We start from the raw sequence: 144,179 nt of genomic DNA on the forward strand, positions 1-144,179 counted from the left end.
TTTTTGTCTTCATACATTGCAATGGTTGTGTAGATAGCACCCCCACCAATCAATTTAAATAAGGTGGACCAATTCTCAAAATATCAGGGATACAACAGCAGAGTGCAGACTTACCCCCCCCCCCCCCTCTTCTTGATTTTCTCAGGTTACCGATCATCTCTGAATCAGGCCCAGGGACATAAGATGGCCAAGCTGTTATGTGTCACAGCAACTGATCTAGTCTGAGGGTTCCATCTGGAGGACAGCAGACAAGAAAGGACCACAGCAAGCAGGGAATATAATGCATCTCTCCTTGTACTGAGCAATCCCCGATTGGCAGGTAGACGCTGTGGTGATGTTTCAGCACCAGGAATAAAGACATCAATAATCCATTTGCTGAAGGATCATTAGTTTATTTAGGGTGTTATTATAGGTTACCAGATGGTCATCATTACAGGACCACCTAACTATCTGTAACATGTAGAAGAATGTACAAAGTATTATAGAGAAACAAAGTCTATAGTTATACAATCGGTAACAGAATCCCATTTATCCAGATCAGCTTTTATTCCCCTGTTCTGGGGACAGCTACTAGTAATATACATGGTTATTACAGATATTGTTAGATCATCGTCCTTCAGTCTACATGCAGGTTATATCACTATATACTGTGTCATAGTAACGTGTATACTGTTACTGGGCTGCTATTTATTATGGAGGATGTTAGTATTGTCCTATTACACAATGTGCTCTCCATCAGACCTGGTTAATAACATGTGAGAAGAAAGGATGTACTGTAACCCATAGCAACTAGAAATCCACTATTAGCGATCTAGTGTCAGCGACCTAACACATGTAATAATTATTGGTTATTATGTGATACAGGTAGTACATAGTATTCAGAGAGAGTGAGGTAAGGAAGCAACATAGAGGCATGAGGGAAAGGAGAGACAGCAGTGCACATGAACAGGGAGGGAGGCTGAGCCCAGCAATGTACATATACAAAGGAGGGAGGTAGAGCCCAGCAGTGTACGTACACAGGGAGGGAGGCAGAGCCCAGCAGTGTACATACACAGGGAGGGAGGCAGAGCCCAGCAGTGTATGTACACAGGGAGGGAGGCAGAGCCCAGCAGTGTACATACACAGAGAGTGAGGCAGAGCCCAACAATGCACATACATAGGGAGGGAGGCAGAGCCCAGCAGTGTATGTACACAGAGAATGAGGCAGAGCCCAACAGTGCACATACACAGGGATGGAGGTAGAGCCCAGCAGTGTACATACACAGGGAGGGAGGCAGAGCACAGCAGTGTACATACACTGGGAGGGAGGAATGGGCCCGGCAGTGCACATACACAGGGAGGCAGGCAGAGCCCGGCAGTGTACATACAGGAGGGGAAGCAGAGCCAAGCAGTCTGCGTACAGGGAGGGAGGTAGAGCCCAGCAGTGTATGTGCAGGAAGGGAGGCAGAGCCCAGCAGTGTATATACAGGGAGGGAGGCAGAGCCCAGCAGTGTACATACACATGGAGGGAGTCAGAGCACAGCAGTGTACATACACAGGGAGGGAGGCAGAGCCCAGCAGTGTATGTACACAGGGAGGGAGGCAGAGCCCGGTAGTGCACGTACAAAGGGATGGAAGCAGAGCCCAGCAGTGTACATACACAGAGAGTGAGGCAGAGCCCAACAATGCACATACATAGGGAGGGAGGCAGCGCCCAGCAGTGTATGTACACAGGGAGGGAGGCAGAGCCCAGCAGTGTACATACACAGAGAATGAGGCAGAGCCCAACAGTGCACATACACAGGGAGGGAGGCAGGGCCCAGCAGTGTATGTACACAGGGAGGGAGGCAGAGCCCAGCAGTGTACATACACAGAGAATGAGGCATAGCCCAACAGTGCACATACACAGGGATGGAGGAAGAGCCCAGCAGTGTACATACACAGGGAGGGAGGCAGGGCCCAGCAGTGTATGTACACAGGGAGGCTAAGCCCAGCAGTGCACATATACAAGGAGGGAGGTAGAGCCCAGCAGTGTATGTTCAGGGAGGGTGGTAGAGCCCAGCAGTGCACGTACACAGGGAGGGAGGCAGAGCCCAGCAGTGTATGTACACAGGGAGGGAGGCAGAGCACAGCAGTGTACATACACAGAGAGTGAGGCAGAGCCCAACAGTGCACACACACAGAGAGGGAGGCAGAGCCCAGCAGTGTACATACACAGGGAGGGAGGCAGAGCACAGCAGTGTATGTACACAGGGAGGGAGGCAGAGCCCAGCAGTGTACATACACAGAGAGGGAGACAGAGCACAGCAGTGTACATACACAGAGAGTGAGGCAGAGCCCAACAGTGCACACACACAGAGAGGGAGGCAGAGCCCAGCAGTGTACATACACAGGGAGGGAGGCAGAGCACAGCAGTGTACATACACTGGGAGGGAGGAATGGGCCCGGCAGTGCACATACACAGGGAGGCAGGCAGAGCCCGGCAGTGTACATACAGGTGGGGAAGCAGAGCCAAGCAGTCTGCGTACAGGGAGGGAGGTAGAGCCCAGCAGTGTATGTGCAGGAAGGGAGGCAGAGCCCAGCAGTGTATATACAGGGAGGGAGGCAGAGCCCAGCAGTGTATGTACACAGGGAGTGAGGCAGAGCCCGGTAGTGCACGTACAAAGGGATGGAAGCAGAGCCCAGCAGTGTACATACACAGGGAGGGAGGCAGAGTCCAGCAGGGCATATACACAGGGAGGGAGGCAGAGCCCAGCAGTGTACATACAGGGTGGGAGGAAGAGCCCAGCAGTGCACATACAAAGGGAGGGAAGCAGAGCCCAGCATTGCATGTACACAGGGAGAGAAGCAGAGCCCAGCAGTGCATGTACTCAGGGAGGGAGGCAGAGCCCAGCAGTGTACATACAGGAAGGGAGGCAGATCCCAGCAGTGTTTGTACAGAGAGGGAGGCAGTGCACAGCACTGTACATACACAGTGAGGGAAGGAGGTAGAGCCCAGCAGTGTATGTACAGGGAGGGAGGCAGAGCCCAGCAGTGTACATACAGGGAGGGAGGCAGAGCCCAACAGTGTATGTACAGGGAGGGAGGCAGAGCCCAGCAGTGTATGTACAGGGAGGGTGCTAGAGCCCAGCAGTGTATGGACAGGGAGGGAGGCAGAGCACAGCAGTGCATGTGCTCAGAGAGGGAGGTAGAGCTCAGCAGTGTACGTTCACAGGGAGGGAGGCAGAGCCCAGCAGTATACGTACACAGGGAAGGATGCAGAGCTCAGCAGTGTACATACACAGGGAGGGAGGCAGAGCCCAGCATTATACGTACACAGGGAAGGATGCAGAGCTCAGCAGTGTACGTTCACATGGAGAGAGGCAGAGCCCAGCAGTGTATGTACAGGGAGGGAGGCAGTGCACAGCAGTGTAAATACACAGGGAGGGAGGGAAGGAGGTAGAGCCCAGCAGTGTATATACAGGGAGGGAGGCAGAGCCCAGCAGTGCATGTACAGGGAGGGAAGCAGAGCCCAGCAGTATATATACAGGGAGGAAGGCAGAGCCCAGCAGTGCACATACACAGGGAGGGAGGTAGAGCCCAGCAGTGTATTTACATGGAGGGAGGTAGAGCCCAGCAGTGTATGTACAGGGAGGGAGGCAGAGCCCAGCAGTGTATGTACAGGGAGGGAGGCAGAGCCCAGCAGTGTATTTACAGGGAGGGAGGCAGAGCCCAGCAGTGTATATACAGGGAGAGAGGTAGAGCCCAGCAGTGCATGTACAGGGAGGGAGGCAGAGCTGCTTGTTGTGCAGAATCCGGAAGTATGGCTGTGCCTGCAGTAGTGGTGATGGTACTGTGCAGCTGACGGATGTGGCACTGTACAAGCACAATTATGTACAGAGGGGGAGATTCTCTAAGAATCTCCGCCCCCCTTCGCCGCCCATCGCATACTTAATTATCGCATATGTTGTAACATATGCGATAATTAAGGCAAAGGACAGCTCTTGCGTTAAGAGCTGTCCTTTGCGGTGATAGTCGCCGGGTCCCAGCAGGTCCCGGCGGCTCTCCCCTCCCTCCCACACCCGGCACTGCTGCTGCTGCGCCGGGCTCTCCTCCTCCCTGCACCCGGAAGAGGATCAGTGCAGGGAGGAGGTCACAGGTACGGGCAGCACTGCACTGTGCTGCCCGGACACAGGGGAGGGGGCGATGCAGGGCGGCGGGGGGTCGGCGGGGGGTTGGCGCGGGGCGGCGGAGGGATGCGGTAGAAGCCCATTGGCTTCTATGGGGCATCGCCAGATTTTTCTGGCGATGCCCCCCGCCGCGTTAACCCGATAACGGGGTTTTTACCGCATTTCTTCTTTAGAGAATCTCCCCCAGACACTCTAAAGTCACCTGCCACCTCACTCCCAATAAGTACAATACCAGGCCCCAGACTTGCAGCAGTGATTACACATTAAAAAAACTAGCGGGTGCAGTGGGATTTCCTTCAGGGCCCCACAAGCCACCATGTCCCATAACAGCTGCATCCCATGTACCTGTATAGTTAGAGGATCCAGCCATGTCTGTGTGCCCCTTCTTGGCAAGCTACTCCCCATATGGTGCTCTGTCTGTCTTCCTAGTCACCTGTCTGTCTGTCAATATCCCGTTATGGTGTTCTATCCATACATTTGTCTGTGTATTCCACCCCCAATCTGTCTATACCTCTATATGATGCTCTGTTTGTCTTTACCGCATATAAGGCCTTATTCTGGTTGTTTCGGATGGATGCGTATTTGCGGACAGGAACCAAGTGTTCTTAGCCCCGCCTTCCGTACGGATCGCTCACACCATACGAATGCGGTAAGATGCCGATCGAACAGACCGTGAGTGGATTTTCCATGTGAACACCTACTTCATCTGAGAGAACCTCCCCCATCATTCAATGGTCGCCGTCCATCGAATGCTGGACCGAGTGGTCAGGCAGCACCGAGTGCTCTAGACCACTCGGGCATTTCTCCGTGCAAAAGCAGGCATATGGGCGGGCAGCTGACATCCGACAATGTCATATGTCAACCCCCCACACGTGCGTCACGGCCGCATTACCATACGTACGCCCAGCGTTTTCATGGGAACGCCCATGAAACACGGGGGGTACGCATATGGTAATGAGCCCAAACATCCCTTCACGCCCCTCTCCACCCCCTGTTCCGATTGAACAGAATTCACACCGTATTCAGACGTGCACGGCATTTACACATGCGCAGATACGCCTCTGCACATGCGAACACACCAACCATCGGCCGTCTATACGCATTCGGAGCCATCCCAACCAACCAGAAAAAGGCCCATAGTGTTGTCTGTCCATCTGTCTATCAATACCGCAACACACATTTTTAGTTTTATCTTGTATGACTCCTCTGATGTTGGACAAGGTGTGTCTCCTGGGAAAAACATTTGCTGCATTCAGAACATTTATATGGTTTCTCTCCTGTGTGATTCCTCTGATGTCGGACAAGATTTGACTTCTCGGAAAAACATTTGCTGCATTCAGAGCATTTATATGGCTTCTCTCCTGTGTGAATCCTCTGATGTTTGAACAGAGTTGACTTATCTGAAAAACATTTGCTGCATTCAGAACATTTATATGGCTTCTCTCCTGTGTGACTCCTCTGATGTAGGACAAGATGTGACTGACGGGAAAAACATTTGCTGCATTCAGAACATTTATACGGCTTCTCTCCTGTGTGACTCCTCTGATGTCGGACAAGAGGTGACTTTAGGGAAAAACATTTGCTGCATTCAGAACATTTATATGGCTTCTCTCCGGTGTGACTCCTCTGATGTTGGACAAGATCTATCTTATGGGAAAAACATTTGCTGCATTCAGAACATTTATATGGCTTCTCTCCTGTGTGACTCCTCTGATGTCTGACAAGATCTGTCTTCCGGGAAAAACATTTGCTGCATTCAGAACATGTATATGGCTTCTCCCCTGTGTGATTCCTCTGATGTAGGACAAGCTGTGACTTCTGGTTAAAACATTTGCTGCATTCAGAACATTTATATGGCTTCTCTCCTGTGTGACTCCTCTGATGGTTGACAAGATCTGACTTCTGGGAAAAACATTTGCTGCATTCAGAACATTTATATGGCTTCTCTCCTGTGTGACTCCTCTGATGAAGGACAAGAAGTGACTTCCGGGAAAAACATTTGCTGCATTCAGAACATGTATATGGCTTCTCTCCTGTGTGACTCCTCTGATGTAGGACAAGATGTGGCTTCTGGGAAAAACATTTGCTGCATTCAGAACATTTATATGGCTTCTCCCCTGTGTGACTTCTCTGATGTTGGACAAGAAGTGACTTCTGGGAAAAACATTTGCTGCATTCAGAACATTTATATGGCTTCTCTCCTGTGTGATTCCTCTGATGTAGGACAAGATTTGACTTATGGGAAAAACATTTGCTGCATTCAGAACATTTATATGGCTTCTCTCCTGTGTGATTACTCTGATGTAGGACAAGCTGTGACTTCTGGGAAAAACATTTGCTGCATTCAGAACATTTATATGGTTTCTCTCCTGTGTGACTCATCTGATGTTGGACAAGATTTGACTTCTGGAAAAAACTTTTGATGCATTCAGAACATTTATATGGTTTCTCTCCTGTGTGACTCCTCTGATGTACCAGAAGCTGTGATTTATATGTAAAGCCTTTGTCACACTCAGAGCACACATGTGGCTTCTCTCCTGTGAGACTCATCATGTATGAGGTGAGAATCAAATTAGTTGCTGAAGGTTTCTTCTATCCAGAAAATAAAATAGTGTTTGTTCCTCCTCCTGAGGTGTAAGGAGATATGATGTATTTAGTTGGCTTGATCGGAGAACAATTTCCCTTTCCACGTCGTCTTAATTTGAATCCTGCTCCTTATATGTCCTGTAAGAAAGTTAATATGTAAAAGCATAATGGTTACCAGGATAACACTACTTATATTGTATAAGATATATATTTATACACAATAGCAAATATCACAGACACTGACCATGATGCTACATTTGTGTACAGATGTGTCCACATACATCCAGCCTCCTTGTGTGTTAAACAGTCCTTCTAGTTGCTCCATTCCATAGTGGGACTGTAGCACTGAGCGTCTCTTCCATTAAAATGCATCTTATTCACAGAGCGATGTGACAAGGACGCACAAGCAGCTTCTGCTAATTAAAATATATGGAATCCCTGCATTGCGTCTACATAATAAATGCTACTTTAGTGTTTTCCAGTTTTTCATATGCAGATACAGCAGTGGTCACACACAGAATATAGGAATGCCACATATATTAATAAGCAGAAGCTGCTTGTGTGTCCTATTAGCATCACTTTGTGAATAATACGCATTACAGAAAAGTCACACCAAAAGACGCTTGGCGCTACCGTGTTGTAGTGCGCTCACATGTTATGTGTAACCCGACTTGTGGTGAATGGGGGATAGATGCATGTGGACACATCTCTGTATTCCCATATTGCCGGGACTCTATTTGCAGTCACACGTACAGCACAAAGACCTCTACCCTCCTACAGTATACATGGTTTATTAATGTGTCTATAATTGTTGTATAATCTTTATCCTCTGACCTCAGATGTGCAGAATGTACAATACTGACCACACATGGGTAACACATAATAGAAATCCTATCCCCCCTACTGTCAGCTAATGCAGCAGGATGTCACCACACTCTCCAAGCACACCATGGGGATGTGGATACAGTAATCCTCTCTGTCGTTTTCTCGTAGCCCATATGGGATACTGGGGTCTCAATAGGGATTGAGGGCTCTTCGCAGAAGACGGGCACATAAAACTTTCTTCAGAATGGGTGTACTGGCTGCTCCCCTCCACATCCCCACACACAAGCCAGTTAAGGAAAACTGTGCCTGAAGGAGGATGAACGTATGTGAGAAAAGGATACGTGTATACAAGATATGTAGTGAGATTCATACCAGCACACCACAACAAACACAATAACAGTTAACAGAACTGTTAACAAATTATTGGGTACTTGTGTAGTTTCACGGCGCCACCGCTGTTCTCAGCACAGCGCTACGTTATCAGCGTCTAAATCCAGACTCCCTGCGACACCCTGGCACGAAATGTAGACGCTACAATTTAGACGCTTTAGCGTCTAAATCCAGACTCCCTGCAAACCGCTAAGAAGGGGGCATCTAAATTTAGACGCTAAAGCGTCTGAATTTAGTTGGATCTAGGGGTACATAGGGGTGCACTGTGCAAAACACTGTTAAACCTGTTCACAATGACACTAGTCGACGTAACAGCTGTCGACCTTGTAAATTCCACTATCCACGCCAACCCGAAGCATGGCGAGCGGCGGCGGTACGCGTCCTACGACCTTTTCATACCCCCACTATCCACGTCGGCGTGGAGTTGATTTTATAAAGTGTGGCGAGCCACCGAGCCTGAAGCGTGGCGAGCGCAGCGTGCCCCACGACGCGTATACCTGTGAAGTTATGCTCGCCACGCTTCTGGCTTAGTGGCTCGCTGCGCTCGCCACACTTTATAAAATCAACTCCATGCCGACGTGGATAGTGGGGGTGTGAAAAGGTCGTAGGACGCGTACCGCCGCCCCTCGCCACGCTTCGGCTTGGTGTCGATAGTGGAATTTACAAGGTCGACAGCTGTTACGTCGACTAGTGTCATTGTGAACAGGTTTAAGATTGTTTTGCACAGTGCACCCCTATGTACCCATACACCCTACTAAATCTAGATGCTTTAGCTTCTAAATTTAGATGTCCCCTTCTTAGCGGTTTCCAGGGAGTCTGGATTTAGACGCTTTAGCGTCTAAATTTTAGTGTGTGCCGGGGTGCAGGGAGTCTGGATTTAGACGCTAAAGCGTCTAAATTGTAGCGTGTGCCGGGGTGTCTAGTTTAGAAGCCTCGTACGTTAGCGGTGTGCCGGGGTGTCCAGTTTACATGCCCCCGTTGTCAGCGGTGCGCAGGACTGCCTATTTCACTGTGGACCTACAAGTACCACAGTGACCTGTCAGCGCTGGGCAGCGCGCGCTGCTGCTGCCCGTTGCTACGCTGATAACGTAGCTTAGATATGGAAAGCAGCCACGCGCTGCGCTGAGAACAGCTAGAGCGGCATGCGCACAGTTAAACAGAGCGTCTGGCAGGCTGCCAAGTTTCTGAGACAGACTGTGTGCGCGGTGGCGCCGTGAAACTACACAAGTACCAATTATTGAAACATAATAAACATAAAGTCACTTAAGTGACTACATAGGCAACAGGCAAGAATGTCACATTTATAGTAGTTGCAACCAGATGCAGAAGAACTCCGCACTGAGGCGGGCGCCCAGTATCCCATATGGACTACGAGAACAGGATTTAATGGTTGGTGATAAAATCCTATTTTCTCTATCCTCCATATGGGATACTGGGGTCTGTATACGATAAGGATGTCCCAAAGTTTCTAGAACAGACGGGAACGTGCAGAGACTAATGTAACACTGTGACCGGATGCCTTCCCTTATGCTCTGGCTATGCCCTTCTGGTCCACAGATAACGGTTCCTGGTCTCGTGGGACCGGGCCAATAGGGGATTCCCTGTTACCATCAGTAACCGCCTGTTACTTACTCCACCCACTACGTAGTGGGCGTGGTTATCGCTGCCACCACCAGACTCCTATTATGTATGCCTGGAACCATGGATACCTCCTCAGGCCCAAAAACTGGCACCTGAGTACTACCTGCTGGAGTCTGTGCGTCAACACGCTGCTGACACACCCCCGACTGGCGTCGGTTGGTTCCCCACTGGTCACGGACCAGACCTCTGCGTTGGTAGCTGGCAGAGCAGAATTTAGAGACGCTGGATGCTATACCCAGAACAGCCGGAGAACGGAATTATTGCAGTAATTCTGTTGGTCGCAAGATGAAAGTGGACATCCTTGAGGCAGAAACTTGTTTATCCGCCAATAGATCTGAAAAGATCTCTTCTCCTAATCCTAGGAGGCACAGCATACAGATGTTTACAGCATTGAAGTCAGGCAGTTGTACACATACCAGGGCTCACAGGCCCTGTTTATATAGACAGAAAACACACTGGCATGGTCAGATCCTTCCCTATACATTTGCATATCAATCAGATCATCTTACTTTCAGTGCATAATGAATCAAGATTACATACCAATAAGGATGAGTCCAATTTCCTTAGAATATATATAACTTCCAGGAAAGGTGGAGATCATTTGATTATCTCCTGGACATCATTACATAAACAAACACAAATGTTGGTGCATTACCAACACCTCACACACAGGATGGCATGGATTCAGTGACACATCACATACACAAGTTTCCTTATTAACACCTTTACACAGTAACTTCAGACACAAAGTCTGCTACCTGCTGGGCAGTGGCCACTCACAGACCTTCTCCCAGGAGAAGGCTTTTTAGCATCTCAGTTCCTCGTCACAAATATTTGCTAAATTCCTTCCTCGAGAAATGTACAAAGTGCATTTTAAGTTTAGAATACATTCCTCAATACAATATACAAAATATATGGAACAGTCCCAGCTCAGTGCTAAAAATATATTTTATAAATGCATATACTTTGTGCCTTGTGCCAAGCCAAGCAGCAGGCTTTAACTCACAGAAGCACTGCAGAAGGGGTCCTGTCCCAGCTCAGTGCTGCTCATACAGTTTAAAACATGTCAAGGGCCTTTTTCCAGAATGGCTTAACCCCTTCAGTGCTGTGGCAGCCATTACACACATGTGCCGGGGTCTCCAGCCACAAACACCGCCTGCCCAAACTAAGTATCCTCTCTGGCCAGAGCGTCCAATTTGAAAATTTTTCAAAGGTATGTTGACCACGTAGCAGCTCTGCTGAGCTCCAGGGCCGAGACCCCCTGGGCAGTCACCCAGGATAATCCCACCACCTTCATAGAATGAGCCTTCAACAAGGTTGGTATAGGCAATTGTGCTTCCCCATAAGCCTGTTGCATAGTAGAACAAATCCAATGGACAATTGTCTGCTTTGAAGCAGGACAACCTTTCTTGTGTGCACCATAAAACACAAAAAAACATTCTGTCTTACGAACTCGAGCAGATCATTTAACATACGCCTTATGCATTACTACCACATCCAAGGATTCAGGAATTCAGGGATGAGAGCAACTAGAAGAAACCACAATGGGTTGGTTCAGATGGAATGCCAAAAACCACCTTAGGCAGGAACTGTGGACACATCCCAAGCTCCACCCTATCTTCATGAAAGACAAGATACAGGTTCTTGCATGACAAGGCTCCCAATTCTTACACATGTCAAGGCAAAGCCAGTGCCAAAAGCACCACCATCTTCCACGTGACGTACTTCATTTCTGATGTTTCCAAAGGCTTGAACCGGGATGACTGCAATAACGATAACACCACATCCAAGTCCCAAGGTGCCATAGGTGACACAAAGGGGGGTTGGATATGCAGAACCCCTTGAAGAAAGGTCTGAACCTCAGGCAAGAACATCCACTTTTGGAAGAAAATGGATAGAGCCAAGATTTGAGCCTTTAAAGATCACAAATGAAGGCCCAATTCCAAACCTGCCTGCAGAAACTGCAAGAAGCTGTCCAATTTAAAGTCTGCCGATGGAAAGCTCTCTTTTTCGCACCAGGCCACATATTTCCTCCAAAATATGAGGGTAGTGGCAGGCAGTTACCGGTTTTCTAACCTGGGTCATGGTAGAGATTACCGAGGCAGGGAGGCCTTTGTGGGCTAAAATCTGCCGCTCAACATCCCAGCCGCCAAACGAAGCCACCCTTAGACATGGTAGACGAACGGGCCTTGCAGGAGTATGTCCTCTCTGAGCGGTAAATGCCAAGGATCTTCTACTAACATGGCCTGAAGATCCACGTACGAGGCCCTTACTGGCCAGTCTGGTGCCACCAGTATCAAGTCTACTCCTGGACTTCGCACTCTCTTTAGGACCCTTGCAAGCAAGGTGATCGGAGGAAAGAGATACACTAGATTGTACAACCCACTGGTCATCAGAGCATCGTCCGCTTCCCAGTTGTCCACTCCTGGAATAAAGATGGCTGAGATTGCCCTTTCATGATGTTCTGCCCACGAGAGAATCTTGGTGCTTCTCTTATGCATGCTATGCTTTGCATACCTCGCTGGTGGTGGATATAGGCAACCATCATCGTGTTGTCCAACTGGACCTGTATCGCTTGGCCTCTCAGCAGAGAGCCAGCCTGCAGAAGAGCATAGTATACTGCTCTCAATTCCAAGTTGGTTATCTGCAACTTGGATACCCGCAGAGTCTACTTGCCCTGGAAGTGTACCCCTTATGTCACTGCCCCCCAACCTAGCAGACTGGTGTCCAGCCTGAGTAGAATTCAGTCCTGGAGCTTAAAATTCTGACCCGCCAACAGGTTGGAAGACTGAAACCACCACTGCAGAGACAGCTTGGCTTGAGATGACAGACATATCCTCTTGTGCATGAGGAGGTGTGAGCCGGACCTCTTGTTCAGCACATCCAATTGGAACATCCTGGAGTGGAATCTTCCATATTGTATTGCCTTGAAGGAGGCCACCATCTTGCACAGTCCTGAGCAAGAACTTAAGATCAAGGAGGACTTTGGTAGATTCAAGATCCATCCATGCATTGACAGCACCTAAATGGCATGATTGATTGCGAGAATCATTTCACTCTAAGACAATGCTTTTAGCAATAGGTCATCCAGGTAAGGAATGATATTTACCCCTTGTGACCTGAGCAGGAGCATCATTTCCGCCATCACCTTCATGAAGACAGTCCGAAAGGTGAGACTTGTAACTGATAATGATCATCCCATAGGGCAAACCTTATGTATGCCTTGTGTGTTGGCCAAACCGGAATATGAATATAAGCATCTTTGATGTCTAGGGAATTCTTCTTCCTAACTGGTGCTTACCACCTGCAATGACTCCATCCTGAATTTGAACACCTTTAGATAGGGGTTCAAGGATTTCAGATTCAGGATTGGCCAGACCGAACCATCCAGCTTCGGTACCACAAAGAGATCCCATTCCTGCAATGGGTCGGGTACTATGACCTGGGTTTGCACTAGATTTGCGATTGCTTGCTGCAGGATCACCTTGTCCTGCACAGCTGCCAGTAGATCTGACCTGAAATATCTTTAGGGAGGCAGTCTGTCGAAAACCAGTCTGTAGCCCTGTGAATCTAGGCACAAGGCATCCCACACGGGACCGAAGTGCAACAGCCGAGCACCCACCCCGAGCATTTCTCAACACTGTCAAGCAGAGGGCTTAGACGCAGCTGTGCTGGAGCTACGGTGTTGAGTCCCCAACGTCAGGGCTTTTCTGTATTTTCCTTATGCAACTCCATTGGCATTGGAGGTACCTTTGGCCTTTAGACGGAACTTGGAAGCCCAAAAGAACTGCTGGCTGGGCCCTGAGAAGGGACGGCAGACCTGTTTGGATGCCGTAGGGAGAAATGTAGATATTCCAGCAGTAGCCTTAGAAATCCAGTCATCTAATTCACTCCAAAACAGCCTTTCCCCCATATAGAGTAGACACTGCATCTGTGGTTGCATCTGTGACCCATTGATGCAACCACAAGGCCATCCATGCCGATACCGCCATGGCCAAATTGTGTGCATTCATAGCACCCAGTTCTTTCTGCGCTTCACAAAGCACCGAACCAGTGTCTTGTATGTGGTGTAATTTTTTACCAACCTGCGCCACGGGCATGTCACCCAACAAAGAAGCAGGGCTTTATATGGTTGGCTCCTTAGTGGGAGCAGCTGCTTGTGGGGTTAGTCAGATCCCCATATGAAAAAAAACAAGGAAAATAAAGTGTAAGCAGTGCTCTAATAATAAAAAAAAATATTAATACATTTAATATAATAAATGTAATAACTAATATAATTAATAAAACAAAGTAAGACACTACAATTGTTTGGTAGTGCTCCATTAGCTGCAAGGCTATTGTTGGGTCAACATCCTTCATTGGCCTGATAGCAGTTTGAAGGTAACTCTGCAGTGTAGATTCGCTGGGCTCAGCAGAAGTATCTGACCCTGGCAGGGCATCTGTTGTAATGTCCAGTGCTGACTGAGCCCCTAGAGTAGGATTGTCCATTTCTGTGCATCTGATAGTAGTCAGACATCCTGAGTCTCACACTTGTCAAATAAAAAGATAGGAAAGAAAAAAGAAGAGAGATTGCACCCACTGTGACTTTTAAATGATAGTAAAGCTCTGAGTTCTGATTCTGGTGAAGTGGGTGTTCCTCACAGAATTCTACCCACACTAACTTATTATAAAGAATATGAATGCTCTGTACTTGTGTATTATCACGGCCCCAGTTACTTAGTCAGCATTGTGTCCCTGTCAGAATCAGTGTAGTGTTCCCACGGCCAGCGTAGTCAGCGTCCCTGTCAGTATCAGCATTGTGTTCCTGCAGCCAGCGTAGTCAGCGTCCCTGTCAGTATCAGCATTGTGTTCCCGCAGTTAGCGTAGTCAGCATCCCTGTCAGTATAAGCGTAGTGTTCCCGCAGCCAGCGTAGTCAGCGTCCCTGTCAGTGTCAGCATTGTGTTCCCGCAGCCAGCGTAGTCAGCATCCCTGTCAGCATCAGCGTTGTGTTCCCGCAGCCAGCGTAGTCAGCGTCCCTGTCAGTATCAGCGTTGTGTTCCCGCAGCCAGCGTAGTCAGCATCCCTGTCAGTATCAGTGTAGTGTTCCCACGGCCAGCGTAGTCAGCATCCCTGTCAGTATCAGTGTTGTGTTCCAGCAGCAAGCGTAGTTAGCGAAGTCAGCATAGTCAGCGCCCCTGTCAGGATCAGTGTAGTGTTCCCATGGCCAGCGTAGTCAGCATCCTTGTCAGGATTAGTGTCGTGTTCCCACAGCCAGCGTAGTCAGTACGTTTGTGGCTAGCCGGAGCTTACGTAGTTAGAGTAGTCATTCAGCGTTATGCAGTTAGTGTAGTCAGTCAGCGGTGTGTCAGCGTTATGCAGTTAGTGTAGTCAGTCAGCGGTGTGTCAGCACTTATTACATTGTGTGGAAACCATTGACAATTTTTAACCTGCCTGACATGACAGGTGTGAACGTGTTCCTGAAACACCCCCACTAGCCACGTCAGCCCGAAGCGTGGCGAGCATAGCGAGTCTCATGAGGGGACACGGTACGCATCCTCCCGACCTGTTCATACCCCCACTGTCCACGCCAAGCCCGATGGCAAGCGGATGCATATTACTTGACGTGTATTCCACATGCGCTCGCCACTCTTTATAATATCAACTCCATGCCGACGAGGATAGTGGGGGTATGAACAGGTTGGGAGGACGCATACAGAGTCCCCTCATGGGGCTCACTGCGCTCGCAATGCTTCGGGCTGGCGTGGATAGTGGGAGTATGAAATGGAAGCATTTGCCAGTATGTAACATGGAGCACTGGTAAATGCGTCTTTTATTGTGCATAAGACGCACTTGTGTACCGCTGCCCCCCCTTTGGGCATGAGACGTACATGCTATCGAACCCCTAACCCTGTCCATCTCCCTGAAGTGAACACGGTCAGGGTTGCCATACCCTACCGCAACAATTTCTGAGACGCACAAGCGTATGAGACGCTCGTGCATCTCAGGCAGATGGAGCGCTTCTCTGCCAGCGCCCGCATGATCGCCTCTCTGCCGGCGTCCACCAGCGCAGGGGATCTGGCAGTTACCGGCACTGTGTGAGAGGCACACACTAGGCATGCCAGGGACAGAGCTGCAGCTCGCAGGAACAGTACGGTGACTACGCTGCCTGATGGGGACACTATGCAGGGCTGTCACGGGGACACTATGCTGACTGCACTAGGCTGCCGTTGGGCTACACCGTTGGGCTACATTGCCAAGGCTTCGCATTTATCTTGATGTGTTCTTGCAGCCCTGTGTGCAGGGCACATTCACATATTTATGCGATTCAGGGATGTTATTACAGAAATTGTTGGAGGTTGACACGGTTCCGGATGATCTGGTATTGGCAACGTTGGACGTGACAAGCCTCTATACATACATACCGCATGAGGCGGGGCTCATGGCGGTGAGGAGGCTAGTCACGGGCAACCCCAGATACACCGGCCCGGATATTGATGTGTTTATTGAGTTACTGAGATTCCCCCTCTCCCACAATTATTTCTTGTATGACGGACAATTCTATTGCCAAATTACTGGGTGTGCGATGGGGTCCCCAGTGGCCCCATCGTTCGCCAACACTTATATGTGGGAGACAGAGTGTAACATTTTTTTCTCATCCCCCAGGGTCACCCAGTCCATTTTTATATATATTCATTATATAGACGATTTGATAGTCTTGTGGACAGGGGAGTAAGGGACACTGGAGGATTTGGTTGAGAAACAGAATTTATCCAACAGTCCCATAAAACTGACACTCAACAAGAGCAAAAGAGAAATCTGCTTTTTAGATATTCTTTTGAAGGTAGAAAAAGGGAAAATTGAGACATCCCTGTACACAAAACCCACCGACCGCAACACATTGTTGTGGTACGAGAGCCACCACCCCCGCGCAGCAGTACGTGGTCTTCCCTATTCCCAGTTTATCCGTGTGTGCCGTACCACCAGTGATAAGGACATTCTTGAACAACAGCTGTTAGAGATGTTTTCCAAGTTTAGGGAACGTGGCTATCCCGCCAAGGAACTCCAACAAGCCTTGCAGAAGGCTCGCCAAAAAAGTAGATCAGAGCTAGTAGCCCAATTAAAAAACAAGAAAACTACACAAGTGTTCCCTTGGGTTAACCAATACACGGTCAACAGCAATGTCACAGCCAGAAGGGCCAAGGAACTTTGGCCCATAGTGGCCACTGACCCCGAACTGCAATGTTTTAAGCAAACCCGGTTCATGCCCTGTTACACCAGAGGGCGCAACATCAGAGATCTGGTTGTTAAAACCGATATAACTCAGTTCAAAAAGAAAAAAACTCACGGTGGCAGAAAACTTCCTTGGCAGACGTAACGGATGTTTTAAATGCCTAGGTTGCCGCACCTGCAGTTACATGGCCACTGGTGACACCATTTTACATCCTCATTCGGGTAAAAGGTATAAGATCAATTGGCCATTGACGTGTACTTCTAGTTACGTGGTCTATGTGGTGCTGTGTCCATGCGGACTTTATTACATCGGAAAAACTGAGTGCCAGTTTAAGGTCCGCATGGCACAGCATCGACAAGCCATCCGACAGGCCCTGAGTACTGGGACTAGTGACCAACCTGTAGCCAGGCACTTTGCCAACTTGAAACATGGCATGGCTACCTTAAAATATAAAATCATTGACCACGTGCCAGAAAGTTTGAGGGGTGGCAACCGTGGCAAAGCTTTATTGCAACTAGAGGCCCGGTGGATTTTTAGATTGCAGACATTAAAACCTAGAGGGCTTAACGAATCCTTAGGTCTCATACATTTTGTATGATGACATAACCACAGAACCCAGGGGTTATGCAAACATGTCATGACCATTGGTTTTGCCTTTTATGCCCAGTTGCCCAACAGCCCCCCCACTGCATCAGCTTGAGGTTAACGACACTGGTGGGAATAATTCCACAACATGTCACAGATGTATAGTCTAAACTGCAACAGTCAGTGCCCCCCTGGCACTACTGCTTTTTTAATGTGCACTTTAGAGATATTCACAGATAATATCTATGTCCACATTGCACTTGCACTTTAATTAATGAAATGTGTTTCCAGTAGTGCACTAACTATTTAAGGGCTCCCCTTAATCACCGAGAGTGCATCACTATAAAAATAACTTATGGGAGCGCCTCTTTGATGTGTGTATGTCACTTAGCACACCCTGTAAAACACCTGAATGTTTAACAGCTTTCAAATATTAACACGGTTATATACCCGCACTGAATGGTTTTTAAATGGTATTTTTTTCTATATAGATGTATATTTGTTTTTGAGATGCATTGTTTATAATGTTTTCATGATGTATTTTACAGGGTCTCCGGCGTCTCCATGACAACCTGCCCAGGCATCCCCGGAAGTACCCGTTGATGGAAGGAAGGTGACGCGAGGTCACAGGATGGGGCTGGGCGTTCCGGGGGAGTGAGAGTCCTCTGGGCGCCTTGGCAACCACTGGGAGCAGCGCGGCAACTTCCGGGTTCCATACATCCAGCGAACGGACGGCGACGGTGGGAGGCGGCTCTGTAAACGCGGGAAGACAGCGGGAGGGGTAAGTTCTGTGTGGGGTATTTATGTCACTGAGTGTTCACTGTGCTTTTGTCCTGAAGACGGGGAAGTACCCCGAAACATGTACACAATAAACTTCACATTTTTTTCACCGTTTACAAGACTCAGAGTGCCGCTGCTATTGGAGTTCTATACATTGGGCAGATTGCCTGTACAGAAGGCACCTGAGCAAGGTCAACCCCAGGAGGGTCCAAGTGCCGGGTTCACGAGGTTACTATATATGTATATATGTATATATTAGGGATGTGCACCGGCCACTTTTCGCATTTTGGGTTTTGAGTTCTAATTACCTTCAGGTTTTAGGTTCTAATGGGTTTTGCCAAAACACCGCCTAAACGTTTTGGTTTTTGGGTTCTGATTTTTTTTTATAAAGTATAAAAACTGCTAAAATCGCAGAATTGTTTTTTTTTTTTCTTTTTTTGCTCCTACACTATTATTAACCTCAATAACATTCATTTCCACTCATTTCCAGTCTATTCTGAACACCTCACACCTCACATTATTTTCTTTTAGGGCAAAAGGTTGCACCGAGGTCGCTGTATAACTATGCTAAGCCACACAAGTGTGCGGCACAAACACGTGGCTCATCTAGGAGTGACACTGCAGCGGCAGACAGGGTGGCAGTTTAAAAATCTAGGCCCCAAAAAGACCCCTATCTGGCTTGATCATGTTTACCACCAGCCGAGGAGCAGTGGGCAATTGGTGCATCAATGTAATAGCTGCAAAGGAGTGGAACCTTCTGACCACAGGCGGTGACCAGCTTAGGAGCAGTGGGTGATTGGTGCAGCAATGCAATAGCTGCAAAGGAGTGGAACCTTCTGACTACAGGCGGCAACCAGCCGAGGAGCAGTAAGCAATTGGTGCAGCAATGCAATAGCTGCAAAGGAGTGGAACCTTCTGACCACAGGCGGTGACCAGCTTAGGAGCAGTGGGCGATTGATGCAGCAATGCAATAGCTGCAAAGGAATGGCACCTTCTGACTACAGGCGGAAACCAGCCGAGGAGCAGTGGGTGAATGGTGCAACAATGCAATAGCTGCAAAGGAGTGAAACCTTCTGAACACAGGCAACGACCAGCCGAGGAGCAGTGGGCGATTGGTGCAGCAATTATACTGTGTATAATGCACTATGTTGCTGTGTGTACTAGGTGTAATATGGGGGGTGGTGGCTGTGTACAATGTAATATGGGGGGTGGTGGCTGTGTACAATGTAATATGGTGGTTTGTATACAGGGTGTAATATGGGGGGTGGTGGCTGTGTATAATGTAATATGGTGCTTTATATACGGGGTGTAATATGGGGTAGGTGTGTGTTATGTAGCTTGGTGCTGTGTGCGCTAGGTATAATATTAGGGGTGGTGACTGTGTATAATGTAATATTGTGCTTTGTATACGGGGTGTAATATGGGATGGGTGTGTGTAATGTAGCTTGGTGCTGTGTGTGCTTGGTGTAATAAGGGGTTGTGACTGTGTATAATGTACTATGATGCTGTGTGTCCTGGGTGTAATATGGGGGTGGTGACTGTGTATAATGCACTATGGTGCTGTGTGTGCTAGGTGTAATATGGGGGGGTGGGGGCTGTGTATAATGCATTATGGTGCTGTGTATGATAGGTGTAATATGGGGGTGGTGGCTGTGTATAATGCACTATGATGTAATATGGGTGTAATATGGGGGTGGTGGCTTTGTATAATGCACTATGATACTGTGTGTGCTTGGTGTAATATGGGGGTGGTGGCTGTGTGTAATGCACAATGATGCTGTGTGTACTGGGTGTAATATGGGGGTGGTGGCTGTGTAGAATGTAATATGGTGCTGTGTGTACTGGGTGTAATATGGGGGTGGTGGCTGTTTATAATGCACTATGGTGCTGTGTGTGATAGGTGTAATATGGGGGGGTGGCTGTGTATAATGCACTATGATGTAATATGGGTGTAATATGGGGGTGGTGGCTGTGTATAATGCACTATGATACTGTGTGTGCTTGGTGTAATATGGGGGGTGATGGCTGTGTGTAATGCACTAAGGTGCTTTGTGTACTGGGTGTAATATGGGGGTGGTGGCTGTGTAGAATGTAATATGGTGCTGTGTGTACTGGGTGTAATATGGGGGTGGTGACTGTTTATAATGCACTATGATGCTGTGTGTACTGGGTGTAATATGGGGGTTGTGGCTGTGTAGAATGTAATATGGTGCTGTGTGTACTGGGTGTAATATGGGGATGGTAACTGTGTATAATGCACTATGATGCTGTGTGTGCTGGGTGTAATATGGGGGGCAGTGGCTGTGTATAATGCACTATGATGCTGTGTGTGCTGGGTGTAATATGGGGGTGGCGGCTGTGTATAATGCATTATGATGCTGTGTGTGCTAGGTGTAATATGGGGGTTGGTGGCTGTGTATAATGCACTATGATGCTGTGTGTGCTGGGTGTAATATGGGGGTGGTGGCTGTGTATAATGCACTATGATGCTGTGTGTGCTGGGTGTAATATGGGGGTGTGACTGTGTCTAATGCACTATGATGCTGTGTGTACTGGGTGTAATATGGGGGTGTGACTGTGTATGATCCACTATGATGCTGGGTGTACTGGGTGTAATATGGGGGTGGTGGCTGTGTATAATGCACTATGATGCTGTGTGTACTGGGTGTAATATGGGGGTGGGGGCTGTGTATAATGTACTATGATGCTGTGTGTACTGGGTGTAATATGGGGGTGTGACTGTGTATAATGCACTATGATGCTGTGTGTACTGGGTGTAATATGGGGGTGTGACTGTGTATGATCCACTATGATGCTGGGTGTACTGGGTGTAATATGGGGGTGGTGGCTGTGTATAATGCACTATGATGCTGTGTGTACTGGGTGTAATATGGGGGTGTGACTGTGTATGATCCACTATGATGCTGGGTGTACTGGGTGTAATATGGGGGTGGTGGCTGTGTATAATGCACTATGATGCTGTGTGTGCTAGGTGTAATATGGGGGTTGGTGACTGTGTATAATGCCCTATGATGCTGTGTGTACTGGGTGTAATATGGGGGTGGTGGCTGTGTATAATGCACTATGATGCTGTGTGTACTGGGTGTAATATGGGGGTGGTGACTGTGTATAATGCACTATGATGCTGTGTGTGCTGGGTGTAATATGGGGGGTGGTGGCTGTGTATAATGCACTATGATGCTGTGTGTGCTGGGTGTAATATGGGGGTGGTGGCTGTGTATAATGCACTATGATGTTGTGTGTACTGGGTGTAATATGGGGGTGGTGGCTGTGTATAATGCACTATGATGCTGTGTGTGCTGGGTGTAATATGGGGGTGGTGGCTGTGTATAATGCACTATGATGCTGTGTGTGCTGGGTGTAATATGGGGGTGGGGGCTGTGTATAATGCACTATGATGCTGTGTGTGCTGGGTGTAATATGGGGGTTGGTGACTGTTACCATATACAATTTTGCACAAACAGATATAAGTCAGAAAATGCTAGTAACAGCACAAATATTTTGAATTGAATTATGTTTTATGATGTGTGTTTTCAATCATGATTAATTGTACTTTGCGGCAAGAGTTTGGATCATTGGGTATAGGACGGTGTATTGGGTAATCAATATAGATAGAAGGCCAAATGCTTAATACAGTATAAATGAAACGGATTAATCCCATGTTTTATTAATGGAGTAAGCAATGTATACACTATGGGCCAGACTCCAGCCATCTGGTTTTCTTTCTGGAGAATGTAAGTTACATTGCAGGACAGACAAGACACTATTGTATTTTGACAACAGGAGTGTAAAATAGATTGATGCACAGGAAGAGCCCAGAAACAGGCAATGAAGATTACCACTAGCGTCCAGACAAGTAGGAGACCCTGTCACCATTAGCATCCATAAATTCAATAACGTCATGAGAACAGGGAACTCCATTCTGCGTATTTGGGTTAAAAGGGAGATATAGAGGTTTTGGTAGTTCAGATCAGAGGGACAGCTGAGAAGGAAGGACCCTGAGACGTCAGGTAGTTATTCAAATTTACCCTCAAATATTCTTGCAAGTGTATAGTAAGTGTATAGTAAGTGTATAGTATGTGTATTGTGTAGGTTAGTATAAGTGTTTTGTTTGTTATGTAGGTACCATAAATAAGGAAGCGTATAATATTATAGGACTTATTATCATTGTGTTTCTTATCTTGTATTATTTGTGTATCTAGAATAAAGTATCTTTTTAATAGAGCTGACATTCCGTGTCTCGAACTTTCTTGTTGGGATCTCTAAATATCTCATAAGAGATCTATATATGTATATCTTGCACTATATTGTATAGGGACTGCAAGGTTGGTTGACAATTGTATTTTGTAAACATAATTTTCACATAGTCGATGAGCTGGGATAAAATATATGCGTAAAGTATATTTTAATAGTTTAGCTCCCAGACAGTAGATATATAGTATTATATATCTAGGTATAGTATTTACCCTGTGGGTCAATCACACTTATATGTATCCAAATGTTTATGTGAAGTGCATCGCTGTGTGATTGGACTAGTGATTATATTGCCCCTCTAGTTACAAGTCAACCTATCTTGTAGGCCTATTATAATATAAAGGCAGATATTAAATACATAAAGTGTTATATCAATATATAATATAATCTATATCATATGATATGATATAATATATATATACACACAGCAGAGAGACCCCAAACTCTACAGTGACTGTGTATAATGCACTATGATGCTGTGTGTGCTGGGTGTAATATGGGGGTGGTGGCTGTGTATAATGCACTATGATGCTGTGTGTACTGGGTGTAATATGGGGATGGTGGCTGTGTATAATGCACTATGATGCTGTGTGTACTAGGTGTAATATAAGGGGGTGGCTGTGTATAATGCACTATGATGCTGTGTGTACTGGGTGTAATATGGGGGTGTGACTGTGTATAATGCACTATGATCCTGTGTGTGCTAGGTGTAATATGGGGGTGGTGGCTGTGTATAATGCACTATGATGCTGTGTGTGCTAGGTGTAATATGGGGGTGGTGACTGTGTATAATGCACTATGATGCTGTGTGTACTGGGTGTAATATGGGGGTGGGGGCTATGTATAATGCACTATGATGCTGTGTGTACTGGGTGTAATATGGGGATGGTGGCTGTTTATAATGCACTATGATGCTGTGTGTACTGGGTGTAATATGGGGGCGGTGGCTGTGTATAATGCACTATGATGCTGTGTGTACTAGGTGTAATATGGAGGGTGGTGACTGTGTATAATGCACTATGATGCTGTGTGTGCTGGGTGTAATATGGGTGTGGTGGCTGTGTATAATGCACTATGATGCTGTGTGTACTGGGTGTAATATGGGGGGTGGTGGCTGTGTATAATGCACTATGATGCTGTGTGTACTGGGTGTAATATGGAGGGTGGTGACTGTGTATAATGCACTATGATGCTGTGTGTACTGGGTGTAATATGGGGGTGGTGGCTGTGTATAATGCACTATGATGCTGTGTGTACTGGGTGTAATATGGAGGGTGGTGACTGTGTATAATGCACTATGATGCTGTGTGTACTGGGTGTAATATGGGGGTGGTGGCTGTGTATAATGCACTATGATGCTGTGTGTACTGGGTGTAATATGGGGGTTGGTGGCTGTGCATAATGCACTATGATGCTGTGTGTACTGGGTGTAATATGGGTGTGGTGGCTGTGTATAATGCACTATGATGCTGTGTGTGCTGGGTGTAATATGGGGGGTGGTGGCTGTGTATAATGCACTATGATGTTGTGTGTACTGGGTATAATATGGGGATGGTGGCTGTGTATAATGCACTATGATGCTGTGTGTGCTGGGTGTAATATGGGGGTGGTGGCTGTGTATAGTGCACTATGATGCTGTGTGTGCTGGGTGTAATATGGGGATGGTGGCTGTGTATAATGTACTAAGGTGCTGTGTGTGCTGGGTGTAATATGGGGGTGGTGGCTGTGTATAATGCACTATGATGTTGTGTGTACTGGGTATAATATGGGGATGGTGGCTGTGTATAATGCACTATGATGCTGTGTGTGCTGGGTGTAATATGGGGGTGGTGGCTGTGTATAGTGCACTATGATGCTGTGTGTGCTGGGTGTAATATGGGGGTGGTGACTGTGTATAATACACTATGATGCTGTGTGTGCTTGGTGTAATATGGGGGTTGGTGACTGTGTATAATGCACTATGATGCTGTGTGTACTGGGTGTAATATGGGGGTGTGACTGTGTATAATGCACTATGATGCTGTGTGTACTGGGTGTAATATGGGGGTGTGACTGTGTATAATGCACTATGATGCTGTGTGTACTGGGTTTAATATGGGGGTGGTGGCTGTGTATAATGCACTATGATGCTGTGTGTGCTAGGTGTAATATGGGGGTGGGGGCTGTGTATAATGCACTATGATGCTGTGTGTACTGGGTGTAATATGGGGGTTGGTGACTGTGTATAATGCACTATGATGCTGTGTGTGCTGGGTGTAATATGGGGGTGGTGGCTGTGTATAATGCACTATGATGTTGTGTGTACTGGGTATAATATGGGGATGGTGGCTGTGTATAATGCACTATGATGCTGTGTGTACTGGGTGTAATATGGGGGTGGTGGCTGTGTATAATGCACTATGATGCTGTGTGTACTGGGTGTAATATGGGGGGTGGTGGCTGTGTATAATGCACTATGATGTTGTGTGTACTGGGTATAATATGGGGATGGTGGCTGTGTATAATGCACTATGATGCTGTGTGTGCTGGGTGTAATATGGGGGTGGTGGCTGTGTATAGTGCACTATGATGCTGTGTGTGCTGGGTGTAATATGGGGGTGGTGACTGTGTATAATACACTATGATGCTGTGTGTGCTTGGTGTAATATGGGGGTTGGTGACTGTGTATAATGCACTATGATGCTGTGTGTGCTAGGTGTAATATGGGGGTGTGACTGTGTATAATGCACTATGATGCTGTGTGTACTGGGTTTAATATGGGGGTGGTGGCTGTGTATAATGCACTATGATGCTGTGTGTACTGGGTTTAATATGGGGGGTGGTGGCTGTGTATAATGCACTATGATGCTGTGTGTACTGGGTGTAATATGGGGGTGTGACTGTGTATAATGCACTATGATGCTGTGTGTGCTAGGTGTAATATGGGGTGGTGGCTGTGTATAATGTACTATGATGCTGTGTGTGCTGGGTGTAATATGGGTGTGGTGGCTGTGTATAATGTACTATGATGCTGTGTGTGCTGGGTGTAATATGGGGGTGGTGGCTGTGTATAATGCACTATGATGCTGTGTGTACTAGGTGTAATATGTGGGGTGGTGGCTGTGTATAATGCACTATGATGCTGTGTGTACTAGGTGTAATATGGGGGTGGTGGCTGTGTATAATGCACTATGATGCTGTGTGTGCTGGGTGTAATATGGGGGTGGTGGCTGTGTATAATGCACTATGATGCTGTGTGTACTGGGTTTAATATGGGGGGTGGTGGCTGTGTATAATGCACTATGATGCTGTGTGTACTGGGTGTAATATGGGGGTGTGACTGTGTATAATGCACTATGATGCTGTGTGTGCTAGGTGTAATATGGGGTGGTGGCTGTGTATAATGTACTATGATGCTGTGTGTGCTGGGTGTAATATGGGTGTGGTGGCTGTGTATAATGTACTATGATGCTGTGTGTGCTGGGTGTAATATGGGGGTGGTGGCTGTGTATAATGCACTATGATGCTGTGTGTACTAGGTGTAATATGTGGGGTGGTGGCTGTGTATAATGCACTATGATGCTGTGTGTACTAGGTGTAATATGGGGGTGGTGGCTGTGTATAATGCACTATGATGCTGTGTGTGCTGGGTGTAATATGGGGGTGGTGGCTGTGTATAATGCACTATGATGCTGTGTGTACTGGGTGTAATATGGGGGTGGTGGCTGTGTATAATGCACTATGATGCTGTGTGTACTGGGTTTAATATGGGGGTGGTGACTGTGTATAATGCACTATGATGCTGTGTGTGCTGGGTGTAATATGGGAGGTGGTGACTGTGTATAATGCACTATGATGCTGTGTGTGCTTGGTGTAATATGGGGGCGGTGGCTGTGTATAATGCACTATGATGCTGTGTGTACTGGGTGTAATATGGGGGTGGTGGCTGTGTATAATGCACTATGATGCTGTGTGTACTAGGTGTAATATGGGGGTGGTGGCTGTGTATAATGCACTATGATGCTGTGTGTACTGGGTGTAATATGGGGGTGGTGGCTGTGTATAATGCACTATGATGTTGTGTGTACTGGGTATAATATGGGGATGGTGGCTGTGTATAATGCACTATGATGCTGTGTGTACTGGGTGTAATATGGGGGTGGTGGCTGTGTATAATGCACTATGATGCTGTGTGTACTGGGTGTAATATGGGGGTGGTGGCTGTGTATAATGCACTATGATGCTGTGTGTGCTAGGTGTAATATGGGGGTGGGGGCTGTGTATAATGCACTATGATGCTGTGTGTACTGGGTGTAATATGGGGGTTGGTGACTGTGTATAATGCACTATGATGCTGTGTGTACTGGGTGTAATATGGGGATGGTGGCTGTATATAATGCACTATGATGCTGTGTGTACTGGGTGTAATATGGGGATGGTGGCTGTGTATAATGCACTATGATGCTGTGTGTACTGGGTGTAATATGGGGGTGGGGGCTGTGTATAATGCACTATGATGCTGTCTGTGTGTGCTAGGTGTAATATGGGGGTTGGTGACTGTGTATAATGCACTATAATGCTGTGTGTACTGGGTGTAATATGGGGGGTGGTGGCTGTGTATAATGCACTATGATGCTGTGTGTGCTGGGTGTAATATGGGGGATGGTGGCTGTGTATAATGCACTATGATGCTGTGTGTACTGGGTGTAATATGGGGGTGGTGACTGTGTATAATGTACTAAGGTGCTGTGTGTGCTTGGTGTAATATGGGGGAGTGGTGGCTGTGTGTAATGCACTAAGGTGCTTTGTGTACTGTGTGTAATATGGGGGGTGGTGGCTGTGTAGAATGTAATATGGTGCTTTGTGTACTGGGTGTAATACGGGGGTGGTGGCTGTGTAGAATGTAATATGATGCTGTGTGTACTGGGTGTAATATGGGGGTTGTGGCTGTGTAGAATGCACTATGATGCTGTGTGTACTGGGTGTAATATGGGGGGTAATCACTGTGTATAATGTACTATGATGCTGTGTGTGCTAGGTGTAATATGGGGGTGGTGGCTGTGTATAATGCACTATGATGCTGTGTGTACTGGGTGTAATATGGGGGTGGTGACTGTGTATAATGCACTATGATGCTGTGTGTGCTGGGTGTAATATGGGGGGTGGTGACTGTGTATAATGCATTATGATGCTGTGTGTGCTAGGTGTAATATGGGGGTTGGTGGCTGTGTATAATGCACTATGATGTTGTGTGTACTGGGTATAATATGGGGATGGTGGCTGTGTATAATGCACTATGATGCTGTGTGTACTGGGTGTAATATGGGGGATGGTGACTGTGTATAATGCACTATGATGCTGTGTGTACTAGGTGTAATATGGGGGTGGGGGCTGTGTATAATGCACTATGATGCTGTGTGTGCTGGGTGTAATATGGGGGTGGTGGCTGTGTATAATGCACTATGATGCTGTGTGTGCTGGGTGTAATATGGGGGTGGTGACTGTGTATAATGCACTATGATGCTGTGTGTACTGGGTGTAATATGGGGGGTGGTGGCTGTGTATAATGCACTATGATGCTGTGTGTACTGTGTGTAATATGGGGGTGGGGGCTGTGTATAATGCACTATGATGCTGTGTGTATTAGGTGTAATATGGGGTTTGGTGGCTGTGTATAATGCACTATGATGCTGTGTGTACTGGGTGTAATATGGGGGTGGTGACTGTGTATAATGCACTATGATGCTGTGTGTATTAGGTGTAATATGGGGTTTGGTGGCTGTGTATAATGCACTATGATGCTGTGTGTACTGGGTGTAATATGGGGGTGGTGACTGTGTATAATGCACTATGATGCTGTGTGTACTGGGTGTAATATGGGGGTGGTGACTGTGTATAATGCACTATGATGCTGTGTGTACTGGGTGTAATATGGGGATGGTGGCTGTGTATAATGCACTATGATGCTGTGTGTACTGGGTGTAATATGGGGGGTGGTGGCTGTGTATAATGCACTATGATGCTGTGTGTACTGGGTGTAATATGGGGGTGGTGACTGTGTATAATGCACTATGATGCTGTGTGTGCTGGGTGTAATATGGGGGTGGTGACTGTGTATAATGCACTATGATGCTGTGTGTACTAGGTGTAATATGGGGGTGGTGGCTGTGTATAATGTTCTATGATGCTGTGTGTGCTGGGTGTATTATGGGGGTGGTGGCTGTGTATAATGCACTATGATGCTGTGTGTACTAGGTGTAATATGGAGGGTGGTGACTGTGTATAATGCACTATGATGCTGTGTGTACTAGGTGTAATATGGGGGTGGTGGCTGTGTATAATGCACTATGATGCTGTGTGTACCGGGTGTAATATGGGGTTGTGGCTGTGTATAATGCACTATGATGCTGTGTGTGCTAGGTGTAATATGGGGGTGGTGGCTGTGTATAATGCACTATGATGCTGTGTGCGCTGGGTGTAATATGGGGGTGGTGGCTGTGTATAATGCACTATGATGCTGTGTGTACTGGGTGTAATATGGGGGTGGTGGCTGTGTATAATGCACTATGATGCTGTGTGTGCTGGGTGCAATATGGGGGTGGTGGCTGTGTATAATGCACTATGATGCTGTGTGTGTTAGGTGTAATATGGGGTTTGGTGTCTGTGTATAATGCACTATGATGCTGTGTGTACTGGGTGTAATATGGGGTGGTGGCTGTGCATAATGCACTATGATGCTGTGTGTACTGAGTGTAATATGGGGGGTGGTGGCTGTGTATAATGCACTATGATGCTGTGTGTACTAGGTGTAATATGGGGGTGGTGGCTGTGTATAATGCACTATGATGCTGTGTGTGCTAGGTGTAATATGGGGGTTGGTGACTGTGTATAATGCACTATTATGCTGTGTGGGCTGGGTGTAATATGGGGGTGGGGGCTGTGTATAATGCACTATGATGCTGTGTATGCTAGGTGTAATATGGGGGTTGGTGACTGTGTATAATGCACTATGATGCTGTGTGTACTGGGTGTAATATGGGGGTGGTGGCTGTGTTTAATGTACTATGATGCTGTGTGTACTGGTTGTAATATGGTGTGGTGGCTGTGTATAATGCACTATGATGCTGTGTGTGCTAGGTGTAATATGGGGGTGGTGGCTGTGTATAATGCACTATGATGCTGTGTGTACTGGGTGTAATATGGGGGTGGTGGCTGTGTATAATGCACTATGATGCTGTGTGTGCTGGGTGTAATATGGGGGTGGGGGCTGTGTATAATGCACTATGATGCTGTGTGTACTAGGTGTAATATGGAGGGTGGTGACTGTGTATAATGCACTATGATGCTGTGTGTACTGGGTGTAATATGGGGGTGTGACTGTGTATAATGCACTATGATGCTGTGTGTACTGGGTGTAATATGGGGGTGGTGGCTGTGTATAATGCACTATGATGCTGTGTGTGCTGGGTGTAATATGGGGTTGTGGCTGTGTATAATGCACTATGATGCTGTGTGTGCTAGGTGTAATATGGGGGTTGGTGACTGTGTATAATGCACTATGATGCTGTGTGTACTGTGTGTAATATGGGGGGTGGTGGCTGTGTATAATGCACTATGATGCTGTGTGTACTGTGTGTAATATGGGGGTGGTGGCTGTGTATAATGCACTATGATGCTGTGTGTGCTGGGTGTATTATGGGGGTGGTGGCTGTGTATAATGCACTATGATGCTGTGTGTACTAGGTGTAATATGGAGGGTGGTGACTGTGTATAATGCACTATGATGCTGTGTGTACTGGGTGTAATATGGGGGTGGTGGCTGTGTATAATGCACTATGATGCTGTGTGTACCGGGTGTAATATGGGGTTGTGGCTGTGTATAATGCACTATGATGCTGTGTGTGCTAGGTGTAATATGGGGGTGGTGGCTGTGTATAATGCACTATGATGCTGTGTGCGCTGGGTGTAATATGGGGGTGGTGGCTGTGTATAATGCACTATGATGCTGTGTGTACTGGGTGTAATATGGGGGTGGTGGCTGTGTATAATGCACTATGATGCTGTGTGTGCTGGGTGCAATATGGGGGTGGTGGCTGTGTATAATGCACTATGATGCTGTGTGTGTTAGGTGTAATATGGGGTTTGGTGTCTGTGTATAATGCACTATGATGCTGTGTGTACTGGGTGTAATATGGGGTGGTGGCTGTGCATAATGCACTATGATGCTGTGTGTACTGAGTGTAATATGGGGGGTGGTGGCTGTGTATAATGCACTATGATGCTGTGTGTACTAGGTGTAATATGGGGGTGGTGGCTGTGTATAATGCACTATGATGCTGTGTGTGCTAGGTGTAATATGGGGGTTGGTGACTGTGTATAATGCACTATTATGCTGTGTGGGCTGGGTGTAATATGGGGGTGGGGGCTGTGTATAATGCACTATGATGCTGTGTATGCTAGGTGTAATATGGGGGTTGGTGACTGTGTATAATGCACTATGATGCTGTGTGTACTGGGTGTAATATGGGGGTGGTGGCTGTGTTTAATGTACTATGATGCTGTGTGTACTGGTTGTAATATGGTGTGGTGGCTGTGTATAATGCACTATGATGCTGTGTGTGCTAGGTGTAATATGGGGGTTGGTGACTGTGTATAATGCACTATGATGCTGTGTGTACTGGGTGTAATATGGGGGTGGTGGCTGTGTTTAATGTACTATGATGCTGTGTGTACTGGGTGTAATATGGGGGTGTGACTGTGTATAATGCACTATGATGCTGTGTGTACTGGGTGTAATATGGGGGTGTGACTGTCTATAATGTACTATGATGCTGTGTGTACTGGGTGTAATATGGGGGTGTGACTGTGTATAATGCACTATGATGCTGTGTGTACTGGGTGTAATATGGGGGTGTGACTGTGTATAATGCACTATGATGCTGTGTGTACTGGGTGTAATATGGGGGTGGTGGCTGTGTATAATGCACTATGATGCTGTGTGTACTGGGTGTAATATGGGGGTGGGGGCTGTGTATAATGCACTATGATGCTGTGTGTGCTAGGTGTAATATGGGGGTTGGTGACTGTGTATAATGCACTATGATGCTGTGTGTACTGGGTGTAATATGGGGGCGGTGGCTGTGTATAATGTACTATGATGCTGTGTGTACTGGGTGTAATATGGGGGTGTGACTGTGTATAATGCACTATGATGCTGTGTGTACTGGGTGTAATATGGGGGTGGTGGCTGTGTATAATGCACTATGATGCTGTGTGTACTGGGTGTAATATGGGGGTGGGGGCTGTGTATAATGCACTATGATGCTGTGTGTACTGGGTGTAATATGGGGGCAGTGGCTGTGTATAATGAACTATGATGCTGTGTGTGCTGGGTGTAATATGGGGGTGGGGGCTGTGTATAATGCACTATGATGCTGTGTGTGCTAGGTGTAATATGGGGGTTGGTGACTGTGTATAATGCACTATGATGCTGTGTGTACTAGGTGTAATATGGGGGTGGTGGCTGTGTATAATGCACTATGATGCTGTGTGTGCTGGGTGTAATATGGGGGTGGTGGCTGTGTATAATGCACTATGATGCTGTGTGTACTGGGTGTAATATGGGGGGTGGTGGCTGTGTATAATGCACTATGATGCTGTGTGTGCTGGGTGTAATATGGGGGTGGTGGCTGTGTATAATGCACTATGATGCTGTGTGTGCTGGGTGTAATATGGGGGTGGGGGCTGTGTATAATGCACTATGATGCTGTGTGTGCTGGGTGTAATATGGGGGTGGGGGCTGTGTATAATGCACTATGATGCTGTGTGTGCTAGGTGTAATATGGGGGTTGGTGACTGTGTATAATGCACTATGATGCTGTTTGTACTGGGTGTAATATGGGGGTGGTGGCTGTGTATAATGCACTATGATGCTGTGTGTGCTGGGTGTAATATGGGGGTGGTGGCTGTGTATAATGCACTATGATGCTGTGTGTGCTGGGTGTAATATGGGGGTGGCGGCTGTGTATAATGCATTATGATGCTGTGTGTGCTAGGTGTAATATGGGGGTTGGTGACTGTGTATAATGCACGATAATGCTGTGTGCGCTGGGTGTATTATGGGGGTGGGGGCTGTGTATAATGCACTATGATGCTGTGTGTGCTAGGTGTAATATGGGGGTTGGTGACTGTGTATAATGCACTATGATGCTGTGTGTACTGGGTGTAATATGGGGTGGTGGCTGTGTATAATGCACTATGATGCTGTGTGTGCTGGGTGTAATATGGGGGTGGTGGCTGTGTATAATGCACTATGATGCTGTGTGTGCTGGGTGTAATATGGGGGTGTGACTGTGTATAATGCACTATGATGCTGGGTGTACTGGGTGTAATATGGGGGTGTGACTGTGTATGATCCACTATGATGCTGGGTGTACTGGGTGTAATATGGGGGTGGTGGCTGTGTATAATGCACTATGATGCTGTGTGTACTGGGTGTAATATGGGGGTGGGGGCTGTGTATAATGTACTATGATGCTGTGTGTACTGGGTGTAATATGGGGGTGTGACTGTGTATAATGCACTATGATGCTGTGTGTACTGGGTGTAATATGGGGGTGTGACTGTGTATGATCCACTATGATGCTGGGTGTACTGGGTGTAATATGGGGGTGGTGGCTGTGTATAATGCACTATGATGCTGTGTGTGCTAGGTGTAATATGGGGGTGGGGGCTGTGTATAATGCACTATGATGCTGTGTGTACTGGGTGTAATATGGGGGTGTGACTGTGTATGATCCACTATGATGCTGGGTGTACTGGGTGTAATATGGGGGTGGTGGCTGTGTATAATGCACTATGATGCTGTGTGTGCTAGGTGTAATATGGGGGTTGGTGACTGTGTATAATGCCCTATGATGCTGTGTGTACTGGGTGTAATATGAGGGTGGGGGCTGTGTATAATTCACTATGATGCTGTGTGTACTGGGTGTAATATGGGGGGTGGTGGCTGTGTATAATGCACTATGATGCTGTGTGTGCTGGGTGTAATATGGGGGTGGGGGCTGTGTATAATGCACTATGATGCTGTGTGTGCTAGGTGTAATATGGGGGTTGGTGACTGTGTATAATGCACTATGATGCTGTGTGTGTGCTGGGTGTAATATGGGGGTGGTGGCTGTGTATAATGCACTATGATGTTGTGTGTACTGGGTATAATATGGGGATGGTGGCTGTGTATAATGCACTATGATGCTGTGTGTACTGGGTTTAATATGGGGGTGGTGGCTGTGTATAATGCACTATGATGCTGTGTGTGCTAGGTGTAATATGGGGGTGGGGGCTGTGTATAATGCACTATGATGCTGTGTGTACTGGGTGTAATATGGGGGTTGGTGACTGTGTATAATGCACTATGATGCTGTGTGTACTGGGTGTAATATGGGGATGGTGGCTGTATATAATGCACTATGATGCTGTGTGTACTGGGTGTAATATGGGGATGGTGGCTGTGTATAATGCACTATGATGCTGTGTGTACTGGGTGTAATATGGGGGTGGGGGCTGTGTATAATGCACTATGATGCTGTCTGTGTGTGCTAGGTGTAATATGGGGGTTGGTGACTGTGTATAATGCACTATAATGCTGTGTGTACTGGGTGTAATATGGGGGGTGGTGGCTGTGTATAATGCACTATGATGCTGTGTGTGCTGGGTGTAATATGGGGGTTGGTGGATGTGTATAATGCACTATGATGCTGTGTGTGCTAGGTGTAATATGGGGATGGTGGCTGTGTATAATGCACTATGATGCTGTGTGTACTGGGTGTAATATGGGGGTGGTGACTGTGTATAATGTACTAAGGTGCTGTGTGTGCTTGGTGTAATATGGGGGAGTGGTGGCTGTGTGTAATGCACTAAGGTGCTTTGTGTACTGTGTGTAATATGGGGGGTGGTGGCTGTGTAGAATGTAATATGGTGCTTTGTGTACTGGGTGTAATACGGGGGTGGTGGCTGTGTAGAATGTAATATGATGCTGTGTGTACTGGGTGTAATATGGGGGTTGTGGCTGTGTAGAATGCACTATGATGCTGTGTGTACTGGGTGTAATATGGGGGGTAATCACTGTGTATAATGTACTATGATGCTGTGTGTGCTAGGTGTAATATGGGGGTGGTGGCTGTGTATAATGCACTATGATGCTGTGTGTACTGGGTGTAATATGGGGGTGGTGACTGTGTATAATGCACTATGATGCTGTGTGTACTAGGTGTAATATGGGGGTGGGGGCTGTGTATAATGCACTATGATGCTGTGTGTGCTGGGTGTAATATGGGGGTGGTGGCTGTGTATAATGCACTATGATGCTGTGTGTACTGGGTGTAATATGGGGGTGGTGACTGTGTATAATGCACTATGATGCTGTGTGTACTGGGTGTAATATGGGGGGGGTGGTGGCTGTGTATAATGCACTATGATGCTGTGTGTACTGGGTGTAATATGGGGGTGGTGGCTGTGTATAATGCACTATGATGCTGTGTGTACTGGGTGTAATATGGGGGTGGTGACTGTGTATAATGCACTATGATGCTGTGTGTATTAGGTGTAATATGGGGTTTGGTGGCTGTGTATAATGCACTATGATGCTGTGTGTACTGGGTGTAATATGGGGGTGGTGACTGTGTATAATGCACTATGATGCTGTGTGTACTGGGTGTAATATGGGGGTGGTGACTGTGTATAATGCACTATGATGCTGTGTGTACTGGGTGTAATATGGGGATGGTGGCTGTGTATAATGCACTATGATGCTGTGTGTACTGGGTGTAATATGGGGGGTGGTGGCTGTGTATAATGCACTATGATGCTGTGTGTACTGGGTGTAATATGGGGGTGGTGACTGTGTATAATGCACTATGATGCTGTGTGTGCTGGGTGTAATATGGGGGTGGTGACTGTGTATAATGCACTATGATGCTGTGTGTACTAGGTGTAATATGGGGGTGGTGGCTGTGTATAATGTACTATGATGCTGTGTGTGCTGGGTGTAATATGGGGGGTGGTCACTGTGTATAATGCACTATGATGCTGTGTGTGCTAGGTGTAATATGGGGGTTGGTGACTGTGTATAATGCACTATGATGCTGTGTGTACTGGGTGTAATATGGGGGTGGTGGCTGTGTATAATGCACTATGATGCTGTGTGTACTGGGTGTAATATGGGGATGGTGACTGTGTATAATGCACTATGATGCTGTGTGTACTGGGTGTAATATGGGGGGTGGTGGCTGTGTATAATGCACTATGATGCTGTGTGTACTGGGTGTAATATGGGGGTGGGGGCTGTGTATAATGCACTATGATGCTGTGTGTACTGGGTGTAATATGGGGGGTGGTGGCTGTGTATAATGCACTATGATGCTGTGTGTACTGGGTGTAATATGGGGGTTGGTGACTGTGTATAATGCACTATGATGCTGTGTGTACTGGGTGTAATATGGGGGTTGGTGACTGTGTATAATGCACTATGAGGCTGTGTGTGCTGGGTGTAATATGGGGGTGGTGGCTGTGTATAATGCACTATGATGCTGTGTGTACTGGGTGTAATATGGGGGGTGGTGGCTGTGTATAATGCACTATGATGCTGTGTGTGCTGGGTGTAATATGGGGGTGGTGGCTGTGTATAATGCACTATGATGCTGTGTGCGCTGGGTGTAATATGAGGGTGGTGGCTGTGTACAATGTAATATGGTGCTGTGTGTACTAGGTGTAATATGGGGGTGGTGGCTGTCTAGAATGCACTATGGTGCTGTGTGTACTGGGTGTAATATGAGGGGGTGGCTGTGTATAATGCACTATGATGCTGTGTGTACTGGGTGTAATATGGGGGTGGTGGCTGTGTGTAATGCACTATGATGCTGTGTGTGCTAGGTGTAATATGGGGGGTGGGGGCTGTGTATAATGCACTATGATGCTGTGTGTACTAGGTGTAATATGGGGGTGGTGGCTGTGTATAATGCACTATGATGCTGTGTGTACTGGGTGTAATATGGGGGTGGTGGCTGTATATAATGCACTATGATGCTGTGTGTACCGGGTGTAATATGGGGGTGGTGGATGTGCATAATGCACTATGATGCTGTGTGTACCGGGTGTAATATGGGGGTGGTGGCTGTGTATAATGCATTATGATGCTGTGTGTACCGGGTGTAATATGGGGGTGGTGGCTGTGTATAATGCACTATAATTCTGTGTGTGCTGGGTGTAATATGGGGGTGGTGGCTGTGTATAATGCACTATGATGCTGTGTGTGCTAGGTGTAATATGGGGATTGGTGTCTGTGTATAATGCACTATGATGCTGTGTGTACTGAGTGTAATATGGGGGGTGGTGGCTGTGTATAATGCACTATGATGCTGTGTGTATTAGGTGTAATATGGGGTTTGGTGGCTGTGTATAATGCACTATGATGCTGTGTGTACTGGGTGTAATATGGGGGTGGTGACTGTGTATAATGCACTATGATGCTGTGTGTACTGGGTGTAATATGGGGGTGGTGACTGTGTATAATGCACTATGATGCTGTGTGTACTGGGTGTAATATGGGGATGGTGGCTGTGTATAATGCACTATGATGCTGTGTGTACTGGGTGTAATATGGGGGGTGGTGGCTGTGTATAATGCACTATGATGCTGTGTGTACTGGGTGTAATATGGGGGTGGTGACTGTATAATGCACTATGATGCTGTGTGTGCTGGGTGTAATATGGGGGTGGTGACTGTGTATAATGCACTATGATGCTGTGTGTACTAGGTGTAATATGGGGGTGGTGGCTGTGTATAATGTACTATGATGCTGTGTGTGCTGGGTGTAATATGGGGGGTGGTCACTGTGTATAATGCACTATGATGCTGTGTGTGCTAGGTGTAATATGGGGGTTGGTGACTGTGTATAATGCACTATGATGCTGTGTGTACTGGGTGTAATATGGGGGTGGTGGCTGTGTATAATGCACTATGATGCTGTGTGTACTGGGTGTAATATGGGGATGGTGACTGTGTATAATGCACTATGATGCTGTGTGTACTGGGTGTAATATGGGGGGTGGTGGCTGTGTATAATGCACTATGATGCTGTGTGTACTGGGTGTAATATGGGGGTGGGGGCTGTGTATAATGCACTATGATGCTGTGTGTACTGGGTGTAATATGGGGGGTGGTGGCTGTGTATAATGCACTATGATGCTGTGTGTACTGGGTGTAATATGGGGGTTGGTGACTGTGTATAATGCACTATGATGCTGTGTGTACTGGGTGTAATATGGGGGTTGGTGACTGTGTATAATGCACTATGAGGCTGTGTGTGCTGGGTGTAATATGGGGGTGGTGGCTGTGTATAATGCACTATGATGCTGTGTGTACTGGGTGTAATATGGGGGGTGGTGGCTGTGTATAATGCACTATGATGCTGTGTGTGCTGGGTGTAATATGGGGGTGGTGGCTGTGTATAATGCACTATGATGCTGTGTGCGCTGGGTGTAATATGAGGGTGGTGGCTGTGTACAATGTAATATGGTGCTGTGTGTACTAGGTGTAATATGGGGGTGGTGGCTGTCTAGAATGCACTATGGTGCTGTGTGTACTGGGTGTAATATGAGGGGTGGCTGTGTATAATGCACTATGATGCTGTGTGTACTGGGTGTAATATGGGGGTGGTGGCTGTGTGTAATGCACTATGATGCTGTGTGTGCTAGGTGTAATATGGGGGGTGGGGGCTGTGTATAATGCACTATGATGCTGTGTGTACTAGGTGTAATATGGGGGTGGTGGCTGTGTATAATGCACTATGATGCTGTGTGTACTGGGTGTAATATGGGGGTGGTGGCTGTATATAATGCACTATGATGCTGTGTGTACCGGGTGTAATATGGGGGTGGTGGATGTGCATAATGCACTATGATGCTGTGTGTACCGGGTGTAATATGGGGGTGGTGGCTGTGTATAATGCATTATGATGCTGTGTGTACCGGGTGTAATATGGGGGTGGTGGCTGTGTATAATGCACTATAATTCTGTGTGTGCTGGGTGTAATATGGGGGTGGTGGCTGTGTATAATGCACTATGATGCTGTGTGTGCTAGGTGTAATATGGGGATTGGTGTCTGTGTATAATGCACTATGATGCTGTGTGTACTGAGTGTAATATGGGGGGTGGTGGCTGTGTATAATGCACTATGATGCTGTGTGTACTAGGTGTAATATGGGGGTGGTGGCTGTGTATAATGCACTATGATGCTGTGTGTACTGGGTGTAATATGGGGGTGGTGGCTGTGTATAATGCACTATGATGCTGTGTGTGCTGGGTGTAATATGGGGTTGTGGCTGTGTATAATGCACTATGATGCTGTGTGTGCTAGGTGTAATATGGGGGTTGGTGACTGTGTATAATGCACTATGATGCTGTGTGTACTGTGTGTAATATGGGGGGTGGTGGCTGTGTATAATGCACTATGATGCTGTGTGTACTGTGTGTAATATGGGGGTGGTGGCTGTGTATAATGCACTATGATGCTGTGTGTGCTGGGTGTAATATGGGGGTGGTGGCTGTGTATAATGCACTATGATGCTGTGTGTACTAGGTGTAATATGGAGGGTGGTGACTGTGTATAATGCACTATGATGCTGTGTGTACTGGGTGTAATATGGGGGTGGTGGCTGTGTATAATGCACTATGATGCTGTGTGTACCGGGTGTAATATGGGGTTGTGGCTGTGTATAATGCACTATGATGCTGTGTGTGCTAGGTGTAATATGGGGGTGGTGGCTGTGTATAATGCACTATGATGCTGTGTGCGCTGGGTGTAATATGGGGGTGGTGGCTGTGTATAATGCACTATGATGCTGTGTGTACTGGGTGTAATATGGGGGTGGTGGCTGTGTATAATGCACTATGATGCTGTGTGTGCTGGGTGCAATATGGGGGTGGTGGCTGTGTATAATGCACCATGATGCTGTGTGTGCTGGGTGTAATATGGGGGTTGGGGCTGTGTATAATGTACTAAGGTGCTGTGTGTGCTGGGTGTAATATGGGGATTGGTGTCTGTGTATAATGCACTATGATGCTGTGTGTGCTAGGTGTAATATGGGGGTGGTGGCTGTGTATAATGCACTATGATACAGTGTGTACTGGGTGTAATATGGGGGGTGGTGGCTGTGTATAATGCACTATGATGCTGTGTGTGCTAGGTGAAATATGGGGATTGGTGACTGTGTATAATGCACTATGATGCTGTGTGTACTGGGTGTAATATGGGGGTGTGACTGTGTATAATGCACTATGATGCTGTGTGTGCTAGGTGTAATATGGGGGTGGTGGCTGTGTGTAATGCACTATGATGCTGTGTGTGCTAGGTGTAATATGGAGGGTGGGGGCTGTGTATAATGCACTATGATGCTGTGTGTACTAGGTGTAATATGGGGGTGGTGACTGTGTATAATGCACTATGATGCTGTGTGTACTGGGTGTAATATGGGGGTGGGGGCTTTGTATAATGCACTATGATGCTGTGTGTGCTGGGTGTAATATGGGGGTGGTGGCTTTGTATAATGCACTATGATGCTGTGTGTGCTGGGTGTAATATGGGGGTGGTGGCTGTGTATAATGCACTATGATGCTGTGTGTACTGGGTGTAATATGGGGATGGTGGCTGTGAATAATGCACTATGATGCTGTGTGTACTGGGTGTAATATGGGGGTGTGACTGTGTATAATGCACTATGATGCTGTGTGTACTGGGTGTAATATGGGGGTGGTGGCTGTGAATAATGCACTATGATGCTGTGTGTACTGGGTGTAATATGGGGGGGGGGGTGGCTGTGTATAATGTACTATGATGCTGTGTGTACTGGGTGTAATATGGGGGTGGGGGCTGTGTATAATGCACAATGATGCTGTGTGTGCTAGGCATAATATGGGGGTTGGTGACTGTTTATAATGCACTATGATGCTGTGTGTACTGGGTGTAATATGGGGGTGGTGGCTGTGTATAATGTACTATGATGCTGTGTGCACTGGGTGTAATATGGGGGTGTGACTGTGTATAATGCACTATGATGCTGTGTGTACTGGGTGTAATATGGGGGTGTGACTGTGTATAGTGCACTATGATGCTGTGTGTACTGGGTGTAATATGGGGATGGTGGCTGTGTATAATGCACTATGATGCTGTGTGTACTAGGTGTAATATGGGGGGTGGTGACTGTGTATAATGCACTATGATGCTGTATGTACTGGGTGTAATATGGGGGTTGGTGGATGTGTATAATGCACTATGATGCTGTGTGTACTGGGTGTAATATGGGGGTGGTGGCTGTGTATAATGCACTATGATGCTGTGTGTACTGGGTGTAATATGGGGGTGGGGGCTGTGTATAATGCACTATGATGCTGTGTGTACTGGATGTAATATGGGGGGTGGTGGCTGTGTATAATGCACTATGATGCTGTGTGTGCTGGGTGTAATATGGGGGTGGGGGCTGTGTATAATGCACTATAATTCTGTGTGTGCTGGGTGTAATATGGGGGTGGTGGCTGTGTATAATGCACTATGATGCTGTGTGTGCTAGGTGTAATATGGGGATTGGTGTCTGTGTATAATGCACTATGATGCTGTGTGTGCTAGGTGTAATATGGGGGTGGTGGCTGTGTATAATGCACTATGATACAGTGTGTACTGGGTGTAATATGGGGGGTGACTGTGTATAATGCACTATGATGCTGTGTGTGCTAGGTGAAATATGGGGATTGGTGACTGTGTATAATGCACTATGATGCTGTGTGTACTGGGTGTAATATGGGGGTGTGACTGTGTATAATGCACTATGATGCTGTGTGTGCTAGGTGTAATATGGGGGTGGTGGCTGTGTGTAATGCACTATGATGCTGTGTGTGCTAGGTGTAATATGGAGGGTGGTGACTGTGTATAATGCACTATGATGCTGTGTGTACTGGGTGTAATATGGGGGTGGTGGCTGTGTATAATGCACTATGATGCTGTGTGTACCGGGTGTAATATGGGGTTGTGGCTGTGTATAATGCACTATGATGCTGTGTGTGCTAGGTGTAATATGGGGGTGGTGGCTGTGTATAATGCACTATGATGCTGTGTGCGCTGGGTGTAATATGGGGGTGGTGGCTGTGTATAATGCACTATGATGCTGTGTGTACTGGGTGTAATATGGGGGTGGTGGCTGTGTATAATGCACTATGATGCTGTGTGTGCTGGGTGCAATATGGGGGTGGTGGCTGTGTATAATGCACTATGATGCTGTGTGTGTTAGGTGTAATATGGGGATTGGTGTCTGTGTATAATGCACTATGATGCTGTGTGTGCTGGGTGTAATATGGGGGTGGTGGCTGTGTGTAATGCACTATGATGCTGTGTGTGCTGGGTGTAATATGGGGGGTGGTGACTGTGTATAATGTACTATGATGCTGTGTGTACTGGGTGTAATATGGGGATGGTGGCTGTGTATAATGCACTATGATGCTGTGTGTGCTAGGTGAAATATGGGGATTGGTGACTGTGTATAATGCACTATGATGCTGTGTGTACTGGGTGTAATATGGGGGTGTGACTGTGTATAATGCACTATGATGCTGTGTGTGCTAGGTGTAATATGGGGGTGGTGGCTGTGTGTAATGCACTATGATGCTGTGTGTGCTAGGTGTAATATGGAGGGTGGGGGCTGTGTATAATGCACTATGATGCTGTGTGTACTAGGTGTAATATGGGGGTGGTGACTGTGTATAATGCACTATGATGCTGTGTGTACTGGGTGTAATATGGGGGTGGTGGCTTTGTATAATGCACTATGATGCTGTGTGTGCTGGGTGTAATATGGGGGTGGTGGCTGTGTATAATGCACTATGATGCTGTGTGTACTGGGTGTAATATGGGGATGGTGGCTGTGAATAATGCACTATGATGCTGTGTGTACTGGGTGTAATATGGGGGTGTGACTGTGTATAATGCACTATGATGCTGTGTGTACTGGGTGTAATATGGGGGTGGTGGCTGTGAATAATGCACTATGATGCTGTGTGTACTGGGTGTAATATGGGGGGGGGGTGGCTGTGTATAATGTACTATGATGCTGTGTGTACTGGGTGTAATATGGGGGTGGGGGCTGTGTATAATGCACAATGATGCTGTGTGTGCTAGGCATAATATGGGGGTTGGTGACTGTTTATAATGCACTATGATGCTGTGTGTACTGGGTGTAATATGGGGGTGGTGGCTGTGTATAATGTACTATGATGCTGTGTGCACTGGGTGTAATATGGGGGTGTGACTGTGTATAATGCACTATGATGCTGTGTGTACTGGGTGTAATATGGGGGTGTGACTGTGTATAGTGCACTATGATGCTGTGTGTACTGGGTGTAATATGGGGATGGTGGCTGTGTATAATGCACTATGATGCTGTGTGTACTAGGTGTAATATGGGGGGTGGTGACTGTGTATAATGCACTATGATGCTGTATGTACTGGGTGTAATATGGGGGTTGGTGGATGTGTATAATGCACTATGATGCTGTGTGTTCTGGGTGTAATATGGGGGTGGTGGCTGTGTATAATGCACTATGATGCTGTGTGTACTGGGTGTAATATGGGGGTGGGGGCTGTGTATAATGCACTATGATGCTGTGTGTACTGGATGTAATATGGGGGGTGGTGGCTGTGTATAATGCACTATGATGCTGTGTGTGCTGGGTGTAATATGGGGGTGGGGGCTGTGTATAATGCACTATAATTCTGTGTGTGCTGGGTGTAATATGGGGGTGGTGGCTGTGTATAATGCACTATGATGCTGTGTGTGCTAGGTGTAATATGGGGATTGGTGTCTGTGTATAATGCACTATGATGCTGTGTGTACTGAGTGTAATATGGGGGGTGGTGGCTGTGTATAATGCACTATGATGCTGTGTGTACTAGGTGTAATATGGGGGTGGTGGCTGTGTATAATGCACTATGATGCTGTGTGTACTGGGTGTAATATGGGGGTGGTGGCTGTGTATAATGCACTATGATGCTGTGTGTGCTGGGTGTAATATGGGGTTGTGGCTGTGTATAATGCACTATGATGCTGTGTGTGCTAGGTGTAATATGGGGGTTGGTGACTGTGTATAATGCACTATGATGCTGTGTGTACTGTGTGTAATATGGGGGGTGGTGGCTGTGTATAATGCACTATGATGCTGTGTGTACTGTGTGTAATATGGGGGTGGTGGCTGTGTATAATGCACTATGATGCTGTGTGTGCTGGGTGTAATATGGGGGTGGTGGCTGTGTATAATGCACTATGATGCTGTGTGTACTAGGTGTAATATGGAGGTTGGTGACTGTGTATAATGCACTATGATGCTGTGTGTACTGGGTGTAATATGGGGGTGGTGGCTGTGTATAATGCACTATGATGCTGTGTGTACCGGGTGTAATATAGGGTTGTGGCTGTGTATAATGCACTATGATGCTGTGTGTGCTAGGTGTAATATGGGGGTGGTGGCTGTGTATAATGCACTATGATGCTGTGTGCGCTGGGTGTAATATGGGGGTGGTGGCTGTGTATAATGCACTATGATGCTGTGTGTACTGGGTGTAATATGGGGGTGGTGGCTGTGTATAATGCACTATGATGCTGTGTGTGCTGGGTGCAATATGGGGGTGGTGGCTGTGTATAATGCACTATGATGCTGTGTGTGTTAGGTGTAATATGGGGATTGGTGTCTGTGTATAATGCACTATGATGCTGTGTGTGCTAGGTGTAATATGGGGGTGGTGGCTGTGTATAATGCACTATGATACAGTGTGTACTGGGTGTAATATGGGGGGTGACTGTGTATAATGCACTATGATGCTGTGTGTGCTAGGTGAAATATGGGGATTGGTGACTGTGTATAATGCACTATGATGCTGTGTGTACTGGGTGTAATATGGGGGTGTGACTGTGTATAATGCACTATGATGCTGTGTGTGCTAGGTGTAATATGGGGGTGGTGGCTGTGTGTAATGCACTATGATGCTGTGTGTGCTAGGTGTAATATGGAGGGTGGGGGCTGTGTATAATGCACTATGATGCTGTGTGTACTAGGTGTAATATGGGGGTGGTGACTGTGTATAATGCACTATGATGCTGTGTGTACTGGGTGTAATATGGGGGTGGTGGCTTTGTATAATGCACTATGATGCTGTGTGTGCTGGGTGTAATATGGGGGTGGTGGCTGTGTATAATGCACTATGATGCTGTGTGTACTGGGTGTAATATGGGGATGGTGGCTGTGAATAATGCACTATGATGCTGTGTGTACTGGGTGTAATATGGGGGTGTGACTGTGTATAATGCACTATGATGCTGTGTGTACTGGGTGTAATATGGGGGTGGTGGCTGTGAATAATGCACTATGATGCTGTGTGTACTGGGTGTAATATGGGGGGGGGGTGGCTGTGTATAATGTACTATGATGCTGTGTGTACTGGGTGTAATATGGGGGTGGGGGCTGTGTATAATGCACAATGATGCTGTGTGTGCTAGGCATAATATGGGGGTTGGTGACTGTTTATAATGCACTATGATGCTGTGTGTACTGGGTGTAATATGGGGGTGGTGGCTGTGTATAATGTACTATGATGCTGTGTGCACTGGGTGTAATATGGGGGTGTGACTGTGTATAGTGCACTATGATGCTGTGTGTACTGGGTGTAATATGGGGATGGTGGCTGTGTATAATGCACTATGATGCTGTGTGTACTAGGTGTAATATGGGGGGTGGTGACTGTGTATAATGCACTATGATGCTGTATGTACTGGGTGTAATATGGGGGTTGGTGGATGTGTATAATGCACTATGATGCTGTGTGTACTGGGTGTAATATGGGGGTGGTGGCTGTGTATAATGCACTATGATGCTGTGTGTACTGGGTGTAATATGGGGGTGGGGGCTGTGTATAATGCACTATGATGCTGTGTGTACTGGATGTAATATGGGGGGTGGTGGCTGTGTATAATGCACTATGATGCTGTGTGTGCTGGGTGTAATATGGGGGTGGGGGCTGTGTATAATGCACTATGATGCTGTGTGTGCTAGGTGTAATATGGGGGTTGGTGACCATAGGCGAATCTAGGGGGTGGTCCGGGGGTGCACCGGACCACCCATTAGACCGCCGCACACACAATTAAAAAAAAATTACAGCCGGGCAGAAAAGGGCTGTGCGCTGCCCGACTGTTTACAATTCCTTTTTAACTTCTAAACATAGCCGCACTGCCGCAGCAGCTCCGTCCCCATCGATATCTTCAATGCTCCCACTGGACCGCCGGCAGCCAATCAGGAGCGGCCACCAATGCCGCTCCTGATTGGCTGCCAGCCGCAAGCTCCAGCGGGAGTATTGAAGATATCGACAGAGCTGCTTCTTTGCCAGCGGCAGCGGTTCCCAAACTGTGCGCGCCGCGGCTACCAGGGGTGAAGGGAGGATGGGCGGGGATGTGCTCGGAGGCATCAGGCTGCGGGGGGGGGGTTAGGTTTTGGACGTGGGGTACGTTAGTTAGGTTTAGGCACTAGAGGGCTGCAAGCTGAGGGTTAGGCTGCATTAAGAGATGGTCTGGTGCATGGGGGTGAGGGACCCCTACGATGGTCTGGGGGTGAGGGACCCCTATGATGGTCTCGGGGTGAGGGACCCCTTTGATGGAATGGTGGTGAGGGACCCCTATGATGGTCTGGGGTATAGGGGTGAGGGACCCGTGTGATGGTATGGGGGTGAGGGACCCCTTATGATGGTCTGGGGTAAGGGGGTGAGGTACCCCTTTGATGGTATGGGGGGTGAGGGACCCCTATGATGGTCTGCGGTATTTGGGAGAGGGACCCCTATGATGGTCAGGGGTATGGGGGTGAGGGACCCCTATAATGGTCTGGGGTAATTATGTCAGACATTGTTCTGCTCTGTTTAGTTCTAGAAAGAATGTCTATCAGACATCAAACGGCAGAGAGAAGACGGATACATGATCCAGGAATCTCACCTTTGTGTCTCCTCCAAGTCCTAATTAGGCCGGAAAGTGCTGAACATAGGACTGCAGGGGCCGGGTGCCGCTAGCATAAATAAACATTGCAGCGGTGCATCTAGTGGCTATTAGTCATGGAACAGCCGGGCACGCTGCATACGTGTGTTTGAGTCAATGTGACGGGATCCCAACGCTCCCGACAGTACGCTATTAAAAAGCAACTGCCCTATCCTCTCTGCAGCCCTGCCAGTTACAGAAGGAGGGCTGGAGGACCCTTGAGCTGACCCAGGTGAGCGCTCAGAGTTGGCACTATCAGCAGCAGGTGGCTGCCGCTGTACCTCTTTCAGTTTACTTAGAGCAGGTCAGGACTCAGGTGCTTGTGATCAGGGATGCCCCAGTCCCACCCTGTAGAAGCAATAGTTACATGGGGTGCTAGTAGCAGAAGAAGCAATTATCTGGGGTAGTAGACTAGTACAATGTCAAGCAGCAGTTACGTGGGGTAGTAGGAGAAGGAGGGATATAGTTACCTGGGGCAGTTACCTGAAGATAGAAGTTCAACAGGATCCCTAGGAATCCAGGCCCGGATGCCATATAGTACACCCTCTGGCATTTGCAGGACACTTCTCAGCCCTGCATTACCTGCTCGGAGTATGCGGGACGTACAGTATATGCCCTCTTGGCAACAAGCATGTATTCCCCCTTGGCAATGAGCATGAAGCCCCCTTGGCATCGAGCACAAAGCCCCTGGCATCGAGCATGAAGCCCCTGGCATCAAGTAAGAACCCCCTAGCAATGAGCATGTAGGTAAGTGGCACTTATGTGTCAAATATGTAATGGGCATTATAGTTTGTTATATACAGTAGGAGCAAGTTTCATCTTTGCTCCTTTGCTCATGGCTAGCCATGGCTATTCTATTGTTCTCAGCTGCAATACAATACGTATTGCAGCTGAGAACAATAGAATAGCCATGGCCAAAGGAGCAAAGATGAAACTTGCTCCTACTGTAGTATGCAATGGGCATCATGATGTGTGGCACAATGTGTAATGGGCGTTATGGACTTATGTGTAATTGGCATTATGGCGTGTGGCTTTATGTGTAATGGGTATTATGGAGTTTGCTAAAATGTGTAATGGGCATGGCGTGTGGCATGGGCATGGCTATGTGTAAATGCACGCCCCTTTTTGTGATGCCACGCCTCCTTTCCATGAGACCACGCCCCCTTATCGCTGCGCGGCTTCGCCGCGCAATAGTCGCACTTACTAGGTGATTGAGTCTGGGACCACCCATTACCATATTTCTAGATTCGCCTATGTTGGTGACTGTGTATAATGCACTATGATGCTGTGTGTGCTGGGTGTAATATGGGGGTTGGTGACTGTGTATAATGTACTATGATGCTGTCTGTGTGTGCTGGGTGTAATATGGGGGTTGGTGACTGTGTATAATGCACTATGATGCTGTGTGTCCTGGGTGTAACATGGGGGTGGTGGCTGTGTATAATGCACTATGATGCTGTGTGTGCTAGGTGTAATATGGGGGGTGGGGGCTGTGTATAATGCACTATGATGCTGTGTGTGCTTGGTGTAATATGTGGGTGGTGGCTGTGTATAATGCACTATGATGCTGTGTGTGCTAGGTGTAATATGGGGGTTGGTGACTGTGTATAATGCACTATGATGCTGTGTGTACTGGGTGTAATATGGGGGTGGTGGCTGTGTATAATGCACTATGATGCTGTGTGTGCTAGGTGTAATATGGGGGTGGGGGCTGTGTATAATGCACTATGATGCTGTGTGTGCTGGGTGTAATATGTGGGTGGTGGCTGTGTATAATGCACTATGATGCTGTGTGTGCTAGGTGTAATATGGGGGTTGGTGACTGTGTATAATGCACTATGATGCTGTGTGTACTGGGTGTAATATGGGGGTGGTGGCTGTGTATAATGTACTAAGGTGCTGTGTGTGCTGGGTGTAATATGGGGGTGGGGGCTGTGTATAATGCACTATGATGCTGTGTGTACTGGGTGTAATATGGGGGTGGTGTCTGTGTATAATGCACTATGATGCTGTGTGTACTGGGTGTAATATGGGGGTGGTGACTGTGTATAATGTACTAAGGTGCTGTGTGTGCTGGGTGTAATATGGGGGTGGGGGCTGTGTATAATGCACTATGATGCTGTGTGTGCTGGGTGTAATATGGGGGTGGTGACTGTGTATAATGTACTAAGGTGCTGTGTGTGCTGGGTGTAATATGGGGGTGGGGGCTGTGTATAATGCACTATGATGCTGTGTGTACTGGGTGTAATATGGGGGTGGTGGCTGTGTATAATGCACTATGATACTGTGTGTACTGGGTGTAATATGGGGGTGTGACTGTGTATAATGCACTATGATGCTGTGTGTGCTGGGTGTAATATGGGGTTGGTGACTGTGTATAATGCACTATGATGCTGTGTGTACTGGGTGTAATATGGGGGTGGTGGCTGTGTATAATGCACTATGATGCTGTGTGTGCTAGGTGTAATATGGGGGTTGGTGATTGTGTATAATGCACTATGATGCTGTGTGTACTGGGTGTAATATGGGGGTGGTGGCTGTGTATAATGCACTATGATGCTGTGTGTGCTAGGTGTAATATGGGGGTGGTGGCGGTGTATAATGCACTATGATGCTGTGTGTACTGGGTGTAATATGGGGGTGTGACTGTGTATAATGCACTATGATGCTGTGTGTACTAGGTGTAATATGGGGGTGGTGGCTGTGTGTAATGCACTATGATGCTGTGTGCGCTGGGTGTAATATGGGGGTGGTGGCTGTGTATAATGCACTATGATGCTGTGTGTACTGGGTGTAATATGGGGGTGGGGGCTGTGTATAATGCACTATGATGCTGTGTGTGCTAGGTGTAATATGGGGGTGGGTGACTGTGTATAATGCACTATGATGCTGTTTGTACTGGGTGTAATATGGGGGCGGTGGCTGTGTATAATGTACTATGATGCTGTGTGTACTGGGTGTAATATGGGGGTGGTGGCTGTGTAGAATGTAATATGGTGCTGTGTGTACTGGGTGTAATATGGGGATGGTGGCTGTTTATAATGCACTATGATGCTGTGTGTACTAGGTGTAATATGGGGGTGGTGGCTGTTTATAATGCACTATGGTGCTGTGTGTGATACTGTAGGTGTAATATGGGGGGTGGCTGTGTATAATGCACTATGATGCTGTGTGTACTGGGTGTAATATGGGGTGGTGGCTGTGTATAATGCACTATGATGCTGTGTGTACTGGGTGTAATATGGGGGTGGTGGCTGTGTATAATGCACTATGATGCTGTGTGTACTAGGTGTAATATGGGGATGGTGGCTGTGTATAATGCACTATGATGCTGTGTGTGCTAGGTGTAATTTGGGGGTGGTGGCTGTGTATAATGCACTATGATACAGTGTGTAGTGGGTGTAATATGGGGGGTGACTGTGTATAATGCACTATGATGCTGTGTGTGCTAGGTGAAATATGGGGATTGGTGACTGTGTATAATGCACTATGATGCTGTGTGTACTGGGTGTAATATGGGGGTGTGACTGTGTATAATGCACTATGATGCTGTGTGTGCTAGGTGTAATATGGGGGTGGTGGCTGTGTGTAATGCACTATGATGCTGTGTGTGCTAGGTGTAATATGGAGGGTGGGGGCTGTGTATAATGCACTATGATGCTGTGTGTACTAGGTGTAATATGGGGGTGGTGACTGTGTATAATGCACTATGATGCTGTGTGTACTGGGTGTAATATGGGGGTGGTGGCTTTGTATAATGCACTATGATGCTGTGTGTGCTGGGTGTAATATGGGGGTGGTGGCTGTGTATAATGCACTATGATGCTGTGTGTACTGGGTGTAATATGGGGATGGTGGCTGTGAATAATACACTATGATGCTGTGTGTACTGGGTGTAATATGGGGGTGTGACTGTGTATAATGCACTATGATGCTGTGTGTACTGGGTGTAATATGGGGGTGGTGGCTGTGAATAATGCACTATGATGCTGTGTGTACTGGGTGTAATATGGGGGGGGGTGGCTGTGTATAATGTACTATGATGCTGTGTGTACTGGGTGTAATATGGGGGTGGGGGCTGTGTATAATGCACAATGATGCTGTGTGTGCTAGGCATAATATGGGGGTTGGTGACTGTGTATAATGCACTATGATGCTGTGTGTACTGGGTGTAATATGGGGGTGGTGGCTGTGTATAATGTACTATGATGCTGTGTGTACTGGGTGTAATATGGGGGTGTGACTGTGTATAATGCACTATGATGCTGTGTGTACTGGGTGTAATATGGGGGTGTGACTGTGTATAATGCACTATGATGCTGTGTGTACTGGGTGTAATATGGGGATGGTGGCTGTGTATAATGCACTATGATGCTGTGTGTACTAGGTGTAATATGGGGGGTGGTGGCTGTTTATAATGCACTATGATGCTGTGTGTACTGGGTGTAATATGGGGGGTGGTGGCTGTGTATAATGCACTATGATGCTGTGTGTACTGGGTGTAATATGGGGGTGTGACTGTGTATAGTGCACTATGATGCTGTGTGTGCTGGGTGTAATATGTGGGTGGTGGCTGTGTATAATGCACTATGATGCTGTGTGTACTAGGTGTAATATGGGGGGTGGTGACTGTGTATAATGCACTATGATGCTGTATGTACTGGGTGTAATATGGGGGTTGGTGGATGTGTATAATGCACTATGATGCTGTGTGTACTGGGTGTAATATGAGGGTGGTGGCTGTGTATAATGCACTATGATGCTGTGTGTACTGGGTGTAATATGGGGGTGGGGGCTGTGTATAATGCACTATGATGCTGTGTGTACTGGATGTAATATGGGGGGTGGTGGCTGTGTATAATGCACTATGATGCTGTGTGTGCTGGGTGTAATATGGGGGTGGGGGCTGTGTATAATGCACTATGATGCTGTGTGTGCTAGGTGTAATATGGGGGTTGGTGACCATAGGCGAATCTAGGGGGTGGTCCGGGGGTGCACCGGACCACCCATTAGACCGCCGCACACACAATTAAAAAAAAATTACAGCCGGGCAGAAAAGGGCTGTGCGCTGCCCGACTGTTTACAATTCCTTTTTAACTTCTAAACATAGCCGCACTGCCGCAGCAGCTCCGTCCCCATCGATATCTTCAATGCTCCCACTGGACCGCCGGCAGCCAATCAGGAGCGGCCACCAATGCCGCTCCTGATTGGCTGCCAGCCGCAAGCTCCAGCGGGAGTATTGAAGATATCGACAGAGCTGCTTCTTTGCCAGCGGCAGCGGTTCCCAAACTGTGCGCGCCGCGGCTACCAGGGGTGAAGGGAGGATGGGCGGGGATGTGCTCGGAGGCATCAGGCTGCGGGGGGGGGGGGGGTTAGGTTTTGGACGTGGGGTACGTTAGTTAGGTTTAGGCACTAGAGGGCTGCAAGCTGAGGGTTAGGCTGCATTAAGAGATGGTCTGGTGCATATGGGTGAGGGACCCCTACGATGGTCTGGGGGTGAGGGACCCCTTTGATGGAATGGTGGTGAGGGACCCCTATGATGGTCTCGGGGTGAGGGACCCCTTTGATGGAATGGTGGTGAGGGACCCCTATGATGGTCTGGGGTATAGGGGTGAGGGACCCGTGTGATGGTATGGGGTTGAGGGACCCCTTATGATGGTCTGGGGTAAGGGGGTGAGGTACCCCTTTGATGGTATGGGGGGTGAGGGACCCCTATGATGGTCTGCGGTATTTGGGAGAGGGACCCCTATGATGGTCAGGGGTATGGGGGTGAGGGACCCCTATGATGGTCTGGGGTAATTATGTCAGACATTGTTCTGCTCTGTTTAGTTCTAGAAAGAATGTCTATCAGACATCAAACGGCAGAGAGAAGACGGATACATGATCCAGGAATCTCACCTTTGTGTCTCCTCCAAGTCCTAATTAGGCCGGAAAGTGCTGAACATAGGACTGCAGGGGCCGGGTGCCGCTAGCATAAATAAACATTGCAGCGGTGCATCTAGTGGCTATTAGTCATGGAACAGCCGGGCACGCTGCATACGTGTGTTTGAGTCAATGTGACGGGATCCCAACGCTCCCGACAGTACGCTATTAAAAAGCAACTGCCCTATCCTCTCAGCAGCCCTGCCAGTTACAGAAGGAGGGCTGGAGGACCCTTGAGCTGACCCAGGTGAGCGCTCAGAGTTGGCACTATCAGCAGCAGGTGGCTGCCACTGTACCTCTTTCAGTTTACTTAGAGCAGGTCAGGACTCAGGTGCTTGTGATCAGGGATGCCCCAGTCCCACCCTGTAGAAGCAATAGTTACATGGGGTGCTAGTAGCAGAAGAAGCAATTATCTGGGGTAGTAGACTAGTACAATGTCAAGCAGCAGTTACGTGGGGTAGTAGGAGAAGGAGGGATATAGTTACCTGGGGCAGTTACCTGAAGATAGAAGTTCAACAGGATCCCTAGGAATCCAGGCCCGGATGCCATATAGTACACCCTCTGGCATTTGCAGGACACTTCTCAGCCCTGCATTACCTGCTCGGAGTATGCGGGACGTACAGTATATGCCCTCTTGGCAACAAGCATGTATTCCCCCTTGGCAATGAGCATGAAGCCCCCTTGGCATCGAGCACAAAGCCCCTGGCATCGAGCATGAAGCCCCTGGCATCAAGTAAGAACCCCCTAGCAATGAGCATGTAGGTAAGTGGCACTTATGTGTCAAATATGTAATGGGCATTATAGTTTGTTATATACAGTAGGAGCAAGTTTCATCTTTGCTCCTTTGCTCATGGCTAGCCATGGCTATTCTATTGTTCTCAGCTGCAATACAATACGTATTGCAGCTGAGAACAATAGAATAGCCATGGCCAAAGGAGCAAAGATGAAACTTGCTCCTACTGTAGTATGCAATGGGCATCATGATGTGTGGCACAATGTGTAATGGGCGTTATGGACTTATGTGTAATTGGCATTATGGCGTGTGGCTTTATGTGTAATGGGTATTATGGAGTTTGCTAAAATGTGTAATGGGCATGGCGTGTGGCATGGGCATGGCTATGTGTAAATGCACGCCCCTTTTTGTGATGCCACGCCTCCTTTCCATGAGACACGCCCCCTTTTCGCTGCGCGGCTTCGCCGCGCAATAGTCGCACTTGCTAGGTGATTGAGTCAGGGACCACCCATTACCATATTTCTAGATTCGCCTATGTTGGTGACTGTGTATAATGCACTATGATGCTGTGTGTGCTGGGTGTAATATGGGGGTTGGTGACTGTGTATAATGCACTATGATGCTGTGTGTACTGGGTGTAACATGGGGGTGGTGGCTGTGTATAATGCACTATGATGCTGTGTGTGCTAGGTGTAATATGGGGGGTGGGGGCTGTGTATAATGCACTATGATGCTGTGTGTGCTGGGTGTAATATGGGGGTTGGTGACTGTGTATAATGCACTATGATGCTGTGTGTACTGGGTGTAATATGGGGGTGGTGGCTGTGTATAATGCACTATGATGCTGTGTGTGCTAGGTGTAATATGGGGGTGGGGGCTGTGTATAATGCACTATGATGCTGTGTGTGCTGGGTGTAATATGTGGGTGGTGGCTGTGTATAATGCACTATGATGCTGTGTGTGCTAGGTGTAATATGGGGGTTGGTGACTGTGAATAATGCACTATGATGCTGTGTGTACTGGGTGTAATATGGGGGCGGTGGCTGTGTATAATGTACAATGATGCTGTGTGTACTGGGTGTAATATGGGGGTGTGACTGTGTATAATGCACTATGATGCTGTGTGTACTGGGTGTAATATGGGGGGGTGACTGTATAATGCACTATGATGCTGTGTGTACTGGGTGTAATATGGGGGTGGTGGCTGTGTATAATGCACTATGATGCTGTGTGTACTGGGTGTAATATGGGGGTTGGTGACTGTGTATAATGCACTATGGTGCTGTGTGTGCTGGGTGTAATATGGGGGTGTGACTGTGTATAATGCACTATGATGCTGTGTGTACTGGGTGTAATATGGGGATGGTGGCTGTGTATAATGCACTATGATGCTGTGTGTACTAGGTGTAATATGGGGGGTGGTGACTGTGTATAATGCACTATGATGCTGTGTGTACTGGGTGTAATATGGGGGTTGGTGGATGTGTATAATGCACTATGATGCTGTGTGTACTGGGTGTAATATGGGGGTGGTGGCTGTGTATAATGCACTATGATGCTGTGTGTACTGGGTGTAATATGGGGGTGGTGGCTGTGTATAATGCACTATGATGCTGTGTGTACTGGGTGTAATATGGGGGTGGTGGCTGTGTATAATGCACTATGATGCTGTGTGTGCTGGGTGTAATATGGGGGTTGGTGGATGTGTATAATGCACTATGATGCTGTGTGTACTGGGTGTAATATGGGAGGTGGTGGCTGTGTATAATGCACTATGATGCTGTGTGTACTGGGTGTAATATGGGGGAGGTGGCTGTGTAAAATGCACTATGATGCTGTGTGTGCTAGATGTAATATGGGGGTTGGTGGATGTGTATAATGCACTATGATGCTGTGTGTACTGGGTGTAATATGGGGGTGGTGGCTGTGTATAATGCACTATGATGCTGTGTGTACTGGGTGTAATATGGGGGTGGTGGCTGTGTATAATGCACTATGATGCTGTGTGTGCTGGGTGTAATATGGGGGTGGTGGCTGTGTATAATGCACTATGATGCTGTGTGTGCTGGGTGTAATATGGGGGTTGGTGGATGTGTATAATGCACTATGATGCTGTGTGTACTGGGTGTAATATGGGAGGTGGTGGCTGTGTATAATGCACTATGATGCTGTGTGTACTGGGTGTAATGTGGGGGGTGGTGGCTGTGTATAATGCACTATGATGCTGTGTGTACTGGGTGTAATATGGGGGAGGTGGCTGTGTATAATGCACTATGATGCTGTGTGTGCTAGATGTAATATGGGGGTTGGTGACTGTGTATAATGCACTATGATGCTGTGTGTGCTAGGTGTAATATGGGGGTGGTGGCTGTGTATAATGCACTATGATGCTGTGTGTACTGGGTGTAATATGGGGGTTGGTGACGGTGTATAATGCACTATGGTGCTGTGTGTGCTGGGTGTAATATGGGGGTGTGACTGTGTATAATGCACTATGATGCTGTGTGTACTGGGTGTAATATGGGGGTTGGTGACTGTGTATAATGCACTATGATGCTGTGTGTGCTAGGTGTAATATGGGGGTGGTGGCTGTGTATAATGCACTATGGTGCTGTGTGTGCTGGGTGTAATATGGGGGTGTGACTGTGTATAATGCACTATGATGCTGTGTGTACTGGGTGTAATATGGGGGTTGGTGACTGTGTATAATGCACTATGATGCTGTGTGTGCTAGGTGTAATATGGGGGTGGTGGCTGTGTATAATGCACTATGATGCTGTGTGTGCTAGGTGTAATATGGGGGTTGGTGACTGTGTATAATGCACTATGCTGCTGTGTGTACTGGGTGTAATATGGGGGTGGTGACTGTGTATAATGCACTATGATGCTGTGTGTACTGGGTGTAATATGAGGGTGACTGTGTATAATGCACTATGATGCTGCGTGTGCTGAGTGTAATATGGGGGTGGTGGCTGTGTATAATGCACTATGATGCTGTGTGTACTAGGTGTAATATGGGAGTGGTGGCTGTGTATAATGCACTATGATGCTGTGTGTACTGGGTGTAATATGGGGGTGGTGGCTGTGTATAATGCACTATGATGCTGTGTGTACTGGGTGTAATATGGGGATGGTGGCTGTGTATAATGCACTATGATGCTGTGTGTACTGGGTGTAATATGGGGGTGGTGACTGTGTATAATGCACTATGATGCTGTGTGTGCTGGGTGTAATATGGGGGTGGTGACTGTGTATAATGTACTATGATGCTGTGTGTACTGGGTGTAATATGGGGTGGTGGCTGTGTATAATGCACTATGGTGCTGTGTGTACTGGGTGTAATATGGGGGTGGTGGCTGTGTATAATGCACTATGATGCTGTGTGTGCTGGGTGTAATATGGGGGTGGTGGCTGTGTATAATGCACTATGATGCTGTGTGTGCTGGGTGTAATATGGGGATGGTGGCTGTGTATAATGCACTATGATGCTGTGTGTACTGGGTGTAATAGGGGGATGGTGGCTGTGTATAATGCACTATGATGCTGTGTGTACTGGGTGTAATATGGGGGTGGGGGCTATGTATAATGCACTATGATGCTGTGTGTGCTAGGTGTAATATGGGGGTTGGTGACTGTGTATAATGCACTATGATGCTGTGTGTACTGGGTGTAATAGGGGGATGGTGGCTGTGTATAATGCACTATGATGCTGTGTGTACTGGGTGTAATATGGGGGTGGTGGCTGTGTATAATGCACTATGATGCTGTGTGTGCTGGGTGTAATATGGGGGTGGTGGCTGTGTATAATGCACTATGATGCTATGTGTACTGGGTGTAATATGGGGGTGGGGGCTGTGTATAATGCACTATGATGCTGTGTGTGCTAGGTGTAATATGGGGGTGGTGACTGTGTATAGTGCACTATGATGCTGTGTGTGCTGGGTGTAATATGGGGGTGGTGGCTATGTATAATGCACTATGATGCTGTGTGTGCTGGGTGTAATATGGGGGGTGGTGGCTGTGTATAATGCACTATGATGCTGTGTGTGCTAGGTGTAATATGGGGGTTGGTGACTGTGTATAATGCACTATGATGCTGTGTGTACTGGGTGTAATATGTGGGGTGGTGGCTGTGTATAATGCACTATGATGCTGTGTGTGCTGGGTGTAATATGGGGGTTGGTGACTGTGTATAATGCACTATGATGCTGTGTGTACTGGGTGTAATATGTGGGGTGGTGGCTGTGTATAATGCACTATGATGCTGTGTGTGCTGGGTGTAATATGGGGGTGGGGGCTGTGTATAATGCACTATGATGCTGTGTGTGCTGGGTGTAATATGGGGGTTGGTGACTGTGTATAATGCACTATGATGCTGTGTGTGCTAGGTGTAATATGGGGGTGGGGGCTGTGTATAATGCACTATGATGCTGTGTGTGCTGGGTGTAATATGGGGGTGGGGGCTGTGTATAATGCACTATGATGCTGTGTGCTAGGTGTAATATGGGGGTTGGTGACTGTGTATAATGCACTATGATGCTGTGTGTGCTGGGTGTAATATGGGGGGTGGTGGCTGTGTATACTGCACAATGATGCTGTGTGCGCTGGGTGTAATATGGGGGTGGTGACTGTGTATAATGCACTATGATGCTGTGTGTACTGGGTGTAATATGGGGGTGTGACTGTGTATAATGCACTATGATGCTGTGTGTGCTGGGTGTAATATGGGGGTGTTACTGTGTATAATGCACTATGATGCTGTGTGTGCTGGGTGTAATATGGGGTGTGGTGGCTGTGTATAATGCACTATGATGCTGTGTGTGCTGGGTGTAATATGGGTGTGGTGGCTGTGTATAATGCACTATGATGCTGTGTGTGCTGGGTGTAATATGGGGGTTTTGGCTGTGTATAATGCGCTATGATGCTGTGTGTACTGGGTGTAATATGGGGGGTGACTGTGTATAATGCACTATGATGCTGTGTGTGCTGGGTGTAATATGGGGTGTGGTGGCTGTGTATAATGCACTATGATGCTGTGTGTGCTGGGTGTAATATGGGGTGTGGTGGCTGTGTATAATGCACTATGATGCTGTGTGTGCTGGGTGTAATATGGGTGTGGTGGCTGTGTATAATGCACTATGATGCTGTGTGTGCTGGGTGTAATATGGGGGTGTGACTGTGTATAATGCACTATGATGCTGTGTGTGCTGGGTGTAATATGGGTGTGGTGGCTGTGTATAATGCACTATGATGCTGTGTGTGCTGGGTGTAATATGGGGGTGGTGGCTGTGTATAATGCACTATGATGCTGTGTGTGCTGGGTGTAATATGGGGGGTGGTGGCTGTGTATAATGCACTATGATGCTGTGTGTACTGGGTGTAATATGGGGGTGGTGACTGTGTATAATGCACTATGATGCTGTGTGTGCTGGGTGTAATATGGGGGTGGTGGCTGTGTATAATGCACTATGATGCTGTGTGTGCTGGGTGTAATATGGGGGTTGGGGCTGTGTATAATGTACTAAGGTGCTGTGTGTGCTGGGTGTAATATGGGGGTTGTGGCTGTGTATAATGCACTATGATGCTGTGTGTACTAGGTGTAATATGGGTGTGGTTGCTGTGTATAATGTACTATGATGCTGTGTGTACTGGGTGTAATATGGGGGTGGTGGCCATAGGCGTGCGCAGCCCATTTTATTAGGGGGTGCACCATTGGAGGGGCGTGTTCATCACTACCTACTGGGTGTGTCCATTACCGCCTACTGGGCGTGTCCATCACCTCCTATTGGGTGTCAATGCAAACTAAATAGAAGGTGACTTATTTATTTATATGCACTTCAGAATTAATCATTTCCCCCCACACATACACCAGAAACAGGGACAGTGTGTGATGAAGGCGCGCTTCAAAAATTTACACTGTAATGCCCATTACACATAAATTTACACATATTGCCACCCAATGTAATGCCCATTACACATAATGACAGTATGACACACACCATAATGCCCATCAAACATAATGCAACACACCGTAATGCCCATTATACATAATGCCACCCATTGTAATACCCATTACACATCATGCCACCACACGTAATGCCTACTACTAATTATACAACACACCGTAATGCCTACTACACATTACACTACACACCGTAATGCCTATTACATATTATGCCACATACAGTAAGTGAAGCTTACCTACATGCTTCTTGCCAGGGGTTTCATCCTATTAGGGATTACATGCTTGTTGCTAGAGGGAGCTACATGCTCATTGCTAGGAGAAATTACATGCTCATTTCTAGGGAGTTACATGCTCATTGCCAAGGGGGGTGGTCACATGCTAGTTGCCTGGGGCAAGTTATATGCTTGTTGTCAGGGGGAGGGGGGGTTGCATGCTCATTGCCAAGGGGATTATATGTTCATTGCTTCTTGTGCCTCCTCCCTGGCACCAATGCGTGGTGTCCATTACCCTACACACAGCCCTGATGCGGGATCAGGGTATATTTAGGGGGCTGCAGCCAGGGCCCCAGTGCAACTTCCCAGGACCCCCCTAGAAGCGTGCAACTTCACAGGACCCCCCTAGAAGCATTGAAACCATATATATATATATATATATATATATATATATATATATATATATATATATATACACAAACACACATCTCAACAATGGTGCAAACAAAGGCAGTGGTACTCCTCTAGGTTTTCATTACATTTTAGTTGCAAAGTTGTGAATTGCAATGTTTCGTGGTCATAGAACCCCTTTATCAAGGTGTAAAAGGATTCTATGACCCCGAACGTCAGAATTCACATCTTTGCTACTAAAATGTATTGAAAAGGCTGTGGAGTGCCTGGCTTCATACATAAGATACTATGATTGATGTGTGTGTGTGTGTGTGTGTGTGTGTGTGTGTGTGTGTGTGTGTGTGTGTGTGTGTGTGTGTGTGTGTGTGTGTGTGTATGTATGTATACTGTATATACTATATATATATATATATATATATATATATATATATATATATATATATATATATATATAGTATATATACATACATACATTCATAGTATCTTATGTATGAAGCCAGGCACTCCACAGCCTTTTCAAGACATTTTAGTAGCCAGGCAGAGAATTGTACTTACAGAACAGCCACATTTTTTGTGCAGTGTCGGCTCGAGCACAGCCTCCCTGCCTGAGCTCCTCCATAGCCGTGCATGAGCTCCTGCATGTCCCGCACGGTGCACCATCATTACAGTCCCAGCGGCTGCTGCAGACACAGACAGATTCGCAAGATGATGAAATCATCATCTCGCGAGAGTGTCTGCAGAGCTCCGCAGCAGCGGGGGACTACTGCTGCCGCTGTCATTACACTGACAGCGGCCTCTGACCTCTACTCCTCTCTTCATACTCGCCGCCCGGCCGCCCACGCTCCCGCTGCCGATATATATATAGAGGTGACCGCTGTCAAACTGTGTTTGTCTTGACCCAGACGGCCAGACCCCACTTACAGACTGCGGCTGCTGGGCATTAGGAGGTGCCTGTGCACCCCCGGCACCCCCCGTGCGCACGCCTATGGTGGTGACTGTGTATAATGCACTATGATGCTGTGTGTACTAGGTGTAATATGGGTGTGGTGGCTGTGTATAATGCACTATGATGCTGTGTGTACTGGGTGTAATATGGGGGTTGGTGGCTGTGTATAATGCACTATGATGCTGTGTGTACTGGGTGTAATATGGGGATGGTGGCTGTGTATAATGCACTATGATGCTGTGTGTACTGGGTGTAATATGGGGGTTGGTGACTGTGTATAATGCACTATGATGCTGTGTGTACTGGGTGTAATATGGGGGTGGTGACTGTGTATAATGCACTATGATGCTGTGTGTGCTGGGTGTAATATGGGGGTGGTGGCTGTGTATAATGCACTATGATGCTGTGTGTACTGGGTGTAATATGGGGATGGTGGCTGTGTATAATGCACTATGATGCTGTTTGTACTGGGTGTAATATGGGGGTGGTGGCTGTGTATAATGTACTATGATGCTGTGTGTGCTGGGTGTAATATGGGTGTGGTGGCTGTGTATAATGCACTATGATGCTGTGTGTACTGGGTGTAATATGGGGATGGTGGCTGTGTATAATGTACTATGATGCTGTGTGTACTGGGTGTAATATGGGGGTGGGGGCTGTGTATAATGCACTATGATGCTGTGTGTACTGGGTGTAATATGGGGGTGGGGGCTGTGTATATGGTACTAAGGTGCTGTGTGTGGATGTGGTACAATTCTTCTATTATTTTGTTTTTCTGCTTTTAGTACTATAGCATACCTCCTGACTGTTTCCTTTACAGCGGGACAGTCTCACAGTCCTTCCCGGGGGGCCATTGGGCGGAGCCGGAGTACACTGCTGCACTACAGAGCAGCCGGTGATTACTTCAAGAGATGTCGTGAGCCTACGCACAGATTCTCTTCAGTGCAGGGACAGAGGGAGTGCAGTCAGGGAGCCGGGGACTGCCCAGCTGCTAGGAATGATGGAAACGGGGGTCATTATACTAATCCACGCCCTCTCCCAGGTCACACCCACTTGGCACTCTAAGAGTGAACTAGAATAAGTCCCATAGTCACATATAATCCTCCCTTTAGGAGGGATCAAAAAGTAAATATTGGATCAATGTGCTTTGTGTGAATCTGAATGACGTTATATTCCTCTGTAACTACCACTGATTCTTACATTACACTCTGTTCCCCTATATGGGGTTGGTCTTCAGTGCATGTTCTCTGTTCAGCTGTATACAATATAAGTTACATGGAATGTGGTCAGCGGTTTCCTGTAGCTCGGGGGCCTCTTACCATCTGTTCTGTGTTATTTCTGGGGAAATCTATAAGTTGGTATTTCCTTTAGTTTGTTAACTGCTTCAGGCTCAGACAGAAAAAGACGTCATACACTGTCACGTATTCTGTAACTATACTTTCTATGATATCTTGTAATAGCAGGAATTTCTTATTACATAACTAATATAGGGGGGGGACATTTACTAAGAATACAAATAGGAAAATTCCTGATTATAATCTTAATATGCCTGAATACAAATGCATACGGCTGTTATAGCCGTATGCATATTCGTATTCCGGAGGAATGTTTAGTAATCAGTCGTAACCCCCCCATGGCTGTAACCAGCACCAGGCTCAAAGAGCCATTCTTGGTTTTAAAAAATCAGGGAACAAAACAAGTTGGGGTTCCCCGTATTTTTTAAAACCAGCACAAGGCCCTAGGGCCAGTCCTGGTTCCTAAAATACGGGGGACAAAATGAGCAGGGGTCCTCCGTATTATTAGAACCTCGGTACAGGATACATATATATGATACATATATATATATATATAATTTGTAGAGACAATCGCACAACGATTCTAATATAGCGCAGGTGACTGTGCCAGGTCCAGGTAGTATGCACAATGCATCCCCATGCGCACACAGGGAAAAAAAACAGCACCAGTCCTTATTGAGGTTTTAAAATGCAATTTATTGTCCATACACAGGACATCTCAATGCTTCACAGCTCAACAAAGTAAATATTGCCTAATGGGTGTCATTTACTTACTTTGTTGAGCTGTGAAGCATTGAGATGTCCTGTGTATGGACAATAAATTGCATTTTAAAACCTCAATAAGGACTGGTGCTGGTTTTCCCTGTGTGTGCATGGGGATGTATTGTGTGTGTATATACTGTATGTATATATTACACAGTCGTGTAGACTCGGCACTCAATGGTATAAATTATTTAATTTATGCGCTGGGTGCCATCCCATGGCTTTGTAGGTAGGTAGTTGTGTGTGGCGGCACTCTCGGTCTTTGTAGAATTAACACCCTTAGGCTGTGTACACACGGGGGCGATTATGTGCAATATCGCGGGCAATATGGTCGCTGAGCAACCATACTGCCCGCGATGGGAGTGTGCACCGGCGATATATTCGCGCTCCTGTTTTCTCCCCCGTAGTGATTGCTGGTCGCAGGAACATGCTCCTGCGACCAGCTGATTTCCACTGCCGGGCTCCCCCGGCAGTTTCTTTTTCATCAGTGACCATCTCTGGTCACTGTTGCAAACGGGACACTGAGCGATATATCGCTCAGCGATATATCCTCCCGTGTGTACGGGGCTTTACAATGGTATATGCAGCTTCAAATGCTTCATCAGGAATCACCAGCAAACAGTGTAACAGAGTGTGCTTAAGTACCAGTATACAGACATGTGCAAGAGAAATCACAGACAACCCCGCCCAGGTGAGCGTATGACATCATCAGTATCTGACTGATACAACAACAACTGTGGTCCAATAGCAATGATAAAACATCAATAATAACAACAAGAGTACAGAAAAAAGGACGTTTGTGAATGGAACAGGGAAATACTGTATATCCATAAATTTGGGAGACATACTGTAACAAGGATCAGATTCAGTATTTTATATTGCCTACATGCTACTACTATTTTGCTGGAAATGGACTAGAGACAATTGGTACCGAGTCAATCAACATTAAACAGGGGAGTGCCTGAGTGACACTCATATTAATTGACTAGTGCCCATAGTAATCAGGGTTAATAGGAAAACAGCAGCATACCTTACAGTATTCACAGATAAAGCATACGCTGCAGTATAGTAAGAAGTTGTAAATAAAGATCCCTCAACATGATTCAGACAGTAGCTCAAAAGAAGTAAAGCAACATGTATATAAATGTAACAATATTAACATGTTACAAACTTGCATCCCAAGAGATTGTACTGGTTGCTGTTCATGTAAAATGAGTAAACACGATCTAGACGCAGCAGGTGAAAGACAGATATTCATGGACACCATACAGTGATACGGTTGTCGGGAAATAAACCCACTGGGCATCTTTGCGGAGAAGCGCTTTACCCACTTTACCCGCTTTTCTGTCGCCACCCCTCCTGTTCATTGGTACATGGTCAATTATTTTATATCTCAAGGATGATACATTATGTTTGAACTGGCAACAATGTTTTGCAAATGTCTGTTCATTGGTTTTCCCTAACGTTGCCTGTTTAATTGTGCTACGGTGTAGGGCCATGCGTTCCTTATACTGAAGAATGGTTTTACCCACATACATCAATCCACATGGACAGCGTATGTAATAAGTTACATGATTTCCTTATAGAGGGCAGTTAGTGCTGTTATCCCCATTACTGCCCATTGTTAGTAGAACAGACATATATAACACAATACTCGGCATGGTCAGACTAATCACATACCTTGCTGGGTATTACAGACCCCTCAGGACCACAGTAATCCGGGTCTCCCAGCTGCTGGTACCAGTGTGTAAGTACAGGAGGAGTCAGTGCTGCTTCTGTCTCTGACTTGCATCTCCTACTTCCTCATCAGCTCCGTCTCTCCTCAGTCCCCCGTCCTCCCCCTCCCTGCTGCTGAGGAATGTACAGCAGCACACAGAGCATGGCTAGAGCAGCCCCGGCGTCCGTGTGAGCTAAGTAATACCCCTTTTACACCGCCGAAAAATCTGGGTCAGCGGCGGGTCAGACCCGGATCATCGGCGGTGTAAATGGGGTATATCCGTGTCCATTTACACGGGTCCTCTACCAAGGTCCTGACCTGGGTAGAACCCACATAGGACTCGTGTAAATGCCGGTGTAAATGGTCCCGCTGCGGGTCCAGGCACCCGCAGCGGGTCCACAGCATGCAGTGCTGGGGAGGCTGTCCCCAGGTGCTGGGAGGAGGGGGGTCCCTGCGGCTGCTGAGGGGGGGGAGTACCTGTCAGCCTGAGGGGGGAGCCGGAGGGGATGATGTCCGCCGCCGCCGCCGCTGCTGTACCTCCCCCCGGCAGCCGGTCCCTGCCTGCCAGCCTGAGGTCGGAGCCGGTGTTGATGATGGGCACCGCTGCTGCTGTTGTACCTCCCCCCGCAGCCGCGAAGTTCCTGCGGCGAATGGACAGTCAGCATCGGGGGTCCCTCCGGCGCATGGGAACTAGTACTAGTTCCCATGCGCCGGAGGGACCCCCGATGCTGACTGTCCATTCGCCGCAGGAACTTCGCGGCTGCGGGGGAAGGTACAGCAGTAGCGTCGCAAATCATCCCCTCCGGCTCTGACCTCAGGCTGACAGGTACCCCTCCTCCCCTCAGCAGCTGCAGGGAACCCCCTCCTCCCAGCACCCGGGGACAGCTTTCCCCCTCTACCCCCCTCAGAATTTTTATTTAAGTAATATATCTATATATACATAAATAACATATATATATATATATATATATATATATATATAAAAATATAAAATATATATTATAAATATTTATATATTTTATAAATATATATATATATTAATACTGTATATATATATATATATATATATATATATATATATATAAAAATTTTATATATATATTATATTTATATATAGAGAGAGAGAGAGAGAGAGAGAGAGAGAGAGAGAGAGAGATCCAGGTGGACTCTGCACTCCCGTTGCACTGGAATACTTTCACCGGTGCACCACAGCTTCAAATAAGCATTTTCATGAGGTGGGTAGGTGCGGCACTCAGCTTTCTCATGCAAGAAGAAAATGACGACAGGATTAAGTCTTCTTGGTCCTGTCGTCATTTTCTTCTTGCATGAGAAAGCTGAGTGCCGCACCTACCCACCTCATATATACTTTATGTATATATATATATATATATATATATATATATAAGAGATTTGTGGTGAGGCACTCGTGGCAATTGTAATCCAGAACAAAGCTAGCCAACAGGAGATAGCAGCAACGTTTCAATTTATTACTTCAAATTTTCGTCAGGTTACACAGAAGCAAAGATAAAAACATACCTTTATAGCACACTACACCAGAGGAGTGAGGCTGAGATGCCGGGGGTTTGGGACGACGCCCACAGGACGCCATATGATGACATCACCTGTTCAGCCAGTGCACAGTGACTGGAGAGTAGAGTTACCATAGAAACGGTAAACAAAGACAACTCCTGCACTGAGGGGAAAACACCATAAATTACAAGAGAGTGTGGGAAGGGGGAGCTGGAAAAATATATATAGATGCAGGTAGCGCTATCTGCATACAATCTCAGGATGACTTTCAACAAAAATGCAGGCAGCGCTGTCTGCATGCGATCTCAGACTCACTTCACAAAGGGATGTAAGAAATGTAATAACCGCAAAAATAGATGAGAATAAATGTAACAATATCATAGTGACTCAAAACAGACAATAAAACATTATAGCGGTATATACAGAAAAGGACAGTACTAATAAAAAGAAAAACAGACGATATAATGTTAGCAGCATCAAGTAAGAAAACATATTAGCAGCATCAAGTAAGAAAACATGTAAGGGCATAGCAGCATTAACGAAAGACAGCAAACGAAATTTGCTCATTAAGGCCTTTCGGCGCAATGGTGTTAAGGCGGTGTATCCACCGCGCTTCGCAGCGCAACAATTGGGTCCCACGGTCCCCACCACGGATATTGGGAGGCACCCAATCAATCATCCTATATCTGAGACTATGTAGAGGATGTTTATGCTCGACAAAATGTCTCGTCACAGGGTGTTCGCTGGCACCAGAAGTCAGTGCCTGGCGAATGGTACTCCTGTGCATGGTCATTCGCTCCTTGAATTTCCTGATGGTTTTGCCTATATAAGACAAACTACAAGGACAAATCAACTGGTAAATAATAAAGGAAGAATTGCAAGTTAGATAATGCCGGATTTTAAAAGCCTGTCCAGTGTGGGGGTGATTAAAGGTATCACCTGTCAAGAGAAATTGGCAAGTAGTGCATGCACATTTAAAACAGCCTTTCTTTTTATTGGCACCCAGCCATGTCGTGATTTGACCCTGCACCGCAAATCACGACATGGCTGGGTGCCAATAAAAAGAAAGGCTGTTTTAAATGTGCATGCACTACTTGCCAATTTCTCTTGACAGGTGATACCTTTAATCACCCCCACACTGGACAGGCTTTTAAAATCCAGCATTATCTAACTTGCAATTCTTCCTTTATTATTTACCAGTTGATTTGTCCTTGTAGTTTGTCTTATATAGGCAAAACCATCAGGAAATTCAAGGAGCGAATGACCATGCACAGGAGTACCATTCGCCAGGCACCGACTTCTGGTGCCAGCGAACACCCTGTGACGAGACATTTTGTCGAGCATAAACATCCTCTACATAGTCTCAGATATAGGATGATTGATTGGGTGCCTCCCAATATCCGTGGTGGGGACCGTGGGACCCAATTGTTGCGCTGCGAAGCGCGGTGGATACACCGCCTTAACACCATTGCGCCGAAAGGCCTTAATGAGCAAATTTCGTTTGCTGTCTTTCGTTAATGCTGCTATGCCCTTACATGATTTCTTACTTGATGCTGCTAATATGTTTTCTTACTTGATGCTGCTAACATTATATCGTCTGTTTTTCTTTTTATTAGTACTGTCCTTTTCTGTATATACCGCTATAATGTTTTATTGTCTGTTTTGAGTCACTATGATATTGTTACATTTATTCTCATCTATTTTTGCGGTTATTACATTTCTTACATCCCTTTGTGAAGTGAGTCTGAGATCGCATGCAGACAGCGCTGCCTGCATTTTTGTTGAAAGTCATCCTGAGATTGTATGCAGATAGCGCTACCTGCATCTATATATATTTTTCCAGCTCCCCCTTCCCACACTCTCTTGTAATTTATGGTGTTTTCCCCTCAGTGCAGGAGTTGTCTTTGTTTACCGTTTCTATGGTAACTCTACTCTCCAGTCACTGTGCACTGGCTGAACAGGTGATGTCATCATATGGCGTCCTGTGGGCGTCGTCCCAAACCCCCGGCATCTCAGCCTCACTCCTCTGGTGTAGTGTGCTATAAAGGTATGTTTTTATCTTTGCTTCTGTGTAACCTGACGAAAATTTGAAGTAATAAATTGAAACGTTGCTGCTATCTCCTGTTGGCTAGCTTTGTCCTGGATTACAATTGCCACGAGTGCCTCACCACAAATCTCTTACCAATCCTCTGTGTAGGCACCGGCGCTGCTGTTTTTGCTGTTACAAGGAGTGCCAAACCCCTGTCCTCTATATATATATATATATATATATATATATTATTTATATATATATATATATATATATATATATATATATATATATATATATATATATAATGACTTTCTGGTGTGCGGCACTCGGAAATGAAATAATGAACGCAGGGTCTCAGCAACGTTTCAGTTTAATTAAAAACTGTTTTCAAGCCAACATGTGAACAGAAAGTGACTTACCTAAATGCCATAGCTTGCCACCTTACCCGACGAAGGAGCCCGCCTCCGGAGCGCGTTGTCCGTCGGAGTCGCAGCCGCCACTACCGATGACGTCACCCCGTCAGCCCGGCTTCCCCGTCTGGCGTAGTGATCCAGTTGCTAAGCAACTGGACGCTGCAAGTACAAACAACATGGAACAAGCGCAAGTATACCCGCCGGGGGCAACAAAACAAAAGGCAGAGGAAGAACGGGCAAACTACAGAGAGGGAAATGAATCCCATTTACAATCTCTCCTCATACGACTTATCACCCTGAGAGTATTCCCTTTTAAGTAAGGGGCTTTCGTTTGTTCCGACCACCCACTTTGAGCAGTTCCAATGGAACATTGAAAAACACGCGTTACACCGCAAATTTTTTCACAATCGACCTGCAGACTATAAAACCATCACGGAAGAAAAAAAGCTGCCAGACAAACTTAAACAGTTCTCCCCAACCTCCACCTTTGACCCCTTATCCAGTAATGCCAGCATTAAAATCTTCTCTCGGATGCTCGATGAAGATGTACAAGAGCAGATGAAAGGCTCCATCAATCAACATTCCAATTTATCTACATTGGAAAGGAATTCCTTAAAGACCTTGTCGCAAAACAAGAAATTAATAATAAGATCGGCAGACAAAGGAGGTGGGATCGTCCTTCTGGATCTAGCAGATTACCGCAAAGAAGCGGAACGTCAATTAAATGATACCAGCGTTTATCTCCCACTCTCCGGAGACCCTACTACACAATGTGTAGTACAACTAAAAGAAGTGCTCCGAGAAGCAATTGATGAGGACCTTATCACAGAGGAATGGATGCCATCACTGGTAAAATCGGGTCAATTGGCCCATTTAACATTGTTCCCTATGTAAAATCGTGGTCATCGCGTCGGTCGCATCGCATGCAATTTTTTGGCCGCATGCGATGCGACCGACGCGATTTTTTTACATTGCGATGCCTAAGATCTAAATTGTGGGCACCGTGCTAGGTAATGGGTACCATATTTTTTCCATCCCAGTGAAACTCATCCATGACCACTCATAATATATTGATTCCCCACCCTTACTATCTATAATCCCCAAGCCTTAAAAATCCCACTCACCCCACACCCTTTGTTTATTTTACACTAATTTTTTTCCACTCCCTCTGTAAAAAAAATCTTTGTAATGATTCCCCTTCTGTCTTTATAAACTGACCTCTAAAAGCACAGGAGCATTCTCCAGCTCCTAGTCTCCACAGCCCCAGTGTCTGGTAAATGTCAACAGCAGCAGATTCCTGCCGCCAACCTCCAGCTTCTCAGCATCTCAGCATTACCGGTGGCCCGGTGCCTACGTCTACTATTAACCACTGGTGCTGCAGCAGCAGCGCTAGTAATGAGAGCTAGCACCGCACAGGTACAGCCACAACAACTATACTTTTCCTCAGGCATCTTCATTAATAGCAGTAGCGCTGCTTGCTCCTGTACTGCAGCGCTGGTGATTACTCACACGTGGCCAGGCACCCCTCTCCTCACCGCCGGCCTCCTCTGACGTTCCCCTCTCCTGCGCGCTTCCTCTCCCATCAGTCAACTCGGGGTCAGTTAGAGGGCGCTGCCGTCGATGTCACAGTACCACCTACGGGCCTCCTGCATGTCCCTTCATGGCTGACGGGTCCTGCTATTGGGAATTGGTTGCTTAGCAACCCACCCGACGCTGACCATCTGCGGGGCACTGGGGTTGCAGTATTTTTGGGCAAAACGGGGTACCCCCAGGCTGGGGTGCCACAGCTGCCCACCCCCAGCACACATGTGCGCACACATATGACAATGGTGCAGATGCACCCTGCAGGGCAAGAAGCCTGGCTTCATTACTTCGGCCCCTGCCCGCACATTCACTGCTCTGTAGCAGCTGTGTTGGGACTCCTGCAGGAGCACTGCTGTCCGAAAAAAAATAGTGCTCGAAGTGTGCCGGTATATCATACCTTTGTATACCGGCCCACTTCGAGCACTGATTTATACCCTATATTTCAAGAGAAAGGTTGTCATACAGGGATTGATGTATCAAGCATTGCAAAGAGTAGAGTCGCAAAATAATTTTATATCACTGAAACAGGTTTGGGTTTGTTTCATTGCCTTTAATGACAAATGTTTATGATAAGCATTGATCCCACTGGGCAGTGTACAAACATGAGGTTATCACTGTACACCTGGACAAATTGGCAATAAATGTCAGCTTCTGATGTGTCCATTTGGTGATTAATGTGATCACACTATGCACCTTAATGTGTAAGAAAGTGTCCGCCAGCCCCACCAATTTACTGCTGTCCATGTAAACTTCTGCAGTATACTGTACATAGGGAGAACTTTTTTCTGTTTAAACACTAGACAATATCATTAATAATTTATCCAAATCCTACAATTGCTGCATCCTCCTACATGCTGCATATCCACCAGGGCCGGACTGGGACCAGAAATCGGCCCTGGCATTTTGAGCACACATGCCCACCTGCAGGAGGTGGGAACTTTTGCGCGGCGAAGCCGCGTGTCAAAAAGTGGGCGTGACCTCATGGAAAGCAGGCGTGGCATCAGAAAAAGGAGGCCTTACCAATTACACATTACGGAATACACCGTAATGCCCATTACACATTATGGAACACACTGTAATGCCCATTACAGACAATGACACAATCCATCATGCCCATTACACATTATGGCATTTGCACACACCATAATGCCCATTACACATTATGGAACACACCATACTGCCCATTACAGAAAATTACACGATCCATTATGCCCATTACTTATATTGGAACACACCTTCTATCAATGGGTAAAAGAGGATGGGAAAACTTAATTTAGAACCTTGGCGCTGTTTAAATGGAATTGAAAAGTGATGTTTGAAAAAAATATTAATTAAGCCAACTTAGTACAGCTGCTGCAAGTGTAGGGAGCTTGCTAGACTCCAAATGAAAACAAATGTAAGAGGAAGAAAGAGAGTATACACTACTCTGCTGTTCCATAAAGGGCAATTCAATTTAGATTACACCCTGCTGAGCATCATGAGCCAAGACACGCTTTCAAAAAGAACATACTTTATATATTTATTTATTTATTTATTAACAGTTTCTTATATAGCGCATACATATTCCGCAGCGCTTTACAGAGAATATTTGGACATTCACATCAGTCCCTGCCCCAGTGGAGCTTGCAATCTATATTCCCTACCACATATACACGCACACACAGACATTCTAGGGTTAATTTTGTTTGGAGCCAATTAGCCTACCAGTATATTTTTGGATTGTGGGAGGAAACCGGAGAACCCGGAGTAAACCCACGCAAGCACGGGGAGAATATACAAACTCCGCACAGTTAGAGCCATGGTGGGAATTGAACCCATGACCTCAGCACTGTGAGGCAGTAATGCTAACCATTACACCATCTGTACTGCTATATGTATTAAAAACATTTACACATAATAATAAATAACATTAGTAGGTGGGCATAAAACGTAAATTAGAATGTAAATGGACCAACATTCATACAAAAAATAAAAAATGCAAATTGTTAAAAAATATATAAAACAAAATTAATATGACACTTAAGATATAGCCTGGTGCCTGAGTATCAATATGTCTGGTTAGTAAGGTAACATGGGCTAGTACCTCAACTGTAGATAAGGGCTAGAGCGCTCCGTGCTCAGATTGAGGATCCTTAAAGTTATAGCGAGTAGATGCAGCAAAAGTTAGTAGTTAAAAGTTAGTAAGCATAATAGTACTTGTTAGTAGACAAACTGCAGTGAATATAATTAGCGTGTAGGCTTCCACGCAGCTGGTTCCAATATGCAGTTAGGCAATGTGACAGTCACAATCAAAGATGAAATATTGCGGCTTGCATATGCTGGGGGTAAAGAGGCTGTGATCTCACCCACTCAATGGTTGGGCCGGATGCTGTGCATATGGATGTAGAGTAACCGGTGTTGAAGTTGCAGTGATGATAGAGATGCTGAGCTGGCAGGCGGCTGACTGCCAGAGTGTGTACAATAGAGAGCTGTGTGGAACTCGAGTCTCCCGGTGTGGCAGGGATCCAACTGAGGTACGGAGAAGATTGACACAGGTGGGCGGAAGTGAGGCACACAAACAGCTTCAGGTCTGGCGGAATTGCAACATTTTGACTCCTGGGGGAAACTTTATCAAGCAATATGCAAATGACATGGCCGCCCAGCGCTATGCAGAAAAATGGCCCACAAGGCCATCGGCCCTTCTGGCATTTGCCATAAGTGCCAGATGGCCAGTCCGGCCCTGATATCCACCTTGCTCTGATGAATTTTGAATTTAAGAGACCATATTTTAAAGATTTTTGATGGAAATTTCCTGCATGAAGTAATGTATTCCCATGCATTATTAAATAGATTGGTTTTAAGAATACCATTCTTTACCCTCACCTGGACATTCATCCAAAAAATGTACATCTTCTGAAATACTACTATAATTAAATTTGATTGGACTTTATTAAAATTTGTGTTGTACAATGAATGTTACAAAATCTGTCTCTCTGCCTGACCAGATTACAAAAAGGTCATCAATGTACCTTGCAAGAAATGTAATCCTCTTGGCAACAAAGGCATCTAAAAATAGTCGTTTCACTCTATATTAAACATGCAAGCCTTTTAATACGAAGGGGCCACTTTTGACCCCCTCACCACACGTGATAGTTGTAAATAATGTTTGTCATCATACGTGAAAACATGTTTCAAAATGGTCTCTTAAAGCTTGAGCACTAAATTGACATCTTGTCCCTCATAGCAATGATTACCAGTAATTAGTTGATGAACTGCCCACAGTCTTTCAACATTAGCGATCACTGTATAGAAACTAGAGATTTCAATACTGCATATCAAGATATCCTTCTGAATATCTTTCACCGCTGCCAATTAAAAAAAAAAAAAACATTGTAGTACTAAGAATGTCAAGATGACTGTTTTATGCGAATCTGCCTCTGGTCTTTCTTTTTTTTTGGAGGAGCTAAAGACCGTGGAGCTGTTTGAATAGCAGGTCATATATACTGCCTGCACATGTACCAGCTTAGGTGGGAGTTGCCAAAATTCCTACACAGTGGTGTGCAATCTAACTGCCCAGCGGTTTTCAACATGGACCCCTGCAAGGACATAAAGGCTTAGCTGCATCTGGAAAGTATGTCTCCTGCGAGGAGTGCCCACTGTAGGATTGGGATGTAGTGACTAACTGGATTGGAATTAATCTGCAGGGAGTGAAGTGGTCACTAATCCGCGGATATCAGAATAAGCTTGATCCGTGGATTTCAGAGTAGACATGATCCAGGGATACTGGCGTAGACTGGATTGGGGAAACTGGAGCATAATGGATCTGGAGATAACACAAATCCCAGGAAGTCAGGTTATTAGACACCTAGATAGCAGGTACAGCAATGCCTGGAGATTCCAAAAGTTTGAATGAGCAGTAGTTCCAGTGACAACAGGAACTGGAGACATCTGACTAGCACACACAGATGTATGGGAGCTGGGGATCAATAATAGTCTTCTCGCAGCAAGGAGATGATAACCAACTGGAGTCCAATAGTGGCTGAATAGCTCACAGTGACTAAATACTGGTTAGTAGAGTAGCACGTTATAGGAGAAGTTGTCCCAGCGAGGAGGAACTCCAGAGCAGGGAACTTAATTCCCAAGGGGAGCTGTCATTGCTCAAGGGTAAAGAGCCAAGTGCATACAAATTCTTGTTCACACTGATCATGTGTTCATCCAGACTATGACTCCCATACCAGCCAGAGCATCTTCATCGCACCTGAACAGCAACAAGCCGCTATTAGCAACTATCTCCCACCGGACCTCACCAGCCTCACACCAATGAGACCAGCACATTTCAACAGTTGCGTAGCCAGCTCCTGAGCGAAGCCCTCACCATACACTGACAGTAACCCACCCCTTTAAAAGTGGCCTCTGGACACTTTGACAGGTTTTTCCAGAATACATTTTCGAATAAGTGATGCAGCAAGAATATCAATCTCCTTTATGCATGACCTTTCTTCAGGACCATAACCTCTCCAATCCACAAGATACTGGGCCTGTCCTTGAGTTTGTCTGACATCTAGAATCTAATTTACAGCTGTACTTCAAACTCCTCTTCTTGCTCAGTTTGAATTTTAGAATATTCTGGTAAAGATTCCCAGAATCAGTTAAGCACCACAGGTTTTAACAAAGAGTATTCTAAGAGACAAGTATTCTAAGAGACAGAGGAAGCTTGAGTTTCACAGCCACTGGTTTGATAATCTCCAACACTCTGTATTGGCCAATGTACTGTGAAGCTATCTTCATGGTGGGCACTCTTAATCAGAGATTTCGGCTGGATAGCCAAACACACTCATTTTGAAGTTGGTGCCATTCTTTTTCACCAATCAGCACAGACTTCGTAGAACAGACAGAGCATTTTTCCAGGAGGAAGAATATAACTAATTATGAAGAATTTACCACAGGTAAGTTCATGATGGGTAACTTGGAGAATTCAGGAACTCATAAACTCATAAATGTGTACCATAAGCCACTTGAATTTGAGACGTCTGACTGGAGGAATGATAAGAATTGTTATGTAAGGAACCGGGATATAGGATATCAACTGCCTGCTCAGAGTTCTGGAGTGGGACGACCTTGGTTGAACATGACTTAAAGCATTCATTTCCCAAAGCCCTAACCTGCATACTGAACCAGTTGATAGTTGGAGCCAGGGGAAGCCTAATACTAGAGGGAAAGAAGCATTAGGAAAAACTAGAAGTTCAATGGTCTTACTCCAATATTCAACATAATAGACTGTGCAAGAAGAGATGAGGCTGTGTGGAATGTAACTTCCTTTGACTGCAGACAGATGTATAGGGAATTTAAAGGCTTCCACAAGGATGGAGCAATATTTGACAGAATCAGCTGAAATGAATTTTCCAGCAGCGCCTAAATCAATGAAGAGCCCTTGTGTGCCAGCACATGCTAGTAACCAGTAGCTGAAAAGGATTTACTGAATCAGAAAGTGTTGGAGAAGATGATACATGTTTAGCCGAGCCTCCTCCGAACAGACTAGGAGCAAATGTTTCCTAGACACTGGGATCACTGAACCAACAGATGATCCAATTCGCCACAATGCATGCAGAGGTTCTCTATACACGGACTTAACTTATCTTGCAGAATCAGCTGAGTTCTACCTATCTGCATTGGCTCTTCTGTCATCTGAGGTGATGTGGTCAGGAGCCCACTGCTCCTTTATTTTTAATGGTGTGTGTGTGTGTGTGTGTGTGTGTGTGTGTGTGTGTGAGTGTGTGTGTGTGTGTGTGTGTGTGTCTTTTGGCTATTGGTTATGTTGTAGAACTTCAAGAAACAGTGGTCCATTTAATGCCCTGCATACTAGTACTTGTGGTTCGCCAAGTCCTTGCATGCATGGAAGGCTTGCTGGGACCTGTAGTTCTACAACTTAACCCAATAGTTAAAATATGGGAGACCAATACTCATTTTGTCCCCTGCATTTTGGGAACAAGGACCAGCCCATGAGCCTGGGTCGTGTTTCTAGAAATACAGGGGGACCCCAATTCCCCCCCCCCCCCCTTATTCTCCAACCAGGATTGGGTCGATGAGCCATGGGTATAGTGGATGGGGGGGGACTAGATTACATTTTTTTTTGTATTTGTCAAATCTTTTTTTACACAGGGCAACATCACCTGTATCTGAGTGATCTCTGCGATGCTGCCACATTGTACGTACATATACGATCATTATATACGAATGGATACAACATCAGAAAATACAAATCAGGATTATATGGCAGCTTGGTAATTTTGCCCCATACTCCTTTCGTATTTATGGCCAATTACAGTCAATCCTGGTGGTACTATTAATTTGTACAACAGATCGGCCACAAACAGGGATCTTGGTAAAATCCCCCCTTAATTTGCTATACAATATGTGATGCACAAAGTTTATGTGCAGTACTAGTGTTTCCCATGTAACTTAAAAATATAAGCTATTAAGGGACAAAGAAAATCGAGATGCAGCGCATATATATTCTGCAATCTATTTGTATTATTTTAAACCATCTTAAACTAAATTATATTTAAATAATATTATTGATAGCTAATGTAATACAAATATATATGAGATGACCTCTGGTGGGGCACTGCTGCCTCATTGATGTGGTCTTCCTAAGACGTCACTATGGCCGGAGACTCCATCCCACATTAACAAAATGGACACCTTGGCATGGAAGGGTTTTATCCCTGTTCTGCAGAGAAATCTTTGCAGGAAAGTGGGCACTTGACAGGTTTAAAATGTGTTTTAAAATGTAAGAACAGCACTGAGTTAGAACAGGTCCACTGCTGCAGCGCTGCTGTGAGGTGAAGTCTGGTGCAGCACACCAGGCACAGAGCATGTATAAAATATATCATATGTATTATTTTATGATATGAGAAGTGAACCACATATGTATTTTTTAAAGTAAAATGCTTTCACTTTATAAATTTCTGGAGGAAGGCGTCCAGCAGACTCTGTGATGAGGAAATTAGATGCTAATTGTTGTTTCCTAGCTGAATTTCTGTTGAATGACCCCTGCACAGCGGCCAGCGGGCTGGGTAGTTGCCATCCTGTGTGCAAAGTGTTTGTAGTAGCAGGAGATGTCTGTGTTTCTTTATGTAAAGTGTCCAGGAGATAATCAAATGATCTCCACCTGTCTTGGAAGCTAAATATTCTAAGGAAATTGGATTCACCTTTTTGGCTTGTAATCTTCGTTTAATTTAGCATTGCAAGTTAGATGGTCTAAATCAGGGCTGGGCAACACCGGCCCTCCAGATGTTAATGAACTACACATACCAGGATGCTTTGCATTCGTTTTGCTATGTGGCCATGCTGAAACTGATGCAAGGCATGCTGGGATGTGTAGTTTATCAACATCTGGAGGGCCGGTGTTGCCCAGCCTTGGTCTAAATGATATGCAAATCCCTAAGGTATATGGGGGAGGCCCTGATTGGGTGGAGAGAACAGGATAGACAGAGGGTACTGTGTTATTCTGTGTTGATTTAGGATTAATAGGCACAATGTTGGCCTGTAAATTTGTACATTGCCTGTATCTGAATGCTGTAACATCTTCTTTATGCCTATGCCTCCTAGATCTAGGACAGGGTCCTTTTAATGAGTTATGTTTGAGCAATAAACATCCTTTTCCTCAAGACCACCATTTTCATCTTGCAACCAATAAGATTACTGCACTAATCAAATTCTCCTCCTGTACTGGGTGAAGGATCCAGTGTCTCCTACTCTGCTCTGCTAGCTACCAACAAAGAGGCCAGTTGGGACCAGCCAATGCCAGTCAGGGGTGTGTCAACAGCATGTCCATGCATACACCTAAGAAGGTAGTACTCAGGTGCCAGCATTGGGCCTGAGGAGGTATCCGTGGTTCCAGACACCAAGTGGTAGTAGTCTGGTTGTGGCAGCAATATCCCCACCCACTGCATAGTGGGCGGGCAGTTACTGACATTAACATGGAATCCCCTATTGGCCAGGTCCCGTGAGACCAGAAACCACTGTCTGTGGAGCCAACGGGCATAGCCAGAGCATGGGGCAGGCACCCGGTCACAGTCACCAACATCTTAAATCATACATACATAAATAAAATGTGCGGATCACAAACTGTAAGGAACAAAAGTTCATATGGATTTTCCAAGGTGTGGATAACCTTGTTTTTCATAACTTCAATTTATTCAATATATTTGTGGATATATAAATACACAAATTACAAAAAAAAACTATTATCACATGATGTTCATTTCCTACAAATTAATTTATGATGAGCAATTAGATGGTAAATGGGCATACCCATGTAGCGTTTTCTTTGTGTTGTGTTCTTGTATTCTCCAATTGATTATAGTCTCTCTAACTATGTCCGTGTATGTGGAAAAATAAATTAAAATGTGTAGAATTTTTTTTCATTGATAGTTGTACACCCAAGTGCAGGAGAAGTTGGCTGCATTGTGCATATCTAACTCACTAAAATTGAAATCATAAAAGGTTTCTTTGTGGATGGCAACAGAATATCAGACCCAAGTCACAGTGCAAAGTGTAACATTCAAGCATATAACAAACGGTTTCTTCAGGGCCGGTGCAAGGCATCTAGGCACCCTAGGCAAACCTACAGGATACCGCCCCCCCCCCCCTCTCGCCCCCACCCCCCACATACACAATTGACTTAACATTTTTACTATATTTTTAGATTAACAACATAATCGCCGCACAGTAGGAGCCAAGCATTACATTAAGTTGCACAATAGGAGTCAAACATCACATTATGCTGCACAGTAGGGGCCAAAAATCACATTATGACACACAGTATTAGCCAAACATCACATTATACTGCACAGTAGAGGCCACAAATCACATTACACCACACAGTAGGAACCAGGCCGGAGATTCAAGGAAGCATTGCTCTCTGATGGCCTTATTTTGGTTCATTCTTTCTGACGACAAAATCCTTCTTAGATGGACAAAACCATGTGCACTGCAGGGGGGGCAGATGTTACTTGTGCAGAGAGAATTAGATTTGGGTGAGTAATTTTGTTTCTGTGCAGGGAAAATACTGACTGCTTTATTTTTACACTGCAATATAGATCTCACATTGAAGTAAAACCCCACCCAAATCTAATTCTCTCTGCACATGTTACATCTGCCCCACCTGCAGTGCACATGGTTTTGCCCATCTAAGAAGGATTTTGTCAGAAAGAATGAATCAAAATAAGGCCCAGAGTGTGCCTACAGTAGGCAGGGGCGGATTGGCCCACCGGGAAACCGGGCCGTTTCCCGGTGGGCCGGCACATTTTGCTGCAGAGGAGGCCGCTCACCCCCCTTACTAGGCTGCGGCATCTTCGTGCTGGGCCGCGGCACTGTGCCCTGATTGAAGATGGCAGCGCCGCGGCCGGCCTCGACTTTTCCCACAGTTAAAATGGCCGCGGGAGGGCTGGTGCGCATGCGCGCGCACACAGCTGCTCCCGCGGTCCAGAGGGATGGCTACGCTGCCCACATGATCCTCCCCAGCAGCAGCAGCGCGCAGGTCTGTTTTGCGCGCTGGGCTGGGGAGCCGGGATCCGATGGGCGGCAGCAGCGTTAAACGAAGCAGGCAGACGCAGCAGCAGGTCTGAGGGCGCAGGAGGCAGGTACATGGCAGTGGCACTGCCAGAAATAATAATTTTTGGCCTCAGGGAAGTGTGTATATATATATATATATATACATACACATATGTATATATATATATATATAATATATACACTTAACATCGGCACTCACCTTTCCTAGTTTTGGGGTGCCCTATGGCTTGTGACCACATTGTTTAAACAGACATTGGATGGGCTCTGCACACACTTAATTTAGTGTGTGCAGAGCCCATCCAATGTCTGTTTAAACAATGTGGTCACAAGCCATAGGGCACCCCAAAACTAGGAAAGGTGAGTGCCGATGTTAAGTGTATATATTGTTTATTAGATTAATTTTTTTAATTAGTCTTATTGTGGTCACATTCTCTCATGCACCCTGTTTTTAACTAAGATTCCATAGCTTATGTTAGCCATTTCCCTAGATGATTAGTGACAGGTGTGTTGGTAGCTGCTCACCTATAAAAGCAAAGTCTGCTGTGAGCTTCAGACCTGATAGCATGCCTGGTATCAAACATTGATGTGATAGCTATGTGTATTGCAGCCATTTTCAGCGATAGTGGTAGGACCTGCAGAACAGTGGGGTCCCTTGACGGGGGCTGCAGGCTTAAATGCATTGATCAATTCATGAACCAAATCTCCACTATTTATTATCAGTTTATTTAGTGTGTGCAGAGCCCATCCAATGTCTATATATATATATATATATATATATATATATATATATATATGTATGTGTGTGTGTATGTATATATATGTATATATATATATGTATGTATATATAAATATGTATACATGTGTGTGTGTGTATATATATATATATATATATATATATATATATATATATATGTATGTATATATATATACACATATATATATATATACACACACAGTGCTCGAAGTGGGCTGGTACCGGCACTTTCTTCGAGCACTGATTTATTTATTTTTCTTTGCTCCCCTGTCTACTCAGCGCCACAGCACAGTGGAGTTGTCTGTCTCCGCCCATGGGAACTCTGTCGCTCCCGTCATCCCCCTTCCGGCTGACAGATGGGGGGGGGGGCAGTGTACTGCCAGGCGGACTGGGAGGGAAGTTATTGCGGTAGGAAGAGGCGGCGGGGCTTATTGCAGCACTGCTGCTGCTGGGTCTCCGGAAGACAGCGGAGGTCGGACCCGGATACAGCGGCGGACCCGGAGCTTCCTGACCGTGCCAGGAATCTGCCTCTCGTGCACGCCGTCTCCTGTGGGAAGGAGGAAGCACCACTTCCTACATGTGTGTATAGTATGTATGTATTTATGTATGAATGAGGACGACAGTGTGTGTAGTATGTATGAATGAGAGCGGCAGTGTGTGTAGTATGTATAAATGATGGCGGCAGTGTGTGTAGTATGTATGAATGAGAGCGGCAGTGTGTGTAGTATGTATGAATGAGAGCGGCAGTGTGTGTAGTATGTATAAATGACGGCGGCAGTGTGTGTAGTATGTATGAATGAGAGCGGCAGTGTGTGTAGTATGTATGAATGAGAGCGGCAGTGTGTGTAGTATGTATGAATGAGAGCGGCAGTGTGTGTAGTATGTATAAATGATGGCGGCAGTGTGTGTAGTATGTATGAATGAGGGCGGCAGTGTGTAGTATGTATGTATGTATGACAGCGTCAGTGTGTGTAGTATGTATGAATGAGGGTGGCAGTGTGTAGTATGTATGTATGTATGACGGCGTCAGTGTGTGTAGTATGTATGAATGAGGGTGGCAGTGTGTAGTATGTATGTATGTATGTATGTATGTATGACAGCGTCAGTGTGTGTAGTATGAATGAGGGCGGCAGTGTGTGTAGTATGAATGAGGGCGGCAGTGTGTGTAGGATGTATGAATGAGGGCGGCAGTGTGTAGAATGTATGTATGTATGTATGACGGCGTCAGTGTGTGTAGTTTGTATAAATGACGGCGACAGTGTGTGTGTGTGTAGTATGTATAAATGAGGGTGACAGTGTGTGTAGAATGTATGAATGAGGGAGGCAGTGTGTGGAGTATGTATAAATGAGGACGACAGTGTGTGTAGTATGTATGAATGAGAGCGGCAGTGTGTGTAGTATGTATAAATGATGGCGGCAGTGTGTGTAGTATGTATGAATGAGAGCGGCAGTGTGTGTGTAGTATGTATGAATGAGAGCGGCAGTGTGTGTAGTATGTATAAATGATGGCGGCAGTGTGTGTAGGATGTATGAATTAGGGCGGCAGTGTGTAGTATGTATGTATGTATGACAGCGTCAGTGTGTGTAGTATGTATGAATGAGGGCGGCAGTGTGTAGTATGTATGTATGTATGTATGACAGCGTCAGTGTGTGTAGTATGTATGAATGAGGGTGGCAGTGTGTAGTATGTATGTATGACAGCGTCAGTGTGTGTAGTATGTATGAATGAGGGTGGCAGTGTGTAGTATGTATGTATGTATGTATGACAGCGTCAGTGTGTGTAGTATGTATAAATGACGGCGGCAGTGTGTGTGGTATGAATGAGGGCGGCAGTGTGTGTAGTATGAATGAGGGCGACAGTGTGTGTAGGATGTGTGTAGGATGTATGAATGAGGGCGGCAGTGTGTAGTATGTATGACGGTGTCAGTGTGTGTAGTTTGTATAAATGACGGCGACAGTGTGTGTGTGTGTGTAGTATGTATAAATGAGGGTGACAGTGTGTGGAGTATGTATAAATGATGGCGGCAGTGTGTGTAGTATGTATGAATGAGAGCGGCAGTGTGTGTAGTATGTATGAATGAGAGCGGCAGTGTGTGTAGTATGTATGAATGAGAGCGGCAGTGTGTGTAGTATGTATGAATGAGAGCGGCAGTGTGTGTAGTATGTATGAATGAGGGCGGCAGTGTGTGTAGTATGTATGAATGATGGCGGCAGTGTGTGGAGTATGTATGAATGAGAGCGGCAGTGGGTGTAGTATGTATGAATGTAGAAGATGCTGGTACCTGGTAGAATATGCTGCTATCTGGGTCCTGGGGGAGAGGGAATGCAAAATGAAGGTAGATTCTACCTCCATTTTACATTTTAATTTGATTTAATTTGATTGCTCTGCATCGGATTAAACATTCGCACTAGTGGAGGGGGGCCTTTACACTTGAAAAGAGACCCCCTCCCACCTCATAACATTTTGCATCATTCAGTGAGGAGCATACAACGAGGAGCCCTAGAAGACAGAAGGAGAAGAAAAGAGAAGAAAGACAGAAGGAGAAGAAAAGAGAAAGACAGAAGGAGAAGAAAGAAGACCAAGAACATGGTAAGTAAAAGAAAGATCATTATCTTGGCAGACAGTGGTTGTTTTAGGGGAGGGCAGTGCACCAACACCAACACATGCCCCCTGTCATTAAACACTAGTGAAAAACATAATAATGTGTATGGGTGGAGGCAGAAGCAGCCTGATCTGTGTCCCACACAGGGACGTAACTATCGGTGTGCCAGTTGTGCCTTGCCCACAGTGCATTTGCTCTGTGGGCACACCCTCTGGCAGCACCGTTTACCCACCATTGGCTGCTAGCAGCTGAACTACTGATGATGAGCTGAGAGACAGGGACAGGAGGAGAGCGCAGTGCAGAACGCACTCATGCTCCCCTCTCGGCTGACATTTCATTTTATGTATAATGGGCATCACTGTGTATGGCATATGTATAATGGGCATCACGGTGTGTGACCTATGTATAATGGACTCATTATACATAGGCCACACACCGTGATGCCCATTATACTTTTGCCCACACAGTGATGCTCAATATACATATGTGGCTCTCTCTGTGTCTCGCTGTCACTCTCTGTCTGCTGTCACTCTCTCTGTCCTTGCCGGGGACATAGCCAGCAGATCAGAGCCACTAGCCATGCCCCACAGCGTCAAAAATTGGGCGTGTCCTCATTAAAATAGGCCACACACCCCATATTGTTAGGCCACACCCCCCAAAAAAAATGAAGCCATGAAGCTAGGTAAATGACTCATTTGAGGAGTCATTTGGACTAATTTGTGGAGGATCTCTTTGAAGGACCTGGCATTTACCTAGCTTCATCTGGAGGGAACGTGGGCTGTCTTCATCCCCTGGACTAACCACACATACCTTGTTTGAGAACTCTGATTCATTTCTTTGTTCTCCACCTGAGACGGTAACATGCCATTTGGTTTCTCTGTCCTCCAATTTTATGTTATTTTATATTAATAAATGATTTTACACTATACCCCCCCATTATCTTTATTTTGGGTCACCATTGTTTGAGACGACCGTGGGAAGAACCTATACAGTTCCTTCAATTGGGTGTCCACTCGTGTGATCCTATTAAGCTCAGCCATTCGGAGAAGAGGAGCCCTCTTATACTTTAAGGGGCGTACGGTATTTACACCTAAGCTTTTCCCAATCTTTGGAGAAGAGGACCGTTCCCACTCATATAGGAACGTAACAATTGGCGCCAGTGGAGGAGTTATCAATTACCTTTTCTACGCATCACATGTTCTCTGTGGTTTTAGGGTTACCACATTATTGATAACACCCCTACAAGGCAGCCCATTTTAGCGCACATCCACCATCAAATCCCCTTGTTTGCATTGGATGCATAATACGTCTGAAGTAATGTGCATACACTCGCGGGGCTCGATGCGCTCGCCTCGCTTCGGGCTTGGTGGCTCACTGCGCTCGCCACACTATATAAAATCAGCTCCACGCCGACGTTGATAGTGGGGGTATGAAAAGGTCGGAGGACGCGTACCGCCGCCCCTCTCGGGCTCAATGTGCTCGCCATGCTTTGGGTTCACGTTGATCGTGGCATTAACAATGAGTGGCATACAATGAAAAATGGGGTCTAGGGGGCATTTAACATTTGGGCCAATGTAAAATCGGGTCTCAGGGACCATTTAACATTGGTTCCAATGTAAAAAAATCGGGTTGGTCGGGTCAATCGCATTGCATGCAATTTGGTAGCATGCGATGCGATTGACCCGATTTTTGCAACCAGATTGCATACAATTAAAATCGGTGCCGCCATGTTAGGAAACAAGTACCACATCAATCTCCCAAAAATTCTAGCTATGAATTAACAAACAATTGCAAATGATTAACAACTTAAATGTGAGTTAAACACAACAAACATGTCTCCCTTTCAATTACAAATAAAAAAAAAAAAAAAACACATTTGTTAAACACTTTTATTAATTGATAAACTAATGACGCCATGTCTTTTTTTTAATGCTTAATTTGAAAATTAATCAAGAATATTTGCAATACAAATGACATTGAATGAGCATGAATACAAGAAATGCAGTCAGAATCCACAGAAACAGGAAATACAATATAGACATGGAAAGTACTACATAAATACATGCAACCAGTATCTTGCCTGTTAAAAGTAAAACATATGACTTCCGGTTCCGGTCTCATGGTGTGAGGACACAGCCACCGGAGCTCCGTGGTCACCCGCTGCAAAACACCTTCTAAAGGCTTCGTTTAGCCTCGACAGAGACCTGAAATACCCTGCAGTCGACTGCTCAAAGAATGGACCGCACTGTGTCGCAGATGACTCCCGCGGGGACGCCCGTCGCCAGACAGGAGAAACGCCGCACAGGCAACATGGCGCCCGACGCTGAAAGGGATGCTTCCTCTCCTGCATCTAAGAAAAGCATCGTCGAGGGGGACCATGCCGCCGGAGCTCAGGTATACAGAGCCCCAGACTCCCCAGTGACATATGGCGAGATAGTAGACGCCATCAGGTCTACTATGACCCCGCTACTCAGACAGGCGGTAGCGGACATAACAGCACAGATGAGCACTCTCACTAAAAGAGTGGCTCATAATGAAAATGTACTAAACGCGGCAACACATGATATAGAGGGGCTCAAACAATCAGTTAAATCCCTGACCACTGAAAATTACCAAGTCTGGAATAAGTTAGACGACTTGGAAAATAGGTCGAGGAGGAGCAATCTCCGGATTGTAGGTTTACCAGAGTCCCTCAAAGGTCCTGCTCTGGCATTTTTTGTGAAAAACACCTTACCTACATTACTGGGGGTCTCACAGGAATGCAGCGACATGGTAATAGAAAGGGTGCATAGAGTCGGCCCAACTCCTTCTCCCACTAAACCTAGACCCCGGGTCACTTTATTCAAGACTCTCAATTTTCTACACAAGCAAGCTCTCTGGTCGGCCTCGCGCAAGGTCAAGGATTTAATGTGGGAGGGCCATAAATTGTTCCTATTCCAGGATTATTCTGTGGAACTGACCAGGGCCCGTAAAGCTTTTTCGCCCATTTGCTCCCAAATGATTGCTGAGGGTCGCAAATTCGGCCTTCTTTACCCAGCACGTCTACGTATTTATGACGGCACCTCCCATAAAGATTTTATGTCCCCGGATGACGCTCAAGCTTATCTACGAGGCCTTTCCCGAGTGTACCCAGAAGATATAAGTGACCCAGTCGCCAATGCCACCTCTTCATAATGGTAACTGATGCCCATGAAACTGCGCTCCTGGAGTTCTTACCCCGAGACAATTATTGGTTTTGATTTTTTTCATAATTCTGCTTTTTAGACGATAACCGGCAGACTTCATTCACCTATGAATACCCCTGTACTGCCTGCTACAAAAATAGCATTTGTCCTGGACGTAACATATCCGAGGCATGGTTGCTAGATGACTACTCTGCTGAAAGTATGATTTCACACTGTTTAAATGTATAACTCTCCGCATAAAATAGTGCTGAATCCCATTCCTAAGATCAACTGATCTCTCCTTCCTTATTTGACTGCAGCTTGAGTGACATGCGGACTCCCCCCTTTTTTCCCTATTCCCCGCATTATTACCTCACATTACTGCTACCGGATTTGTTCTAGGTTGAACTGTTACTTTAATAGTTGATAACCACGGAAGTCAAGAACTTCATTTTGCCTCGTTACATTTTTTCTTTTCTTTTGTCTTTTTACTTTCCCTGAAGGGAAGTTGCATAACAATTTAACAAAAATGTTGTTCATTAATAGCACAGCTCTTTATGTGTTATATGTTTGTACCTTGTTTGTCGCTTCCCCTCCCCTCTTTCCCCCCCCCCACCCTTTCTTTCACTTCCTTGTTGACCAGGTTGTCCAAGATATTTTCGCATCCAGATGTCTGCTACACCCTCCCTGAACATAGGCACATGGAACATCGGGGGTATCAATTCTCCAATCAAGAGACGAAAGATCCTGACATACTTAAAGAAACAAGACATCCACATCGCCATGTTGCAAGAAACACATTTATTACCTAATGAGGTACTGAAGTTAAACACACTGGGTTGGCAGGTACTAGGTTCCAGTACATATACATCCAAGGCCCGCGGGGTAGTAATCCTGATACAAAAACATATCACACATGAAGTCTCAGACATAATTACGGACCCGAGAGGCAGATACTTAATTCTTACACTTAAGGTCGGATCCCGCTCATTCACCCTATCCAACATATATGCCCCAAACAAATATTCTAGGAAATTCCTACAACACCTCGTAGCGAGGCTGAGCCCCAAAATGTCAGAGTCCCTCATAGTGGGTGGAGATTTTAATTTAATATCATCCCCGACCCTAGACAAATCAAAACCCAAAGCCTCTGCCCCCACCCTCCCAAAAATTGGCGTCCCCACATTTGCAAACAAACTCCAATTGATTGATGTCTGGAGAGCCCTCCATCCTATTGACACAGAATTTACTTGTTTATCATCAGCCCACGCTACTATGTCTAGAATAGACTACATCTTAGTATCGCAATCCATATTCCCCATGATTACCTCCTCCCAAATCACTCCCATTGTTTTATCAGACCATGCATTGGTCATTGCTTCGCTAGAGTCTCCCCTGACGCCACCCGAGAAGAGGCAGTGGAAATTCCCAGCCTATTTATCTAAAAACAAAGACTTTCAAAAACATATTGAGTTAACATGGAAAGATTATACATTGAATAATGCTGATTATATGACTTCTGATCCCACCCTCTTCTGGATGGCGTCTAAAACAGTGATGAGAGGCGCGATCATATCTTATGTGTCAAATATGAAACGCCAATATGCCTCTAAATATATCACAGTACAATCTGAACTGACCGCAGCCTTTCAGCAATATAAGTCTACACCCTCCCCAGGTAATAAACAGATCTATACACTTGCAAAAACAAATTTTGACCACTACATTCAAACCCTAGGCGATAGACATATGTTTTCTGTAAACTATCGTTACCACAAATTTGGTAATAAGACAGGTAAACTCTTGACCAATTTACTCCAAGGTACCCGATCTCCGGCAACGGTTCATCCCCTAAAGAAAGCAGATGGTTCACTAACTTCCTCTAATTCAGAGATAGCTGATGTATTACGTGACTTTTATACCTCTTTATACTCTGATCCCCCTCTTCCCCCCCCTACACTATCCTCTTCTTCATCATTACCCAACCTTCCTCATGATTTTTGGAACTCCCTTACATGCCCACAAATTACGGAAATAGATGCACAGAAATTAATAGCCCCCATACAATTAGAAGAGGTCATGGAGGCAGTTAAACATTTGAAAAGTGACAAAGCCCCAGGCCCTGATGGCTTTAGCGGCGACTTTTATAAAATTCTCCTCCATCATATAGGCCCCACCTTAGTAACGGTTCTTAACTCAATTCTCTCTGCCACAACCCCACCCACCCATTTTAACACAGCGACCCTTAGAGTACTCCCAAAACCAGGTAGGGACCCTTCCCTTCCTGGATCGTATAGGCCTATTTCATTATTAAACCTTGATTATAAGCTCTTAACAAAAATTCTGGCCGATAGACTAAAATTCATCCTCCCCTCTATTATACACCCGGATCAGACGGGCTTCATTGCCGGGAGACACTCTGAGACCAACGTCCGCAGAGTTCTCACGGCGGTTTACGCTTCTACGTCAAAACCCTCCCTTCCCGCGTCCAACTTGATTTTATCGTTGGACGCGGAGAAGGCATTCGATCTAATTGAGTGGCCCCATCTATTTAATACCCTAACTAAATTCGGACTCCCTGCTAAATTTATATCATTTTTAAAATGCCTATACACCTCTCCAACTACCCAAATTGCTAGCAATGGCCTTCTTTCTTCCCCGATCATTATTCGTAAAGGAACCCGCCAAGGATGCCCATTATCCCCTCTCCTATTTGCCATAGCCCTTGAACCTTTAGCCATCGCCATAAGATCCTCTGACAAATACAAAGGAATAAAGATCGGCAACATAGAGCTTCGTCTGTCATTATTTGCAGATGACATGTTGCTCTTTATTTCTGATCCTACCTCTACTATCCCTGAAATATTACGTCTTATCTTTTCTTTTGGAGCCGTTGCCGGATATCGCATAAACCTCTCTAAATCGGAAATTTTGCTTTTCCCCAATACGGATAAGAGAATTAGAGATTACCTGACCTCTTTACCTTTCAATACCACTTCATCTGATATTAAATATCTAGGCATCAAAATCACAGCTAATCTTAACGACTTATATGCTAAAAACTATATACCTGTCATTACGAAAATAGCCACATCACTAGAAAGCTGGAAGATGCTCCCAATTTCTTTATTAGGAAGAGTGGCAGTTGTACAAAGTATAATTTTTCCTAAACTCTTTTATCTGATGCAGAAAATCCCTTTACACATATCCAAACCAGATTTGAAGAAACTTAACAAAATAATCCCTTGCTTTTTATGGCGAGGCAAAAAACCCAGGATCGCACTCACTAAATTAACAGCCCCAAGGAGAGCAGGGGGAGTAGGCCTACCTGATTTTATGCTATATAATCAATCAGTTCTTTTCCGCTGTATTGCTGACTGGCTGCTAGGTACTAATTCTTTTACGGATACTAAACTAGACGAAGCAATGCTCTACCCTTTTTCACCAGGCGCGCTCTTACATTCTAAAAAATCAGACATACCACCAACAGTGCTTAATAACCCACTTTTCAAAGATATATACTATTCGTGGATAGCGATCAACAAATCTCTACATAGAAACCCACAGTCATCCAAATATATACCATTGTGGGGGAATCCGGCCTTTCCACCATCCCTGTCTAATTGTAATTTCCGCCGATGGCATGATATGGGAATAACAGCTTCCTCCAAGGTGTTTGATCCGGGGGGCACTATACTCTCTTTTACAGATCTACAATCCAAGTATAACCTACCTCGAGGGCAATTCTTTATGTATTTACAACTACGCCACTACCTTTCCTCCCTATCACCCTCTCAATATAATCCTCAACCACCCTCAGGTCCAGACAGATTACAAATTCTTTTAGCTACACTAGAATCCCACAAATATAAAATAAGTTCACTTTACTCTATTTTAACTGACATATACACCCATGAAAGATGGAACAAACTCCACAATAGATGGACTCAAGTGCTGCCAAACATCCCGTCCCCTCAATCTATTAGTGAAAGATATGAACAGACGATGAAATTCTTAGGATCCGCATACCTGCAGGAAACCCATTACTTTTCCTTACACATGGCTTACATATCCCCGGCCAGGTACGCACACTTCGCCGAAGGTAACGAAGGTCATTGCCCTAAATGTAAGATAACCTCAGCATCCTTTATACATTGTATGTGGGAATGTGGTACTGTTAAAAAATTTTGGTACAAACTGATATATTATATTAACCGCTCACTCCAGCTAAATGTGACGCTCCATCCAGTTGCATGTTTGTTTGCTAATTTTACTGTATGGGATTTAAATAGAAAAACGTCACTTTTAATCCCTGTGTTAACAACGTTTGTAACAGTGGCGAAAAAAGTCATCCTTACTCACTGGCTAGCAAAGTCTTCCCCCACTATAGAAGAGGTTCAGACTAAAATGTTACAGCTTCTATACTTTGACAGGAAAACTGCAACTATACAAATTGAAGAAGGGGCTGTCCGTTTTCATAGAAAGTGGGGAATTTATTTGAATAGTCTTGACCCTGATGTTCAAACACGAATCCAAAAAATTTTTGAGCAAACTCATTGGTATTCTCTGAATCAACCTAAAAAATGATTCCTTTTTATTATCATTATGTATTACATGAATGATTATGGATCACGGAATTTACGATGATGAAAAAAAATAAAGCAAGGACTATACCGGTCTTTTCCCCCCCACCCCCCCCCCCCCCCCCATCCTTTAGCCTCTCTGTCATTCTTTCCACCCCCCCTTTTACCCTTTGTTATATTTGTTATATCTGTGTCAAGTATAGATGACATATATAGATTTGCTATACGCTTTATGTAAATTTTTTATATATACTGAATGTTGGTGAATCACATGATGGTGAGATTAGGCATAAGGATAAGAGTACATCAGACAGGAGGTAAAGAGTGAACTTTCTATATGTAGTGTTATAAAAATACTACACTATTGCCTCACCATCTTAGAACTCTAAATAGATGTAATATAATGTGTGTACTTAGATTTATAAGATTGTATTGCTTTTTCTCTGTATTTGTGTCTAACTGATATAACTATGACAGATCTGCAAGACACCTGATTGTGGTGCTACATGTCATTATTTTTTATTTGTTACTTTATCTGAAAATACAATAAAAAAGTTGTATAAAAAAAAAAAAAAAAGTAAAACATATAGTAGAAGGTAACAGCAAAAAAGGAGGACTGAATATACTGTATGTGAATCTATCATTAAAATGGTAGAGCAACTCTTTCTACAAGATATCCATATTACATTATACAAGTAGATAAATTGACCACTCTTCTAATATGATCCCTGGTAGGTGCTGGCAAGAGAGTCAAATCTAAAAAATACTTAGCCCTGGATTCTGCATCCAATGAGCATTATTAACCTACATTTTACAATCTTTTTTTTTAATGTAAAAACATTACATATTGTATAAACAGATTATAAAAGTGTTACTGCAATTGAAATAAACTTTGACTGTTTGAATATAAATTTATTTTTCAGAATATTCTATATCTACACTATTTATTTTTATATTTACACTTATTTTGATTATACTGTAACTAATACATTTCAGTGAGAATAATTTCTAATTTGCGGCATTCAATTTATTATATTTAACTGGTATTTATAAATTATGTATCATAAATTGCTATTGTTTCGGTACTTTGGAACTTTTTTTCAAATTACACAAAATCGATCTCTCCTAATATATTTGAATGCCAGCTGGAAAACATCTTTTTAAACATTGAATTTTTTATACCAAATTCCCTTTTTATCTCATCAGAATTCTCATATAAAATGTTTATTGTATGTCATAATCTTTATATTTTCATTTAATAAACCAAAATAATTTGAATAAATACTTGAACCAATTTATTTCAGAATAAAACCTAACGCTGTATCATATACACTCTTTTCTTACCATTTTTTAAGACTTTGTATATTATGTGTGGATGCATTATCTGTTTTGTTAAATATAAACTTTTAATTGATGTATGAAATCTCAAAAATAATTCTCATTCCACATAAAAATTTGAGGCACTTTAAGCTACTGGTCATTGTAAAAATATTTTTACCAATACGTTATTTTTTTATTATTACGTTTATGGATATTAAAGTTTATTATTATTATTATTATTATTATTATTATTATTATTATTATTATTAATAAAGTTTCAGACGTCTAGTTATTTTATTTTGACATTTGTGCAAATTTAGTTTATTTACTCAAGGACTAGTTCTATATAGGACTATGTCCAGAAATATCAGCTCCAATATCCCTAATGATCACAGCACAGTACTGTTAGTCAATGCCATCTAACAGTACTAGTTTTAAGGCTATACATACTTGAACACAGATAGTTTAAAATAATTGGCTGGAGTGTTTATTGCATATACATAGAAAGTCTTTCAATCAGAGTGTCTTGAGGACTCATTTTAGTAACCACTGCTTTTTGCATTGGGTACTGGTAAGCAATAAAATATAATAAGAAAACTTTCTTATACTTGAGACTTGAGAAGTTGTGTTCTAGAAATCTGTAAACCCTACATGCAGTATGATATACTGTACTTAACTGATACAATGAGAAATGATCTGCAATTTTAGAATTACCGTAGGTCTAGAAAACAATTACATAATGTTTGATAAAAAAAACATATCTCAGCACAGTTTATTTATTTGTTAAACTAATCTATAGTAAAATAATATAATGTATTCATTTGGAGGAAATTTACGAAGATGGGAGTTCTATTTCAGATGGAATGTTGCTATTGGCAACCAATATGATTCTATCTATTATCTACTAGAAGGTGTTAATTAAATAAGAAGTAGAGTGGTTGCCCACAGCAAGATATCATCTGAAATAGAACTCACATCTTAGTAAATTGATTTGTCATCAAATTGTTAGTTTCCAACCACTGACATATATTTAATTTGATGACACAATAGAATACGTACTGTATGACCATCAAGTCAACTTGACTTGTCCTTCAATTCCATAACGGACTTTGATACTGCACTGTTTGCTCAACTTACCTTATTTAAAGGCTCGATGAGTCATGAACTGACTCCTTCCCAGTGACTTGCCATAATTCACTCTATAAGACAGTGAGTTTTCCTAAACTTGCCCCATGTGTTAATCTACCTACCATTGTAAAACTAGAGAGGAGAACAAAATAATCAGTATGACAAAAAAATTATATGAAATAAAATAAATTCTAACTTAAAGTTATTAATAACTATTTTTTATCTTTTACAATGTAGTTTCAGAAACATAATGTTGGACAAATAATGAAATGGAGAATTGCTCATTATCCAGACATTGAAAATAAAATGCAGTTCTGTGGAATATTAAATATGCTTAAAAGTTACTGAACAAAATAAAGGTAATTGGAGGAAGTATAATATATAAGCGCACTCGTCATTGGTGTGGATATATGAATCGGGTACTTTGGGTGCTGTATATTGGTAAAAAATGTAATCAGTATTTTAAAATGTCACCCACGGATATATGTTGTCTGTATGTCAAATAAAAATAAAGTTTTTATGTAAAAAGTGCAGAGCATATTTTATCTTCATTTTAATTTACGGTATGTTCTTGAGTGTCAGGAGCTGTTGAAAAGAACACAAAGAATGGAACATTTGTGAACTGGACCATCTATTACAAGCGGGTTCACAGATCAAGCAAATGGATGTACAAACATTTTTAAAAATAAGGAACATATTGTATGTTCTCTATTTCCCATGACTTCAAGAAAGTATGGCCTGGGGTGATATAAAATGATTTATGTTTTATTATGGTATTATAAATGTTTTTGTTAGGTTGAGTGAACCAAAAATCGAAGTGGGTGGCAGAAAGAGAGAGAGAGAGTTGTGATTATCCATCTTTGTTTCAATTATCATAATGATACTAATAATAAATAATAATAATAATTATTATTATTATTATTATTATTATTATTATTATTATTATTATTATTATTATATTCATCATCGTCATCATCTACACAAATTAAAGGTAAATTAACAGTAGGCTTAGATCTTTGTTTGGAAATAATGTAATTATTTTAAATGTATTATTTTATTCATAGCTATTCTGATCTCTTTGTTCCGCAGACTGTATATAATGGGATTGAACAATGGAGTCACAACCGTGTTAACTAGTGATAACATCTTATTCAAATTGAAGGAATATCCTCTTCTGGGAGATAAGTAGAGTATGATCAGAGTTCCATAGTATGTGCAAACAACAGCTAGATGTGAACTACAAGTGGAGAAAGCCTTCTCTCTCCCTGAAATCGAGGTCATATGAAGGATAGAGTAAAAAATGAGGACATATGAGACAATGATAAAAAGGAACTGGAGAAGGCCAACAAACAAAGCAACAATAGATACTTCAATCTGCACCAATGTCTTATCAGAGCAAGCCAACTGAAGGAGAGGAGCAACATCACAAAAGAAATGATCGATGATATTTGGGCCACAAAAATCCAGTTGCAGTATAAGTGTATGAGTTATCAATGGTTGCAAGAAACCCACCATCCATGAATAAATAACAAGGTAATTAGGAAGTCTGAAGTTCATAATTGATGAGTAGTGCAGTGGGTCACAAATAGCTAAGTATCGGTCATAAGACATTACTGTAAGGAGACAGCACTCTAAAATTGTTGTGGCACCAAAGAAATATAATTGTGTAATACATCCAAGAACAGGTATTGGTGTTTTGCCTAATAAAATTACTCGTAATGTATTAGGTGCAACATTTGTGCTTATTAAGATGTCTGAGATGGAAAGATGACTAAGAAATATGTACATGGGGGAATTTAAATTAGGACTGTAAGATATTAGAAAAATGATCAAAAGATTTGCAGCAACTGTTGCTGTGTAAATAGCAACAATAAGAATAAAAAATGGGATACAGAAACTGTGAAGATTTTGAAACCCCAAGAATATAAAATCCGAAACAGTTGTCTGGTTTTTCTTCAGAGCATCCTGCAGATTTCATAAGCAGAGCATAAAAATTGCTTAGCAATAATGTAATTTGGAGTATCTTTAATAACTGATATACTCATCCAAATAACTTATAAATTGATCTATTTATTTTTCTTTATTGCAGATAATGTTTCCCTTCCCATAGCATATAGCAGCTTTTCTCAGTGAATATAAAAGATCCCAAATATCTATCTATCTAGCACATAAAAAAAAAATAGATAGAAAGGGAAGATGTAGGAATCCCAAACAAAAGTAAAAAATATTTTGCACATGACAAAAATAAATGAAATTGTGTTAACATCATTTATTTATAATATAGTTACTGTTTCACAGTAACTATTAAAGACCTCATCTATCTATCTTTTTGGCACATTAAAAATATTTTATAAAATTGGCCATAAAAAATAAAATTTTATGAATCCTAAACAAAAGATAAAAAATATACATTTTCAAAGGCAATCATGTTGTTTACTGTACGTGTGTTTCACCTTGACTATAAAAGTTCAAAGATCAATCACTCTATCTATCTATCTATCTATCTATCTATCTTTTTTTGCACATAGAAAATCTTTACATTATATTAACTATATAAAACATTTCATAAAGCACAAAACAAAGGTAAAAAAAAATTACATGAAAAAAAAAATGTGTTACATTTTTTCAAACCTGTTGTTCAGATGTGTTTTACCCTGACTATGAAAGTTCCCAAAGATCGCTCTATCTATCGATCATCAATTTTGGCACATAAAATAACCGTGATAACCATAGAAAAAAAGATTTTATGAATCCGAAACAAGAGTTTTTTTTTTTTTTTTTACAAATGACAAAAAATAAAAAAAGTGTTAACATTTTTAAAAGGCAAACACATAAAAAAATAAAGTGTTTTGAAAATGTTAAAAAGCAAATGTTGATTATCTGTATTTCACAGTGACTTTAAAACATGGGTCTTCAAACTGTGGCCCTCCAGATGTTGTGGAACTACATGTCCCAGCATGCCCTGACAGTTTTGGCATGCTCTTATAGGAAAAAATGTGGCAATGCATGCTGGGACATGTAGTTTCACAACATCTGGAGGGCCACAGTTTAAAGACCCATGCTATAAAGGATCCCAAAGATTGATTTTTTTATCTATCTATCTATCTATCTATCTATCTATGATCTTTTTGGCTCATAAAAAGTGATAAAATTGGCTATACAAAACTATTTATGAATCCCAAACATTTACAAATGACAAAATAAGTGTGTTAACATTTTTCAAGGGAAAACATAGCTTTAATATTGTAAGTAGATATTTGTCAATTGTATCCTGCATTTTAATATGTACTTACAATGCTGTCCATACCCTTAGGTTCCACGAATCTGTTATAATAACAAAAAAAAAATTGAAAAGTACTAAACAATTCTCTTTATTAGCAAATGCAATGATGAATGTCTCTTGCCAGCACCATAACCATTAGAAAAGATAATGTTGCGTGGCTTCTTTGTCACAGCTTTTTATACCCATTTGTTTAAAAAAAATAGTCCATAGAGGTTGCTAACTGTCCTGGGAGTTATGCGATGATTTATAGCTTAAAATAATATACAGTACAGAAAAAATTACTTCTACAGTTTAGCCTTAACCCTTAATAGCTGAATATACCTTGCCTTGATGAAGGCTATACAGAAGGTATATTTCCACATATGGGGACCCTGGCACCCAATGGTCTAAATGAGGACATCAACTACAGTGCTTTCCTGTGAATCACATTCTTCGGGTTTTAAGTCTCTGCTTGTTTCAGTCCCATTATCAATTTCAGCATCCACCAGTACCTCATTTCTCTGTATCCCTCACCATCCTTTGCCCCCTTTGATTTAGGCTTACGGTCATGTTAAATCCATACCTATCTCCAGTCCACCACATTATTTATTAATCATTAACATTCCATAGCTGCATCATTCCTTACAATGACACCCATTTTCTTCTGTACATGGCATTTACATCACGTCACCTTCTCTCCTCCAATAATAATTTACCCCCTCCACCCCAATAATCATTTTTCGAACTAATGTTTTTAATTTTTCTCATTTAATTCCTAATTAATTAATCAATTCTCCTCAAATCATTTTTTCTTAATTAATTTTTTGATTATTATTTTTTCCTAACTAATTAATTAATTTTTCTTAATTATCAATATTTTTCCGTGTTAATTAATGAATTAATTATTAATTTATATTTTTTTCCGGTGTTCTTTGAGGGATTATCTCTCACCTGCCACCCCATTCCCTTTGTCTTCCCTCTCTTGTCCAATCTATTACAGTGACCTAATCACAACCACGCGCTGGACCAAACATCCAGTTATTATATCCAGTTATTATATCCTGCAATATAGCCACCCCGTTTTGTATTCAATTCATTAGCCTGCTCCCCACATCGACATGTTAGGCACGTCACTTTGAGTCAGGTGCAACATCTCAGTTAGCACTGAGAATCCATACAACCATTCCAGCTTGGTGATAGGCTTGTAATTATGCCAATCACCCTAAACAGCTGACCATTGGTTCAGCTTCCCTTTAATAGACAGGCCGAGGGGAATCAAGGGTACGTGTCACTTGTGAACAAGCCCTAGGCGAAACACGTGTGAAGTGCACGCCCCCGACACGTCACCCCTGCCGTTCCCGGATCAGCTGTCTAATCAGCTGTACACCATCTGACAGAACAGCGGACCGCTGCGTCTCAGCGGTAACCAGCATCAGACAACTGGGCATCTAAGCCTAATCCTTCCTCAGGTAACACCGCTGGCTAGCGGGACCTGGAGACCACGGACTGCCCCTGTTATCACAGGCTCAGGCAGCGTGGTATTGGTCCGGTTTGCCGGCGTTCATTCAATCAGCCCCTGTGCTTAGCAGACCCAGCCACCTAACGGGACCCGTGGCATCTAGCCAACTCACTCACAGGTAACTTCGCCGGCCAAATTGGACCTGGAGACCACGCACTGCCCCTGTCACCACAGGCACAGGCAGCGTGGAATCGGTCCCCCCTTGCCGGCCCATTCCTACCAGCCCCGCACTCAGCTGCCATTCATAAGGGATAATCTTTTTCCTTTTGCTGCATATTTGTGATTTGCTCCAACTGATAAATTACCTGATATATGATTATGAGTGAGTGTCCTAAACTTCCTTAAGTGTGCCAATTGTACCTAGGATCTGTTACATGATACTGTGTTGCCTCAGTTATATAAAGTTTTTTTTCACCATTAATCCATCCTGGCAGATTAGATCTGGCTTACCTACACACCATACAATCTGCCAATAATACAATCTGGGATCCAGTGCATTGTGCGCCTAAATTTTCTCCATCTGTTTTACCAACGTGTGATGGTACTTTATGTAACCTTATTCCTTTCCTCCCGTTTGCTTGATTATCATATACTGATCATTTTTGCTATTTATGTCATCATCTGTTGAATGTTTCAGGATACAATACACACTGGGCCTATTGCACAATATTGACAATAAATGTCTCCCCCAGATCTGAGACTGACCAAATAGGTCACCAGTCCATCATCAGTTATTTGTGGTCCAACCATTATTACTCAGCAAACTCTCCCTTCGGCTCAGATTGGTGTTTCGGATATATCGGTTCTGACACCATCTGCACCGCTCCCAATCGGAGACTAGGGTACATTCCAATACAATCTTTTTGGAATTTATTCTCTTTTTCTGGATGGATCCATCTAGGACCCTTATCACTCTCACCTGCCATTTGACTCCCCAGGTGGATGGCAGAAAGCAGAAGGAGGGTCCTGGATATCCACCTCTATACTTGTAAAATTACTCACTTTCTGTGACTCTCTCATTTGTCCATGTGCTTCTGAATTCCCCTGCAATGCGTGATTGCAACAGGTCTTTTGGGATTTTACTGGACAAAAAGCAGAAGCACATCTTAGCTTCCTACTAGAGACACTGTGGTACTCTCATCTGAGATTGAATACGGCCACACATCACTGGTCCGCCTGAATACCATTCCGCACTCAGAAGCTAAGCAGTGAATGGTCTGGTCAGTACCATTTTGGGAGACCATTTGGGAATACCAGTAGCTGTAACATAATCTGGACAGCAGATACATCTCTGTCTGACGGAGGTAGCACTCTTTTTCACTCACTTTCCACCGGGAACAATAATACATTCCACCAGCAGGGGTTTACTGTCAAAGCGTCCTTGACCTAACGGCTCCTCTTAAATCTATTATTTGTTATTACTTGTCATGTTATTATAACTATTATTTTCATCATTTGAGATCCAATAAGATTTTTTCTTGACTACCTTAACTGACAAATTGTGGAGCCCTATTTTTATGTTTGACCATTTCGCCGACAAAATTGTGACCGTTACATTACAGAGGAATTTTTTCTCTTTCATTGTTATAGTGTGATTCATTAATTGTCAATACGTACCCATCTTTTAGCATATAAAATTTATTAAAGGTTATGTTTTAACTCATTCATTACCATTAGTCAAAGTGTGCCCCAAAAAGCCTTGTTGTTCTCCCTTCCCTCTGGTCACTTCGTGACCCCCCACCCTTTCAGTTCTCTGAAACAGTCTGCTGTATGGGGGCGGACATTTTGTGTTGGTCCGTCTGGATAGCAGAGGAATGAAGCCGGGACCAGCGGAAGCAAGACAGGTAAGGCTGCGGGTGGGGGATGGGGTGCTGTGGAGCGGAGGGAGGGGGAGCGTCCCCCCATTAATGGCGGGGGCGCCCAATTCATAGTTACGCTACTGACATATATAAAACTGTCAAATACTGTGCAAATTAAAACACTTATACATAAAGAGCATAAATGATACCTCATAAAAGCGTGCTGTATGAATAATGTGTGCAGTGTTTAAACTGTGACCAACGTTTTAAGACCATGTATAGACACATGGATATAGCTGTGTGCTTATTTGCATATTAAAAAAGGGAAAAAAAGTGACAACAATTGACTACTATTGTTGTGGAGAATTTAAAAAAGAGCATCTCCTCCTGGACTGGAATAGGGGATGTATGCTCTTGCATGCGTTCCTGCCCTGCTCAGATGTCACTGGGGTTAATACACTTTGCTTGAGACTCAGGACTCCAGTTGGTATAATTATAGCCCAGATGGTTAAATAACGATAAAAGAAAAGATTGAGAGTCTGGCAGGACACACAGATCTGTGTACATGTATAAAAAATGCAGCTTAATCAGGATTGTGAATGGCTGCTGTAAGTGGTCGACATAGGTGCAATCTGCATGGTTGACATAACATCTGAGCAGGGCAGGACAGTGTACGGCGGCAACAAAAAACACGGACACCACCCTTTTCTTAGTCAACTAAGGTAGGTACTTGGTTTCTGCATCCCCGAAGCTCACTCATATTTTCCCCTACACTCTCTCTCCCCTCCTGACACACCCTCCCACATAATTTCCTCCATCACTCTCTTTCGCTACCTGTCTCTTGTTCCTCTCTCTTTCACCATCCCCCTCTTTTTTCTGTCTCTCTCCCTGATACCATTTATCCCTCTCTCTCTCTCTCTTGTTCCCCCTCTCTGTTTTTTTCCACTCTTTCTCTACCTAACATACAGATGTGTCCACTTTAAGCTTTATGTTTATATTGCCTCGTTAAGGAATTTGGTTTGCTTTGATGGCTTTGACGTTTAAGAGCCGTTATATCCTGCCGTGTTATCACAGTTTGCTTTGACAATTCATAGTTTCACCACTGGGTGGCCAGTGCATCACGTAATGTTGCATTCTCCCTTCTGTTATTCTACAAGGAACTAATCTGCTTTGTTCAAAGGGGAATTTTTTTTCAGGAGTGGCAGAGTGTGAGACTCTCTTCTCTAGAAGGGAAGAAGCTAATGGTGGGGGAGGGGCTCACAGAGCTGTCTGTGATAAGGGACTAAGTGGAGAGGATCAAATCTGCTTTGAAAATGTTATCTCGTAGTGTGTACAAATGCTGTACAGATATAATGTGTTATGAGCTGCAGTAACGTGGAGGAGATTAAAAGTGTCAAACAGTACAGATGGAGCTCAGCCCACCAGGGGGTGCGCGCACGAGACGCTTTCGCGCCCCCTGGCAATGGAGCCTGCCTCCGGTCCCCGCCGCCTCCCCAGCTGTTGCCGCACGTACCCCTTGCCACCTCGAGTGCCCCATAACCCTGCCCGTCTCCCTGAAGCGGAGACGGGCAGCGACACGCAGCATCCCCGCCAAGAGACTGGGAAGCACGTGCGTGTGAGCCGCACGCGCGTCCCAGTTCAGTGTAGCCCCTGTCCGCCGGCGCTCGCCAGCGGAGAGGGTCTGGCGAGCCCCAGCCAAGGATGGCAGGGGCTACATCTGTACATACAGGTTTTAATGTACAGCTGTCCATTTATTTCAAGGAACATTTTGGACAACCTGTTCTGGAAAAAAACATGAAAAAATCATGTCGACCTTTCTCATGTTGACCTTTTCCACATCGACCTATTACTTATATTGACCCTTTGGCCATGTTGATATAAGCCATGTCAACCTTTTTCAGTAGTTGACCTATGGCCTGTTGACCAATTGGTGTCAACCCATTACGTGATGACCTATTTATTGTCATCCCATTGACCACATACCAGCTCAGGGTCAGCGCACAGTTTCTCAGCACCCTACTGCAGAAGATTTGTGTACTTGGAATATGCAGTAACTATCAGCCACAGAATCACTGCTGATGTCTGGTACTAGTTTAAGACATTTAACAGCATCATTTTGTCCCATTGGTCCATTACAAAATATTAGTTATTTTGTGTGCACTTTGACTGTGTGATGTAGATGATGTAGTGGCCATGCGGTGTGATGTAGGGTGTGGGAACATGCTGCAGGATGTAAGGGAATCGACATATGGCTTAATATAGGGGACATACATTGTGATGTAGGGTACGTAGACCTACAATGTGATGTAAGGTACATAGTCATACAATGTGATGTAAGGTACGTAGACCTACAATGTGATGTAAGGTACATAGACATGCATTGTGATGTTGTAGGATACCTAGATGTGTGGTGTAATGTACAGTAGGCGCCATGATGTATACGACAGAGATGTGCGGTGTGATGTAAGGTATGTAGAAATGTATTGTAATGTAAGATACATAGATTTGCATTATGATGTTTTAGGGTACATATGATTTAGACAGGCGTCATTTTAGAGGTAGAGGCCTTTATTGTGGGAGTACCCACCCCTCCAGGGTCCCTGCCCGGACTGACCAGCCACAGGCTAAGGCTTTGGCCGGGGGGAACTTATGTAAAATGTTTCCCCTGGCTATGGCATTACCCTGTTGGCTGTTTGGGCCTGTTGCTGGTTCCCAAAATACGGTGGACCCCTATTAATTTTTGTCCCCTGTATTTTGGAAACCAGGAATGACCCTTGATCCTGGTGCTGGTTTTAGAAATCCTGGGGATGCCCTATATTTTTTGTCCACTGAACTTCTAAAGCCAAGACCTTTTTTTTAGCCCAGGACTGGCTATGCTCAGGAGGGGGACCCCACGCCATTTTTAAAATGTTAACTAATATGCACATTTTCGTGACTAAAAATGGCAGCATATCGCACTTCTCACCCGCAAATTCACATCCCATTAAATAGTCGATTTAGAAAAAAAGAATTCCCGATTTCGGAAAATTCTATAATGTGCGATTTCATAACCTTACTACGATCGCATCCCATTAAATGTCACCCTAAATTTATTTACATTTTTCATACCTCCACTTCTAAATTCCCACTTCAACCACTGGACTAAAGCATATGAGTCTAATTCTGTTTTTTTTTTTTTTTTTTTAAATTGAAGTGACATGCTTAGGAAAGGTATATTCATTATGACCATATGCATCAACAATTGGAGAGTGATAAAATTGAGAGATAAAGTGCTGACCAATCAGCTCCTCACTATGCTGTAAAAAAAAAGATTTTATTTGAATAAATTCCACCAATTCCAAAGAAGTTATATAAAAATAAAGGGTGCAGGGAATAAACTACAAAGTGTAAGCTGCAGGGTGTGAGCTGTGAAGTGTGTTCTGCACAGTGTTAGCAACAGGGTGAAGATTCAGATATGTCAAGGCTGCAATTTTTGCAGATGGACAAAACTACACTAAACTGCACTGCAGGTGGGGCAGATGTAACAGGTGCAGAGAGAGTTAGATTTGGGCCGGGTGTGTTCAAACTGAAATCTATTGTGCAGTGTACAGTACGAATAAAGCAGCCAGTATTTACCCTCCACAGAAACAGAATAACTCACCCAAATCTAACTCTCTACACCTTACATCTGCCCCACCTGCAGTGCAGCATGGTTTTGCCCATTTGCAAAAAATGCAGAAATCTGAAAAGTAAAAAAGATTTTATAATTTGATGAAAATTATTTGAGAGGTTCTGTTCCTTATTGCCACACATATGCCACACATTAAACATAGCAAATCCAATAAAATATTGAAAATTTTGCCTAGTGTACCATGTCTATTGCATTTATAGGTGTAATTTCTTTATTTATTTATCCATTCATTGATCCAAACATCTTCTAGGCAACAGGTATCTTATACAAGCTCCAGAGAACAGAAAGTTTAGTAAATGATAAAATGTGAAAAATATTACATTGAATCACATACCATCAAAAAAAGATAGTAGATACCAGAGGCAGAACTCTGGGAGGCAATGGAGTCATCTGCCGCCCAGGGCCGGCGACAGGGGGGGGTCAAGGGGGTCATGTGTGACGGGCCCCGGCAATCTGAAGGGCCCCAGAGCCCGGCCGAGGCCCGTCTGTGTGTTATCCCCATTGGTGGCGTGTTTGTGCAACTGCGCGCCACTGCGCTGGCCGGGTCTCTCCCTCAGGGAGCCGCCACAGCGGTGATCCATCCCTGGGTCTCTCCTCCGTCTCCTGTCGCCGGCTGTTGCAGCGGCGCCGGTGATTCACACTCAGTGTGTGTCCGGGTCACAGAGACAGCCGCTCGGCTGTCTCCTGGCTGCACTGCGCAGCACAGTAACCTACTGCGCATGTGCCTAATCTGTGTTCTGCATTGGCATTGTGCTTTTGGAGCCTGCTGTGCCTGTGTGGTCCGTCCTGCAGAGATTCCGCAGTTGGAGAAGACTGAAGTGTGAAAGCCCCCCCCCCCGTATCCCCATTGGTATACAGTAGGTAAGGTAAGGACTAGGAGGGAAGGACTGGGAGCTGTCTGGAGCTCATCTCAGAGAGAGATCCAGGCATGGCCACAGGGCCATCCACTCTTAACACATGGGCTTCCAAACCAAAGATGTTTATGTCCCAGAAATACCAAGCACTTGTCTCTGGGCATTGTATGACATGTTTAGCCAACAGAGGCTGTGAGCACTGGCATTTTCTCTGTTTTTACTATGTGGATCTACAAGTCTCAGCAAATTAGCACCTCCTATTATGTTTAGAATTAGAATATGACTGCATACTCCAGCATGCCTGTATGGTAGAAAATAACACAATGTATCTCATTCCTACCTTTTAATTCCATAATAATGTGTTTTGTATTAATGTTATTTTGGGATTACGTGGGGGGGGGGGAAGAAATATCAGTGTACAGGGCCCCAAGATTTCTGTTGCCGGCCCTGCTGCCGCTGGGCTCCTGCTCCCAAGGGGGCACCTCGTCTCCCCAAGGCAAGTATACTGTAAATCAGTTATTTAAAAGCCAACAATATTGCTTCTGTGGCTGAGTTCTGAGAAATACATGTGTTATCTATCTATATTTCTTAACAGAAATATATATTTTATATAAGGTTTTATTGGGTTGTTTTGTGTATATGTGTGTGTGTGTGTGTATGTGTGTGTGTGTGTGAGGGGGGGTTCACCAATATATATCTTGCCTCCGGGCATCTGGAACGTACTTACGCCACTGGTAGATACTGTGAAGGTGATTGAAGGAAATGTTGCTGGATTTATTTTACTATAGGCAATACAGTAGGTGCACAAGTACCTGTACAAAATGTAGATCATTCTTATAAAATAAAAATATATGTACAGTACTCTAAAAAAAACATAAAGTAAGGTGAATTTACTCATTTCGGAATTTGGCATTTTTCTATTAGTTTTGAACAATGGAGATTTACTATATGAGCAATTGGCAGAATAACCCAGGTTTACCGTGAAATAGATCATCTGTCTGACCATCAATTATTTCACATGCTGTTCACAAAAATAGAAACCCTAGATTTACTGACAATCGTGTTTGTAAACCCAATACCACTTTCAGAAATTGTGCATCAGATTTGTAAAAAAGATTAGACCTACCAGTGGCAGGTGATGCACTGCACATATCCTTATGATGTGTAAAGGCTTTGTTAAACAGAAAAGAAATGGTTACATTTCAGAAAACCAAAAATCCCCTATAAAATCAATAACCAGTCCTTGAATAAACAGTTTCCCCATTTTTTTCCAAAAACATTTAAGCCCAAGGCTGGCTGTACCTCGGGATGGGAGCATCTTTTTTGATTGGGAGAGTCCTGACTTCTTAAGGGATTCCAGCATTGGGTTGACAAGTTAAGATACGGGGTCCCCCATGATATGTGTATATCCACCATAGATTAATAGTGGATTAGAATTGGATTTATCCAACTGGTTTCTTGACAGAAAAAATTGTGGACTTCAATGTAGGAGTTCTATTGATGCTCAAATCGATGTTATGGTATTTTTAAATACTGGAATACAGTAGACAACAAACACGATTCTTACTAAATTCACCCAATGGAGTTATACAACAGTGTTTAACAACAAAACAATAATCAAATGCATTTCTAGAGGTGATTTTTGGTGACGATAATTTTTTTCTCAATTCATACTTAACCAAAATCAATAAAATACTATTTTAAAGGGTAAAATTGTTCATTTAGAAGTGCACAAAGTATTGTTTGTTTAAAAAATGTATTTATTAAATATTAATTATTTATTTTAATTAATTAATTATTTTATTTAATTTAATTAATAATTAATTCAAAATTAAAAAAATCAATGGCATTTCAGAGACACCTATATGGTGTTTCTAAACTGCAGGCGCACTGTGCGAGGACGGGGCGGGCAGCTGACATCCGGTGATGTCAGCTGCCCGCCCCTTACCCGTGTCACAGCCTCATTACCATGAGAATGCCCAGCATTCTCATGGGAACGCCCATGAAGTGCTGGGCTTTCCCATATGGTAATGGAGCTGCCCGACACCCCCCGCCCTTCTCTGCCCCCCCCACACTCTGTGGGTGCATGCACCCTGAACATGCACAGAAATGCATCTGTGCATGTGCAGATGCACAACATTGATCCTCCGTGCGAACGCATGGAGGACCGAATGGATCTGAAAAAAAGGTCCTAAACAAATTGCTTTCATATTTATTTTTATAACCTCTTAGCACTGTGTTACCATATTTTGCCTAACAAAATCGTTTTTCACCATTTCTAATGTATTTAAATCCTACTGAAGATATGGCCTCCAAAACTGAACACAGTACTCTAGATGTGGCCGAACCAGTGACCTATAGTATACAGAACCGAACACAGTACTCTAGATGAGATCATACCATTGACCTATACAGAACTGGGAACAGTATCTAGATGAGGCCATACCAATGACCTATACAGAACTGAACACAGTATTCTAGATCAAGTCGTACCCATGACCTCTACAGAACTGGACACAGTATTCTAAGATGAGGCCATACTAATGGCCTATACAGAACTGGACACGGTATCTAGATGAGGCAGCACAAGTGACCTACACAGAACTGGGCACAGTATCTAGATGAGGCTGCACCAGTGACCTATACAGAACTGGGCACATTATATAGATGAGGTCGTACCAATGACCTATAGAAGACTGGGCACAGTACTCTAGATGAGGCAGCACAAGTGACCTATACAGAACTGGGCACAGTATCTAGATGAGGCTGCACCAGTGACCTATACAGAACTGGGCACATTATATAGATGAGGTCGTACCAATGACCTATAGAAGACTAGGCACAGTACTCTAGATGAGGCCGCACCAGTGACCTATACAGAACTGGACACAGTGCTCAAAATGAGACCAAATCAGTGACCTCTACAGAACTGGAAGCAGTATTCTAGATGAAACATAAAAAGTGGGGAATGACATGTCTCACGGCACAGCAGTAGGTAAGTCTATTAGATACTTAAGTTCATATGAACGTCTAGTTGTAAGATGTGTAAATTTCTTAATGATAGTTTTTTTCACCCTGTAAAAGAAGTTCTTCCAAGAAATGGTGACCCATAGAAAGAATGGGGTTATATATGGTAACAATCTGATGGTGTCTTCAAAATTGTATACGTTAAACCAATATAATCGGCATAACCCATAGCAGTTTCTTCATTTGGACCAAGGATCATCTTCTTTAGCCCATTTTCAAGTAAAATCTTTAGCTATTGTGCTAGAATATGTGAAAAATGATCCAACTCACTAAACTGTTCCTCGAGATCTACCAATGCTCCATGGTTACCAAATCACCTAGTTGGTGCACAACTGTAGTCATTACCAACTGTCACATTTTGAAATATGCTACATTCCTTCCTTTGAGCAACCCAGTGTGTATGAGACAGCAATGAGCAGTAAGCGATGATGCGTGCTTCCATGTCACTGACTTTTATTTGTGAATACGAAAAACAAACATTCAATGGTCGGCGACCTTCGAATGATTTTTCAGCCGTGCGCCCACATGCATAAAATAAAGGATTTACTAAACAGATACAAAATAAAGGGAGTTCTGACAGAGAAAGAATTCTCTTTTTTTTTGTATAATGAAGAGCCCTCTGTTCCGGTACTATACATACTTCCGAAAGTCCACAAAGACCCGATTTCCCCCCCAGGCAGGCCTATTATTTTGGGTATCGGATCAGTTACTGCCAATTTGTCAGAATATATCGACTATTTCTTGCAACCTTTGGTTATCCAAAATAAATCCCATCTGAAGGACACCAGGGATGCATTAATTGCATTGGAGGGTATAAAATGGGAAGAAGGTTTCATACTGGTAACAGCGGACGTTATGTTCCTCTATACTATAATAGAACATCAGAAAGGGATTGAGGCACTAAAAAAGGCCCTGACTGGTAGTGAGTTACCCACTACCGTACAGGAATGTTTAATTGATGGTGTATGTTTTATTTTAGAAAACAACTACTTCTCTTTTAATGGTAATTTCTACCTCCAAAATATTGGCACCGTGGTGGGCACCAGGTTAGCCCCAAGTTATGCTAATACCTTTATGGGGCAGTGGGAGGAGCAAGCAATCTGGAACCACTGCCCCTTTGGGGCGAACCTGGTGCTATGGAAAAGATACATTGACGATGTCATTTTTATATGGAAGTGGGGGCTTTTAAACATGTTTTTTATTTACTTAAACAATAATTCATTGAATACCGAATTCTCTTTTGATAGTAGTTGGACCAAAATTAACTTCCTTGATGTGTCAATTTATATAGAGAACAACAAGGTACACACCATGAACTATAACAAACCTACGGACTCTGGGGCCTATATAGGGGCCACCAGTTGTCACCATCCGGATTGGCTCAAATCAATTCCGGAGGGCCAATTTAGAAGGTTGAGGTGGTTTGCAGTGCAGTTGAAACGTATAAAGATCAAGCAAAGGTTATGGAAAAGAAATTCAAATGTTCTGGGTATGAAGGAGGAAACTTACAAAGGGTCAATCAGAAAGTAGCCAATCTAGATTTGGATGAACTGTTAAAACCTAGTGCAAGGCCACAGAAGGACAATAAGAAGTTTGACTGGGCCTTCGTAACAATTTATAGCAGCCAATATAAGATGCTGGAAAAAGTACTCCAAAAGCATTGCGGAGTGCTATTGAGGGACCCCGTTATAGGAGAATTACTGCCAAAACAACCTAAAGGCATCTACAAAAGAGCACCGATCATTAAAACTAAATTGGTTAGGAGTGCTGCCCCACCAATAAAGTCTATAACAACAGTAAAATCGAAAGGTTTTTTTAGATGTGGGACTTGTCTTGGCTGCAGAGGTATCCCAGGGAATTCCTCTAAAATAAATGAAGTCATGATTAATAACAGAACTTTTAATATCAGAGATTGTGTTACTTGCAATAGCAGTAACGTGGTCTATGCCATAGAATGCAGGTGCAATTTATGGTACGTGGGACGAACATCTAGACCCCTCAAAATCCGCATTAGTGAAAATCTGAGGAATATCAGAAATGGGGTCACTGTGCATGCATTGTCTGAGCACTTTAGAGTCAAACATAATTGCTCTACATCTGGTATTTTACGTTGTTGTGGCCTAAGACAGATAAAGGAGAATTGGAGACTGCGGGGACTAGCAAAACAATTGGCTAAAGCCGAGATGCAGACAATATATGAATTAAATATACTAATCCCTGCTGGTCTCAACTCCGATTTTGAAATAAAATGGTTCCTTTAATTATCTATGGTTCGTTTTATTTGCAGATTCTGTACTTATATGAATACGCTATGTGTATCTTAGCAACGGAATGTAAACAACACACATCAAGGAAACAGCGTCTCTTGTGTATTGAAGCATCACCTAGACTACACCGGATGTGACGTATCAGCATTTAGATCAAAGCCGTGAGTAATACTGAACCATTGTATCCATAACAGAGGAGACGCTGAGCCGGAAGTGACATATCGGCACCCAGTCCCCTGTTGTATCAGAGGCGGGTTGACGAGGATACCCTGGACGCCACAACCGTGGCCTAACAGGAAGCTCGCGTCACAACGGAGGACTATGGGACTTGTAGTAACACACGCTAATTAGAAGTCCGGCTGTGGCACGGGAATTCTTTGCTATTTAAGCTGCTTTTGTGCATTATGTGGGACACCTTGAAAAAGTCCTCACTAGAGGAAGAAACGCGTTGGTGAACTGCACTCAAGCACTTTAGGAGGCAGAGGGACCGGAGAAGTTGCTCGCTCAGGAAGCACTTTGCAGCATTTGCCCTGATGTTGAAAGACTTATGCTCTTCTGGAACTGCTTGGTTGCCAGTTCCTTAATACCCGGTAATTTGCCAGCCTCCTTCTTTTAAAGAGGATCCAATTACATGCTTTTACTATCTTTTCCATTGTCTATATATATGCTTTTTATGATTGTGATTAAATAGTGTGATGTTTTAAACATACTTCACCATCAAAAGTTTTTTCTTTCATTTTCATATGATTGAATATATCGGTGATTTTGGTTTTGAACTCCTAAGCGCTGGATAAGTGATTTTTGTGTTGGTGTATGGTGAAGGTTTTGAGGAGACCTAGGGGAGTATTTCACTGGCTAGCAGCTGGGTGCGCACTACTGGTCTGCTTATACTTGTTTGTCGATATTGTGCAGATTAAAATATCCATTAAGGAATGTGGCTGAGGAAGAAATACATGGGACTGTGGAGGTTGTGAGTCTTGAACACCAAAAACACAATCAGAATGTTTCCTGCTATGGTAAAAACATAACATAAAAATAAAAGCAGAAAAACTGGGATTTGGAATACATGTAAAGTTTGGAAACCTAGAAGTAGAATTTCCGGTACTTATGTATTATCTGGGCTCCCATGTTAAATGCACCCAATTTTTTCATACCCCTACTATCCAACTACGCATGGAGTTGATTTTATATAGTGTGGCGAGCGCAGCGAGCCACCGTGCCTGAAGCGTGGCGAGCGCATTCGGTCTCATAAGAAAAACGGGAGCCCAGATATTACATAAGTACCAAATTTCCAAGGTCTTTTTCTGGTTTTCTGTTTCCTGCAAACATAAAAAAAGGATGTGTGATGTGTAAGATAATAATAATAATAATAATAATAATAATAATAATAATAATAATAATAATAATAAAATGTTTTAAAATATGGCAAAATAATTTTGTATTTTGGGTGGGGCTGCAGCACAGTCCAAAATTCAAATAGGGAAGCCACATAAACTGCCAGTGAGTCCTGGTTTGTTAGTGGCCTGGCTTATGTTTATTAGTGTTTGGGTTGGCAGAGAGTGTGGCTCCACTATTTGAATTTTTGACTGTGGTGCAGTCTTACCCATGGATCCGCCACTGCATACAGTACAACTGAAAGTAACTCCTTACATGACAGATATCGATTATTGTATCTTTAAGTAAAGCACATGAAGCAATTATTGGATCTTCTAGACCACAAACATATTTATGCTAGTTATGTGACCATGACAATGTAGAAATCACATAATCCGAAGACATAAAGTATAATAAATGGCACAACATGAAAAAAGTACTGAACAGGAACAGATTGTAAAGCAAATTAATAAATAGACAATTAAGGCAATTTGAAGTGAATTACAGATGGAGCCGACCTCTTCTTTGCAGGGAATACCATCGCCAGCCCCCACCAGCCGCCAGCCATTGCTAGCCCGTCACCAGCAGTCGGAACGGGGCACGCGCTCACGAGATGCTTGCGTGCCCGTTCCAATTATTTACTCCCCTCTTCTTAACACTCATAAGCTTTATACTTTTTTCTCTACATGCACTTTATCATCCAAAACTTGTCACTACACCAAATATTCACAAACCTCCACTAACATTTATTTAGCTCAGCTGCTTTTATTGGCTGGTGATATATCCACAAATCCAGGCCACACTCACAATTAGCTGAGTCAAAACAATATAGAAATCTAGCCAACCTCATAAATGTCACATGTATCCCATCACCCTCCAAGTCACTATAATGTGCCTTACTAAATGCACGCTCTGTTTGCAATAAACTAACATCAGTCCACAACCTCTTCATCTCTGGCAAATTCAACCTGCTGGCCATTACAGAAACCTGGCTCACGCAATCAGACACAGCTTCCCCTGCAGCACTGTCACATGGTGGTTTCCACTTCACACACACCTCCAGGCCTGGTAACATTAAAGGAGGTGGGGTAGGTATATTACTGTCCCAGCTGTGCACATACACTGCCCTACCACTGATTCCTTCACTCACATTCACATCATTTAAAGTTCACTCTATTAGGGTTTTCACCCCTTTCTCTCTGCGTGTTGCCGCTATCTATTGCCCACCTGGACTTCCAAAAACATCAATTTCTGGAAGATTTCTCCACCCGGCTCCCACACTTCTTATCTTCTGACATCTCCACCATCCTAATGGGTGATTTCAATATCGCTATTGACAGCCAACTTTCTCCTCATGCCTCTAAACTCCTCACGTTAACCACCTCCCTTGGCCTCACCGAATGGTCTGACTGCTCTACTCACAAGGAGGGACACTGCCTTGATCTGGTATTCACTAGGCTATGCTCTGTTTCTGAATTCACTAACACCCCATTCCCTCAGATCACAACCTTATCACCTTCTCAGCCTCCTCCATTTCTCCAAATGCTATAATACCTAAAACATGCAAGCCTCCTCTAACCCTCCAAAATAATAATGCTATTGATCTTCAACAACTTTCTACCTCTCTGCAGCAACTGCTCTCACCCATTTCTACACTTGCCTGTCCTGAGACAGCTGTAACCCACCTGAACCAGACTCTACAAACTGCCCTTGATGAAGCTGCTCCAGCTACTCCTCACAATCCACGTAGGCTTAAATGCCAACCGTGGCACTTTAAATTAACAAGACACCTACAAAAATTACCATTTAGATTTGAACGTTAGTGGCGTAAATCTCAAAATCCAAGTGACTGTCACATTTAAGACTACCTACCACTCCTATCGTAATGCTCTGGACACTGCTAAACAAACTTATTTTCAATCTCTAATTTCTTCTCATGCCACTAACCCCAAGTGTCTTTTTAATACATTTAAATCACTTCTTTACCCTCCTTCACCCTCCTCACCGGTCAAGAGCTTGACTCCTTCTTCAAGGAAAAGATTGCTAAAATCCAAGATGAAATGGCATGTTCTTCTTCAGCCAGTGACTTGCTTACTTCCTTTCCTGAGCCCTTTGCCACTCTATCCTCAATTGAACCAACAAGTGAGGATGAAGTGTCCACACTCTTCTCATCTTCCTACTCCACTAACTCTCCTATACCCTTACAAGTCAGTAAAGCTCTGTCTCCTGTGCTTATCCCAAGCTTAACTAAAATAAGTAACCTCTCTCTACTGGTATCTTTCCTTCTCTGTTCAAGCATGCACTTATAACTCCCATTCTAAAAAACACAACTGATCCAAACTGTCTCTCTAACTACCTATCTCTCAGCGCCCATGCCTCTCCAAGCTACTTTAGAGACTTGCCAGCACTCGCCTCACACACTTTCTTAACTCCTACAACCTATTGGATCCACCTCAGTCAGGCTTTCGCTCTCAACACTCCACTGAGACAGCATTGACTAAAGTAGTCAATGATCTGGCCACTGCTAAATCTAAAGGCCATTTCTCACTTCTTATTCTTCTAGATCTCTCAGCTGCCTTTGACACGATCGACCACTCTCTTCTCATACACACACACTACAATCCCTAGGTCTTCAGAACACAGCCTTTTCTTGGTTCTCTTCCTACATATCTAATCACTCTTTCAGTGTTCGCTTCTCTGATTCTACCTCCTCTTCACTACCTCTGTCCGTTGGAGTACCACAAGGTTCAGTCTTAGGTCCTCTGCTTTTCTCAATCTATACCTCCTCACTTGGGAAACTAATCAACTCTTTTTTATTTCACTATCACCTGATGATACTCAAATCTACCTATCCTCCCCGGAATTGTCACCATCAGTATTGCTCCATGTCTCTGAATGTCTTTCTGCCATTTCATCTTGGATGTCATCTCGTCACCTCAAACTCAACATTTCCAAAACAGAATTAATTCTATTCCCACCTGCCAAGAGTAGTTACCAACCTGATTTCTCTATCACTGTTGAGAACACAACAATTAATCCTACTCCAAGAGCTCGCTGCCTAGGGGTCATCCTCAAATCTGAACTGTCCTTCATTCCTCACATTCAATCTGTCTCTAAATCGTGTTACATGCATCTAAAAAAACATATCCAAAATTTGTCCGTAAATTACACAAGACACGGCAAATACTCTGATTATTGCAATGACCTCCTTACCGGTCTTCCTAAGAAAAGACTCTCACCACTACAATCCATTTTGAATGCAGCTGCAAGGCTGATATTCCTGGCTAGACATTCATCATCTGCTGATCCTCTCTGCCAGTCCCCCCATTGGTTGCCTGTATATTACCACATTCAATATAAAATACTTTTACTTACATACAAAGCCATTACTCTGACTACACCGACTTATATCTCTTCGCTTATCTCATAATATATAACCCACCGACCTCTCCGCTCTGCACAAGATCTGCGTCTCTCATCCATACTCATTACTCGCTCCCACTTACACTTTCAGGATTTTTGTCGGGCAGCACCCACATTATGGAATGCCCTTCCACGCACACTAAGACTCTCCTCTAGCCTCCAAAATTTCAAGCGTTCCCTGAAAACTCACCTCTTCAGGCTAGCTTATCATATTCAGGTCCCCACACAACCTCCAGTAGCATTCACACCAGGACCGTCATTCTTTGGAATTCTCTCCTTAAGTATCCCTCCTATTATCCCTATAGATTGTAAGCTTGCGAGCAGGGCCCTCCCACCTCCATGTCGGTTTGTATCTACCCAGATTGTTTAATCACTGTTTCTTCTAATTGTAAAGTGCAACAGAATATGCTGCGCTATATAAGAAACTGTAACTGTAATAAATAAATACACAGTTGTGCTCATAAGTTTACATACCCTAGCAGAATTTGTGATTTTCTGGAAATTTTTCATAGAATATGAATGATAACTTATCTTTCACTCATAGTTAGTGGTGTTGGGGAAGCCATTTATTGCCAAACAACTGTGTTTAAATCATAATGACAACATAAACTACCCAAATGACCCTGATCAAAAGTTTATATACCGTGGAGATTTTGGCCTGATAACATGCACACAAGTTGACACAAATGGGTTTGAATGGCTACTAAAGATTACCATCCTCGCCTATGATCTGTGTTCTTGTAATCAGTGTGTGTGTATAAAAGGTCTGTGAGTTTATGGACTCCTGAAAGACCCTTGCATATTTCATCCAGTGCTGCACTGACATGTCTATGATTCTGAGTCATGGGGGAAGTAAAATAATTGTCAAAGGATCTGTGGGGAAAGGTAATTGAACTGTATAAAACAGGAAAGTGATATAAAAAGATATCCAAGCAATTGAGTATGTCCATCAGCAGTGTTCAAACTCTAATTAAGAAGTGGAAAATTAGGCATTCTATGGAAACCAAATCACGGTCAGGTAGACCAACAATAACTTCACCCACAACTGCCAGGAAAATTGTTCGGGATGCAAAGAAAAATCCACAAAGAACTTCAGGTGAAATACAGGACTCTCTGAAAAAAAGCGGTGTGGTTGTTTCAAGATGCACAATAAGGATGCATTTGAAGAACAATGGGCTGCATGGTCAAGTCTCCAGAAGAATGCCATTACTATGCAAATGCCACAAAGCATGAAGATTTTTTAAGGGAAGCGATTTTAGATATTAGAGTGCCTCTCATAAACGCCTTGAAGGATACCCAAACTATTAGGGCAGAAGTGGAGCCTACATTATCATTAAAATACCCCACCCAGAGACTCTGGAGGTCCGAGGCGTCACCAAACTGGAGCAACCATGAGGGGTGTAATTTCCAAAAGGAAAATCCCCTCCGGAACTCCACATCCAATGTGAGCATGAGAGGATAGTGGTCTGAAATACCTCTCGCCTTGTAGCAAATAGTACACCAGAGCAAGATCAATTCGTGAAAATGAGTGGAGGGTCCTGGAGAAACAGGAGAACTGGGAAGCATCAGGGTTTTTAATACGCCAAGCATCCCGTAGGCCAAGCAACATAACATAATTGGCAAAGTTCGAGGGGCAGTCATCTAGAGGGACGGAGCCAGGAGGCCTCCACTTATCTAAGCCATGATTCATCAGGTTATTGAAGTCCCCAAGGCATATAACTGGTGTCAGGTGATTGGGCAACAAATGTAACCGCAAGCCTTAGAACGTCATAATTAAAGGGAGGAGGAACATAGACTGCCAAAATAAAAAAGGGTTGGGAATGCAGCCTACAGTGCAAGAAGACATATCACCCTAGAGGGTCTGTTTTAACAGAAAGGAGTACAAATTGTACCGTTTTTGTAGTATGGAAACCCCCCTGGAATATGTGGCGTGAGAGGCATATTAAGCCCATTCCACCCAGGCCCTACGCAGTGACAGTAACCTATTGCTGTCCAGATGGGTCTCTACTAGCATGTAATATCAGAGCCATATTGTTTGACCATCCTAAGTATTAGGGAGTGCTTGACTCTAACGTTTATTCCCTGGATATTACAGGTTAATACATTAAGGTGTGTCACCATGGGGGATTGCTTCCACATCTTTAGCCGAAAAAAGGTTCCCTGTAACTGAAAATTTACTCCGTTATATTATTCTTACACCTCCCTGCATTACAATCTGCACAATCCTCTACAAAGCTTTGGGTGATCTCTAGCCGTATTAACAATAATGCTGCAGCCTCCCAAAAATAGGATTTTTTTAGGTGTGTCAACAAATTTGTGAGGACTTAAAATATAATAGAAGCCAACAGGAATTTTAAAAAGCTTAGCTGTTACGCTGAGAATGATTGAATTTAGCTCCCACAAATATTCTTGATATATTTATCAAATGCTTTATGTATGTCCTTATTTCTCAAGCTATATATGAAAGGATTGATCAGTGGTGTGACCACCGTGTACAGCAGAGGCAGGAGTTTTTTTAAAGTTTGTGAATTTTCTTTCGTAGGAACTAAATAGATACTAGTCAAGGTGCTATAATATATGGAGACAACGGCCAGGTGGGAGCTGCAGGTGGAGAAGGCCTTATGTCTTCCAGTATGGGACGGCATTCTTAGGATGGTGAAAATGATATAGACATAGGAAAAAATTATGATTACGAATGCCCCAATAATTAAAGGGGTTGAAAGCAACATAGTTTCAATTTCAAACACGTAAGTATCTGAGCATGAGAGCTCCAGCAAGGGGTCATAATCACAGAAGAAATGGTCAATCACATGTGGTCCACAGAACCATGTCCTTAGTATAGATATAGCTAAAATAAGCAGCACTAAAGAACTGATAACCCAGCACATGAGAACTAATTTAAAGCAAAACATGTGGTTCATTATAGCAGTATAACGCATCGGGTTACATATGGCCAAATAGCGGTCACAGGACATCACTGTCAGAAGGAGACACTCCGAGCTTCCTGAGAAACAAAATATTAAATACTGGGTGATACAGCCCAGAAGAGTCATTAGACCTCCATCATTGAGGACAACATAAAGCATGTTGGGGACAATATCTGTGACCACTATAATATCACACACAGAAATCTGTGTAAGAAAGATGTACATAGGAGAATGGAGAGTCTTGCTGTGAGCCACCAGTGAGATGATCAGAAGGTTCCCTAATATGGTCACACAGTAAATGACAAGGAACAAAGAGAAAGTAAGAAACATATGTTGCTGGAGACTTGGAATTCCTAACAGCAAAACTTCTGTGATATCCGTTCTATTCCTCGCCTGGAAGATATAAAAAGAGAGGGCATTTTTATGAGTATACAAAGTATATGAATTTATTGATTTAAGTTAAAGAATGGCATCATCTCTGGCTATGGAGATGAAGAAAAGAAACAAAGCAAGTTAATACAAGTCTGGTGTTAGGCGCCGTGGGAGCGCTTCTGGAAGGACAGAGCGGCATGTACGCTTAGCCGCCTGTCCTTCCGGCTCTGACGTCCGGTTGCCTAGCAACCAGGGACGCCGGAGGACGCAGCGTCGGAGCGCGACGCCCGTCCTCCCTCCTCGCGTCTCTCAGCGCCTGAGACGCGGCAGCGCCGTTGCTTAGCAACGGCAGACGCTGCTAGGCAGAGAGGAAAGCCGCGAAATTCAACAAGCCGCAGGTGTCGGAAAGGACTCGTTAGGACAGGCGGGACTCAGGCCTCCATCCTCATTGGCTCCTAGCCTTCTTATCTAGGAAGCCAGCCCTGCAGTCCTCGCCGGTGATAGCTCCTGTTTGGACCTATCTGTCTGCTGTTCTCCGGTCCGTTTCCCTGCTGTTCCCAGCGGCTCCTTCGTGGTCTTCCCTTCCATTGGTCCCCCCTGTGTCGTGAGTTGCCCCTCTGGGGTAGTTTCATTCACTCCTTCTTTATTGTCATTACCTTACTCATTACCTGTGTTCTCTGTCTGCCGCATTGGCAGGTCATTTATGTTGGGAAGGCCCATTGCTTCCCACTCATTCTCTCCCCTTGTCTCCCAGTTTTTCTGGGGTTTTCCAGTCCCTCCTGCTCCTTGTATACTTTGGTATTGTGTCTCATATTTTGTGTGGTTCCCTGGGCGACGGTTGTCGCGGGTTGTGGCGACCAGGTCGCGGGCGCTTAGTTGCGTTAGCCAGGGCTCGGCAAGTCGCCGTTTTATAATTTTAGTTAGGCCCTCAGTCAGCTCTCCTCTTGACCGTACCCTAGGGGGGTCCCCGGCTCCTTGTCCTCTCATAACACCTGGCTGCACCGGAGCTTGGGTGGGCTTAACCTACCCATTCAAACGTGGCGGCTACAGGCGAAGCCTAGTAACACCTGCAGGAGTCGGTCACCCAGCCTGGGGGGTACAACAGAGGTAGTATAGGGTTTGGCCGTGGCTGTCCTAAACAGCAGTCCCGGCGGTGGGGTCACACCCAAAACCTAACATTATCACCGGCCATACAAAAAAAAAAAAAAAGAATTTTTTTTTTTTTCCCTCTCTCCCTTCCCCTTTCTTATTCTCCCGTTTTTCTGGACAGATAGCATTTTGGGTGTGTATATCTTTGTTGTCTCTGGAGTGGATCTGTTATTAAGATGAATCCTACTCCTGAGGGTCAGGCTCAGGCATTTGCCAGTCAATTACAAGGTTTAACGCAGATGGTTCAAAATTTATCTCTTAGGATGAAAACCCAGGAGGAGGGTGTACGAGGAAATCCGCCGGTTCTGGTAGAACCCAAAATTAATCTTCCAGACCGGTTTTCGGGTAACCGGAAGGATTTCTTTAATTTTAGAGAAAGTTGTAAGCTTTATTTCAAGCTGCGACCCCGGTCATCCGGCTCTGAATTGCAGCAAGTTGGTTTAATTATGTCTTTGCTTCAGGGGGATCCCCAGACTTGGGCTTTTGGGTTAAAGTCTGATAATCCCGCCTTAGCGTCGGTGGATGCTTTCTTTAAATCATTAGGACTTCTATATGATGACCCTGATAGAGAGGCGTCTGCCGAGAGTCATCTGCGCTCTCTCAGACAGGGCCGGAACCCTGCAGAAGCATACTGCACAGAATTCCGACGGTGGTCGAATGACTGTGGCTGGAATGACCCAGCATTACGTAGCCAATTCAGGCTAGGGCTTTCTGAAGCCATTAAGGATAGCCTTATCCAGTATCCTGTCCCGGGATCCCTTGATAAACTCATGGAGTTATCGATTAAAATTGATCGGCGTCTTAGGGAACGCAGGTCTGAGAGAGGACCCAGTTTGAGGCCTACTTCCCTCGGCTTTGTACCCTCAGAGGACGAAGAAGAACCAATGCAAATTGGTGCTTACCGCATCACCCCAGATGAGAGAGCTCGCCGGATGAATGCCGGGTTATGCATTTATTGCGGGAGCAAAGGGCATTTCCTCCGCGCTTGTCCCAACAAGTCGGGAAACGCCAAAACCAAGTGAATGCAGAGGGGATTCACTTTGGTTCTCTTCTTATTTCCCCTCACAATGCATTATTAGTCCCTACTGAGATTCAGGGTGTAGAGGTGAAGATGTCTGTTACTGCATTTATTGATAGCGGGGCAGCTGGGAATTTTTTAGATATTCAGTTGGCTGAAAGACTGGCCATTCCCCTGCTCCCTCTAAAAAAACCTGTAATAATGCGAGGCCTGGACGGCAGCCCGTTGGTCAACGGAGTGGTCCGCCATCAGACCCCGCCAGTTTCCCTACGTGTGGGCATTTTTCATACAGAAAAAATTTCTTTCTTTCTTATCTCATGCGCTACTGTGCCGATCGTTCTGGGTCACCCCTGGCTCCGGGTTCATAACCCACAGATTGACTGGCAGGCAGGGGAAATAACTCGTTGGAGTAATCATTGCTCCAGTCATTGTCTAGGGCAGCCTATACTTGGGGCAATGGTTTCTGTGGAGGGGATTCCAGCGGCCTACGCTGACTTCCAGGATGTCTTTTCTAAAGGCGAAGCTGAGGTCTTACCCCCTCATCGCACATACGATTGCGCCATTGAGCTAATTCCCAAGGCACAATTTCCCAAAGCCAGACTTTATTCCTTGTCTGGACCTGAGACGCAGTCCATGAATACCTATATTCAAGAAAATTTGGCTAAAGGCTTTATTCGGCCCTCAAAGTCTCCCTTAAGTGCAGGGTTCTTTTTTGTTTCCAAAAAAGATGGCTCCTTAAGACCCTGTATAGATTACAGGGCACTCAACAAGATAACGGTAAAAAACACGTATCCATTACCATTAATATCTGTGTTGTTTGACCAGCTTCGCACCGCTAAGATCTTTTCTAAGATCGACCTGCGCGGTGCCTACAACCTTGTCCGCATAAAAGCGGGAGACGAATGGAAGACTGCCTTTAGTACCCAAACAGGGCACTACGAATATCTCGTAATGCCATTCGGCTTGTCCAACGCACCAGCGGTCTTCCAAGATTTCATCAATGACATTCTTAGAGATTTCTTGGGAGTCTTCGCTGTGGTCTATTTAGACGACATTTTGATCTACTCCAGCTCGTTGGAAGAACATCGCCATCAGGTCAGGTTAATTCTTCAAAGGCTTAGAGAACATCGTCTCTTTGCTAAGCCTGAGAAGTGCGAATTCGAAGTTACTAAGGTATCCTTTTTAGGATACGTGATTTCCTCGGAAGGCTTCTATATGGAACCCAAAAAACTGCAAGCAGTTTTAGATTGGGTCAAGCCCACGACCCTTAAAGCTGTCCAAAGATTTTTAGGGTTTGCAAATTACTATAGGCGGTTTATCCGCTCTTTTTCTGATGTGGTAGCTCCCATAGTGGCGCTCACTAAAAAGGAAGCAGATCCGTCCCAGTGGCCTCCCCAGGCAGAAGAGGCATTCCGGGCCTTAAAACAAGCTTTTGTGTCCGCTCCCATTTTAAGACATCCCGATCCCCAACTGCCGTTTGTCGTTGAAGTTGACGCTTCTGAGGTAGGGGCAGGGGCAGTCCTGTCTCAACAGGATCCTGAGTCCTTATTTTTTTTTCCTTGCGCCTACATGTCTCGAAAATTCTCTACTGCAGAGATGAACTATGACGTCGGGAACCGGGAATTGTTGGCCATAAAATGGGCATTCGAGGAATGGAGGCATTGGTTGGAAGGGGCCAACCATCAGATTCTGGTTATCACAGACCACAAAAATTTACAATACCTGGAATCAGCTAAGCGTCTGAATGCCCGACAAGCCCGGTGGGCATTATTCTTTACACGTTTTAACTTTATTATCTCTTACCGTCCCGGGTCTAAAAATGTAAGAGCAGACGCATTGTCTCGGAGTTTCTTACCCAAACAAGGTTTGCGGGAATCTCCTCGGCCCATTCTTCCGGCATCAATTATCCATTTTGGCATTACTCAGACCCTCAAGGATCTACTTCTGCAGGTCCAGGGTCAGGCACCCAGACAGATGCCTCTCGGCCATTTATTTGTGCCGCAGTCCTTGAGAAAACGGGTCTTAGAGGAGTTCCATGACAGCCAGATTGCAGGGCATTCCGGCGTCAAGAAGACACTTGATCTTCTCTCCCGATGCGTCTGGTGGCCGAGCATGGTTCCAGATACCAAGGAGTATATCCAGTCTTGTCCCGATTGTGCTAGACACAAGATTCCTAGAGTGTCGCCCACAGGACAACTTATCCCCTTGGCAATTCCCTCCAGACCATGGTCACATATTGCCATGGATTTTGTGGTCGACCTACCCCTATCATCAGGTTTTCAAGTAGTATGGGTGATTATTGACAGGTTCAGTAAGATGGCCCACTTTGTTCCTTTGCCCCAGTTGCCATCAGCCAATAAGTTGGCCAAATTGTTTTTAGCTCATGTTTTCAAACTTCATGGTCTTCCAACCGATATAGTTTCTGATCGAGGTCCGCAGTTTATTGCCCGGTTTTGGAAACTTTTTTGCAATGCATTAAAGATCAAGTTGAGTTTAACTTCCGCTTATCATCCCCAATCCAATGGGCAGACGGAACGCCTTAATCAATCCTTGAAGCAATATCTGCGCCTTTTTGTGTCCAAAGCTCAGAATGACTGGTCGGAGTTTCTCCCCGTTGCCGAGTTCGCATATAACAACTCCTATCACTCGGCAACCCGGACTTCACCTTTTGTAGCCAATTATGGCTTTCACCCTAAAGCCACTGCTCTGGCTCCAGAGGGATCAGTAGTTCGCTCTTCCACTACTGCCCGTTTAAAGGTCATTTGGAAGGAGGTACACGACGCTCTTAAGAGGGCTGCCCTTCAGGAAAAAAATTTTTCTGACCGGTCAAGACGACCATGCAACTTTAAAGTAGGCGATAAAGTCTGGTTGTCTACTCGGAACATCAGATTGCGACAAGGAACTTCTAAATTTGGTCCAAAATTTATTGGTCCATTTGCCATTGTTAAGAGAGTTAATCCTGTAGCCTTTCGGTTACAAATTCCTAGGGCTTTAAAGATAGCCAATACTTTTCATTCCTCTCTGCTCAAGCCCGTTTTCACGTCTAGGAAATTTCCTCGAAAGGCAGACCTGGGTAAACCACCTGTTAATGTCCATGGACAGTCAGAATTTCTTGTGGAAAAAATCTTGGATTGCAAGGTCTCTCGAGGTTCTTTATGTTTCCTTGTCCATTGGAAAGGATACGGCCCGGAAGAGAGGTCATGGGTTCCCGATAGGGATCTACACGCCCCACGCCTCAAAGCAAGCTTCTTTCGTGATTTCCCTCAGAAAGCAAGGCTTCGGGGTTCTTTAACCCCTCCTCAAGGGGGGGGTACTGTTAGGCGCCGTGGGAGCGCTTCTGGAAGGACAGAGCGGCATGTACGCTTAGCCGCCTGTCCTTCCGGCTCTGACGTCCGGTTGCCTAGCAACCAGGGACGCCGGAGGACGCAGCGTCGGAGCGCGACGCCCGTCCTCCCTCCTCGCGTCTCTCAGCGCCTGAGACGCGGCAGCGCCGTTGCTTAGCAACGGCAGACGCTGCTAGGCAGAGAGGAAAGCCGCGAAATTCAACAAGCCGCAGGTGTCGGAAAGGACTCGTTAGGACAGGCGGGACTCAGGCCTCCATCCTCATTGGCTCCTAGCCTTCTTATCTAGGAAGCCAGCCCTGCAGTCCTCGCCGGTGATAGCTCCTGTTTGGACCTATCTGTCTGCTGTTCTCCGGTCCGTTTCCCTGCTGTTCCCAGCGGCTCCTTCGTGGTCTTCCCTTCCATTGGTCCCCCCTGTGTCGTGAGTTGCCCCTCTGGGGTAGTTTCATTCACTCCTTCTTTATTGTCATTACCTTACTCATTACCTGTGTTCTCTGTCTGCCGCATTGGCAGGTCATTTATGTTGGGAAGGCCCATTGCTTCCCACTCATTCTCTCCCCTTGTCTCCCAGTTTTTCTGGGGTTTTCCAGTCCCTCCTGCTCCTTGTATACTTTGGTATTGTGTCTCATATTTTGTGTGGTTCCCTGGGCGACGGTTGTCGCGGGTTGTGGCGACCAGGTCGCGGGCGCTTAGTTGCGTTAGCCAGGGCTCGGCAAGTCGCCGTTTTATAATTTTAGTTAGGCCCTCAGTCAGCTCTCCTCTTGACCGTACCCTAGGGGGGTCCCCGGCTCCTTGTCCTCTCATAACACCTGGCTGCACCGGAGCTTGGGTGGGCTTAACCTACCCATTCAAACGTGGCGGCTACAGGCGAAGCCTAGTAACACCTGCAGGAGTCGGTCACCCAGCCTGGGGGGTACAACAGAGGTAGTATAGGGTTTGGCCGTGGCTGTCCTAAACAGCAGTCCCGGCGGTGGGGTCACACCCAAAACCTAACATCTGGTGGACTGGAACGGTGACAAAACTTCAGCTTAGTGCTCTACCACCCACAAACCCATACCAACTTACCAGAATCTCAGGTGAACAAGTGAAAGCACTGTCTAAAGCTATGTACACACGGGGGGGGGGGGATATATTGCTCAGTGTCTCCTGTTCATCAGCGACCATTTCTGGTCGCTGATGAACAGGACACTCTGCCTGGGAGAAGAGGCAGGGAAACAGCTGAAGCTCCTGCGACCAGCAACAAGCAACCATCAGGGGCTGCACACGGGAGCGTGCACCTGGCAATTTATCGCCGACAGCAAAAACAAATTACTGGCAATATGGTCGCTCTGCGACCATATTTTCAGCGATATGTGCTGAAATTGCCCCTGTGATTATGCACCTTTAGAAGTTCAACACCTGCTTGTCTCTCTGATACAGTAGTTATCCTTTATTTTGTGATAGTCAGATTAAAGGGCACCCCCAAGTTCTGGTGCCCCTATGGTATAGCTTGCAATGCTTGTAGGAGTTTGGCCTGTAAGGATTTAGAAATTATTTGAATAAGAATAACAAAACCTATTTTCTTTGATCTTACATCTATAGTATCTGGGCGTTAAAGTGGGAGGAAAGGGATGTAACTGAGTTCAACCACCTATTATCAAGTGAAACTAGTTCCACATCCACTACAGCCCTACACAGTAAATTCCAACAGAAAGACCTATCCCAGCAGCTTCCTTTCCTGTGCATGCCATATTTTGTGCCATCACTACTGCTGAAGTAAAGAAGAGCCACTAAGAGGACCATTTGCTTTGCATGCTGAAGACAAGGTGAGAGGGGATGAAGGGACACAAAAAGGTTGGGAAGCTGTTGGAGGGACACAGGCTGTGGGCTGCTGGAGTGAAAGCTATGTGTATAAGAAGCACTACCACTGAGGGCATTATGTGTTAGAGCAGTGGTTCCCAACCTGGGGTACTAGTACCCCTGGGGGTACTCTGCAGACCAGTTGGGGGTACTCCAAAATAATATTGGTAATGGCGGTATAAGAAAAAGTCTCCCAATGGCAAAAGAAGTCTACCATTGACATGGAGACGAACCACGTTGTGTCAGCATCATCGGCGTCTCCTCGTGCTTTTGCCCAACCAGCAATCCACTGAGAGCTACCTGTGAACATCTGCCCCGCACTGACATGGGTGGAAGAAGCATTAATCCTACAGGCGTTAGCGGGAACTCTGGAGACAATACACAGCCAGCGGCCAGACAAAGACGGACCTGTTTCTTGACCATATACTAGTCCACGGCTACCTCCAGGCATACTGCTCACTTCCACTCATAAGTACTGTGGATATTTCAAATTGAGAGGAGGGGTACTTATAAATGAAAAGCCTAATCTAGGGGTACGGGAGAGAAAAAAGGTTGGGAACCACTGTGTTATAGGCATTACTACTGTTGGACTTGTGTATAAGGGACACTATTGTGTGGTATACCATGTAGAAGTGCTACTCCTGTGTAGTGTAAAATTGCACTACTGTGTGGTGTAAGTAGCATTGGGGATACTATTGTGTGACCACACTCTTCCTTGAAAGGCCACTATCCCATCATAAAGGTTATCAAGTATTTCAGGTGGGGTACAAATGTATACTTTGCAAGGGGGTGCCTAAACCCTAGAACTGGCCCTGGCTCCACAGAATGTGGAGGTGGGTGGTAGGTGGCAGGATATTGGGTTCCACCAATTCTCCATCAAGATTTACAGAAATATTTGTAGGCAGCTGATTTCTCTTAGGGGGGTCATTCAGCATGGATCACTAATTATAGAATTCAAAAATCAAGTGATTATTGATCTATTGTTTTGTGCAAATGCATTGCACATGCATGATCAAGAACGGCAAATAAAAAAGTGCAGACGATTAGCAACAGTCACAGTTTGACTGACAGGAAGCTGGCTTCTGGGGACGGACACATGGGGTGGAATGTAATAGGATGAGAGATTCAGAAAGTGAGAGATTTGGTAAGAAATTTCCATTTTTTTTTAAAATGCGGCAATCATTTACACAAAATTGCCGTGTAAATGATTGCCGCTTTCAAAAACCAGAGATTTCTTACCAAATCTCTCACTTTCTGAATCTCTCATCCTACCTATTACATTTCCTCCCGTGATGTTTTCTGGCTATGTCAGAAAAAATGCAGACATACCAATGCTTTTTTGGGGATTGGTCTCTAACGTCAGCGCTGGTCATTTCTAGCCTGTCTCAGTTGCAGATTAGTAGCAGTCTCATATTTGCAAAGATGGCAAAATAAACGCTTCAATGTTCCAGAATATACGCATGGGTCTGTAAGCACCCTGAGACGCATTTGCAAATTTGCATGGGGTGTTTTCTCTTTCTGTCTGGGTGGCGGCTTTCTACTCGCAGTATTCTGCAACTTCTCCGATGAATTAGGCCCAGTGTGTCTTTTTATCTCTGTAGCACCCATGGGTGGGATTACGTGAACATAGTTCTTCATACAGCTACATTAATGTTGGCACTGCATAATAAATAAAATAAAAACTTTAGGCAAGTCGTAGATTATAAAATGCATACATCAGTTAATTTCTTTATGATATTTCTAGCTAAAAAGTAATAAAAAATGCAAGCATACTGAATACTAAATTAGTAATTGAGGACACATGTAATAGCAAAAGCTGATTAATTCCTAATTAATTTGAGCAATTCAACCATTAAAAATTTAAAAAGATAACACTGTTTACAAACTTCCACTTAGTGCTATGGATAATCCTGGGCTCTATGCTCGACAAATGCAACTAATTCCTATTGCTGCCTCTAAGATTTTGGCTGGGCTGCTCCCTACCTCTGGATCTTTCTCATCATCAGCCTCTCCACATCTCTATAAAACTTCAAAAGGGCTCTCAATACCCACTTTTTCATCAAACCCTGACAAAATTCATCCTATTTCTCTGTTCCTCACTCGCTGTCTACTCCATCTGTGTCACCCCTGTCTGTCTACCCCTCCCCTTTAGAATATAAGCTCTTAAGCACAGGGTCCTCTCTCTGCATGTGCATTTCTTTCCCTTAGACCAGTGGTAGCCAACTCTAGCCCTCGAGAGCTACCAACAGTACACATTTTCCAGACAACCTAGCTGCTGCACAGCTGCACTCATTAATCACTGACACATTTTAAAAGATACACAGATGGAGCTAATTAGCTCACTTGTGATTCTGTGAGGAGACCTGCAAAACATGCACTGTTGGTAGCTCTTGAGGACTAGGGTTGGCTACCCCAGCCTTAGACTATCATCTACTCCAGGGGTGGCCAAACTTGTCCTCAAGATCTACCAACGGTGCATGTTTTCCAGGCAACCTGTGGATCTATAGTAGGAATGAATGCAGCAGGTTTGAATATGTGACAGTTAGTAATGACTACAGCAGTGCACCAGCCAGGTAACCTGGAAAACGAGGACCGTTGGTAGATCTCGAGGACCGGTTTGGCCACCCCTCATCTACTCCATACTCCCTACAATAGATCCTAGCAATTAGTAACAATTTATTTTTACTGGTGGGGGTATTCAGATAGAGCCATCCTCATCTAGCCCTTTAATAGGATTAAGTGAGCCAGAGCTGTCATATTTTATTCTCTGCTAACACCCTACTGTATTATTCTATGTATTGTATTGCAGCTGAGGACAATAGATGATAATAAGCCTTGGTGAGCCATGGCTCTCCAGAGGCTAGTTGAAGGAGACTCCATTTATGTTGTTCAATAAAGATTCATTCTGAACTGGTTATGTCCAAAAAATATTGTCCATTATGTCCAGAAATGCCCAGAAATGCATTCTCAGTGTTTCTCTTGGAAATAGGCACATAGAGGGTTGACGGTACTTACCTCAGTAGCAACATGTTGGAGTGCATTATGTCCTGAAATATTTGTGTCTGCGTTATATTGTGCCAAGTCACCCATTTTTGCAGTAGTTGGAGGTCAATGTACTGTAAATATTTTGGGTACTTGTGAGTTATCCGGGCGTCCGATTTTTAAATCGGGTCGGATCGGGACATCGCATCGCATCGCATGCGACCATCGGATGCGATGCGATGCGATGCGATGACCCGATTTTTCCATAGGAATCAATGTTAAAATGGACTGAGTCCGTTTTAACATGGAATTCAATGGGAAAAAGGGTCCTTTTCATACCCCTACTATCCAAGTGGGCATGGAGTTGGATATAAACCTGTGGCGAGCGTAGCGAGCCACCGAGCCCGAAGCGTGGCGAGCGGACACGGAATACCGTCCCCTCGCGGGGCTCGCTACGCTCGCCACGCTTCGGGCTCGGTGGCTCGCTACGCTCGCCACAGGTTTATATCCAACTCCATGCCCACTTGGATAGTAGGGGTATGAAAAGGACCCCTTTTTCCATAGGAATCATTTTAACATTGATTCCTATGGAAAAATCGGGTCATCGCATCCGATGGTCGCATGCGATGCGATGCGATGCGATGCGATATTGCATCGCATCGCATCTGATTGTATGCCTTAACTTAAGGCATACAATCAAAAAATCGGACGCCCGGATAACTCACAAGTACCATATTTTGTAATCAAGAAGAAGAAGCGTCACTGTTTCTGCTCTGCTTGTAGAGACACCAGAGCACCTTACCTTTAGCAGAGGGATACAGTGTTTAAATAGAATATTTGTCTTTTTATAATCGTAATGTGGAGACTCCAAGGTCCTGTTTATTCTCTTCAAATCTCATGTGTATTCCTCAAGAGTAATCTAGTGATTTGTTTAAAAATATATATATATATATATATATATATATATATATATATATATTTATGCAAATACATTTGTGATAAATATCTAGACGTCTCTTTTATTGGCTGAGCACACTATATAAGAATACTGATAGTAATGATGACCCTTGGACTTGCCCTTTGGGCCCATAATATATAGTTGACCATTGACCAATAGCACGCTCGTTTGAAAATCAATGTCACTCAGTGTTATGGAGAAAAATGCATTATTTAGATGGGAGTAGAGAACAATGGCTTGGCCGCTAGGCTACACAGTCAGGGGACAGCCGATAGTGTGCAAGTGCATTGAGCTCATACAATAGCGAAGCATTGTGGGAAGGGACACAACAATCAACAAGCTAAAAAAAAAAAAATCGCACCATATCCCACATGTCACATTTGTGATTTTTAGCTGAAATTCACTTGCAATTTCTGGTCATTTTTATAATGGAATTGTGTGCGTTTTTATTTCAGATGTGTACTTTTTTTTTAGTAACATAAATGTGATATTTTTAGAAATGGGTATATGCAGATTTGAAATAAAACAAAAACAGTGTGGGGTCGTCCCCCCCCTCCGAGCATAACCAGCCCAGGCTCATTGAGCTGGTCCTGGTTCCACAAATAGAGAGTCAAAATCATGTGGGTCCCTGTATTTAATAAAACAGTACTAGGCTCTTGCACAGGTCCTGGTTCTAAAAATACAGGGGATAAAAAAACTGGGGGTCCCCCATTTTGTGGAACCAGCACTGGGCTCCAACATCCAGTGGTGACATGCCACAGAAGGTCCCCTGGCCAAACCATGAATACTGTATCTGGTCAGCCCTGGATAAGGTAAGTGGGGGAGTGGGAATCCCCCTCCAATAAAGGGGTAATTGTCCCTACTTCATCCATCCATAGCTGAAGCCTTGGGCTGTCCCCACCATCCCTGGGCTGTAGGTGGCGGGCTGATTATTTTCTGTAAAAATCAGATAAAACACCTAACCTTGGGTTGTGCTGATCAAGATCTACAAACTTGGTCCTCTATTGCTGTCCAGCACATCGTGGAGCTCACCGGTCACCAGAGGTTGCCACAAAGAAATTTATGGTAACTCCGGAAGGTGCGCAGCAGTACCCTGTTACTGCGAATGTTTGCAATCACTATTTATGCTGACTATTGCGGTGCTCCATCCAGAACAGCTATAGAGATTGGTAACTATTGCACCTGATCATCTAACCCAGTGGTTCTCAAACTCGGTCCTCGGGACCCCACACAGTTCATGTTTTTGAGGTCACCCGGCAGGTGCACTCATTACCGACTGACACATTTAAAAAAATCCACAGGTGGAGCTAATTCTTTCACATATTTCTGTGAGGAGACCTGGAAAACATGCCCTGTGTGGGGTCCTGAGGAGCGAGTTTGAGAACCTGTGATCTAACCCATCATACTGTACTACTAACCTGCTCTGTGGTACTGGCTGAATCCTTTATTGCTGTGACATTAACTACACTATCAATGATGGCTATTGATGAACCAAAACTTAATGGATCAATAATTCCCTTTACTAAACAGACTGATCAATACTAACACACTTTTTTCTATTTTTTGAATAGTATCGGCCAGTACATATGAGGTTGTAGGATGTACAATCATTTGTGATCAATGTTTTTTTTATATAATTTTTATATTTTTTATTTTATGCATGTTTATGAATTGTGTTTTTTTTACATATTTTATGTTTATATAAAGCACATAAATTGTTTCAACTGATTTTGATTGGCTTATGTTTTACACTGCACCTAGCTCTGTCTTATATTTTTTTCTCTTGAGCTGATCAGACCTGATTTAATATTATTTATTAACCAATCAATCCTCTGCTAATTTGTAGAGCCCTGCAATCAGATAGCAACTGCCCAACTAGAGTGACATCCACCCCTTGCAAGCTCTGCTATAAGCTGAATATCCATTCGCAACTCAATCACCATTAAATGATGTTCCTAGTGTGTACAGACTATGGGCGGTATTCAATGAGGCTGATTCGCCATGTTTTTATGGCGAATTTGTGCTGTTTGGCGAATTTTTGACTAAAACGGTGAATCACCCTATTCAATGACCAGATGGCGAATACATTTGAAGGTTTTTTTCGCCATGATTCACCGAGTAGCAATCGCTATCTTTTTATGGAGAAGTGGAATGTGAACTTTTAAAATAAAGTGTTTTGTTTTTTACATTTGGTGTAAAAAAATCAGGAATTTTATTCTGAGGAGGGGCATGCTATTTTTATTCATGTGCTGTAAGCACATGAATATATATTTAATTTAAAAAAAAATATATATATATTTTATTTTTACACAGCAGCCAGTAGGGGGCGCCGGAGCCGAGCAGCTCATTAGATATTCATATATTCACTGCACCCGATCGTTACATATGCACGATCGGGTGTAGTGAATATACCCGGTCCCCTGCTGGCACCCCCGGGGGGGCAGCCTGTGCTGCCTGGCACCCGGGGAGCCCACCTCCCCCCCACATACGTTCTGGGGCAGGCAGAGAGACTTCCATCTCCCTGCCTGCCACCGTCCTCAGGCTCCCTGCGGCGTTCGCCGCAGGAGCTCATATTCGCCGGTCAGGGGCAGCGAGCCCCTGACTCGTTGAATACCGGAGCCAGCGAGGCTCCGGAACGTGGCGAATGTGCAGCGAATCCGAAAAAGTATAAAATGTAAAATGCACTTACTGGTTTGTTGTGTCCTAGGAGAATCCAGGGTCCTGGGTGGGCTGCTGGATTCCCCCAGTTTTCCTCCCAAAAATGGAATGCCTTCCCAGGCAGCCTCCAAGCTGGGAGCTGCAGGGAAGGTAGCAGGGAACATCAGCTTTCTAACAAGCTGAGTGTTTCCCTGGGCTTTCTGTCAGCGGGCAGAAGACCCTGGCAGGGCATGAGGGCTGCCCATCTCTGGAGCTCACGTCAGGGATAGAGATGTTCAGATGGTCCCCTGGCAGGTGCCTGGAAGTAGCCAGACAGACAGGCGCTGGGGCTGTACCTAGCACTCCAAGTGGGCGGAAGTCTCACGGGACTCCCCTATTCTGTCCGGGATCCCTCTTGCCTCACTGATCACTCGCAGCCTCCTACTTACCCTGTCCTCGCGCTTGGTCTGGCTCCCGTTCAGCTCCAAAGGATCTTCCCGGCTGTCACCATTCAATGTGCGGGTTGGTATTTTCTCTGACTTCTATTGGTGGGTGGGTGTCTTCTCCAATGCGTTTCAGCTCGTAAGCCTTCTTCAAAGAGAGGTCCTTGAACGGGAGCCAGACCAAGAACTAGGACAGGGTAACTAGGAGGCTGCGAGCGAACAGTGAGGCAGGAGGGATCCTGCCATGACACAGAATAGGTGAGGCAGCACCCCCGGTGACACTGTCAGCCGGGACACTGTAATTCACTGACTTGAGTCCCTGCAGCCGCAGGAGTCCAGCAGTGGTGTGTGCACGCAGTGTCTTCACACACGTGCGCCACCGGAGCTGTCCAAAGACAGGCAGAAGAGATGCCGGTCACCCTAAACTGCACCTTTCGCACACTCCTCCAAAAACCTGCAAAATAAACAGAGACTATACTTCCTCAATTGGGATTCGTAATGTGTGATTGATATAATATTGAATTTCCAACCAGAATGATTGTACTATATCACCAGTCCATAGACAATGATACATGTCGGCCTCTGGGGAGAAGCACTTGAAACAATTGTCAGAGACACCAATTACATAGCAAAGTTTGGGTGTATAATAAGCCTGATGCAGTATTTTATATTGCAACTCCATAAAGGAGCACAGATGGAATTTTGATTAGTACCTGATACAGATGGAGCCGGCTCCATCCTCGCAGGGGATGACGATTCTATCGCCATCCCCCGGCCAGCGGCCGGCTACCGCCAGGCGCACGCACGCACGAGATGCATGTCCCAGTGTCTATCGCCGGCGCACACCAGAGAGGAGTCTCTGGCGAGCGCCGGGCAAAGATAAAGCCGGCTCCATCTGTAGTTAGTAATTAAACGTCAGTTATTTCAATAACATCTCACAATTGTAGAGTTGGGTTTATCGTTACCACTCCTTTGTAGCAGCAATACTGTTTGCTGGTTTAATAAAGATGTACTTGTGGGTCAGCAGAGGACCACCTGAATCATAAATGTAGCAATTCAGTCCCAGGCTGGGATAGCACTTCTAATTCAGCCCGTATGTCCATAGAGGACAATGCTGAGCATGCAGGTGTCCAACTCATGCACAGCTCCAGCACTTAAGGTGATTGGTGTGATACCACATGGTGGTATTGTGTATTGGAGTAGGATAAAAGGAGGACCTGTGAACCCTGAAAGCTGCTCTTCTGTATCTCACTGCTGTAGCATCTGTATGCTGTGCCTCCTAAATATAGGAGAGGGTCCTTTTAAGGACTTACTGTATATAAGCATTAAACATCCTTTTGCCTCAAGATGGACATTTTTCATCTTGTGACCAATAGGATTACTGCAATAAATGCGTTCTCCGGCTGTACTGGGTAAAGAATCTAGTGTCTTTGAGCACTGCTCTGCTAGCTACTGATGCAGAGGTCAATGGGGACCAGCCGAAGCTGTGTGTCAACAGTGCGTTGATACATACACATCAGCAGGTAGTACTCAGGTGCTGGCATTGGGTCTGAGGAGGTAACTGTAGATCCAGATGCCATGCGGTAGGAGTCTGGTAGTGGCAGCGATATCCCTGCCCACTACATAGCAACAGGCACTTACTGACAGTAACAGGGAATCCCCTATTGGCCAGGTCCCGTGGGACCAGTAACCGCTGTCTGTGAACCCAAAGGGCATAGCCAGAGATCAGGGTAGGCGACCGGTCACACCACCCTTAAACAGTGGCTTCCTTTTAATTAACTTGAACAGCTTAAAAATGTTGAATTTGATAGCACTATGGCCTCTTGCATGCGTCCGATGATTCATATGCATGAGCAGTTTTTTGGTTATTGGTGATTTTGCAGCCAAGCCAGCAGGTCGGAATGACCCCAATTGCTCTTGAATAGTGTCAGAAAGACCTGTTTCAAGAGTGGGAACATTATGATGTCTCTATTGGCAAACTTTTAGAGATTTTATGGATCAAGGCTGTGATCAGGGATACAAGAGTAGAATATCTTGGAATAAAGTGGTGAAATAAATTCATGAATCCTAGAAAACACTAAATATTTATGAAGCTGAATGAATGAGGCCGGTCTATGATCACCTCCATGTTTCTATGTCTATCAGGAGCCATCTTCCAAAGATGGTATAGAGCAGGGGTGGCCGGACTTTTACAACCCGGGATCTACTTTTTTTACACTTACATACTGAGGATCTACCGGCATCTACCCCTGTGTAAAATATACCCCTCCAAATGCAATATGTCCCTTACACATTATGCAACATGGAATGAGTTAAACTTCACATTACAGTACGAGCTAAAATTCACCTTCTGACACAGGGAATGTCCCCGAAAAATACCTTCTGACACAGGGAATGTCCCCGAAAATCACCTTCTGACACAGGGAATGTCACCAAAATTCACCTTCTGACACAGGGAATGTCCCCGAAAAATACCTTCTGACACAGGGAATGTGCCCGAAAATCACCTTCTGACACAGGGAATGTGCCCGAAAATTACCTTCTGACACAGGGAATGTGCCCGAAAATCACCTACTGACACAGGGAATGTCCCCGAAAATCACCTACTGACACAGGGAATGTCCCCGAAAATCACCTACTGACACAGGGAATGTCCCCGAAAATCACCTTCTGACACAGGGAATGTCCCAGAAAAATACCTTCTGACACAGGGAATGTGCCCGAAAATCACCTTCTGACACAGGGAATGTGCCCGAAAATTACCTTCTGACACAGGGAATGTGCCCGAAAATCACCTACTGACACAGGGAATGTCCCCGAAAATCACCTACTGACACAGGGAATGTGCCCGAAAATCACCTACTGACACAGGGAATGTCCCCGAAAATCACCTACTGACACAGGGAATGTCCCCGAAAATCACCTTCTGACACAGGGAATGTCCCAGAAAAATACCTTCTGACACAGGGAATGTGCCCGAAAATCACCTTCTGACACAGGGAATGTGCCCGAAAATTACCTTCTGACACAGGGAATGTGCCCGAAAATCACCTACTGACACAGGGAATGTCCCCGAAAATCACCTACTGACACAGGGAATGTCCCCGAAAATCACCTACTGACACAGGGAATGTCCCCGAAAATCACCTACTGACACAGGGAATGTCCCCGAAAATCACCTTCTGACACAGGGAATGTCCCGGAAAATCACCTTTTGACACAGGGAATGTGCCCGAAAATCACCTTCTGACACAGGGAATGTGCCCAAAATTCACCTTCTGACACAGGGATTGTCCCTGAAATTCACATTCTGACACAGAGAATGCGCCCAATATTCACCTTCTGACACATGGAATGAGCCTGAAATTCACCGTCTGACCCAGGGAATGAGCCCCAAATTCACCTTCTGACCTAGGGAATGAGCCACAAACGTCACAGTATGCCACTCAGAATGAAAAATCATTTTATGTGGGGTGGGAGGGGCTCTCTTTACAAAAGTAAAAGAATTCCAGTTGCTGCCTGTGAAGGAGTTTTGTGCCCCCTTAAAAATATATATATGTTTTTAAGGGCACCAACTGGGATAAAATTACATTTGTAAAGAGAGCCCCTCCCACCACATAACACAACATATTTAAAAAAAAACCTGGGGACAAGCATACTATCACCCCACAAGCAGTGCACAGTCACTTAGTAGACTTACTGTGATCCCTGCCGTTTGGGTAGATTGGGTATTCCTGCTGTCACTGAGCGCAAGTCTTGTCCTGCCTCCGGTGAGACTTCATGCTGCCACTGTGCGTGCACTTCTATCCCGCCGCCGCTGAGCATTCTATCCCGCCGCCGCTCGGCTCCAACAACACTTGCAGAGCGCGGGTGACGTCACACGTGCACCCGCGCACTGCATCTCTGGGAACGCTGAAGCCTCTATACTGTCAGAGGCTTCAGCAGATACAGCATGTGAAGGGGCTAGGGAACTTGATCGCGATCTACCTGCGGGACCTCCGCGATCGACGGGTAGATCGCGATCGACCTTTTGGCCACCCCTGGTATAGAGTATATCTAAGAAAAGTTATGAACACAAGTTAAAACATAAACCTTTCAAGTTTACATAGTAACATATTAACATAGCATTTGAGGTTGAAAAAAGACTTGCGTCCATCAAATTCAACCATATGCAGGACACTCTAGATCAGGGGTGGCCGGACTTTTACAACCCGGGATCTACTTTTTTTACACTTACATACTGAGGATCTACCGGCATCTACCCCTGTGTAAAATATACCCCTCCAAATGCAATATGTCCCTTACACATTATGCAACATGGAATGAGTTAAACTTCACATTACAGTACGAGCTAAAATTCACCTTCTGACACAGGGAATGTCCCCGAAAAATACCTTCTGACACAGGGAATGTGCCCGAAAATCACCTTCTGACACAGGGAATGTCACCGAAATTCACCTTCTGACACAGGGAATGTCCCAGAAAAATACCTTCTGACACAGGGAATGTGCCCGAAAATCACCTTCTGACACAGGGAATGTGCCCGAAAATCACCTTCTGACACAGGGAATGTGCCCGAAAATTACCTTCTGACACAGGGAATGTGCCCGAAAATCACCTACTGACACAGGGAATGTCCCCGAAAATCACCTACTGACACAGGGAATGTCCCCGAAAATCACCTACTGACACAGGGAATGTCCCCGAAAATCACCTACTGACACAGGGAATGTCCCCGAAAATCACCTTCTGACACAGGGAATGTCCCGGAAAATCACCTTTTGACACAGGGAATGTGCCCGAAAATCACCTTCTGACACAGGGAATGTGCCCAAAATTCACCTTCTGACACAGGGATTGTCCCTGAAATTCACATTCTGACACAGAGAATGCGCCCAATATTCACCTTCTGACACATGGAATGAGCCTGAAATTCACCGTCTGACCCAGGGAATGAGCCCCAAATTCACCTTCTGACCTAGGGAATGAGCCACAAACGTCACAGTATGCCACTCAGAATGAAAAATCATTTTATGTGGGGTGGGAGGGGCTCTCTTTACAAAAGTAAAAGAATTCCAGTTGCTGCCTGTGAAGGAGTTTTGTGCCCCCTTAAAAATATATATATGTTTTTAAGGGCACCAACTGGGATAAAATTACATTTGTAAAGAGAGCCCCTCCCACCACATAACACAACATATTTAAAAAAAAAACTGTGGACAAGCATACTATCACCCCACAAGCAGTGCACAGTCACTTAGTAGACTTACTGTGATCCCTGCCGTTTGGGTAGATTGGGTATTCCTGCTGTCACTGAGCGCAAGTCTTGTCCTGCCTCCGGTGAGACTTCATGCTGCCACTGTGCGTGCACTTCTATCCCGCCGCCGCTGAGCATTCTATCCCGCCGCCGCTCGGCTCCAACAACACTTGCAGAGCGCGGGTGACGTCACACGTGCACCCGCGCACTGCATCTCTGGGAACGCTGAAGCCTCTATACTGTCAGAGGCTTCAGCAGATACAGCATGTGAAGGGGCTAGGGAACTTGATCGCGATCTACCTGCGGGACCTCCGCGATCGACGGGTAGATTGCGATCGACCTTTTGGCCACCCCTGCTCTAGATGGTATAGACTAGATGTGATATCCCCATTTCAGTTTACCCTTTGTTCCAACTACAGTATGGGCTAAATAGTGATAAGTTGTACCCCTGTTTGTTATTTTCCAGAAAATGTTTGTCCAACCTTTTTTAAATATGTTCAATGCGTTTGCCATTTCCACCTTTTCTAGAAGAGTGGGTACTTATTTCCTAGCACGGCGCCCGTCTCATTGATTGTATGCCTTACTTAAGGCATACAATCAATACAATTGAAACGATTTTTTAATTGTATGAATCTCATCTTATGCATCTCATGGACCTTATGCATCCATAAGATGCATGAGATCCATGAGATCCATAAGATGCTATAAGTTAAAAATCGTGAGCCCCCAATAACCATTGTTAAGGCCACCAGCACTATCAACGCCAACCCGAAGCATGGCGAGAGCAGCGAGCCCGCAAGGGGCGGCGGTACGCGTCCTCCGACCTTTTCATACCCCCCACTATCCACGTCAGTGTGGATTTGATTTTATATAGTGTGGCGAGTGCAGCGAGCCACCGAGCCCGAAGTGTGGCGAGCACAACGAGCCCCACGAGGGGATGCGGACTACTTCACATGTATTCCGCGTCCCCTCAATAAGATTCGGGCTCGGTGGCTCGCTGCGCTTGCCACACTATATAAAATCAACTCCACACCGACGTGGATAGTGGGGGTATGAAAAGGTTGGAGGACGCGTTACCGCCGCCCCTCGTGGGCTCACTGCGCTCGCCACGCTTCGGGTTGGCGTCAATAATGGGGTGGCGTTAACAATGGGGGGGCCATTTCACCCATGAGGGGGGGTTAGCAATTAAAATTGGGGTTTGGGGGGCTTTTTACATTGGAATAAATGTAAAATTGGGTCTCAGGGACCATTTCACATTGATTCCAATGTAAAAATCTCGTCGATTGCATCATCTCATGCATCTTATGCCGCACAAACACATAAGAGATATCAGCCCTACACATACAATCTAGATCATGGGCGCCGTGCTAGGAAATAAGTACCGAAGAGTGTTTAATACTGTACCTTTACTGCCCTGACCGTATGTATAAAAAAAAGTATTTATTGATTATAATATATATGTAACATGTGCAGAGAGAGTTAGATTTGGTTGTTTTATTGTTTCTGTGCAGAATAAATACTGGCTGCTTAATTTATAAACTGCAATATAGATATTAGTTTGAAGTACACCCCCTCCCAAATGTACTGTAACTCTCTCTGCACATGTTACATCAGCCCCACCTGCAGAGCATATGGTTTTGGCCATTAGAGAGTGATTGTGCCTCAGAATAAATAAATTGTGCCTCAGTGAATCAGAATAACCCCCATAGTGCAGCATATTCCGTTACGCTTTACAACTGAAAACAACCGTGATTAAACAAACTGGGTAGATACAAACTGACATGGAGGTAGGAAGGCCCTGCTCGCAATCTTACAATCTGTAGGGATAATAGGAGGGATACATAAGGATAGAATTCCATAGCATGGCAGTCCCACATATTATAAGACAGTCCTGATGGGATGCAATTAGATCTGAATGCTACTTGAGGCTGTATGGGGTTCCTGAATATGATAAGCTTGCCTGAAGAGTTGAGTTTTCAGGGAACGCTTGAAAGTTTAGAGGCTAGAGTAGAGTGTTTATGTGCGTGGAAGGGCATTCCATAAGGTGGGTGCTGCCCGAAAAAAAACCTGCAAGTGTAAGTGGGAGCGAGTAATGAGTGTGGATGAGAAACGCAGATCTTGTGCAGAGCAGAGAGGTCGGGTGGGGATATATTTTGAGAAAAGCAAAGAGATATACTTCGGTGTAGTAATGGCTTAGTATGTACAGTAAGTAGAAGTATTTTATATTGAATGCAGTAATAAGCAACCAATGTAGGGACTGACAGAGCAGATCAGCAGATGATGAACATCTAACCAGGAAGATGCAGCTGCATTAAAAATGTTTTTTTTTAGCGGTGAGAGAGTCTCTTCTTAGGACGACCGGTAAGGAGGCCATTGCAAAAATCAATGCATGATATAAGGAGTGCATGGATAAGAGTTTTTGCAGTATCTTGTGTAAGGTACGGATGAATTTTGGATATGTTTTTTAGATTCATGTAACATGTATTAGAGACAGATTTAATGTGAGGAATAAAGGACAGTTTAGAGCGAGGATGAGCCTTATGTAAGGGGGTTGTGGAGTAGGATTAATTGTTGTGTTCTCAACAGTGATAGAGATATCAGGTTGGTAACTACTCTTGGTTGATGGGAATATAATTGATTCTGTTTTGGAAATGTTGAATTTGAGGTTGGTGAGATGACATCCAAGATGAAATGTCAGAAAGACATTCAGAGACACGGAGCAATACTGATGGTGACAATTCCGCAGAGGATAGATAGATAGATAGATAGATTTGAGTATCATCAACATACAGATGATACTGAAATCCAAAAGACTTTATTAGTTTCCCAAGTGAGGAGGTATAGATAGAGAAAAGCAGAGGACCTAAGACTAAGCCTTGTGGTACTCCAATGGACAGAGGTAGTGAGGAGGAGGTAGAATCAGAGAAGCAAACACTGAAAGAGCGATTAGATAGGTAGGAAGAGAACCAAGAAAGGACAGTGTTCTGAAGACCTAGGGATTGTAGTGTTTGTATGAGAAGAGAGTGGTCGACAGTGTCAAAGGCAGCAAAGAGATCTAGAAGAATAAGAAGTGAGAAATGGCCTTTAGATTTAGCAGTGGCCAGATCATTGACTACTTTAGCCAGTGCTGTCTCTGTGGAGTGTTGAGAGCAAAAGCCTAACTAAAGTTGGTCCATTGACTTGTATGAGTTAATAAATTGTACTCTGTGAGTGTAGGCAAGTCTCTCCAGTAGCTTGGAGAGGCAAGGGAGCTGATAGATACAATAGGACTGTAGTTAGAGAGATGGTTTGGATCAGTATTGTGTTTTTTTAGAATGGGAGTAATAAGTTCATGCTTGAACAGAGAAGGGAAGATACCAGTAGAGAGAGAGAGAGAGAGAGAGAGGTTACAGATTTTAGTTAAGCTTGGGATAAGCACAGGAGACAGAGCTTTACTGACTTGTAAGGGTATAGGATTAAGAGGATAGTTAGTGGAGTAGGAGGATGAGAAGAGTGTGGATACGTCATCCTCACTTGTGGAGTCAAATGAGGAGAAATTGGCAAAGGACTCAGGATGGGAAGTAAGCAAGTCACTGGCAGGTATTCAATGCCCTAATTCATCCTGTGCAGTTAATTCTATTTTGGATTCGCTGCACAATCACCGGATTCCGGAGGGCTGGTGCATTTGCTGCCAGCCATCCCTCACCCCTATTCAACGCCTCAGGGGCTTGCTGCCCCTGGCAGCAAATTTTAACCCCCCCGGCAAATGCCGCAGGGAGCCGGGGGACTGCGGCAGGCAGGGAGATGGAAGCCTCCATGCCTGCACCGAACACTGTGGGGGTGAAGGAGGGCTGGCAGGGACACAGGGAGAGCCCCCCGAGAGCTGGCAGGGGACTGGGATAGTAGCCGCTGGGTACTTATGTAGTATCTGGGCTGCCGATTTCTAAATCGGGTCGGATCGGGAGATCGCATCGCATCGCATGCGACCATGCGATTCGATGCGATGCGATGCGATGCGATGACCCGATTTTTCCATAGGAATCAATGTTAAAATGGACTGAGTCCATTTTAACATGGAATTCAATGGGAAAAATGGGTCCTTTTCATACCCCTACTATCCAAGTGGGCATGGAGTTGGATATAAACCTGTGGCGAGCGTAGCGAGCCACCGAGCCCGAAGCGTGGCGAGCGGACGAATACCGTCCCCTCGCGGGGCTCGCTTCGCTCGCCACGCTTCGGGCTCGGTGGCTCGCTACGCTCGCCACAGGTTTATATCCAACTCCATGCCCACTTGGATAGTAGGGGTATGAAAAGGACCCATTTTTCCATAGGAATCATTTTAACATTGATTCCTATGGAAAAATCGGGTCATCGCATCCGATATCGGATGCGATATCGGATGCGATGCGATGCGATATCGCATCGCATCGCATCTGATTGTATGCCTTAACTTAAGGCATACAATCAAAAAATCGGCAGCCCAGATACTACATAAGTACCAGCCGCTGCACTCACTGGTCCTGATCCTGCATACAGTATGTAATGATTGGTACCAGAGTGCAGTGAATATATGAATATTAATGAGCGGCTCCCAGCCCTCTGCTGGCGAATATGTAAATTAAAATTAAAATTGTTTATAAAAAGTACATGAATAAATATAGCTTGCCCCTTCACAGAAAAAAAATCAGATTTTTTTGACACCCTAAAAAAAAAATCTTTATTTTAAAAGATCACATTCCAGTTCACCTAAATAAGATGATGAATGCAAAACGGTGAAACATGGCGTAAAATCTCTGGAGAAAGCAATTCTCGATTTGAGCATTGAATACACTCTCAGCAAATTTGACTAAAAACCCCATTGAAAACCACCGGTGTATTGCGGCGAATCACACACAGCGAATCGACAGGTATTCGCTGTTCATTTTCAGCGAATTGTCTCCATTGAATAGGGCAATTTTATTTTTTATGAGAGAAAATTCGCTGTTACCCCGGGGAATTGCCAGATTTGCTGTAAACTACAGCCAAATTTTTGAAATATCGGTACTACTTTCATAATTCTCCAATCCTTTGGTACTATATTAGATGAATAACATTTATCACATATGTCGTTTACAGATAAGATGATGGCTTCTGAGCTGGGTGGAAAAAAAAGTTTTAACTATTATCATTTGCAAAATGTTTCAATTTTATAATCATGGGCATAGACATACAGTATATTGTACCTATGAGGGTTCCATAGCACAAATGCCACAACATCCCCAATGCAAGAACTACACAGAGAGTGGATGCTCAACTTGTTTTTCTTGACAGTATACAGCTTCAGAGCAAGCATATCTGCTCTTCAAACCAGCTCTGACTCATGTGCTAGAACATCCATGGATCATAACAATGCCCTATGCCTCCTCCAAGCATCAGAGAGGAGAGATAGAACTGGCTGGTAGAGCAGATGTTCCTGCTAATAAATACAAAATATTTAAATGTGGGGAAAAATTTCCCTGTTGGCAGTGTATCTAGGTACAGGGGGAGGTTGGGTCCTGAAGACAGCCTGTGCCCAATAGTAGACACACCCATGAACCTACAGTAGCTACACCATTGGTTATAATGTGGAGCAAAGACAATGTAACATAAATTATTGTTGATTTTAATTTTTGCAAAAAGACTTTAGTTGATGAAATTATACATACTTCAGCAAACAGTGACTTTTGTTTCAATCATCATAACAATTTAGCGGTCAGTCATGTTAGAGTATATTCAATAAGTTCTTAGAACCCTCTCATTAATATTATTCTGCCAATGGCTTTTTTTATGTCATTGTTCCTTAGAGTATAGATCAAGGGATTGAACATTGGTGTCAGTACAGTGTTCAGCAGAGATAAATATTTATTCAAATTCAGCAGGGAACCTCTTGATGGAGTTATATTTATGGATATTAAAGCACCATAATACATACAGACCACAGTCAAGTGGGAGCTGCAAGTGGAGAACGCCTTCTGTCTACCAGTAGAGGAAGATATTCGGATAATAGAGATGAAGATGCAGTTGTATGTTACTATGACAAAAGTCAGTTGGAAAAGACTAACTATGGCCAATGAAGAGACTGCATTTTCCATACTTGATGTGTCTGAACACGAGAGCTCCAATAGAGGGGGAAGATCACAAAAATAATGATCAATAACATCTGGACCACAGAAGTTAATCTCCATTAAAATACAATAATTTATCAAAGCAATAATAAATCCAATCACCCAAGACCAAGCCATCAAATAGTGAGGAAGTTTGTTGTTCATGATGGAGGCATAGTGCAGTGAGTTACAAATAGCCAAGTATCGGTCATAGGACATCACGGTAAGGAGAAAACATTCTATAAATGCAAATGCACCAAAAAAATATAATTGAGTGAAACAGCATGTGGCAGATATGAGGCACCTACCTGCTAGGGCAACCTGTAATGTATTAGGAGTGACATTTGTGCTTATTAGAATATCACATGCTGAAAGATGACCTAGGAAATAGTACATGGGGGAGTATAACTGATGCCTTAATGATACCAGTACAATGATCAAACCGTTTCCAACGATGGTTGCAACATATGTTATCAAGAGAACCAAGAAAACTAGACCCTGGAAGTCATCCATTTCATGGAAGCCCAGAAGAAGGAACTGCCCAACAGAACTCTTGTTGGCTTTAGACATCTACAAAGCAAATAATATAAAAACTAAATAAATGCATACAAAAAGCAATCAAATTATACAATACAAAGAGAAGTAAATCTATGGACAGCCAAATCAACTGATAATTAGAACCTGTATACAGTAATTGATTTTATACAAGAAAAAAATATGTAAAATGTATATACACACACGTATATATATATATATACAGGTTGAGTATCCCCTATCCGAAATGCTCGGGACCGCGAGCAT

At 44.7% G+C, this 144,179-nt stretch overlaps 2 protein-coding genes across 3 annotated transcripts; both read right to left on the reverse strand.

Annotated features, from left to right (window-relative positions):
- Nucleotides 1-4,255: 4,255 nt before the first annotated feature.
- Nucleotides 4,256-64,564, reverse strand: LOC146075987 (uncharacterized). Of its 2 annotated transcripts, none has more exons than XM_083185739.1 (2): nucleotides 64,457-64,564; nucleotides 4,256-6,872 (listed from the first exon to the last, which is right to left on the reverse strand). In XM_083185739.1, exon 2 carries the CDS (start codon nucleotides 6,699-6,701, stop codon nucleotides 5,337-5,339), a length of 1,365 nt encoding a protein of 454 aa, XP_083041865.1. In that variant the 5' UTR covers nucleotides 6,702-6,872; nucleotides 64,457-64,564; the 3' UTR covers nucleotides 4,256-5,336. The 2 variants fall into 2 exon arrangements, with proteins under 2 accessions (XP_083041865.1, XP_083041866.1); XM_083185740.1 differs by lacking the exon at nucleotides 64,457-64,564 and adding an exon at nucleotides 61,518-61,651.
- A 29,633-nt stretch (nucleotides 64,565-94,197) lies between these two features.
- On the reverse strand, nucleotides 94,198-98,963 carry LOC146073471 (olfactory receptor 11A1-like). The gene is made up of 3 exons (XM_083180653.1): nucleotides 98,863-98,963; nucleotides 96,456-96,486; nucleotides 94,198-95,127 (listed from the first exon to the last, which is right to left on the reverse strand). The coding sequence occupies exons 1-3, from the start codon at nucleotides 98,961-98,963 to the stop codon at nucleotides 94,198-94,200; spliced, it is 1,062 nt and encodes a 353-aa protein (XP_083036779.1).
- Between the last annotated feature and the right edge of the window lie 45,216 nt (nucleotides 98,964-144,179).

Source organism: Crinia signifera, chromosome 4 (genome assembly GCF_055691185.1).
Source record: "Crinia signifera chromosome 4, ASM5569118v1, whole genome shotgun sequence".
In the NCBI taxonomy this organism is placed as follows: domain Eukaryota; kingdom Metazoa; phylum Chordata; class Amphibia; order Anura; family Myobatrachidae; genus Crinia; species Crinia signifera.

Excerpts from the sequence above, each read along its gene's own strand:
- LOC146075987 (XM_083185739.1), bottom strand. The coding sequence starts at position 6,701 with ATGATGAGTCTCACAGGAGAGAAGCCACATGTGTGCTCTGAGTGTGAC.
- LOC146073471 (XM_083180653.1), bottom strand. The coding sequence starts at position 98,963 with ATGAGAGAGTCACAGAAAGTGAGTAATTTTACAAGTATAGAGGTGGAT. Across the intron at positions 96,487-98,862 it reads CCTGGGGAGTCAAATGGCAG|ATTCGTGGAACCTAAGGGTA; the intron begins GTGAGAGTGATA and ends TTATTATAACAG. Across the intron at positions 95,128-96,455 it reads CTAAGGGTATGGACAGCATT|GATGCTCTGAAGAAAAACCA; the intron begins GTAAGTACATAT and ends TGAAATCTGCAG.